Here is a 104,499-nt window from a genome sequence, read left to right on the forward strand (position 1 = left end):
TTCAATGCTTGAATGTCAAAACACTTGATGGTGAGCCATATTTATACTGCTTTAGTAAGGATCCACATTTGCTAAATAGAAAGATCTAGATGCATTGATTCCAAACAAAAGTCAAGAGATATGGATAATGTAGTTCATATGACTAAAAGGATATAGAAAAGTCAAGATTTTCTTAGTGTTTAATTTTATCTTATTTAGTAGTGACTAAATGAATCTTTCTCTCTGTTTTCTTCGCAGGTTAGACGAGAAGAAAAAAGGTGTGGGACCCGCGCTGGTTTAGTCTCTCGCCCCTTTTTCTCTCGTGTTCCAAACGAAAGAAGTGGACAGTTTCTTAGCTATTTCTCTCGTCCCTCTTTCTCTCTCTCTCAATCCAAACAGACTGTAAAAGTTACTAGATCAACATTAAACTGAAACTGGAAAATCAATTGTCACAAATGGAGGAAAACTAGTTCTAAGGCTTTTGAGCAGAAAACACAATAAAGAACTGCTGAAATTTGCTTTAGTAATTGGCAAGACCATAAGATGTCTGAAGATCTTCAATCTCGTCCTCTGTCAAATTGCTATAGGACTGTGCAATTCTCTGCAAATAAAAAGGATTTAATTAAGGTGAAAGTCAACCATGCTAACAATACTATATATGTAAAACCTACAAAACAAAGAAATGGTATTCCATGACTAAATATGTATCACACTCTCACCATACTTTAATTAATTTTTATAAACAAGTAAATAAATATAAAGAAATAATAAAAATAAATATAAAAAATAATAAAAGCAAATAAATAAGGAAAATTCTGATCGGTGGGGGATGTAAAAGAGCAACAACAAACCAAATGTACAAAAGTAGCAATTAAACCTTATTCAGATAACCAACTAAACAGCCAAAACATCAAAAATGGGTAATCATCAACCTATGTATGACAGAAACATAAATTAAAGCAACTCTCTATGACTTTAGAATAAATATCAACACAGCAATGGTTAAGACCCAACATTTAAGCATAAGTAGTTAAAAAGATTAACTTCCCTGCTTCAAACATAGTAATGGTTTGATGCACAATCTGAAAATACAAGTATACAACCATGATCCTTATTCGTTGTTGCATACAACTCCAATAACGCACTTTAATGAGGTATACAATCTCACACGTATCAAATAAATCTCTATTGAGGATAATATTTTGTTCAATTTCAGCTACAAAGACCAATTTACCAAATGCCATATTATATGTATATTTGTGTAGAACAAATTACTTATAATTTTGTTTGGGGTCTTGTTAACGAGTGCCCATGGGGCACTCTTTAAGCATACTAAATTAAGTAACTATTCTTTAATAATGTCAAAGTTTTCAATTTCCAATCCACCGATTACACATACTTCCATAAAAAATTACCATTTAAGGTCCTTAACTAGTGCCCCGGGGGCACTAGTTAACATTTCCCTTTTGTAAATAGAGTAAAAGCATATACACATGGCATTTACATACACATATCTGCATACATCATGCATGTGTTTAAACCCATGCATAAACTAGTAAGTAATCAGTTGAATTAGAATTGTATTTTAATTTGTGCAACTACCAAGACACAAATTATTACATTCAGAAACTTATCACAGACATTTGCAAACAGAAATTCCGCAGCTTTCCATTTTCGAAACTCTTCACATATCTAAAGAATGGAAGTGAAAAGTTTGCTCTGTACTACAATCAAAGTATAATCAACACACACACTTGCCCATAGCCTACTTCACAATATGGCATTCGTCAATGATGCCTTTGCTATTCTAAAAGTGATCAACTTCGAGGCAAGTGTGGAGTTAAAAAAAAAAAAAAAAAAAAAAAAAGACATATCATGTTGAGTGTGATGAAGAATATATTAAGAGTGTATTTTAGCATTTCTCTCATAAGGTTGTTCGAACTCAATATTCTATATCAATACAGCTAGTAGCAAACAATGCAAAGCAACACCATCATGAACAGGATCGACAGAACCCTGATGAGAAGGGAAACCTGGAAACATCTACCCTTATAAGAGCAAGAATATGAATGAGACATGATGCAGCACATCAATGTCTCCACATGTTAACAAGAAAGAAAAAAAAAATGAATTACTTATATGGGACTGAAAGAGTGGCATCTCATCTTTATTTATGAAACCAAGAGACTTACAAAGCATATTATAAGAAAAATATAGAGCAATGACTCTAGAACAGGTTCCAAATTTTGCAATTTTTGGGGAAATTAAAACCACTATCAGTTGATATTACAACCACGTTTAGCAGATGTGAAGTAATATTGAGCCATGTTGAACTGCATTACAAAGAACCGGATTTCAAAGATGTGGGATTCCAGGCAAAGGTTTAGACCGAAAGGAGAAAAAAAACATTTTCAAATGACTAAGCAATGCATAATTACATAAGATCACGTCTCCGTGTTGCATGTGTTGAAAAACAAATATAACTCAAAAAATGTTCCATAAAATAAAGAAATACATGGAAAAAGGGATCTAAAAGGATCTTGTGAAAAAATTGAGTTGTGAATTACGTGATAAATCTATGCTCAAAAAATATACATCTAACATGAATATACTTATGCTTATGATCTGATCTGGTTGTATACATGGCAACAATTTCATTACCAATATGTCACCAAGGCCCCTAAAATCCAAAGCTCGATTCTTCTTGGTACCAAATTCCAGATTACTATAACAGAATAAGCCTCAAAATGGTAAATCAGGAATCAATCGTGACCATACTATCAATAGTTAATGCACCAATTTCTCATGTCTAGTACGTTAGTATAAAAAAACAGAGTAGAATTAAAAAAAATCATCAATTCCCATTATAAAACAAAAAGCTACCGATCATATAAAGATTTGTTCGATATTATGATCATCCATCAGTGATAGGAACCATAAATACAAATCAACTTCTAAGAAGAAATATCAATTATAATCACAATCTTGAACACTTGAGGCCATCAAAACAGCATGACCAATGCTATCATGCTTTGCAATAAGAGAGACATTCAATAGGAAAAACAGGTGGAGTTGACAAGTCTCGTCTGAGCATGAATGATGAGCACATGAATAATTCCAGTTCCAACACTTTTGAAAAGGTTCTGAAATCAGACATAGCAGGAGATTGAAAATTGAATAGAGCAAATTTTTCTTCTTGAATTGAATCATCGGCCTTGGACGAAAAAATGTGGATGTCGGGGAACTCTTGTTTTAAAAAGAATTCTCCCTCTTACTAGTATTTCTTACTGATATACAACTCAACAAACCAAAGTAGAATAAAGGACATGCAGGTATGATCCACATGTAGAAACTCATAAAATAAATTACAATATAAAACAATTTCAGGTAGTGACCACAACATACATTAGAACTCAATCCAGTTACACAGGCATAAATAACAGTCAATCACGCAAACAAAGCTGTCAATATTTCCAACAAACATACTACAAATAGTTGACCCATAACCATAAAACAAGACCTTATTCATTGCTGGAGCCAAATAGTTCATAATACAAGATAAATATCAAGAAAATAGTGAAGGATAATATTTAAATACCTCATTCTTGTTTGTGTCATCTTCTTAGGGTAGCACATTGTCACTAGGGAGTGAAAGCAGAGACTCTGTATACGTGGTCACCAGGGATCCAATTGGACATGGACCGTCCCAGAATGAGTTATGCTCTAGAAGCTGTCCTTTGTCGTTATACTTCAACAATTCAGTTTCACCATTTGTTCCAATAATGTCACCACTTTTTGTGGAGCATATAGGGGAAAAGTAGGGAATGCCATCAATAGACAAAATAAGAGTCTTAGTCCAAGACGAGTGCACTTTGTATTCTTTCATCACCCATATTTCAACTATGCTATTTTCATGATCCATAGCCGATAGACTGAGAAATTCTCCAAATACCCACAAATGACTATATTCAGATTCAAGGCCAAAACCATCTGGAAAAGGCATCTCTAAAAGCCTCCTTTCCATTAAATCAAATGCAATAATAACATCCCTTCCTAAATCATTGTGAAAAGCCAACCAATGAATAGCCCCACTAAAAAATGACCCTACTCTATGCTCATCAGGGTAAAGCATATAAGGGAACGGAGTGCCCTCAAGTTCTTTCCACGTACTATCTTTCAACGAGAAAAACTCCAATCGCGAATTAACGTGATTAGCATCAAAGTTTAGTACATAGGAGAATGAAACCACCAAGTAATCATCTGTTAACTGGTCATACCCAAAACCATAGTAATATGCTGCATCTGAATTGGAACCAAAAGGAGACACAGGTATTTCTTTGTTAGCTCCAGTGGATGGATTCCACAGATACATGATGTTTGGATCATTGTACAAAAATATAAATCCTCTACACGAACTTGTATTTTTAATACAATAATCAGATTGGGGTTTGACAAAATTAGGGTTAGGGTGTGGTATTTCAATAGCAGTATCATAGTCAAGTGATGCTTCAAAATCTAAAGATAGTGTTTTCGGGATATAGTTCGTCATGAACATGAGTTTATGAGTGTGTTTTGAAGCAGTGAGTTCAAAATGTGAATTTGCGAAGTGAGGATCATGAGAGATAAGAGAAAACCAAGACTTACAAACGCATTTGAAACGAATAAGAGACTTCACCGGTAACCTTTGAAGGATTTGAGTTATCAATTCCTCAGGCAGACACGGCAGTGCCGTCGTCTCCTTCTCTTCCATGCGTCTTTCCTCCTCTGCGACTGTTTCTTCAAAGTCGCGCCCGTTAACTGAGATGTCTCTTTTTCCAAAATCCATTTTACTTTATTCAACAAATAGTCATTTTTGTCATGTGGTCACAGTCACACTCACATTAGTTATCCAAATTTCAACGTCAAATACATCTAAAGGTCGCTTTAAGCTTTTCGTTTTTAAAGTGGTCGCTTTAAGTTTGAAAAGTCTCAAACAAGTCCTTTTAGTTTTTGAATCGTTTCAAACAAGTCCTATTGTAGATAATATAGTTGGTAATTGCTTCCTTGAACTCATCTTTGGTACCAAATCTGGCTCCTAACACCCACTTAAAATTAGTCATCTTTTTAGGTATGGCAAATGGTGGATAACGCTCTTTGTTGCTATCATCTGAATCATCACCATCATCCTCTAAAATGACTTGTTTGAAACGATTCAAAAATTAAAAGGACTTGTTTGGGACTTTTGAAACTTAAAGGACTTGTTTGAGACTTTTAAAACTTAAAGGATCACTTTGGGAAAAACGAAAAACTTAAAGGACCTTTACCTGCATTTGACCAAATTTCAAAATAATTTATAGTTGCTGGCAATAGTAATCATATGTTAAAATAGTCTTTACATTAAAATGATTCAAATATACTTACTTATTGTCATACTAGTTCTTCTAGTTGGTTTATTTTAACTAACAGTGCACAATCAAAAACTATTTTAAAATTTTTATACATTAAAAAATTATTGTGATTACTCGTTACATTCAAGAACGAAGATGATTATTTTTCCTTTTATTATTCCATGAAAACCCAACAAAAAATTAGCTTATTAAAACAAGTTATATAATTTTTTAAAGAAGAGGAAAATAAGTAATGTAATTATTCTGAGAGGGATAAAATTAAGAGACAAAATAATAAACTATAAGTTGAAATTTATAAGCTAATTGAATTAGTTTATCGAAATAAATAAAAAAAATAAGCTATAAACTTGTGAAAGAAAATGTTACTAAAAACAAGTGTTTTTTTTGTCGTATAAACTTATAAGTTATAAACTCCAAATCTGAATAACGGAGCCTAAATGTTCAAATAACAGCATTTACATCTCTTTTGGTTTGATCAAATAGCATAGTAGTTAGATAAGTAGAGTGATCGAGATTCAAACTTCGGACTTTACATATTATGTGCAATGTCTTTACGGTTGAACTATGTTCACGGAAACTTTTATTGCATCTCTTTTATTTCTAATTATTGTTTTATTTAATATTATTTTAACTGTCGGGGGTGATATTATAATCTGGGTACCCTCATTTGAGTACCTTAACTAACGAGGGGATTCCTTAACCTAAAGTAGCTAAACTTTGCCTACTCATTTTAGTAGCTTAACTAACATGCTAATGATCAATACAACAAGACCCCACTTAGGGTTGGCACGATAGTGTTGGCTTGGATGCGGGAGTGTGCTACTCATTAATTAAGGTCTCGGAGTTCGATATGTCGATTTGGATGGGCTAATTTAGCTTCTTAAAAAAAAAAAATCAATACAACAAGTACAGATATGGTCTGAAAATCAAGATATCATTACAAGTTAACATGTTCTCTCCTCTTACCTCCAAGTTCTCGAATTTCCTCTAATTTTTACCTTCCCATTAACATGTTCTCTCCTCTTACCTCCAAGTTCTCGAACTTCCTCTAATTTTTACCTTCCCATTAAGAAACTTACATTCTACTTGAGCATGGTAAAACTTCAGAATTCTATTTGCCTATGTAAGGTTAAACTCTCACTAATCCCTCTTGTCAAGGGCATTAATAAATAAATATATTAGCATACACCAAAGGTATTTAGGCCTAAGGTATAAGATTAGAAGTAACACCCAAAAACAGCAAAACAAGGCGCCTTGCGTACACCCTCATGTGCCTCACGCATGAGGCAACCCCCAAGCCACTTATTGCAGAAAAATTCTGCATCAAAATGTACCTGCAACAAGCCAAAAATCCAAACTTTCCAGTCCATTTTGTTCTCTTAAATACCTTTAAAAAGGGAATTTAAATTAAAGGGTATTAACAGTTCATAGTCTCAAACAACTGATACTACCCTTTGTCAATCTACAAAATCCATTGAAAGAGTTGTGCGAAGAAAGCATATATCCAGCTTTGTCAAGCTTCTAAAGAATTTTAAGATTGAAAAAGATTAACATGGTTTAGTCCTCCCCACTGTGAGCTGTTCCAAAAGAAAAACAAGGATTTACAAGCAATCCTTACTTCAATTGCATCTTGTCTACACAACACGACGACCCATTGCACCTTTACAACATGTATGTATTCTTTCATTCAGTCTCAGAAGGCTTCTCAAACCTTATAATCCTTACACTCAAAATCTAACTCACTTAGCTTGTTTCAATGAAATACAGAAAAGAAGGATATAAAGGTTCTTGGAAATTATTTACAATGATATAAATTAGAAGACAATAGAGTTGTAATTTCAAAATACTTAATTCGAGTCCCTCAGTTATATCTTAAGTGTGGATATCAAGATGACGACGATGATGAACCTTGCTTGATAGAGAGTATTTTAGATTTGTTTACTTCGCTCTTACAACCATGGTTTTCTTCAAAGACTATATAATTAGACATCAATACATGATTCATTTTACATAACTTTTGCATGTATCCCATATTTTCCCTTCATCTTTTCATTTAAGCTTTATTTGCAAATTCCTTACAGATGAAAAAATATATATAAATATAGAAAAAACTTGATAAACTAAAATAGGAAAATCAATGTTATGGTTGAAAACTAGTTCTAAGGACTCTGCGCAGGACTGCTGAAGTTTATTTCAGTAAATAAGTAACACCACAAGTTTGAACACCACAAGATGTCTGAAGGTCTTCATTCTCGTTCTCGTTCTCTGTGAAGTTGCTTTATGGCTGTGCATTTCACTGCAACTTAAAAGGATATTATTAAGGTGTGAAAAAAATACAACTCAAAGAATTAAGCTAACAATAGAATATATGTAAAAGTAAACCCATAAAACAAAAAACAAAAAAACAAGTGCCAAAAATAAAAAAGGAACATTTTGAACTGAACTGTCAATGCGAAATAGACACAACCAATCAAATCTGCATAAGTAGCAAGTAAACCTTATGCAGATAATAAACTAATCGAGAAAGAAGAAAAAAAGGGTAAACATCAACATACGTAAGACTTCAGAAAATGGCTAAACAATAACATCTATGACTTCAAAATAAATATCAACACAGCAAATATGAAGACCAAACACTACGGCAAAACAAATAAAACATATCAACTTCTGTGCTTCAAACAAATTAATGGACTGATGCATCAATCTTAAAAATTATAACTGTGACCCTCCATCATTGCTGCAAACCAACTCAAAGAGTGCACTTTACTGTGGTCTAACATCTTGCGCATATCAAATAAACCTTCATTGAAGACAATATTGTTTCTTTTCAGCCACAAAAATCAATTTATTGATGCCAAAATATATGTATCCTTGAGTATAAGGATATACACATATATCATGCATGTTTTCACACACATGTATAAACTAATTAATTAGAGTGGAAATGTGTTTCATTTTGTGCAACTGCCAGTACTACGAGACAATTATTACATTCAGAAATTCTTTGGAAACTCTTCGCATATCTGTGGAATGGAAGTCAAATGTTGGTTGTCTAGATGCAGTATTACAGTGAAAGGAAAATCAAAACAGATCATATCTAGCTTGCATTCACAATAATGATGCTTTTTATATAAGGCTAACAAGACTTTAAAAATGATCAATCTCGAGGGAAGTGTGTTGATTTTTAAAGAATAGACCTGTCATGATTTGTGTGTTGAAAGAGTGTATTTCTAGCATTTCTCTTTTTGACATTATTTCATGGAATTCTATCTTTTCAGGCTCCTTACAAATCTATTATTTTTCCTCATACTAATAAAACGGAAATGGTCCTCTCTATTTCTCACCCTCTCCATTACCTTAGTTTTGGGAGTATGAATATAATAATGTGACTTTGGGTGGATTCAAATACTCTCTACACAGACTCTAAAATTATAGTAATGGAGAGAAGAAACGGAGAGGGGAAATGGAAAGGATCCTAACCATAAAAAACAATATTTATGCATTACCGCTATATGAAGCTCCCCATTTCTTTTTAGAAATGGAGAGGATCCTAACCCCTGTGGAAGATGTTGGAAAGCATATATAGGAATCTTGTAACAGCAGTAATTGCAGTAGATATGATCAGTATATTTATTATTCTTGGTTTAAATAATTCAGTTTTGCTGATCGAGTAGTTTAGAGTTTAGACACATGGACTGCATCAAGTCTCCGAGTTTTCTCTTCCTTTAACAGAATAAAATAGAAGAAAGTCTCAAGAAAGCTAAAGTGTTTTTTCATAATTGATATTGTTGAAATCTCAGGTGGAGATAATGGGAATATAAGCTTTGGCTATTTTCACATATCTTCCAATGCCAATGAAACAACTACAAACAGTTGAACATATTTTTCGCCATGATATCACACATTGAGACAGTAAACGCTCGATTAGCAATAATACTAATAGTAATCAATATAGTTCGAAAAAACTGCCATGTTATCTCCAAAGTCTTAGTAAAAGAAATAATACCGAAACTCGCATTTCTAAATACGGGCAAGAAAATGTATATTACACATCTCCACAACAACAACAACGACCAAACCTTATCCTACTAAGTGGAGTCGGCTACATACGTCAAACAATGCCATAATGTTCTGTCATATATCATGCTTCAATCCAACTCATTAATCTCTAGATTTTTCTTTATAGTAATGTAAACTACACATTGTACTTATGTCAGGTGAAAAGAGACATGGTTGGCAACATGAATATCTCCACATATTAACAGGGAAAAAAAATGAATTTCTTATATTTTGCTGCATTTAACTTCAGAATCAAGCAGAGAAAAAGGAAAACTTTATGGGGTTAAAAACATTGAATTTCATCTTTATGAAACCATTTACGGAGAATATTTAAAAAAAAAATCTAGTGCAATGACTCTAGAACGGGTTCCAGATTTGACAATTTGTAAGGGAAATTAAAACAACTAGCAAAGTTAACATTAACAATATACATGATTTGATGACATCAATATCTCCACATATTAACAAAAAAATGAATTTCTTATCTTTTGTTGCATTAATTTCAAAATCAAGCAGAGGAAGAAGAAGATTTTATGTGGGTGTAAGCGTGCAATCTCATCTTTATGAAACCATAACACTTACGAAGGATATTTTCAGAAAAATCTAGAGCAATGACTCTAGAACAGGTCTAGATTTGGCAATTTGTTGGGGAAATTAAAACAACTAGCACAGTTAACATTAATAACACAGCCACCTTTAGCAGATTCAACAATCCTGACCAACATGCATAAACTCATAAAATAAATTACAAAATAAAACATTTTCAGGCAGTGATCACAACATACATTAGAACTCAATCCAGTTACACATGCGTAAATAACAGTGAATCACACAAACAAAGCTGTCAACATGCCCAACAAACATAGTACAAATAGTTGACCAATAAACATAAAACAACACTATACTCATTGCAGCTGGCCAATAGTTCATAATACAAGGTAAATATCAAGAAAATTGTGAAGGAGAGTATTTTAATACCTCATTCTTCTTGTTTGTGATGTCTTCTTAGGCTTGCACATTGTCACCGGGGAGTGAAAGCAAAGACTCTGTATACACGGTCACTTGGGATCCAAATGGAAGTGGACCGTCCCAGAATGATCCATGCTCTAGAAGCTGTCCTCTGTCATTATACTTCAGTAACTGGGTAACACTGTCTGTTCCAAGAATGTCACCATTTTTTGTAGAGCATATTGGGTAAAAGGAAAGAGTATAAATGTCATCAACAGGAAGAACAAGAGTTTTAGTCCAAGACGAATGCACTTTGTATTCGTTCATCACCCATATTTCAACTCTTTCATTAGCCCAATCGTTGGCCCATAAACTGAGAAATTCTCCAAATACCCACAAATTACAATTATTAGTTGCATGGTCAAAACCATCAGGTAAAGGCATCTCTAAAAGCTTTCTTTCCATTAAATCAAATGCAATTATAACTAGACTCTTTATATCACTATGAAAAACCAACCAATGAATAGCTCCATTAAAGAGTGACCCTACTCTGTGAACAGAATAGTGAAGAACATAGGGGAAGTGAGCAGCCTCAAGTTCATTCCAAGTATTATCTCTCAATGAAAAAAACCTCAAATGCGGATAGCTCATTAATTTTTGCGATGTTACAGAAACCACCAAGTAATCATCTCTTAATTGATCATACCCAAATCCATATAGATTATGGAAACTATTTGAATGATTAGGAGACAAAGGTATTTGTTTGTAAACTCCATTTGATGGATTCCAAATGAAGAGGTCTGGAAAATTGTGCAGAAATATAAATCCTCGACAAGAACTTGAATTTGTGGCAAGATAATCCACTACATGAAAATCACATGGGGATTTCATAAAATTAGGGATCAGGTTGGGTATTTCAGAAACAACATTATCACAATCCAATGCTTCAAAATCTAAAGATAGTGTAGTCGGAACATGAATAAAACTCTACGAGAGTGTTTGGCGGTTATTTGAAAATGCGAATTTGCAAAGTGAGGATCATTAGAGATAAGAGAAAACCAAGGCTTACAAACGCATTTGAAACGAAGAAGAGACTTCACCGCCAACCTCAACAGAATTTGAACTATCAATTCAAGAGGCAGATAAGGCTGTGGATTCGTTTTCTTCTTCATTCGCCTTTTTCCAATTTTACGAGTGTGTGTCGTCTCCTCCTCCATGTGTCTTTTTCCTCTGCTACTATTCATCTTTGTTTTGGTACCGTTAAAAAATTTAAGGAGCAAAGGAATGGAGGGAGGAATATCACAATGCGAGGAGAAAACAAGATTTTGTCAAATGTTCAGTGAGATTATGTCACAACTAACAAGTATATTGGCAAATGCAATTGTAACAAACAAGTCAATTCAGTATATTTAAGTGTCACAATTGCATTAAAGTGTAATTATTTTACTGAACATCTTTTTTTTTTTTGGTCAGTTTTACTAAACATCTTTATCTTTTTGTTCTTTCAAAAAAATCTTTATCTTTTTGTTGAATCTATATTTATTAAATGAGTCCAAGAATTTTTTTAATTACATTGCTTTTTTTATCCTTTTTAAAAGTTTACTTTTTTTTAGTTGAATTATTTATTTTAATTTATCTTGTTTTGAAAAAGAATTGTTGACTTTGAAAAAAATTATTTAAGGAGTTTTTTAAATTTATTTTTATCTTGTTTGACTTATCTTCTTCTTCTTTTTTTAATTTAAAAAGGCATGTTGTTCAATATTATCTTTTGAAAATAGGAAAATGTTTGTTAAAGAAAATTATCTTTTTAATTTTCGAATTTTTTTATAAAGTTTTTAATAAAATAGCTTTTTATCATATTAAATTTTTATCTTATTATGAATTAAACTTTTTAAAAGATTACCTTTTTTTAGTTTTATCCATTTTCTTAAGTGAATATTATGTTTTGAAAATAGGAAAATATTTATTAAAGAAAATTATCCTTTTTATTTTGTTTAATTTATAAAGTTTTTAATGAAATAGCCTTCTTTTATTATATCAAATTTTTATCTTATGACGAATTAAACTTTTTAAAGGATTATCTTTGTTTTTAGTTATATCCATTTTTATGGAGTTTGAATATTTTTTTTTTGAACAAATGGAGTTTAAATATTGTTTCATTTTATCCATGAGATGTCAGCTCATTGATAGCTTGAGTTGTAACCTCAATATGCAGAAATACGCACTAATATCCATCTTGTTTTCTTTATTGTGGTTAATTGTATATTTATTTTATCACATCTTGTTATCTATTTTTAACATTGAGAAATGATACTTGAAGAACCATTTTTTGACAACTTTTGTGACAACTTCCTATCTCATATTCACATGATCATTCTACTTTCTCTCTTTATTGCTTTGATTTTTGTGCCACTACCTAAATTTCTTTGTAAAATTTGGTTGTCCAACAAGTTGTCACAATAAATGGTTGTTCAAATAACATTGCTCTTTAACATTAGTCATACACTTTATTTTATAAATAATCTTAAGTTGAAAGATATATTATAATGCATGTATAAATCAATATAAAATTTGTTTAAGGGGTGTCAGGTTTGTGGAAAGAGCTTGCTTTTGTAATATGAGGTATTCTTCCATGGTCACAAGACCAAATCAATAATGTTTGGACACACACATAAAAGATTCTCTTTAAAATATTCAATCATCTTTTTTATCAATTTCCTCTTTATTATTAAAAAAAATACTTATTTATGTGTGTGTGACCAAACACTATTTATTTAGTCATGTGACCATATTAGAATTTCTCTTGTAATATCAAGAGACAAGGTTCAAATCTCACATGAGACCGTCCTTAAATAATCATTATTGTCATCATTACTGATAACTAGCAAAAAGATAATAAATTCTATTGTTTATTAATTTATATTTTCAAACAAATTAGTTGTTACACACACACACACATATATATATATATATATATATGTATGTTGACACCCGGTGTCAACGAATACGTTGACATCAAATCTTAACTAGGTGTCAACGGATCTTAACTCATAAAATTTTAAAATAGTCACTCAATATACTTACATTTGTTATTTTTTCACTAACATACCCATATTTTTTGCATTTCAATACTCCACTATTAATAAGAGTGTTTTAGAAAATGAGACATCTTACCATTGAAATTAACACTATTTTAATCTTTTTCTTAATACCCGTGTAAAACTCAAATGGAACACCTAATATGAAACGAGACATAATACTCACTTAGTCAAAATAATCTCTCATATTAAAATAGATTTTCAAATTCGACATTAACCATTTTCATATAAAGACTAATATGACAATATGTAAGTATATTTAATGATTAATATGACAATAATTGTTTTTAAAGAGTTAAATCAACCCACCAAAATTTTTGGCACCAGGTAGAATCGAAGTTTACTTATCACACATACTTGTAAACATAAATTCTGCAGCTTTCCATTTTGAATACTCTCTATTGAACATAGAAGAGAAAGCTACAAACACAAGCATACAACGTAACTTGCAGCTTAAGAAAGACATATAGAGGGCACTTTTGTAATTTTACTTTCTTCTTCTTTGTTTTAGATTGTTAGTTACAAGCTGGTAACACAATAGTATAAATAAATACCATTGTAATAACTGTTTCATTCAATGAGAATTTTCACTTTTTTATTCATTTGATAATACTCCACAAAAAATGTCATTCTTTTTTATAGAACAAACCTTATGACATTTCATCCAAAACAAACAAAGTAATAAAAATCAATCACTCAGAAACATACCCAAAAAAAAAAAACATGATCCCTAAAAACTGCTGGAATAACATTAAGCTGAAATAGGAAAATCAATGTAACAAATGGATGAAAACTAGTTCTAAGGCTTCTGAGCAGAAATTTGCTTTAGTAATTCGTAAGAACACAAGATATTTGAAGGTCTTCAATCTCGTCCTCTGTCAAATTGCTTTAGGACTGTGCAATTCTCTGCAACTGAAAAGACTTTAATTAAGGTCTGACACAAGTATGTGGGAAAAAAATGTAACTCAAATAATTAAGGTGAAAAACAACCATGCTAACAATAGAATATATGTAGACCAAATAAACACTTGAGCAGAAGAAATGAAAACAGATTAACTTATGTGCTTCAAACATATTAATGGATTGCTGCACCAAACTGAGAAGTTATAATTGTTGTGACCCTCCTTCATTGCCACAAACCAACTCCAAGGTCACACTTTATTTGGTATCTTGTACATACCAATAAGCATCCATTGAAGATAATATTGTTTCTTTTTCTATTATCTATACCATTTTATTTGTAATCTTGTAAACAAAGTAAAAGGATATACAAATATACCAGGAAAATGTGTTCTACACACATGCATAAAGTAATCAAGTAGAGTAGAACTGTATTTTAATTCTGTGAAACTGCTAGTGCCTTGACACAATTATTGCATTCAGGAAATCTTTGGAAACTCTTCACGTATCTATGTAATAGAAGTTTAAAGTTGGCTCTATAGATTCAGTACTTCAGTGGAAGTAAAAACAAAACCAATCTTACACAGCTTGATTTTGAAAAAAATAGACCTATCACGAATAATGTGTCGAAAAATAGACCTATAGATTCAGCCATAAAACTTACGAAACATAAACTTATCAAATTAATTACAATATAAAATAGTTTCAAGCAATGACCACAGCAATCATTAGAACTCAATCCAATTACAAAATGTATTTCTTATTCTTTTGCTGCATTAATTTCAGAGTCAAGCAGAGGAAGAGGAGGAAAATTATGTGTTTGGAAGAAAGGTATCTCATTTATATTAAATATTAATGAAAACAAGACACTTACAAAGCATATGTTCAGAAAAATCTAGAGCAACGACTCTAAAACAGGTTCCAGATTTAGCAATTTTTGGGGAAATTAAAACCACTATCAGTTAATACTACAACAACATTTTGTAGATATAAAGTACTCTTGAGCCATGTTGAACTGGATTACAAAGAGCCAGATTCCAAGGAAGTGGATTACAGGCAAAGGTTTAGACCGAAAGGAAAACCATAAAGAACATTTCCAAATGACTAAGGCTAAGAACTCTGTGTTGCATGTATTGAAAACAAATATAACCCAAAAAAAACTGTTCCATCAAATAAAGAAATACATGGATAAAGAGATCTCTGAAAGGATCTTGTGAAAAAATTAAGGTGCATGTGAATTATGTGATAAATCTAAGCTCAAATCTGCATAAGTAGCAAGTAAACCTTATGCAGATAATAAACTAATCCAGAAAGAAGAAAAAAAGGGTAAACATCAACATACGTAAGACTTCAGAAAATGGCTAAACAATAACATCTATGACTTCAAAATAAATATCAACACAGCAAATATGAAGACCAAACACTACGGCAAAACAAATAAAACATATCAACTTTTGTGCTTCAAACAAATTAATGGACTGATGCATCAATCTTAGAAATTATAACTGTGACCCTCCCTCATTGCTGCAAACCAACTCAAAGAGTGCACTTTACTGTGGTCTAACATCTTGCTCATATCAAATAAACCTTCATTGAAGACAATATTGTTTCTTTTCAGCCACAAAAATCAATTTATTGATGCCAAAATATATGTATCCTTGAGTATAAGGATATACACATATATCATGCATGTTTTCACACACATGTATAAACTAATTAATTAGAGTGGAAATGTGTTTCATTTTGTGCAACTGCCAGTACTACGAGACAATTATTACATTCAGAAATTCTTTGGAAATTCTTCACATATCTGTTCACCTAATAATGTTCTGTCATATATCATGCTTCTATCCAACTCATTAATTAATCTCTAGATTTTTCTTTATAGTAATGTAAACTACGCATTGTACTTATGTCAGGTGAAAAGAGACATGGTTCGCAACATGAATATCTCCACATATTAACAGGGAAAAAATGAATTTCTTATATTTTGCTGCATTAACTTCAGAATCAAGCAGAGAAAAAGGAAAACTATGTGGTTAAAAACATGGAATCTCATCTTTATGAAACCATTTACGGAGCATATTTTCAAAAAATTCTAGTGCAATGACTCTAGAACAGGTTCCAAATTTGGTAATTTGTAGGGGAGATTAAAACAACTAGCAAAGTTAACATTAATAATGTACATGATTGAGGACATCAATATCTCCACATATTAACACACAAAAAATGGATTTCTTATCTTTTGTTGCATTAACTTCATAATCAAGCAGAGGAAGAGGAAATTTTTATGTGGGTGTAAGCGTGTAAGGAGATTTTCAGAAAAATCTAGAGCAACGACTCTAGAACAGGTTGCAGATTTGGCAATTTGTTAGGGATATTAAAACATCTCTTAATTGATCATACCCAAATCCATATAGACAATGGAAACTATTTGAATCATTAGGAGACAAAGGTATTTGCTTGTAAACTCCAGTTGATGGATTCCATATGAAGAGCTCTGGATCATTGTGCAGAAATATAAATCCTCTACACGAACTTGAACTCGTATCAAGTGTATCACATGGGGGTTTAATAAAATTAGGGATCAGGTTGGGTATTTCAGAAACAGCATTATCACAATCCAATGCTTCAAAATCTAAAGATAGTGTAGTCGGAACATGATTTAACATGAACAAAACTCTACGAGAGTGTTTTGCTGTAATTTGAAAATGTGAATTTGTAAAATGAGGATCGGAGATAAGAGAAAACCAAGACTTACAAACGGATTTGAAACGAATAAGAGACTTCACCGGTAACCATAAAAGGATTTGAATTATCAATTCAAGTTGCAAATATGGCACTGTCTTCTCCTCCTCCTTCTTCACTGTGCGTCTTTTTTCTCTGCAACTGTTTCTCATCGTGAGGAGTTTGGGGTTATGCGTGGAGCGTGCTTGTTCTTTGAGTAAGACGAGAAAATAAAGAATACGGTAACCGTTAAATTTTTTCAAATAGTCTCTCATTGGTGTGTCTCAAATTAGGTGCTCGTTTTCATAATTTTCTTTGCATAAATTATTGGGTTAATTAAGTTTTTGGGTCACTATGGTGTTTTTTAAAACGCCAAAATGGAAAAATATTTAAAAGAAAGTTTGACTTTGAAAAATTATCCTTTTGAAAATAGAAAAAATATTTTTAAAAGAAAGTTATATTTTTTACTTTTTATTTTATAATTACAACATTTAAATAAATTCCTCTAAAAAATGTTTATAAGAATTGCCTTTTTTCATATCAATTTTTATCTTATTAAGAATGAAAGAACTCTTTAAAAAATAGTATTCCAACTTTTTAAAATTTTACCTCTTTTTAGTTATTTCTGTTTTTTTTAATTGGGTTTGAATCTTTTGATCATAATTTCATTTTGCGCAAGAGGTGCCAACTCAATATTAGCTTCACCTGTCTTGTAATTTTAATGGATGATTTTTTTTTCTGACTCTCGGATGTTTTCAAGTCTCATATGAGAATATTGTAAAATGAACATTAAACGTTGGTTAAATCTATCTTTTAAAATGATAGAAACAATTATTTAAGGGGTTTTTTAATTTATATTTGGTATTTTTTATTTAATCTTTTTGAAAATAGAAAAATATTTTTTTAAAGAAAGTTATCTTTTAATTTTTTATAATTATAACTCTGAAAATAAAATTTTCTTTTTTTTATCCATATCAATTTTTATCTTATTGAGAATTTAACTTTTTTTAGTTATTATATCTATTTTTGTTATTTGGGTTTGAATATTGTTTCATTTTGTCCATGAGATGTTAGCTCAATATTAACTTGACTTGTAACGTCAATGAACTATGTTTATTTTTTCGACTCAACAAGGATAGAAATTCAAAAATCATATGAGAATATTGCAAAATGGACATTAGTTTTTTTTTTTGAAGGATGCAAAATGGACATTAGTGTCACCTTAAGTAATAATGATTTCTTTTTTCTTTAATAAAGAAAACACTGAAATTTTATCATTTTCAAAACAATTATTTGATCTAAATTTATATATTTGAAATTGCGGTAACAATTTTTTAAGATATATGTTTTTTTAGGGAAATTATTTAAGATAAATTTATTTTATTTGAATATTGATTCTGAAAATTAATCTTTTCAAAAAGGGATACATTGAATTTTATTTATTTTACATGATTTTTTTTTATTTTATAAACCGATCAAAATACGAGCATGAGTTCGTGTTTGTCCTCTTTTCTATTGTTCTTAATTATATATGTTTTATGACATCTCCTTGTTACTCATACATATCATTAGTCATACATTTATTTTCTAATTTTTTTTAAGAAGTCAAACAAGCCCACCGGAATTGACACGGGAAAAATTAAATCTGAAACTTTGAGACCACTGGGCCAACCCAAGTGGGGTTTTTGAAGGAAAGAGCTTGATCATTAGCTACAACAGAAAAGCGATTAGAGCACAAAAATTCTCTATTTTACTTATCACGCATACTTATAAACAGAAATTCTGCAGCTTTCCATTTTGAGCACTCTTCACAAAAAAATGTCATTCTTTTTTATAGAAGAAACCTTATGACATTTCATTCAAAAACATACCCAAAAAAAAAAACATGATCTCTAAAAACTGCTGGAATAACATTAAACTAAATAGGAAAATCAAAGCCACAAATAGATGAAAACTAGTTCTAAGGCTTCAGAGCAGAAAACACAACAAAGGACTGCAGAAATTGGCTTTAGTAATTGGTAAGAACACAAGATATTTGAAGGTCTTCAATCTCGTCCTCTGTCAAATTTCTTTAGGACTCTGCAACTTAAAAGACTTTAATTAAGGTCTGACATAAGTATGTGTGGAAAAAAAAATGTAACTCAAATAATTAAGGTGAAAATCAACCATGCTAACAATAACAAAAAAATATAAAGAAAAGGTAATCATCAACCTATGTATGACTTTAGAAAATGGCTAAACAATATATTTAAAAAGCACCGCTCTATGACTTTAGAATAAATATCAACATGGCAAATATGCTGACCAAACAAACATTTCAGCAGAAGAAATGATTAACTTCTGTGCTTCAAACATATTAATGGATTACTGCACCAAACTGAGAAGTTATAATTGTTGTGAGTGTTGACCCTCCTTCAATGCCACAAAACAAACTCCAAGGTCACACTTTATTTGGTATCTTGTACATACCAATAAGCATCCATTGAAGATAATATTGTTTCTTTTTCTATAATCTATACCAGTTTATTTGTAATCTTGTAAACAAAGTAAAAGGATATACAAACATACCAGGAATGTGTTCTACACACATGCATAAAGTAATCAAGTAGAGTGGAACTGTATTTTAATTCTGTGAAACTACTAGTGTCTCGACACAATTATTGCATTAAGGAAATCTTTGGAAAATCTTCACTTATCTATGTAATAGAAGTTTAAAGTTGGCTCTATATATTCAGTACTTCAGTGGAAGTAAAAACAAAACCAATCTTACACAGCTTGATTTTGAAAAAATAGACCTATCATAATAATGTGTCAAAATAGTATATTCAAAGAGTGTATCACTATCACTAGCATTTCTCTTTTTGACATTATTTCATGGAATTCTATTTTCTTTCAAGTTCCAAACAAATTTATTCTTTTTCCTCATACTAATAAAACAGAATAGAACCTCTATTTCTCATACATTCCATTACCTTAGTTTTAGGATACTCTCCATACACTCCAAAAGAAAAGAAGTGGAGAGGGGAAATTGAAAGGATCCTAATAGGAAACAAATGGATTTCTTTTTCTTTTACTGCATTAATTTCAAATCAAAGAAGAGGAAGAGGAAAATTTTGTGGGAGAAGCGTGTCATCTCATCTTTATGAAGCCATAACACTTATGAAGCATATTTTAAGAAAAATCTAGTGCAATGAATCTAGAACAGGTCGCAGATTTTGCAATTTTTAGGGCAAATTAAAAACAGTAACAGTAAAGCATAATTGAAATTAATAAGACAACCTCCTTTAGCAGATTTCGTAATCTCATGCATCAACTCATCAAATTAATTACAATATAAAACAATTTTAAGCAAGCAGTGACCACATCATATACGTTAGAACTCAATCCAGTTGCACTTACACATTCATAAATTACAGTGAATCACACAAACATTTAAGGTTGTCAATTTTTTCAACAAACATATTACGAATAGTTTACCAATAAGCATAAAACAAGACCTTATTCTTTGCAGCAGCCAAATAGTTCATAATACAGGATAATAAATATCAAGGAAATAGTGAACGAGAATACTTTAGACCGGATTCTACTTGTTTGTGTCATTTTATGCTTGCACACTATGAAGCACTGACACGGTACGTGTATTGGATACGATACATATCCGATACGAGGATACGTCGGTCATTGAAAAATATAGGATACGATACGTTTGAGATACGGAGGGAGAAATCCATAAATTATTACTTGCAGCAAACAAATAGGAATTCACATAATTCAACAATAGATTTCAACTCTATTACGTTTAGGATTTCTTGCAAGGTTAAAAGGCAATCCAACAAGAGTAGCTATGACAGCTCTAAGAGTATCTCTATCACTTAAATGATTTCTCTAATGGATAAACTTTCCTCCTTTTCAAAGAAGGACCCTCTTGAATTTTTTCGGTGGGTAATGGAACATGCTTAGGTTTCACTCTGTTACTAGCCAATTCAACAATAGATTTCAACTCGGACAAATATTCCTCATTTACATTAGGACCTAGTTCCATAAATTCTTAACAAATGGTTTTTCACTTAGAGTAAGAACTTGTAAATTCTTTTTAACATAAGTTGCAAGCCCGTGTCTTATTTCCACCTGCTTCTCGAAAGAGGACGATGATCATCTTGTAAAACATTTTCGAAAGAAACTTACTTGGAATTAGAAGGTGTTGCCGACATTATGTTGCTTACGAGTTACTGCACTCTTGATGACCGGTTTGGATCAAGGAGTTCTCTATACTACCCTTTCCTTCAAAAGTGGATACTCTAGTAGTGAATATGCACAACGGTAAAATGAATTTGCACACTAAAAGAATTATGGGAAAAATAAACCAATCTTGAAAAATGCTTAGAAGTTAAATGGGTGCATCGAATTTAGATGAATCAATTAAAGTGGAGAGGGGAGGACATTAAATTAGAGAATAGTAATTAAGGAGAGGAAAACTAAACGGCTAGACGTATCGAGGCGTGTCGGAGACGTGCCGACGAAGTATCGCGACATTTCGGATTTTTTTTTTAATTAAAAAATTCAGATACTCCTTCGATACGTATCGACGGCGTATCGGGTACAATTCAGTAGCTATTTAGGCGTATCGCTTCATAGCTTGCACATTATCACCGGGGAGTGAAAGGAGGGACTATGTATACATGGTCACTTTGGGTCTATCAAGTCGATCACGATGAAACATGTAATGATCTAGAAGCTTTCCTTTGTCATTGAACTTCAACAATCGAGTATAACCGTCTATTTCAAAAATGTCGCCACTTTTTGTAGAGCACATTGGGAAAAATCGCTTAGAAGGAATGCTATTAATAGGAAGAACAAGAGTCTTAGTTCAAGACGAATGCACTTTATATTCTTTCATCATCCATATTTCAACTCTACCTTTAACATAATCCAAAACCCATAGACTTTGAAATTCTCCAAATACTCACAAACCATAACATCCGTTCAAGGTGAAAACCATCAAGAAAAGGCATCTCAAAAAATTATGTTTTCCATTAAATCAATTGCAATAATAACATACATATGTAGATCATGACGAAAAGCTAACCAATGAATAGCACCACTAAAGAGTGACCCTACCATGTGATGATGATAATAGTTACTCATGTAATGGAAGAAAGTGCCCTCAAGTTCTTTCCAAGTATTATCTCTCAACGAGAAAAACTTCAAATATGAATAAAGATCATCTAAGTTTAAATCACAGGACATTGAAACCACCAAATAATGATCTCTTGACTCGTCATACCCAAAACCATAAAAATAGTTGACATGTATACTTAAATCATTAGGAGACAATGTATGTTTTTGTGAGCTTCCATAGGTAGATGCTTTTACGACATAGCAAAATTATAAATCTTCTACACGAACATGTATTTTTTATATGGTTCTTAAAATTCGGGTTTGGTATTTCATAAAAATAAATCTTCATTTTTGAAACATGGTACTGATTCTTCCATTTTCTTTCTTCCAACCAATAAGTTCCCTTCCATTTCCATTTATTTCTTTCTCTTTTTTTATTTGTATTTCAAATTAATACATATTCAATTCTAAAATTGATATTTTAATCCAAATTACTGACAGAAGGCATACTATGATGTAAAAACTATCAACACCTATATCAATGGCACTCAAGAGAAATGGAATCATTTGGTTCAAAATTACCGCCAACTCGTCCTAGTTACGTGAAATAATAGTAAAAAACTCTTATGCGGATTGACCAAGGAGAATTGTTGAAAGGTTTAGTTTATGTCGTTTTAGAGGCATAACAATTCAAAGAATTTAAAGGCACGTCGTAGAAACCCGTTGAAAGAATTTATAGGGAAGATGCAAAAGCTACAACACTTTTCACAGAACTTCAAATGCAATTTGTAGAAGTGTGTTTTTCTCACTAACAATGTTAACTTGAGGGTAAGGGCGTGCTTTTTAAAAATTTGAAGGGGTGTACGTGTTGTTTAGTGAAACATCAAGGGAGGTGAATACAATTTTCCCATCTATTAAAGAACAAAACTTATGACATTTCTTAAAAAAAACAAATGAAGGAATGCAATTTGAGATCAAATGAAAATTGTGAAGACTAGCAATGCAGTGCGACACCTTTGCAAAAGAGTAGGCAACATGATTTGTCGATAGCATACCAAACTGAATAGTTTGAATACAAAATAAGATGATATGTTTATCTCATACCAAACCGAATAGTTTGAATACAAAATAAGATCTTTGCACTTTTGTAAAACGATGCCGATTTGGTATGATGAAAATTGTTGCAGTGAAAACCATCTACACTTGTGAATCCCTACCAAATTGCCAATACCAAAACAGTCATGATCCCTAAAAATTACCGGATCAGCATTAAACCGAAATAGGAAAATCAATGTCACAAATGGATAAACACTAGTTCTAAGGCTTTTGAGTAGAAAACACAATAGAAGACTGCTGAAATGGATAAATCAATGTCACAAATGTGTAAGACCACAATGACAAGATGTCCGAAGGTCTTCAATCTCGTACTCGGTCAAGTTGCTATAGGACCGTGCGATTCTCTGCAATCAAAAAGGCTTTAAATTAAGGTGTGACGAAGTCTCACGCGGAAAAAATGCAACTTAAATAATCAAAGTGAAAATCAACTATGCCAATAATAGAGTATTTGTAAAACCCATAAAACAAAGAAATGGTAAAGCATACTGAAATCATTTTTCATAAGCAAGTAAAATATATAGTAAAAATTGCTCTTTTCACATTTAAAATTGCTCCATCACACCCCAAAAATGTATAGTAAAAATTTAGGGTTATTTTTAGTGGACGTTGACCCATATAAATTAATAAAATCAAATGACATAAATAAAATTTAGCCACACCTAAACACAAATCCTGGATCCGCCCGTGTATAGTTGTAAGATCAACGAACAAGACAATAGAAAGTAACCATTTACTTATGAACGATGAGGGGTAATATGAGGAGCTTTAGGTTTTGGTGCATCCTCATGTGTTGTAATTATGTGGCATGCGGTTAGTTTTTGGGTTACCAAGGTTTTTTATATTTTATTTTTTAAAATGCCTAAATGCAAAAAAGTTTAAAAGAAAGTTTGACTTTGAAAAATTATCTTTTTAAAAATAGAAAAAAAAATTTAAAAGAAAGTTATATTTTTTATTTTATAATTATAACATTTAAAGAAATTCTTCCAAAAAAATGTTTAAAAGAATTTCCTTTTCATCTTATAAAGAATTAAAAAAAAGTATTCAACTTTTTAAAAGTTACCTCTTTTTAGTTATTTATGTTTTTTTTTTTTAATTGGGTTTGATCATAGTTTCATTTTGCGCAAGTGACCTGTCTTGTAACTTTAATGGAAGCTTTTTTTTTTTTACTCTGCGATGTTTTTAAGTCTCATGAGAATATTGTAAAATGAATATTAAATGTTGGTTAAATCTATCTTTTGAAATGATAGGAACAATTATTTAAAGGGTTTTTTAATTTATATTTTTTATTTAATCTTTTTGAAAATAGAAAAATATTTTTTGAAGAAAGTTATCTTTTAATTTTTTTGTGATTATAACTCAAAAATTAATTTTTTTTATCCATATCAATTTTTATCTCATTAAGAATTTAACTTTTTAAAAGTTTACCTTTTTTTAGTTATTATATCTATTTTTGTTAATTGGGTTTGAATATTGTTTCGTTTTTTCCATGAGGTGTTAGCTCAATATTAGCTTGACTTTCAACTTCAATGGACTATGTTTATTTTTTCGACTCAACAAGGAAAGATATTTAAATATCATACGAGAATATTGCAAAATGGACATTAGTGTCACCTTAATTAATACTACCTCCGTCTCTAATTATAAGACCCTTTTGAGATTTTTTTTGTCCCTTTTTATAAGACCCTTTGCTATTTCCAATTACATTAATTATTTCTTTACATACATTCCCCTATTTATTATACATCTTTTTCTTCAATCGGCAATAAATAACATATGGAAAACATAAACTAACTCTCTCTCAAGGATAAAATTGTAAAAACAATAGTGATTACAAATAACTTTAATACAAATATCCACTTTCTTAATTCCCGTGATTTTAACAAAAGGGTCTTATATATAGGGACGGAGGTAGTAATGATTTCCCTTTTCTTTAATAAAGAAAACACTTAAATTTTATCATTTTCAGAACAATTATTTCATCTAAATTTATATATTTGAAATGGTAGTAACTATTTTGTAAGATATATGATTTTTTTATGAAGGTTCTTTTATTTTATTTGATTTTTTTAAAAAAAAACAAAAGAACCGAGATATTAAGAAACCAAATCAAGCCACCACAATACAAGGTGTATCAAAAAGAGCTTGACAAGAAAAAAGTATTACACAATATCTGAAAGATATGAAGAACAAGCAAAACAAGCTACATCACTGTAGTTAAACAGAAAATAGGATTTAGTCTCCATAATTGGTAGTCAAAATCGAATAAAACATATTTCGACTTAAACCACTAATATGATGAAGCTTTACCCTTTCGAAAGAACCTGGAAGTTGTCCTTCTTCCTCTGAAAAATTCGTTTGTTACGTTCCTTCCAAATAATCCAAGCAATAGAAAGCCAAAACATTTAGGAGTTTTGAACATTATGGGAAAAAACCCTTTAAACTACCAAACTGATAAATATGCTGAAGAACTTTGTCATTGTACACAATAGAGAAACCAAGTTGCTAAACAAAAAGCCTCTAATCTCCCTTTATGGTCTTTCTCATTACTTCCGATCTGGCATCTTGCTTTCTTCCGTTCTGGCCATCTTTATTTTGATTTCTTTTTGTCAATCTGTTTCCTTCTTTTATATGTTTCCAATGGGCATTTTTTAGGGAATTTCCAATGGGTTTTGTTTTAGATTGTAGTAACAGAAAATCAAAATAAACATTCTTTTGCAATTATGTTAGTTTTTTGCGCAGATTTTTGCAGTAACGATTTTAGTATACTTACTTCTACTCTAGTTTTAGTCATGGTACAGTAAGTAACGATTTTCCCTTCTTTTAACTTGGTTCAATTAAGTGTTAAAGTTTCCATTCAATACAGTAAGCAAGGTCGATCAGTAGACAATATTAATTTTGTCTTTTTCAATCAGGTGAAAGAAACTTATTTATTTGGCAAAGGAGAACCTGTGTTTGTGGGAGCTTCAGCAGAGAAGATGAAACGTGAAAACCTGATTTGATTAATAATAAAAAATAAAATAAATGGTAACACAGGTTACCAGGTGAAATGAGTTAAAAAAAGTGAAATGACAGGGTTAATTATGATGATTGGGTGTGTTAAAAGAGAGTGTTAGTGGGTATGACCCTAACATTTCTCATATAAAAAAAATGAGAAATGCTAGGGTCACACCCTTTAACACACTCTAATAGCAAGCTGCCATGCCATCCACTCTTTTTTAATCCTTTACCTGCTACCTTTTCCATCACACTTTGAATTTTAACAAAAAACAATTATTATTTTTAACCAACCATTCATCTTCATCTTTGTTACTCCCACTAAACTCTCTCTTCTTCACACAAATTCGTCTGTCAAAAACATCGGATAATTGAAATGTCCGATACAAAGTGAAATGCGGAAAATATTTCCCCTGTTAACCCACAAAGTTACACAAAATTACTTTGAAACAATTTAGGAAATGAGATCTAGAAAATGTACCCATATCGGGAACATCATAGAACCAAAACATACCCAGATCAATAATCTCATAGAACCCAACTCGAAAACTATTTAGGAAATGAGATGCGGAAAGTCCTACGACATGCTCGAAGTGTGAGCGCCCCCTTTCCCGAGGTTGCGATTTATTTCGGCAACCGCAACCTTGGGTTTCGTTTCATATTATTGTTGTTTATCTATCACACAAAATTGAAGTTTGATGTTGTTGATTATTGTGCAAAACGTTTGCTCTAATTTCCTATGAACCATTGAGATTTTGTTGTTGTTGCTATGCGGTGCGGAATGAGGGTAAAACAAAGGAAAGTTAAATCCGAGAAAATTATTGTGTAAAAAATGAGCAAAACTTGATTGTGAGTGTAACAAAAATAAAATAATAAATGAAGAACCAGAATGTTCATAAGAAGCCATGAACACACCATGTGAGAAAGAAGGTGGAAAGAGAAAAGGCACAAGAAAGACGTTGAAAAAAAAAGTGTGACTTTTTTAATTTTTTTTTAACTTGCGGCAACTGTAGAACCGGTTATTAGGTAAATGAATAAAAAGAGTGTATGATGTGGCTAATTATCATTAGAGTGTGTTATAGGAGTGTGTTAGGGAGTGTGTCCCTAGCATTTCTCAAAAAAAAATTATCTAAGAGAATTCAATGATAAGAGCTTGATTATTAGCGACAACAAAAAAAGATGAGAGCTTGAAACTCTATATTTTACTTATCACACATACTTTTAAACAGAAATTCTGCAGCTTTCCATTTTGATTTTTTTATAGAACAAATCTTATGACATTTCACTCAAAACAAACGAAGTAATAAAAATCAATCCCTCGTAAACATACCCAAAAAAAAACATGATCCCTAAAAGCTGGAATAACATTAAACTGAAATAGGAAAATTAATGTCACAAATGGATGAAAACTAGTTCTAAAGCTTCTGAGCAGAAATTTGCATTAGTAATTAATAAGAACACAAGATATTTGAAGGTCTTCAATCTCGTCCTCTGTCAAATTGCTCTAGGACTGTGCAATTCTCTGCAACTGAAAAGACTTTAATTAAGGTCTGACACAAGTATGTGTGAAAAAAAAATGTAACTCAAATAATTAAGGTGAAAAACAACCATGCTAACAATAGAATATATGTAAAACCCATAAAACAAAAACCAACTCCAAGATCACACTTTAATGAGGTCATATCTTGTACATACCAAATAAGCATCCCTTGAAGATAATATTGTTTCTTTTCAGCCAAGAAAACCAAATTATTGAATGCCAAAATATATGTATCTTTGTCTATACCAGTTTATTTGTAATCTTGTAAACAAAGTAAAAGGATATACAAATATATCAGGCATGCGTTCTACACACATGCATAAACTAGTCAAGTAGAGTGAAACTGCCAGTGCCTCGACACAATCATTGCATTCAGGAAATCTTTGGAAACTCTTCACGTATCTATGTAATAGAAGTTAAAAGTTAGCTCTATAGATTCAGTACTTCGGTGGAAGTAAAAACAAAACCAATCTTACACAGCTTGATTTTGAAAAAAATAGACCTATCACGAATAATGTGTCGAAAAATATAGCTTCAGCCATAAAACTTACGAAGCATATTTTTTGAAAAATCTAGTGCAATGAATCTAGAACAGGTTCCAGATTTGGCAATTTTTAAGGGAAATTAAAACCAGTAGCAGTCTAGCACAGTTGACATTAATAAGACAACCACCTATAGCAGATTTGGCAATCTTGATGAACAAGCATAAACTTATCAAATTAATTACAATATAAAATAGTTTCAAGCAGTGACCACAACATACATTAGAAGAACTCAATCCAATTACAAAATGTATTTCTTATTCTTTTGTTGCATTAATTTCAGAATCAAGCGAGAGGAAGAGGAGGAAAATTATGTGTTTGGAAGAAAGGCATCTCATTTATATTAATGAAAATAAGACACTTACAAAGCATATGTTCAGAAAAAATCTAGAGCAACGACTCTAAAACAAGTTCCAAATTTGGCAATTTTTGGGGAAATTGAAACCACTATCAGTTAATACTACAACAACATTTTGAAGATATAAACTACTCTTGAGCAATGGTTTAGACCGAAAGGAAGAACATTTTCAAATGACTAAGGTGTGCATAATTGCATTAGCTAACAACTCTGTGTTGCATGTATTGAAAAACAAATATAAGCCAAAAAAACCGTTCCATCAAATAAAGAAATACATGGAAAAAGAGATCTTTGGAAGGATCTTGTAAAAAAATGAGGGTGCATGTGAATTATGTGATAAATCTATGCTCAAAAAGTATACATCTGACATGAATAAGTTTATGCTTATGACCTGATCTGTTTGTATACATAGCAATAATTTCATCACCAATACGTTATTCTCTGTTAGACACCAAAGTCCCTAAAATCCCAAGCTCGATTCTTTTTGGTACCAAATTCAAGATTACTACAACAGGATAAGCCTCAATATGGTGAATCCAGAAACAACCGTGACTATACTATATATCAATTGTTAATGCACCAATCCCTCATGTCTTAGTAAGTTGGTATTAATGCACCAATCCATTTCTCAGGCAAATGGGAAAAGAGTAGAATTAAAAAATTTGATCACTTCCTATTATAGAACAAAAATCTGCCAATCATATAAATATTTGTTTGATACTATGATCATCCATTAGTAATAGGGATCACAAATACCAATCAATTCCTAAGAGGAAATATCAATTTTAATCACATCAAAATTTTGAACACTTGAGGGAATCAAAACATCATGACTGTCACTATGCTACGCAATAACGAGAGAACATTCAATAGATATGATCAACATGCATAAACTCATCATGTAAATTGCCATTTGAAAAACAATTTCAGGTAGTGACCGCAATATACATTATTAGAACTCAATTCAGTTACACATGCATAATAACAGTGAATTACATTAACAAAGCAGTCAACATTTCCAACTAACATACTACATATATAGTTGACCAATAAACATAAAACAAGACCTTATTCATTGTTGTAGCCCAGTAGTTCATAATACAAGATAAATATCAAGAAAATGGTGAAGGAGAACATTTCAATACCTCATTCTTCTTGTTGGTGTCGTCTTCTTAGGCTTGCACATTGTCACCAGAGAGTGAGAGCAGAGACTACGTATACATGATCATTTGATCATCAATTGGTCCGAAACCTTCCCAAAATGAGTTATGCTCTAGAAGCTGTCCTTTGTCATTATACTTGAACAAAGTAGTGTCACCATCTGTTCCAATAATGTCACCACTTTCTGTAGAGCATATTGGGAAAAAGAATTTAGAAGGAATGCCATCAACACGAAGAACAAGAACCTTAGTCCAAGACGAATGCACATTGTATTCTTTCATCACCCATATCTCAACTATATCCTCCTTCCTACTAGTGTATCCACTGAGAAAGTCTCCAAATACCCACAAATAACTTGCTGGAAAAGGCATCTCCATCTCTAAAAGTTTCTTTCCCATTAAATCAAATGCAATAATAGCATCCCGATCATGACCAAAAGTTAACCAATGAATAACCCCATTAAAGAGTGACCCATCAAAGCTACGCATATTATAATACATATAAGGGAAGTGAGTAACTTCCAGTTCTTTCCATGTATTATCTCTCAATGAGAAAAACTCCAAACGGGAAAATTTATCATTGAAGTAGACAAAAGAGATTGAAACCGGCACGTAATCATCTCTTAACTGATCATACCCAAATCCAAAACAAAAATGGTAATCATCAAATGTAATAGCGTCATTGGAATAATTAGGAGACCAAGGTATTTGTTTGTGAAGTCCGGTGGATGGATTCCATAGGTATAATTTTTTAAAGTTGCGCAAAAATATAAACCCTCTACACGAACTTATAAATGCGGTACCACAAGGGGGATGCATAAAATTAGGTCTTGGTATTTCGAAACACTACCACCTTGTCAAGGGATGCTTTACGATCTAAAGAGAGTGTATTCAGAATACTGTCTATCATGCAGTCTGTTATGAACATAATTCTACTACAAGTGTGTGTTGCGGCGCTAAGTTGAAAATATGAATTTGCAAAGTTGGGATCAGATATAAGAGAAAACCAAGACTTACAAACGCCTTTGAAACGAATAAGAGACTTCACCGGTAACCATAATAATATTTGAATGATCAAATCATGAGGCAGATAGAGTTTCGTTTCCTTCTCCTCTCCTCTGCGATTGTTCATCTTCGTTTTGGGATTATGCTTATACTTTGATAGATATCAAAAATAAAATAAATAAATAAATTGTCAATATGAGGAACTTATAGTGTTTTTAGCTTGAAGCACACGTCATTATCAACATAAACGAGTATGTTTATGGGTCGGGTTGTTCGGTTTTGTTAAAACTCATTATCCAACCCAATTAAATTTAATCAGTTTCCTTTGGATAAAACCAATATTTTGTTCGATCAAACTAAACCGGTACCACTAAATGATAAGTCTTTCAAAAACAAAAAAATTAAATGATAAGTATCCTTCAAAATAAAAGGGGTTAATTAAGTTTTTAGTTCATATGGGAATCATAAACATGTAATTCAAACCAAACAATTTTTCTTTGAATGGGTTGAATTGGCTTAGGTCTTCAGTTGAACGAGTCACCCGGCTCTATAAACACTCCTAAATAAAGGTGTTGTTATATTACATTGATACAAAATTTATATGAAATTCAATATACGACGTGACTTAAATACATTAATAAAATTTAATAAGAAAACTTATATATAAGTACATTATGTGTGTGTGGAATACTTGTAGAAAAAAGTAGACAATGTATAAACATAATAATTACTCAGGCAGATGCGGTTTCAGGTTAGATTTGGCATCGACATGTTCCGTTAAAGGTATCTATCTTCGTTTGGCGCCTCCTTCGTAACCGTTTGCCAATTAAGGCGAATTTGGTGGCTCGTGGTATGCTCGGCTCGGACGCTCAACTTTGTGTCTCCGGATGTGGGGAAGTGGAGACTGCTCATCATTTATTTGTTTCTTGTCCCATTTTCGCAGAGTTATGGTTCCTTGTGCGTGCTTGAGTTGGTGTTTGTGGTGCTGATCCGTTTTATGTTTCGACCACTTCCTTCGGTTACTTATTTGGCGAGGTGGGGCACCATCCGGACGTTCCTTTATGCAAATGTTATGGTTGCTTTGTGTGTGGGTGTTGTGGACTGCTCGTAATAATAAGCAGTTTAATAACACAAATATTTCTCTTCACCAAATGCTTGAAAAAGTCAAAATCAATTCTTATTGGTGGTTGAAAGCGGCCAACGCGGTGCTAGGGGTTCATAATTGGTTATCTAGCCCTCTCCCTTGTTTGGGTATAGGATAGTCATCCCTATGACTCTTTTTTCATTTCGCTGTTGTTATTGTACATCTTGTGTAACTTTGGTCGTTTTCTTCTAGCACGTCTTGTGCGGAGGAAACGTCGTTTTTTGTGTTAATATAAGCTTCATTTTTGCCTCGTTCAAAAAAATAATTACTCCTTCAAAAAACATAATAATTACATCAATTTACAAAAGATATTCGTGGTTGTTTATAAAAACAAAACAAAAAAGAAACTTGTGGTTAAAAAAAAGAGTTTTTATCTAATTGCTCCATATATGACATGATATCAACGTGGACAAGTAACATTATCACTTAACGCGGTATTGTGATTAGCATTAGATAATTACATGGAACAATTTTTTCTTTTTTAAAGAAGTTAAAATGGAATTATATTACCAACCACATTACTTCCCTGTGCACAAGAAGTGTTAGAGAGAAATAAAGAAAAAGGAGTGAAATTACATCACAAAACGGTTACAAACATCAAAAACAAGGCTAAGGACAAATAATTACAAGCATAATAGAGGATTGATCCACCACATGTGGTACTTAAAAGCAAAGTTGATGTGTTTCATCTTTAGCCACTCATAAGAATGTGCGTTAATTTTGTCAAACGGGTGGTGAATAGTATCATCTTTATTCTTGCATAATCTATCATTTCGTTCTTTCTAAATAATCCAAACCGAGGAAAACCGGATCAAAAGAATAAGCTCACGTTTGGATTTCGATAAACCACACGAAACACTAAATTGCGTCATGTCTTCCGAGATACGGTATGGAACTACCATGACAAGGCCTAACCAATCATAAACAACAATCCAAGTTTTAGAACAATGTCTCTAAGGTTTTGACTATAACAATGTATGAAAGAACAATTTCTCAAAACAAAAACGAAAATGTATAAAAAAAAACAATTGGATACTCTACTATCTAGTTCCTACAACGTGTTCAAGTATGAAGAATTATATAATTAAATTCGACTCTTAAGTCAACTGGTTGGTTCTCGAAACAAAGAACAAGTGCATTTACCTCCTTGAGGTTTGTTACAATATCATTCACACCCCATCTATTTTTGTAAAAAACAAACCCCTACCCAATTTTCGTTGTGATAAACATCTACCGTCGAGGTTAACCTTATTTGTACTCTGTTAAGTAACACAAATAAATGTCCCGTGAGCATAGCTCAGTTGGTAGGACAATGCATTATTATATGCGGGGGCCGGGGTTCGAACCCCGGACACCCCACTTATTCACCTTATAAGGTGAATTCTAGCCACTAGGCTACTCCGACCAAAAAAAAAAGTAACACAAATAAATCGTCCTCCATTTTTGAAACGATAGTGTTGATTCTTTCATTTTCTTTCTTCCAAGCCACTAGGCTACCTGACCAAAAAAAAAAGTAACACAAATAAATCGTCCTCCATTTTTGAAACGATAGTGTTGATTCTTTCATTTTCTTTCTTCCAAACAATAAGTTCCCTTCCATTTCCATTTATTTCTTTATCTTTTTTTTATTTGTATTTCAAATTAATACATATTCAATCTAAAATTGATATTTTAATCCAAATTACTGACAGAAGGCATACTATGATGGGAAAACTATCAACACCAATATCAATGGTACTCAAGAGAAATGGAATCATTTGGTTCAAAATTACCGTCAACTCCCACTAGTTATGCGAACTAATAGTAAAAGACTCGTCTATGGAGTGACCAAGGAGAGTTGTTAAAAGGTTTAGTTTATGTCGTTTTAGGGGCACAACAATTCAAAGAAATTAAAGGCACGTGATAGAAACCCGTTCATAGAATTTATAGGGAAGATGCAAGCAAAAGCTACAACACTTTTCTCAGAACTTCAAATGCCATTTGTAGAAGTGTGTTTATCTCACTAAAAGTGTTAACTTGAGGGTAAGGGTGTGCTTTTTCAAAATTTGAAAGGGTGTATGTGTTGTTTAGTGAAACCTCAAGGGAGGTGAATACAATTTTCCCCATTTATTAAAGAATGAAACTTATGACATTTCTTAAAAAAACAAATGAAGGAATACAATTTGAGATCAAATAAAAATTGTGAGGACTAACAAAGCAGCGCGGCACCTTTGCAAAAGAGTGAGCAACATGATATGTCTATAGCATACCAAACCGAATAGTTTGAATACAAAATAAGATCTTTGCACTTTTGTAAAACGATGCCGATTTGGTATGATAAAAGTTGTTGCAGTGACAACCATCTACACTTGTGAATCCCTACCAAATTGCCACCACCAAAACAGTCATGATCCCTAAAAATTGCTCGATCAACATTAAACCGAAATAGGAAAATCAATGTCACAAATGGATGAACACTAATTCTAAGGCTTTTGAGTAGACAACACAATAAAAGACTGCTAAAATTTGCTTTAGTAATGTGTAAGACCACAATGACAAGATGTCTGAAGGTCTTCAATCTCGTACTCAGTCAAGTTGCTATAGGACTGTGCGATTCTCTGCAATCAAAAAGGCTTTAAATTAAGGTGTGACAGAAGTCTGCGGGAAAAAATGCAACTTAAATAATCAAAGTGAAAATCAACTATGCCAATAATAGAGTATTTGTAAAACCCATAAAACAAAGAAATGGTAATGAATACTGAAATCATTTTTCATAAACAAGTAAAATATATAAAATAAAAACCAGCCAAAGTACAAGAAGTGCGACAATAAAGAAGAAAAATTATGAAATGTTGATGCCAAATAGACACAACCAACCAAATCTGCAAAAGTAGCAATTAAACCTTATGCAGACATCCAACTAAACAACGAAAAAGAGCAACAAAAAAAAGTAATCATCAACCTATATATGAATTCAGAAAATGGCTAAACAGAAACATATATAAAAAGCACTGAATTATGACTTTAAAATACATATCAACACAGAAAATACACCAAACACTTCAGCAGAAGTAATGAAAACAAGTTAACTTCCCTGCTTCAAGCATATTAATGGAGAAATTACAACCATTGAAAACACATCAACTTTCCTATTTGAAGATGAGTGTGAGCAGGAAAATATATATTATGAATCTTCCACATGTTAAAAAAATAAATTTCTTATCTTTAACTGTATTAATTTCGGAATAAAGCAAAGGAAGAGGAATATTTATGTTGGTGAAAGCATGTAATCTCATCTTTATGAAACCATAAAACTTACGAAAAGCATATTTTCAGAAAAATCTAGTGCAACGACTCTCGAACAGGTTCCAGATTTTGCAGTTATTTGGGAAATTAATAAAAGACATTTGATGACATCTCCACATATCAACGACAAAATAAATGAACTTCTTATCTTTTGTTGCATTAATTTTAGAACCAAAGGAAGAGGAAAACATGTGGGTGAATGCATGTGATCTCAACTTTATGAAACCATAACACTTACGAAGCATATTTTTAGAAAACTCTAGAGCAATGACTCTAGAACAGATTCCAGATTTGGCAGTCATTTGGGGAAATTAAAACAACTAGCACAGTTAACATTAATAACACGAGCACCTTCAACAAATTTGGCAATTTTGATTAACATGCACAAACTCATAAAATAAATTATATTTTTAAGCAAAAAATAGAGTGCACAAGCATCAAATGGTAGAAAAGGCATCCCAACTAGGTTGGTACCCCCAGACCACCACCTATCATGTGCAACACCTAAATATATTAATATAAATACAATGAAAAAAGAGCTTGGGGGACACTACGCCAAAACCCAAGGAAACAAAGTAGCGAACCCTTAGCAAGCTGCGTCGTTAGAAACCTTACCATAAAATAGATTACAATATAAAACAATTTCTAGCAGTGACCACAACATACATTAGCACTCAATCCAGTTACACATGCATAAATAACAGTGAATCACACAAACAAAGCTATATAGACCTTTCAAACAAACATAATACAAATAGTTGACTAATAAATATAAATCAAGACCTTATTCATTGTTGCAGCTCAATAGTTCATAATACAATATAAGTATCAAGAAAATGGTTCAGGAGAATATTTCAATACCTCAATCTTCTTGTTTGTGTCATCTTCTTAGGCTTGCACATTGCCATCAGGGAGAGAAAGTAGAGATTCTGTATACATGGTCACTTGGAATCCAGTTTCAAGTTGATCGAACCAATATGATTCATGCTCCAGAAGCTGTCCTTCGTCATTATACTTCAACAATCCATTTTTGCCATTTGTTGCAACAATATCACCACTTTTTGTAGAGCATATTGGTTTAAAGTACAGAGAGGGAGTGCCATCAATAGGAAGAACAAGAGCTTTAGTCCAAGACGAATGCACTTTGTATTCTTTCATCACCCATATTTCAACTCCACGATTACCATAATCCATGGCCCATAGACTAAGAAATTCTCCAAATACCCACAAATCACAATTTTCAATTTTATGGCCAAAACCATCTAGAAAAGGCATCTCTAAAAGTTTCCTTTCCGTTAAATCAAATGCAAGAATAACTTTCTTCAATAAATCATAATTAAAAGCCAACCAATGAATAACCCCATTAAAAAGTGACCCTACTTTGGGTTCATCATGGGTTCCATGTAAGGAAGCGAGTACCCTCTACCTCTAGTTCTTTCCAAGTATTATCTCTTAATGAGAAAAAGTCCAATCATGAATAACAACAATTAACTAAGGTTGGATCATAGGACACTGAAACCACCAAGTAATCATCTTTTAACTGATCATACCCAAAACCATATAGATAAAAGCAATCATATGCATCTACAACAGCTACAACATCTACATTTAATTCACGAGGAGACAAAGGTATTTGTTTATGAACTCGGGTGGATGGATTCCATAGGTAGAAGCTTGAATTATGATCATGCAAAAATATAAAGCCTCTACAGGAACTTACAATTTCAATAAGACCATCAGATAAGAGATTTATAAAACTAGGGTTGGGTCTTTCAATAACAGTAGTATGGTGAATAGATACTTCAAAATCGAAAGATAGTGTGTCACTGAGTGAATTTGTTATGAACACAATTTTACTAGTGTGTGTTGAGGCGGTTATTTGAAAATGCGAATTTGCAAAGTGAGGATCATTAGAGATAAGAGAAAACCAAGGCTTACAAACGCATTTAAAACGAATAAGAGACTTCACGGCCAACCTCAGCAGAATTTGAACTATCAATTCAAGAGGCAGATAAGGTTGTGGATTCGTCTTCTTCTTCTTCATGCGCCTTTTTCCAATTTTACGAGTGTGTGTCGTCTCCTCCATGTGTCTTTTTCCTCTGCTACTATTCATCTTCGTTTTGGTACCCTTAAAAAATTTAAGGAGCAAAGAAATGGAGGGAGGAATCACAATGCGAGGAGAAAACAAGATATTGTCAAATGTGGGGAATGTCACATGTATTGGGCTATTGGCAAATAAAATTGTAACAAACAAGTCAATTCAATGTATTTAATTGTCACAATTGCATTGAAGTGTAATTATTTTACTAAACATCTTTATCTTTTTGTTGGATCTATCTTTATTAACCGGGTCAAAGAATTTCTTTTAATTATAATGATTTTTTTGTTATCTTTTTTAAAAGTTTACTTTTTTTAGTTGAATTATTTATTTTGAAAACTTATCTTTTTTCATTTAATATTTTTGAAAAAGAATTGTTGACTTTGAAAAACAATTCTTTAAGGATTTTTTAAATTTATATTTATCTTGTTTGACTTTGTTCTTTAATTTTATTTGAATTTGAAAAAGGTATTTTTGAAATATTATCTTTCGAAAATAGAAAATATTTGTCAAAGAAAGTTATCTTTTTAATTTTTTTATCTATACTATATATAAAGAAAATAGGGGATTTTGGATTGCCTTTTTTGTTATTCCAATATTACCCAAAAAGACAAGAATTTTTGTTATATTTGTTATATTATTGTTCTTATTGAAAAAGATAAATATGGTTTTTGAGTTTTTACATTTGAAAGCCACAAATATATATACTTAAATTTTAATATATATCAAAAAATTTATATGAAATTTCATTTGTAATAATTACACTCAAATTTTTTATAAAACAACATTGATAATTTACGGACGTTAGGGTAATAAAAAGATGGACACGTGAGAGTCCGTCTTTACGCCGATATTTATAAAGTTTTAATAAAATACCCTTTTTTTATCCTATCAAATTTTTTATCTTATTAAGAAATAAACTTTTTAAAAGATTACCTTTTTTAGTTATAACCATTTTTTAATTGAATATTATCTTTTGAAAATAGGAAAATATATATTAAAGAAAATTATCTTTTTAATTTTTTAGGTTATAAAGTTTTTAATGAAATAACCTTTTTTTTATTATATCAAATTTTCATCTTATGAAGAATTAAACTTTTTAAAAGATTACCTTTTTTTAGTTATATCCATTTTTATGGAGTTTGAATATTGTTTCATTTTATCCATGAGATGCCACCTCATTGGTAGCTTGAGTTGTAACCTCAATGTGCAGAAATACGGTATCCATTTGTTTGTTTTTTTATTGTGTTTAATTATTTATTTTATTACATCTTCTTGTTATCTATTTTTAACATTAGTCATACACTTTATTTTATAGATAAATCTTAAGTTGAAAGATATGTTATAATGTATGTATAAATCAATATAAAATTTGTTTAAGTGTGTCAGGTTAATAGAAAGAGCTTGATTTTGTAATATCAAGGGATAAGAATGTTCAAATCTAACATGAGACAATCATTAAATAATCATTAGTGTCATCTTTACTGATAACTAGCCAAAAGATAAATTCTATTTAATAATTTATATATTCAAACAAATTAGTTGTTTTTTTTTTTTGAAGAGAAACAAATTAGTTGTTAACATTTGTGTGTGTGTATATATATTTTTTTGGTACAAATTTGTGTGTGTATATAAAATACACTTTTTTGTTTCTTCCACCACATCATATCATATAGTAAAAATTAACATTTGTATTGTCATTTTGACGGAAAGGATTACTTTGGATCAGTTTGCTTAATTAAGGGGCCAATTTAAATAAAAAATAAAAGTTATGAAGCAAAGTTAAACCTCAAAATTAAGTTAAAGTTTGCTTAATTAGGGGGCCAATTTAAATAAAAAATAAAAGTTATGAAGCAAAGTTAAACCTCAAAAATTAAGTTAAAGGATAAAAAAAGATGTTTAAATCTTTTTTATTTGTCTTTTCAAACAAAAAATTAACAACTAACATGTTTTCTATAACAAAAAAAATTACACTCCAACTAGTTATTAGGCTTAATTACAAGTTTGTATGGTTTTTCATAGAGTCTCTCCACTTGAGTAATATTACTCGAGATATTTCGGAGATGATATTCGAACCTTGTTTCGATACGTTGTGGAAGTCTAGTCTAATCACTTCCACTATATCCATTTTTTTATGGTGACTTAATTACACTTTTAGTCTCTATGGTTTAAGCTAGGCGAGATTTTGGTCACTCAATATTTCTATGAATGATGTTAGTCCATCTTTTAAAAAAAATTAATGAAATACAACCCTATGATAAATGATATTGTTTTATATGCACCGATGGTGTAAAAATTACACAATTTGTCTTTTAACATAAATTCAGATAACACATTTGTCACTTTTCTCATTTTAATCTTTTATATTAAATGGTTAATTAAGTAAATGGTCCTTATAAATATTCGTAATTATGTTTAGTGCCTACAAAATAAAATCACACTTTTTAGTCTCTGTGACATTTTCCTTTAGCATTTTAGGGACCTAAAATGCTGGCGTAAATTTTTTACGGGGACTAAAAATGTTGATGGAAAATTTTACGAGGACTAAAAATGCCGACGAAATTTTTTACGGGGACTTAAATTCATTATCCTTTTTTATCAAAACAAAAATAAAAAACTCAAAAAAAATTATCAAAAACTCATAAACAAACTCAAATTTAAAACCCAGATTTAAACTAAGAGATGAATTGTATAATTTTGTCTTAATTTTATTTCACCGAAGTCCTTAATATATTTATTACCCAAAAAATTTATTCAAAAAATATATTACCCTAAAAAAAAAAATCACGGAAGCGAAAGTATTCGTGATAGATAACATAAGGTGTGAGACATTCGTAGATAGATAAAGCAATGAAACTGTATTAACCGTTTCTGGCAGCTGAAAAGTGTAGAAACAAATTAATGGCTACTACCCTTAGATTCAAACCATTGCTTCCACTTTCATCTCCTTTGCCAAAACAAACCACTTCCCCTCTAACTTCATGCTTTTCCCTTCCAATTTCTCGTCATCAACGTGGAAATGTTGCAGTCTCTGTTGCCTTCAACCCACAAGGAAACTTCGATGTCTCTTTATTTGATGATGATGGTAATATCACTTATGTTAGTACACCTTTTTTTATATCATTTGTCATCATATACATATGTTACTATATTAGACATTGTCATGCTATATAATTATAACGAATTGATGAGTAATACTATAGTGTTAGATATGTTGGTCTTGGTGTATTTTGAATTTTATTCCTGTATTTGGATGAATGTTTGCCCAACATACCTTATGACTTAATACCAATTTGAAGACTTCTATCTAAATGTGGGTTTTTTAGCCTGGACTTGGTGGTATCCAGTGGAGTGGAGTACTTTAATTCAGCCTATAGGTAGCCATTTTTGTGGCACGATTCCCAATGAAATCCGTAATTGTTAGGACTGAAGCTCGTGAAGAGAGTCTAACTCAAAAGATTAGTTCATTATGTGGGAGAACATCATAACTTTAGTACTACATTGATCACTTTTATCTTCTCATTGTGAGACTTCTAACCTTTATTGTAAAAGTTAGTACATGTTTTTCAACTTTTAATCAAAATCCACTTTTAACACTTTGAGTCAAACCTAAGTTATCTCAGTAGTAAAACATGTGTAGTTATTAAAATCACATTCGATAGAGAGTCACAATCAATTTGACAATGATAATTCTCTCTGCATTTAAATGGAACTTATTAATTATTATACTAAACAATGGTTTTGCAGATGAGTCTAAAGTTTCACCTCCTATGCCTCCAACTGAAGGCCGATTCGAAGTTGTAATTGATAATGATGCTATTAGTCGCCTTGACTTAACCCCTTTTCAAGCTGCAACTGGCATGAAAAATCCCTTATCTGGTACGCAAATCATTGCAACTTCAAAATTGTCTTAATTGCTTTAATTTTGGATATTAACTTTCACAATAAATGAACTTAGATGCTTCCTGGTGTTATCATTACTACAGTTGAACCACAAGAATTTCTTGAGCGCTCAATTGGATTTACCATCAACTATACACGACAAGATCCTCGCGATCCTCGAGAATTATCAGAGTATCCTGATATTAGACTATGGTTTGTTAGACTTGATGCTGCTTATCCATGGTTGCCAGTTTTATTGGATTGGAGAGCTGGAGAGCTAGCTCGGTATGCTGCTATGTTAGTTCCGCATCAGGTAATACAATAAATGCATGTTTGTGTATGAGTAGTACTATGGTTTTAAATTACGGTTGTGGTTATGGTGCGAACTTTGATATTGCAGCAAAATGCGCTTGATACAATACAACCACAATTGCGATTGTGATAACGTTGCTAAGACCTCTAAAATCTTTGTATTAGGGCCGCAATTGCGATTGCGGACCACAATTCAGAACTCAGTAGTACTTTATATAGGAAATAAGAGGGCGCATCTGATACTAACTAACTTGATACTTGTATGTTCTGTTGCAGATGAATATGAAAATGGGAGTTGTTTTTAATCCAGAGGCATTGGAACTGTTTGTTATGAATAAAGTTTTTATTGTATATTCATGGTTGAAGCATCACAACATTCCCAAACCTGAATTAAAGGCAAATAATATGGCAAGAATGCTTGGTTTTGGAATTGGAAGTGAACTATACGACTTAGTTGAGAATCATCCACTTGATCTAGAGTAAATACCTAAATTGATTCCTGAAATTGTAGGACTATCAAATTAGTCCCTTACATTATTGATATTTCAAAATGATCTCTTAAATTGCAAGATTTTAATCAAATTTGTCCCTTGTTCGTATTTGTAGGGACTAGAATGATATTAAGTTGGCAATATCATGGAATAATTGAATAATGTCATGATACATTTTGCGATCCATAGATCGTTTTGGAATATAGATAATATATGAGGGACTATTTTGATACAACCCTACAACTTCAAGGACAAAACTTGGATGCTTACTCTCCGATCTATCATAGAAGGGTATCTGTAAAGAGTAGCCAGCTTGACACATTAGTACCCTAATATATGATCCAATGTATGTCGAAGTGTATCAGGATATTAAGAGCAACTAGATTTGTAAAGAAGCAATGAGATTAGCAGAACACAAGGGGGTCATTAAGAACGGAGGCGAATTATTGAGTTTTTGAAACTTGATGAAAGTAATATGCTAAGGATTTCTTTATTGGTCATAGTTGCCTACTGTATGCAATGTTCATGTACATTTATCAGTATTGCTGTTTCTTTAGTACAATTCTTTTCACTCATGAATATAAATTTGGAATTGAAAACAAATAAAGAGGAATTTTGAAATACTCAGTCACCCTTTTGGAAGTATATGCATTGTGTATGCAATGAATTGAAATCATTCTGATATGGTGAAGCCTTCCTTTGTTGCAGACACCAACTACATGTCAGTTATTTTATGCATATTTTCTGCTTTTATAAAACTCTTGAACATTAGTTTTAGTCCCATTATATTCAAATTTTGATATTAGTTATTGATTAACTTTTTAACTAGTTTTAGTCTTTTTTATAATTTTCAACATTTTTTTCATCTACTTCCACTTTCACCTCACCAACCAACATCATCACAGAACATCGTTGGAACCACTATTACCGATTAAGAATGGAAGTTGAAGTGTGCGTTTGGTTCCGCGGCGATAAAAATTGATTTTGAATGAATTGATTCTGATCAAAAGTGAGTTGGGTGAAATTAATTTGTGTTTGGATACATTAATATGAAAGTGATTCTTATCAATGTATGTTGTTTGGTTAGTTTGAATCAAAATTGATTTTAAATGTATAATTACCAAAATGGGCGTCATTATAATTATAAGTATTTATAATTAGATTTCATTTCAATTTTATACAATTATTCAAGTTTAATTTGTATCATTAAATTTCATAATTTATAATTGTAAAAAAACCTCCGTTTTCAGGTATTATAAAAGCCAAATAATTTTAAATGATGTTTTTCTCTCAATCTTTTTTTTTTTTTTTTTTGAGAGAAATAAAGTTATAGCATTTCATTCATCGAATGTGTTCAATACAATATGGTATTTCTACCACCAATTGGGAACTAGTGACAACAAGGCCGCCTTTGCTAAGGTATGGGCAACCTCGTTTGCTTGTCTCCGCACAAACTCGACACATGAGTTTACATAAAATTCGCTACAGCAGAGATTTACAATGTTCAATAATATTCCCAAATTCGGTGACACCGCAATTTTGGGAATTGAAACCATCAACCACTCTCTTAGCATCCAACTCAAAATCTACAGGCCCTAGATTTAAATTATGCACCCAATCTAATGCGGACAAAAGTCCTAACGCTTCACCAATATGCACCTCACAAATAGGACTAAAGCATTCTTGTTTAGCTAGCACAAAAGTGCCATTTTCATCCCCGATACACATTCCTATCCCAACCATGTTTGAAGCCTGCGAAAAGGATGCATCAATATTACACTTAAAACGACCTGGACTCGGTTTCACCCATTTGGAAATACGCTCGATTGTTGGTGGGTAGATGAAACTCCTCGAATTAATTTTGCTGAATTCCGGTCTTGTATCAATGCCTTTGCACGATCAAAAACCAAAGCTCGCGTGTCCGTCACTTCGTTCCATATTTTGTTATTACGTTGTTTCCAAATGCTCCATAAAATACAACAAAATACAGCTGCATCTTCTCTTGTTAATACTGTAGGGAACTAAAAATAACGCCTCTTACATCTTGATTTTGGTGAAGAAAGCGGCGACGAAGGAAATATGTTCCATCTATTCCAAATATGCATCTTGTTAGAGCAACCGAAACAACAAGTGCAAACTATCTTCTTCACTCGAATTGCATAAGGCGCAGCTAGCTATGCAATTAACACCTTTATCTCGAAGCCTCGCATCGCGTGGGAAGACAATTCCCGCAAATACGCCAAACTAAATTTTTTATTTTCGGTGGCACGTTGAGTTTCCATATTAAATCCCATGCACCTTGCATTTTAAAGTGTGAAGTGTCCGGCGGCTCGTTCATACATAAACGATAAGCACTCCGAACCGAATATTCTCCATTGTTTTCCTTTTTCCAAACCAAGCGATCCTCGCGCACCGAAGGATACAAAGGTGTGTTGACAACATGCTCCACCACCTGCCGATTGAAAACCGAACACGAGAAAGGGCAGATTCCAAGATTTACGGTTCGGCAATAGTACAGCCCGAGACACGAAGGTTGGCTAGAGTGGACGCCACATCCTCGAGAGGATAAAGAGTAACATTATCCTTCATCCAATAGTTGTTCCAAACCGGAATAGATGTGCCATCACCAATTTTCCACCTGCTTCCGGCTTTGAGAATGAACTTAGCATTGCATAAACTCCTCCAAACGGAACTTGGGTTGTGCCCTATACTTGCTTCCGTAAAATTGCACCTCGGAAAATATCTTGCTTTATACATTTTTGCAAGAGTGTGTCGGGATTAGTCAAAATTCTCCAACCTTGCTTTCCTAACATTGCAAGATTAAATGTTCCTAGACTTTTAAAACTCATACCGCCATCATTTTTATGCATTGCTAGTTTATCCCAAGACATCCAATGTATTCCTCGCTTGTTCGAACCGTAATGACCCCACCAAAAAGAATTCATCATCTTTTCAATTTCATCACATAAAGATGATGGGAGTGTGAATAAACTCATAAAATAGGTTGGGATGGATTGCGAACGGATTTAATCAAAACCTCTCTTCCCGCCTTCGATAGACACTTACTACTCCATGAGTTTATTTTCTTCCAGATTCGGTCTTTAATGAAATTGAAGGTTGCTTTCTTACTCCTTCCTATCATAGACGGAAGTCCTAAATATTTACTGTACCCGAACCGCTGCACTCCTAGAATATTGGCAATGTTATTATGGTCACTCGTGGAAACATTGCGGCTTGCAAAATATCTCGGACTTTTGAAGATTGATAGCTTGTCCCGATGCCTTCTCATAAACGGAAAGAATATCCCGCATTTTCAATGCTTCGAGTCAGGTTGCACGAAAGAATAAGAAGCAATCATCCGCAAAGAGGAGATGTGAAATGATCGGTGCATTATTACAAATCTTTACTCCATTGATATCACCTCTAAATTCTCGCTTTCCGAATGAGAGCGGACAGCCCTTCGCACAAATTATAAATAGATATGGTGACAAAGGGTCACCTTGCCTCGAACCTCTTCCGGGAATAATGGGACCGGTGACATTACCATTGACAAGAACGGAATAATCAACGGTTTCCACACATATCATAATCCATTTGATCCATTGCCGAGAGAAACCCATCTTTATCATTACCTCCCTAAGATATTTCCACTCAATTCCGTCGTATGCCTTGCTTATATCCGGTTTCAAAGCCACTTCTCCAATCTTTCCTTTGACTTTCGACTTCATATGATGTATGATTTCTATCGCAGCCATAGCATTATCCAAGATAGATCTCCCGGGACAAAAGCGGTGAGTAACGAAATGCATTTATCCAAGACATTCTTCAACCTGTTGGCTAGAACCTTTGCAACTATCTTGTAAATCACATTGCACAAAGCGATTGGTCTCCAATCTTTCATTGTTGATCGAGATTCCCCTTTCGGAATAAGGGCAATGTTTGTCGAATTTAAGGATGATGGGAAGGTCCCTAACGTCAACCAAATACAAGATTGATTAAATAGCTCTTCCCCACAAATTGGCCAAAACTTTTGAAAGAATCCCGGATTAAATCCATCGGGGCTGCACACTTATCGGGTTTCATCGAGAACACCGCAGTTTTAAACTCTTCGATGGCAAAAGGTGCGGTGAGTAAATTATTGTCCTCCAAGGTGATAGTTTCATGAATAGCTTCAATAACAAGAGCGGTGTCACCGAATTGCGGCATAAATAGATTATCAAAATAATTTTTTGCCACATCACGGAGCTTGGCTTCATCCGTAACTCGAATATTATCTTCATCAACTAAGGCCGTAATTACGGTTAACCTTTCTTCTTGAGGATGCCGCCGCATGAAAGAACTTGGTGTTAAGGTCTCCATCCCGCAACCAAGGTGTTTTAGCTCTTTGTCTCCGAGAAAGCATCTTCCTGAATTAACAATCTGTTCATACGGTTTCGCAAGTTGTTAAAACAATCGATGTTGTCATTGTCTACCTGAACACGCATCTCGCTCAAGTTGTTTACGGCAATCATCAATATCACGCTTTAGATGTTGAAAGTTATTCCTGCTCCAGCTAGTTAAATCCTCGGCACACAATTCAAGCTTTTCGGTAATTGGGAAATTGCCATACGATGACCACTTATTATTAACAAAGGTTTTGAATTCTGGATCCATCAACCAGGCATTTTCAAATTTCTCAATCTTCTTATATACTATCATTTAACAATATTTATGGTAGTAAAATCATCACAGTTATTATTGACTAAAAACTTCAATAATACCAGTCAAAATACAATGTTTGGCAGGATACACAAAAATCCTAATTACTAGCGTAATCAAAACAAAAACATGTCATGTGTACTCGTGACTGATTGATGAGAGGTTCCTTCGTGGCAAATAACAATGTTTTTCTTCATATTCATCTTAAGTTATGTTGCATTTGGACCATGGGTTTTTTTTAAGAACTTCCTTTAAACAAACACACGCACATGACAGTTTAGTATTAGGTGGCTAATAAAATGTTAAGTCACATCAAAAGAAAAAAAAATGTAAATTCTTAAGTGGTACTGTTTAGTTTGGTTGGATACATATACTTTGCGTAGACAAGACTCATTTAAAATTTAATTAAATTTTTAAATAAATTAATCTAAAAATATGACATGACATTAAATAATTGAATGATCCGAACATAATCAACCAAACATCATGGGAACGGGAACCAATTTACCAAGAAAAATGTTAAGTCGCATATGTCACATCATTTCCTTTCTTATCCCATTATTGCTTAATCTTTTGATCCAAAATTCCAAATTAAAAAGCCCTAGAATTAGAAAAATAAACACAGAAAGGAAATTTGAGAGTGACAATCTTCCCATTATTTCTCCTAAAAGCAATTTTTGCTTCTTATTCAAGCGCAATCATTGCATTAAACATATGTTTTCCAGGTAACAACATTAATCTTTACTCTTTAGTGATTCTTGTACATAGGGTTTGGGACAGTGATGGCCATGTGCCCATGCGACAAGGACAAGTTCATGTGACCCTATTAGAGGGGCCACAGCAAATTGGCATGGGACTGTGAGGGTGAGAAACATAGATCTTGATCAAGTATGGGGGCCAATACATAGTTTATAATTATATATTTATAGCTCTTTTTGGGCCTCATCTAAAATTAACCTAAAAAAGCTAGAATTGGACAATCATAGTGTATTTGAAGGGACAATCATATAAAGATGGTATTCCTTCCCTGACTTTACTTGCATATGTAGTACTTTCTCCGGTCACAATATAAAGAATTTGACTTTTTAGATTCGTTCAATTAATGATGTATGTGGTCCATAATATGAGCACATACATCATTAATTAATTGAATGAACCTAAAAAGTTAAATTTGCTTATATTTAGGACCGGAGGAAATATAAATTATGAAATTTAATGATACAAATTAAACTTGAATAATTGATATCTTGATTTGTTGTCCTGTTTACAAAATCACTGACCCTATTCTTGGTTGACTATAGCTTTTGAACTTTATACATGGATGTACATTGTAGGGTCTTTAAGCTCTTGCTGCCTCCTCTTTTTTTCTCTTTTCTCCCATATGGCTGCCTCTTTTATTGAATGTGGAAAGTTTTAGACATATTTGAATGAGTACATTTATTGAACACAATAATTAGAAATTTAAAATATATTGAAATAAATACAAAAATTTTGTTTGTTGAAATTTTCCTATTGTGATCTTAATTTTTTGAGAACATATTTGAATGAGTACATTTTTTGTTTGTTTGTTGAAGTTTTCCTAATGTGATCTTGATTTTTTTTTTAGGACATATTTGAATGAGTACTTCTATTCCCCTATTTTGTGTTAGTTTTACTTGCTAACAAAGAGATTATTGAAATATTAATTTTCTTATTGTACAAAATGCATCATCTTTATCTAGCATTTCTTCATTATAGTGGTTCATTTCAAGACTTTCAAATCTTCTTTTTTTTTTTTTTTGAGGGAAAGACATTCAAATCTTCTTATTAGTTATGCTCTTTAGAAAATAAAATATAAAATATTTTCTCAAAGTAAATTAGAATTATTTTTTCTGCTATTTTATTAGAAATTCATTTTATTTTATTTTTCAAAAAAAATCCGAAACTTTTTATTCCGTGATTCCGTCTTATAGAAAAAAGTGAAATGTTAACAAATGTCCTAAGAAGTTTAAAATAAAAATTTTATCTTAAAAATTGTGCATTCAGCACATTGAAACAACAAAAAAGTAAGATTCCGTTTTTTCTACTGTTTTGGGACCTTAATGTAGGTCATTTTATCATGTATTGCTTGGTTTTTAGTTGGTACTTATTTATTTTTCCTTTTTTTTGGAAGGATTAACCTTTTTTTTGTAGTGACGTGTGATTTTTACCTTTAATCCGGGTATTCCTTGTGCTTGGGTTAAAGTTTATCGATATACTATTCAACTAGACTTTTGACCCGTGCGACGAACGGGTCTTGTCGACTATAATAGAGACCAATGAATAATCTTTAACCCGTAAGATCATGGGTCGATCAATAAACACAAATTAGATTATTAGAGATACAATATTACAATCAAATTTGTTTTACAATATCCTTCAATGACACTTGAATCTTATTAAATTTTACATTTTAGTTTTGAAAAACTAATCAATTAAAAACTGTTATTTTATTTTATCACAATATATTATTGGAGCATTATTTTCTCATTTTTTTTAAAAAAAATTATAAAGAAAAAAGATAAAAAGAATACAATATTATATTGTTGTACGGGTCAATTTTATTTATTACTTTTATAGTTAAACATCAAAAATTGACTTGTAATAATTGTTTTAAATTTCTAATAACATGAAAAACAAAGTCACTTCAATTAATAGAATTTCTAGATTACACGTACAGCTCTAAAAAGAATAATTACACTTTGATATTTATTAAAAGTAATAATATATTTTTCCAATTAAATACATATCATATCTGCATATATCATAGAATTTAATAACATAAGAGATCTTATACAATGTATTAATTATTTTGAAGATGTGTGCTTGGTTGAAGAGTTGTGTATTTTCCAAGGGGTATAGCAATAGATGTAATTTAATGTAATTCATGGTTTCTAAGAATTTTTTTTGAATTTCAAATTGAAGAAGTGTTGGAAGGAAATACATAATTAGGGTTAACACTTAGCAATTAATGCGGATCATTTGGAGGGGATTTTCTAGGTTTAGTTGTTGCAAACCTAATAAGATTAAAGAGTAAGGGATTCAAATTGTCTGTGTAATTTACCACGGTTTAGTTTTTTTTTTTTAGAGAAACACTTGTTTAGGGTTTGCTATATATAGTCGAGTTTGCATGGAAATTAGGGTAGCCGAGTTTGCGTGGAAATTACGGTATTCTCGTTTGTAAACGTATTAAATAAGTGTACAACAACTTGTCAAAAAAAGTCTACATAAACAATAAATATATACAAACGATGACACAACGGGATATGAATGAAAAGCTCATCGGTGAGGAGAAATATTAAGGATTGCTTTGCATTTTAGAGGGAATTTGTTAGGTTAAATTGGTGCTAACCTAATACGGCAAATGAGCGGGAAAATATTAGGTTAAATTGCCAGACCTAACAAAATTAATAAATAAGGCTTAGTATTAAATAAGTGTACAAAATATTTCCTTCAAAAAAAAGTGTACAAAATATTGTCGAAAAAGGCAAGAGGATAGGAATAAAATTGATGCGATGCATTTTTTTAGGTGGAATTTGTTAGGTTAAATTACTCCTAACCTAATACGGCAAATGAGCGGGAAAATATTATGTTAAATTGCTGAGACCTAACAAAATTAATAAATAAGGATGAGCGGGAAAATATTAGGTTAAATTGCTTTCAGACCTAACAAAATTAATAAATAAGGATAACTTTCCTTGATTTTTTCTGTCAAAAAAAAAAAAACTTTCCTTGATTTTTTTGTATTGACATCATTTAAAAACTTAACTTTCATTTTCTTTTGCAGTCTATTTATTAAAACTTAAAAGCCTTACCCTCCCATGAAATCGTATGGATTTTTTTTGACACAATCGTATCCGTTTATAATGCGCGAAAATCATACAGTGGCATGGAACTTTAAATAGAAAATGCCACAGGCTAATGATGTTTGATGGTATTAATTTGACTTCTTAAATTTTAAACTCATATTTATTTAATATTGATTGGGTAGGTCAATTCACTCATAGGAAAGAGGAAACATATTTCAAAGCCAGACTCGTATATATATAGTTTATCCAAGAGACATGTAGATCGAATAATTAATTAACATCAAGATATCTGGAAAGTTAATAAAATATAAATTTTGTAATTAAATACTACTATATATATATATTTCCCACTCAATCGATAACTGAATTAGTATTAGTATATTTAATTAAGAAAACACACGACAGTAGAATTTGGTTAGGTTTTGTGGTTGGAAATCCAAAGGATCAAAAACATCACGAGAGCTGGATTGTTTGATTATAACAGGCACGCAATCAGAAATCGTGTATGAATATGAGTCTTTACATACATAACATAAAACAAATGACAGACAAAGATAGTTGGGTTACATCTTTCAATTGTTGAAAGCAATTCAAATTTTTGGTCTCAAAAGTGACACGCCAATGTCGGACTTATGTTTTCTAAAAGCATGCTCAAACATATATATAAAACAAATAGTATATATACTATCCCTTGATTTAATTTGAAGCTACTTCGTTTATCTTACGTGAAATTCAACTCACTCACCGATTGCACCAAAAGTTACAAAAGAAAATGATTGTGATGTCCATGCATTAAAAATAGAGTGAGTATATTATATAATGTTTTTTAAGTAGAGTGAATCACTATAATCGTAGACCGTATATAGTAGGAATATAAGATTAAATCGTCACTTGAGGTAACAAAGAGCCTTAACTCATAGTTATAGTTATTAAATATATGAGCAAAATCTATAGTTCAATCGTGATTTTATGAAGTGTGTGTGCTCAATGTTAAGTTTCACTTTCAATTAATACTGATTCGGTGCGGTACAGTGCTAAAACGCACGTAACAACAGTGATCATGGAGACACATATTCTGGAATCCAACAAAATTAAACTAAAGCACCCGCTAAAGAATCTCCTTATTATTTTAAATTATTATGTTCATTATTTTAATCCGTATTATATTATGTTGATTAACTTCATTTTTTTCATTGTTATGCTCGAGAGTTGAGTCCATGTTCAATTATATGGACATATGACTACAGCAGGTTACAAACTTTTTGTTTTGTGTTAGCAGTTGATAAATGTTGTCAATAATTCAAAAAAAGTTTGTATACCGACACATGTATAACCATTATTCTTATTAGAGTTTAATCTACATATACTAACAGGAAGTTTTGAGTTCGAATCTTAGTTCTAGAAATATAAGGGTGTTAAATCTTTTGAGGTAGCTTTGACTTTCATTACGGTACTAGCCGACTCAAATGATTAATCTCTACCGTTACGCGAAAAATGATATATGATTCATACCAACAAAAAGTTGACATATACTCTTTTAGAGGTGACAACCCCGAATATTTTAGTGTGTGCGATCGCACATAGTCTCATAATTTCGAATCAATCTCATTTTTTTTAGTTAAATATATTATATATGTAAGAAGCTTTAGAGGCCCTCTTCTCTAACCCTAGAGCTTAGTCACCCTTATTTTATTTTTATTTCTAATAATTTTTTCACTTTCCTCTACCGCTTTAATTTATTATTTCTTTTTATTTTTAATTCTTAACAAGGTCACTTGTTAGTATGACTTTTTCTGAAAATATTAAAAATATTATACGTCTCGCTTTTTCAATATCATACATCCATAATTTATATAATATTAATAACTCTAGTAAAAGATGTTATTCTAATTTGAAATTGCTTTTTTTACTATATTAATTTGAAATTGTTAAAATATTATTTGTGATTTATATTTTAAAAAATTGTTTAATATCATTATAATGACTTTTAAAGAACTAGGAATATCCCTAAAAAAGGAACTAGGAACATATTTCTTAGGAATCAAACTCCTATACTCTGGGATTTACGAGTGTGACACTCACACATATTGTATATATATCAACCATTTTGTACTAGACCCCTTGTTTTCTTATATGGACAAGGTCTAATGGTGAATTCTCGTATTTTTAATAAAATATAATAAACTGTTATTTTTATTGTACAACTTTTATTATTATACAATTTACTTTTTTACTAAAAAGGTAAAAATCGGCCTTTGGATCATTTGTCAAAGTTTCATAGGCACCCTGATCAATATACCATAAAAAAATGTTGGCTTAAATATGTAGTTAGTCATTCCGTTTGTCACATATATGTTTTTATAATAGATCTTGTAAGGTCGGTTTAAAAAAAAACAAGGCGGAAACTAAAAATTCGCCAATTTCCAAAGACAAACTGCATATTTAAGCCAAAAACGATTGATTATAGGACATGACACCAAAAATCTCTAGAAAATTTACACTTACAAAGAAAAATATCAAATTACAATTCATAGAAAATCCTTACTTTTCATCTTCAAATTGTAATCCCATACGCATATGTTCGAAATATATCCAATCCAATATCCATTAAAATTCCAACTAATATGAACCGTTAAAGTTATTTCATATTTCAAATCCACATAAAACAACGTAAAATATTTAAGTTAAAAAATGAAATTTAAAACTGAATTTGAAAACGAAAATGTTTTGTGCACTATGCACCTTATTGGGATGTATACAAGATAAAGAGAGAAAGAAAACAATGTAACAGATGTAATGAGTAAATAGTCGGTTTAGTCTCACAGGTACGTACCTCATTTTACATTACAAAGATCGGCGATTCGGGATTAAATACAAATTAGTCTCTAAATGTGCACTTTCGTTATCAATTTAGTCCCCGACATTAAAGAATTTTGTTAATTGATGAGGTGACAATGTTTTGTCTTTGACAAGGTGCATGAGGTGTTACGAGACTAAAGTGAAAGTAGAAAACTTTGATCCCGAACCAAAAATCAATATCTTCAAATTTAATATCAAATCCCCGAATCCCGAATATAATCCCTAAATTCCAAATTCTTAAATCTCGTCTAATTTTCTTCAAAATCAAATATTGCTTTAAACACCAAAATTGAATCACATGATGATGGGTGTTGATGCAAACTCGTCCCAACGAACCGTTGCTCATTCGTCAAGAACCGTGTCATCTTTCTCAATGACGTTGTCCCGAGTATATATAATAAACAAACGAAACGTTAAAATGGTCATTAAGGTCTCGAATGTGCATATTTACGATCGATTAGGTCCCCGACCTTAAACACTTACTGTTACTAAGGTCACTAACAGCAAACACTTACATGCACAAAGTGGTAGCATCACAGACACATAGAAATAATCAGTTCTATAAAAAGTACTTACATTTTGCATGATTTGCATTCTTCATCATTGCATATAGTTCACACATGTGTTTGTCATTTTTCAACCACTTTATATTTCTTCCATGGTATACTATGTAGTTTCTCACAACTTCATTGAATATGTCCAAAGTTTCAAATTTCATTCCTAACTCCAAGTGAATCGACAAACTTTGCATTTGAGTTAAACCGAGGAAAACTTATATTCCGTTTCCATCACCTTCATCATCGGTACCATAATAGGGCTCCTTAGTTCTTCGGAATGGTAATTGTCGTGGTCGCTAGGAAAATCATTCTCATCAACATTCTCTTCAACATTACACATGGTGTTGTCAAGGACCTTAGTGACGGTATGTGTTTATCGTCATTGTCTAACTGATAGTAAGTATGCACGGCGAGGACCTTAATGATCATTTTGATGTTTTTTGTTTGTTTCTTATATATGCTCAGGACAACTTCATTGAGGAAGGTGACCTAGTTTTTGAGAAATGAGCAACACTTCGTTGGGACGAGTTTGCACCAACATCCATCATCATGTGATTCAATTTTGGTGTTTAATGGAAGATTTGATTTTGAACAAAAGAGAAAATTAGATGAGATTTAAGAATTCACGGATTTGGGGATTAAATTCGAATTTAGGGATTTGAGATTTAATATGAGGATATTGATTTTTGGTTCAAGATCAAAGTGACCATTTTCTACTTTCATTTTTAGTTCATGTGACACCAAATCAGAGCAGGGACTAAAGAGACAATTTACTCTAGATGTAATAGATTAATGACATGATATAAATGATAAATAGAAATAAAATATGGTGTTGAGTAGATATCGAAAATAAAGGACATTGATTTGAAAAACACAGAGATCGATAAGAGTAGTAGTCGAACAATACCGATTCTGACATGTAGCGACCGATGTAGTTTTTGTGCATCCTAGAAATGTAACACAGTGCGTGAAGTGGCGGTGGACCACATGGTGATTGGCGTGCGACTTTACACATAGATATCGACATTCACGTGGATTTGCTCCATTTCTTCCCTTCCCAAGCCCACACTACTATGATGTGTCCTTGTCATCCCCACAAACCGTGACTTTCAAACCTTGTCTTTCATATTCACTCGTAAATCAATGAATTCCTGTTTCCATATTGTACGTACCTACGTGGTTCATTTTATGTTCTTGCATGACCCAGTGGTTTTGCAGTTTGTGGGACCAAACTTAATACTCCCTCCGTCCTAAAATATAAGAAAAATCTCATTTTCTTTGTATCAAAATATAAAAAAACACCAACTTTTATATTATTATTGTGTTTTTTCAAACAAATCATCTTTTCCAATATAAAATTAAATGCATGTTGCATTCAATTTGTTCTCTTTTTATTTTCTCCATAATTTTTAACCAATGAGAATTATTTTTACATCTTTCCATGAAACTTATTCCAAGGAGAACACAAAAATTATACATCAAATCACTAAGTATTGGTTTTCTTAATAAGTGTGAATTAATGTTTTTTGCTTATAAAAAGACGGAGGGAGTACACATACTGCCTCCATCCTTAATTAATAATTATAAGATCACTTTTTTTTTAGGAATTATAAGATCACTTATAAACTACTCGTAGTATTTAAATACAATAAATTTAATACACATGCACCTTGTAGTAGTTATGTTGTCGAAGACTTAAACACAATTAAATATGTCTTTATCTTGTTATATATTTTGTTGGTGGAGTTTGAATATTTATAGATGAGTAGTTGAAGAGAATCTATTTTCAAGTTACAAATTATTGAATGGAATAAACATTGTTCTCATTTTGCAAAAAGGGGGTTCAAAATAAGGAATAGAGAATTCTATTACTATATAGGTAATATTAGTGTAAAATCTAGGTCGACTATAAGCCTATATGATAAGATCTACGACACGAGGCTTCTAATTTTGTCACATTCAACCGCGACTAAATTGGACCTCTATACATTTATCATGGTTCAACCGTGTTTAAATTGAACTCCTAGAACATGACATTCAAAGTGTTTAGGACGATCATGTGTTTAACGAACTATTTAAGCTATCATATTTCGAGTGTCGGTTAGAAGTCTTATATTAAATTAAAGAGTAGATGTTGAACAACAAGAAAGTGAGAAGATTAGTACAACAAATACCTTAAAACTCACCTTGTTGTTGCTTTTAATTCAATGTGGTGATTTACTCCTGTGTTTTAACCTTCCCTAGAATTCCCAACATATATATATAAGCCACCACCCAACCACATGTCTTCCTACATACATATTAAATTTGGGGACTGCTATGGTGCAGTTGTTTTTATGACTTTTCTGAAAAAGTCGCTTATGTGGCTTAATGGGAGAGTGCCACGTGGATGTCTTTTTAAATCGGTTATTTGGAAAAACGATTTTAAAAAGCTTTTGTTTTATATAAAAAATATTTTTTAATTTCTTTTTTATTTTTATTTTCATGTTTATCCCTTAGGATTGTGTTTCCTGCTCTGATACCAGGTTTGAAGTGGGGTGATTCTCGGAATTTTCTCGAACTTCTTTTAACATTTGTTCGATTTTAAATAATCCTTGAAAAGGTTTTAAGAGTGTTTTAGCTCTTTGTTTTTGTATCTCGAGTAAGATTTTCTAAATCTTATACGTATCTCTTAATAGATCTTCAATATTCTATATGATATATAACAAATTCTCTAGAATTGTAAAGAGTTTGTTTAAAAACAATTCTTTCATAATACAATTCTATTTCGAGACTATGTCTTCTAGCCTTTTCTTGAAGAGTCTTAATTTCGTTATAAGATCTAATCCAGGCATATCTAATTGTTGATTTTCCAGCGGAGGTTTTCTTGTTCTAACATTTGATCGGTTTTTATTTGTTTTAACATTTTTTCGATTTTTTCTAAACCTTGAAAGGGTTCTAAAAGTCTTTTTGCTTTTTCTTCTTTGAATACTTGTAAGAGTATTCGAGTCTTCTATTTCTTCTAATAAATTAGAAATATAACCTACATGGTAGATTATTAAATCTTGTGAAGCAAAAAGAATTTGTTTTAATATAATTCTTGTATTTTGATAATTTATTTCGAAATTATTTCTTCTAGTCTTTGCTTATAGAGTTGTAACTCGTTTTTAGATTTAATCCAGGCATTTTGACTTTTTATAGTCTTTGATTAATCTTATTAACCTGTATTGATAGAGTTTTTATAGAATCATGCGGATCCTTAAGCTCTTTTTCTCTGCTTATTTCGAAATCCTTCCTAGGGGTTCGAATGAAGTGTTATTTGAGGATGAGATATCATCTTCAAATATAGTTTGAGAACTTAATGATTTATTAAAATCCTTTTGATCTTTGTTTGGTGATGTTATTCGAAGACTTTGGCTTCTAAACAATGGTTTTTTTGTTTCTTCAAACATATTCTTTTCGCTTCTATCAAAGAAAAACTATTTCTCGTGATATCTTTAAATATTGGTGTTTCCAAAGTAATTAATGGTGTAAATAATTCATCAATATGAATTGTTTCTTTTCCTATGAATTCTATGCTATGATGTGAATTACTCAAAGCATAATTAATTCGTAGTAAATTGTAAAAGGATGATTACCTTCTTTCATAAATGTTGAATCTTTTAGTTTATAATGAAAAACTATAGATTTATTCAAATCTATATCTTTTAGGGATAATCCCATCTGTAAATTTATATCAAATTTTATCTTTCCATATTTTAGATTACAATTTCCTTTTGCAATTACTTGCTTGTTTTTTATTTCTAATTCTAGAATCTTTTAGAGCTATTTCTAGCGGTGAATCAATACATTTCATGAAGGTACTTTTGATTAGAATTTGAATGGTTGATATATGAATATAACCAATCTTTTTTCTCTCGTTCTCGAGAAAATTTTCCGAGTCTTTTATCGATTTGTTGTTTATCTATAGTTGATATAACTATTTTTCCATTAGTTGTTTCAATTGGAATTGCTTCCTCTCCTACCATTATTCCAAATTTTAGAATATTTTTTCTTGACGAAATTCCTTAAGTTTACTAAACTTTCTTTTAAAATTTTCTTCAGCGGTTAAAGACAAATCTGCTTCTTCAATTTTATTATCTATTATGCTATCGGCATGATAACTAGATGTTCCTTCAAAATATGAAACTTCGGACATATTTTATAATAATTCTTGATAAATTCATACTCGATCTTTCTTCGAAATATGGGTTGTTGTGCTTCAAAGCAATCGATCTTCTTCGGCGGTTTTTTCGCTTGTGTTGAGTTTATCCCAACTCGGGGCGAATTCCTCGAGTATTACCTCAAGAATTCTCGGCTATAGTGTTTTACCACTATAGGACCACTAGTTCTAAAAACTAAGAGGCAAGCTCATATCAAACGATATAACTTATATTGCTTCAAAACATGGTGAATACAAATGAGCTTCGAGGCTCTTATTTATAGGAATAGAGACTTACGGAATAGGTACTACGTCTCCATCCTTACGGTAGCTCTGACTTACTATGTGACAAAAGAAATAAAGAAAATACGTAAAAGTAGATTACATAATTGCCTTAGAGATAAGTGCTTATCTATAAATGGGTCCCATGCCCACTAATTTTCTACATTTTCTTCGTTGTTTGGTGAAACGTCAACTTTGTCATACAACGATTCTTTGTCTGCCACGTTATTTATGTCTTTTGCACACCACTTGCATTGGTGTCCTTTGTATTTTTGAAAGTGTCGGCGGCACTCTGTTGGATTGGGTCGGGTAGACGGCTCAAGTCCGCTTCAAGCCCACTAAAGTTTTCTTCAAACTTTAGGATTTGTCGAAGATGCTCCTCTTTTGCTTGTTTCCTTGAATCACTATAGACTAGAAAACTTTCTTTTGCGGTAATTACCCCGAAATTTGGTAATTTTACTCCAAATACGATGAGAGTATCGTAGAATTTTTCCATTTGATGCGTAAAACATTCGGTCTTGGATCTACATCTCTTCCATCATTTGTTGGATATGAATGATTTGAAATGCCAATCTTGATTAAGTGTCCGGCTTTAATAACTTCATCGTCTTCGAACCATGGATAAGTTGAAGTAAAAGATAAAAAGAACTCTTTACCTTTCGCGAAGCTATTATTGAATTTATAAGCGATTTCGCCTATATCTTTTGGAAGAAGTTCTAGTTCATGAATTTTTCTTCCTGCATCTTCTTGAAGATACATTGTTTTAATCATTCCACAATCATAGAATGATCGACTAACTCTTTGCTTACGCCCGGGACTCGTTACGGCTTTTACTTCTATCCCGTTGTTCTTTGGGATAAAAACATTCTGTTTTTAACTCTTCGAGTAGTTGGTTAACCATCTCCGGTTTTTGTAGTAGTCTCCAATGGTGACTTCTTTAACAAATTTGCTTTCTCCATAGATAATTCTATCTACAGATATTTTCTTCTTAGTCTCCATTTTTGATGGCCGGACTATATTGCTTGCTATTGTAACTTCCTTGTAAACGGCGTTGTAAATTTGCCTTTGCTTCTTCAAGGGTCTCATAACCTTTGTATACGACATTTTTGCCATTTGTATGTAACTTTGTGGTTTCCCGGTTTTGGTAGATACCTTTCATAGGTCCATCGAAAATCACATAAGCTTTCTTTTTGCCTCCAAGTTGACTATCAATCTTTTGACTTGTTTGTTGATCAATGGATTCTTTTTCTTTTCCATTTTTTCTTTCTTCTTCTTCGACTTTATCGGCCCAAGATGTTTTTGGTAAATCTGCAAGGACGGTTGTTGGGTTTGTTGAAGATTTCCATCCTTTTGGTTCTATTGACTCAATTGGGATATTTGACTCTTTTGGAGCCGAGTATTTTACATAGTAGTTGAATTTTCCGGAATCTTGACCTAGCGGATCCCGGTTTTCGGTATTTTTGGATTACGGAACTATTGATGTTTCTTTTTGCATAGTTTTTCAAGGTTTTGAATTGTTAATATCATCTCCCCCTCTTCGTAAAGAAGAGTTTCTAGACGATTTTTTGCGGAGGCAATTTGCTCCTGCTTTTGCTCGAGAGAATTCTGTAATGTCTTTATAAATTTGCTTCCATTCTCTTGTCAATGCATCTGCAAAGCAATTCTTTTCGGATTTTATATATTCAATATATGGGTGAAACGGTTGGAGTTTCATCTCGCCATCTTACAAGTCTTCCATATTTATAATTGACGCGAAGGTCATATTTCCAAAATCCGGTTACATATTTGGAATCGTTCTTAATAAAAATCTGGTTGGAATTAATTCCATTTGCCATTTTGTTAAAACTTTAACACAACTCAATGTTTCTAATTCATGAATTGGATATCTTGTTTCGGTATCTGTAAATGATCCCGAAACATATTTGCAAAGTAAAAGATCTTCATCTTTTATCTTATTTTTAATATTTTCATAAGAATAATCAATCTTAGTATCTTTTGATACTAATCTTTACGATGAATCGGATAGTTTGTCCAATTTTTCTTTCGAGCTACTAGACTTAGCGTCTTTGGGTTGCTCCAAGTATCTTTCATTCCTTGTTGATGGGTTACATCATCAACATAGTTTCCTGAATCATCGAGATTCGGTATCGCTTTACCATTAGGTAGAGCTCTCATACAACCTTGCCCAGTTGTTTTATCAACATCAATCTCAACAATTAAAAAATCATTTTCCGTTGGATTGTATAAGCCGGGTAAAACCTTAATTTTTCTTTTAATAGTTTTTACGGTTAGAGTATCTTGTTCGGTCCATGACCATGGAACTTTCTCGAATATCTTTTTACGTAAAATCTTTCTTTCATTGCCAAATTTTTGAAAAATCCTTCATTGGCAATATAATTCAAACATCCTAAAAATCTTTGAATTTGTTTTCGGTCTTTCAATTCATCGTGAAAGCTTGAATCTTTTCCGAACATGTGGAGATAAATCGAGGGTGCCATTTTCTCTAAAAATAAGGCCTAAATACTCAATTTCCTTTTTGGCTAATTGCGATTTCTTTTTGAAATAACAATTCCCTTTTAAATTTCGTTTAAAACAATTTCTACATCTTTAAGATGTTGTTCTTTAGTTCCTTTTGTAAAAACTAAAATATCATCAATATATGCCAAACATATATGCTCTAATCCTCTAAGAGCATTATCCATAAATCTTTGGTATATAGATGGTGCTTGTTTTAGTCCAAACGGAAGGACATTCCATTGGTAATGACCTTGTGGACATGAAAAAGCCGTTAAAGGCTTAGTTTCTTCCCGAAAGTCCGATTTGATAGTATCCCGATTTTGCATCAAAAGATGAAAACCAATCACATCCTTTTATTTTTTGCAAAATATAATCCTTTCGTGGTAATTTATAAGAATCTCCGATTGTAGCATCATTGAGTTTCTTATAATTTATCACCATTCTAGCTTTTCCTCTTTTTATTTCATTGTGATTTGTCACATAAAAAGCGGGTCTTTGAATGTGGACTTGCGGATGGAGTAATTAACTTCTTTTCTTGAAGTTCTTTTATATCCTTTTGAAATTCTATTTTATCTTGAACTGAATAAGGCATTTTGTATTTTACATTAATCTCCTTATTAGGATCTCGTAATTTGATAGTAACAAGTTCATGATTTGTGTTTTTCGGATTATCCAAAGGATCTTCGAACATACAAGATCAAGTTTTTGTTCTATTTCTTCAAGATTTAAAAATAATTTTCTATCCTCCCAAATACTCTTTAGGTTTATAAGGTTTTCGAAATTAATTGAATAATCTCATTTCTAGTTATAATTTTTGTTGTTATAACTTTTGTCTTTTCTTTGGGGTTTGCTAAATTTTTCCAAAGTAAAGAAATAGTTTTAACATTTTGCACAAACGGTGCATATAATTTTAAAAAGTTATTTCCAATGATTAAATCTAATCCCGAATCATGGAGATAAATTGTTGGTATGAAGAATTCATGACCTTCTATAGTAATTGAGATATCTCTCAAAACAAACCATATTTGATGTTTTGACTTATACGCAACAATTATTTCTTTGGGTTTTCCTAATCTTTCCCAATTTTTTGATATGTTTCGTTTTCCAAAACATAATGTTGCGCCCGTATCTAAATAGGCTAAAATTTCCTTCTTACGAAGTTTTATTTTGATAAAGGTAGCACTAGGTTTCCTTTACTCAAAATTTTGGTTTTCATTTCATCTTCGGAATGCAGTGCAGAGTTCATAGAAACTTTGTTGCTCCCAATCGAATGCGAATCCGATTCTACCGGTTCATAACCTATTCTATAGATCATGTTTAAAACTTGTTTCTTTTCTTTAGAAACTTTCTTTGGACATTCATTCGCATAATGTCCCGTTTCATGACATAACCAAGACATGTGCATGATTTTTTACCTTTAGGACGGGTTTTATTTTTTCTAGGATACTCCCTCTTTTTTCTATAGAATCTTTTCTTCCTATGTTTCTTTTTGTCATAGGAAAATTTCTTAAATTTCTTTCTTCTAGGGTATTTTCTTTTTCTCCTAGTTTTTTCACAACCATATGCTCCAATTCTACCTTGGATTCTATCACAAAGACAATCCTATTCGTGCGTCTCTTTTTGATTGTTTCTTTAGGCATTGTTCTTGCATCCAATTTCTAAGGATAGAAATTCTAGCTCCTAAAGTATCTTTAACCTTTCTGAGAAGATACCGCACCGTTAAATTCGGTTTGGATTATTTGGGACATTGCCATAGGTAATTTTTGGTAAAATAATTCGACAACCTTTTGGTTTTCTCTAGTGTCTTTGTTTAGATCATAATATAATTGTGAGAATTCACAAATATAATTTTCTATGTAACAAGGATTACATATGGATAGATTCATTATTCTCCATAATTTTTCGGCATTAAAAGCGACATTTGAGTCTACCGTATCTTGCCATCCTTTAAACTCATTTAAAAGCCATTCAAAGACTTTATTAATCATTCCGATACTATTTTCTGCGCTTGTTCCTCGTCGGGTTTCTCGGCTAAAAATTTATATGCATTACCTTCGTTCTACACAAAAGATAATTAAAAATCTCGTTTTGGAGTTAGATTTTTTAAATCACTATCTAGCCGTATTTGGATAATGTTTTTATTATACCAACTTCTTATGGCTTCGAGCTAGATTGTCAACACAATCAATGTTTAGAATTCCACTTCCATCATTTACACTATGTTTGGGAACATAACTCATAGGAATTCTTTGGAATTTAGCTTGAGAAAATTCTCTATGGAATTCGTATTCCAATTATAAGAGGGTCCTCTTTTTGTTCTTGAGCTTTCGCCCATTTCTAATTGTTCTATTTTAACGAAATTTCCGTCGTCTTTTGAATCATCATCGGAACTAAAGTCGTAGATAATATCTTCTAGATCTTTAGATTCGAGTTCTTCCTTAATGGAATCTTTTTCACTTATGTCTAAAGTAGCCATAAGTTGATCTAGTTTTTCGAGTTGATATTCTATATTTTCTTCTATACTCATCTTTTAAAGTTAGTAAATAAAGATGCTTCAATTTTTTCCTTATTCTTCCCCCTTCTTTAAGTTGAGGAGAATGATTTTGCTTACAACAACAATTTTTTATGATATAATTAATCATATCGGTTATATTGTTTAACCGAGGATTAAAAGAATGATATATATGAGGATATTTCGATTCTCATTTTTGTTGTAGCACGTAAAATCTTTCTCTATATTTGCCCGAGTTTCATGGGGTCTTTCTAATCCTTGCTCATAATCTTTTGTATATAAATTATTTTGTTTAAAGATCCGAGGTAAGGTTTCGAGAAAAGAAATTTGTTTTTCAAATCTCTCATTTAATTTCTTGGTTTCGTCAAGCAAAGCCTTGACTCTAGTTGTGAGTGTATTGTTTTCTTCACTCATCTAGCTATTTCTTTAAGTTTATTCCTTAAATCTTGAGCTAATCCTTTATATTCATTATATAAAAAATGATCTATATTTTCATGGCTTTCATATAAATATTTGTCTAAAAATATTCAGCCGTTATATCACACCATCTAATTTGTGCTTTGACTAGTGTAATATCTTGATAGTTTGGACATAAAATAAAGGGTTGTAAAATACACTTCCCTGTTGGTCCTTTAATAAATTCCATTTTTATTTAGACTTTTAAAGCCGGTTTTCCACAAACTGATTTAAAATGTTTGACTTTATTGAAAAAGTCATTTGGGTGACTGTACCGTAGAATTCTCCATTAAATTTTTAGGATTTACCTAGCTTTCTATTTCTCTCAGAAATGAAAGGATGGATACCCACTGAATTTCTTTTGCATAGTGACTGATACTGGAACTCAACAAAACGCTCTTCTTAACATATAAGAGTAATAATGATCACGAAAATAATTAAGATCAATATTAATTATGTTCATATAGAAGGGGTCTTTCTAACAAAGGATAAGCTGCCTTAATTGTGGTCCATCTTTTACCTAGCTAGCTAGAAGAAGCAAGTAAAAAATAAACTTGGGGTGATTAGAGACAGAAGCTCAAATTGATCAAGTTGTCTTTTAGAAGAGACAGTGTCTAAATGGGAAAAAAATGAACAAAGGTAGAACACTTGTTTCTCGCACACTGAAAAAGGTTGGCATTGCAATTTGCAAAAATTGAATAGTACATACTATATATACATGCATGAAGAACAGATTAGGAAAATGATATATATAGAGTACTATCAATCACATAGGGTTCCTAATCAATACATCTTTCTATAGCATTGCTAAAAGTGATAAATGTACCTTTTCAGCTATTACTTTGCATGTCTTTCTTTGGATTTCTCCTTTATTTCTTCAGGTAATTGGCAATGACATGTGCAAACATTGATACAAAGTGCACTGCCACTCATGCAGATCAAAAAATGAATAGGCAAGTTTATAAACATTACAAGCTATGATCTTCCTGTAGTTTTCCCCAAAGTAAATGTCATTTTCTATTTAAGGTTTCAATTTTGACTAACATTGCATGTTTTCTTTGGACTCATTTTACTACTTCTGGTTTTATTTTTTTATTATTTAATAATGCAAATAATACTCTATACTACAGTTTTTTTTTTTTTTTACTCTTCTATAGTGACAATAGCTCCTTTTGCTACAAAATCTTTTAATTAAAGACTTAAGCCTGCGCTTAAATGATTGGGAGTTTATTAGATTATTAGTAATTGAAATTTCCTCTGACATAGGGGCACTTTGAGTATTGTCAGAAGACAAAAAACTAAAAAGAAGGAAAAAAGTCACTGCTATTAATTTATGTAATGTGGTCCCCCATACACCACTCTATATATTATATAAGCTGCTACCTATCTATCTTCCATTCCATCAACCACTCTTAAAAATTTCCAATTTTATACTCAATTAAGCTCTTCCTTGCAAGAACAAAACCCTGAAGAAGATCACACATTTTATTTGGAGATTCAAATTTCTCACTTCTTCCACAGATTTTCCTTCAAAAATGAGGCCTTCTTGTGTAGCAGTCTCTCTTCTCATTTTGTCACTTCTCCTTACAAAAACTCAAGGTAAATATATAATTTAACAGCATGCAGTTCAAACAATTAACTAGTCCTTGTTACATTTCTAATCTTCCTTTTTGTGTGTGCAGGGATACGTTTGGGAAAAGGCTCTTTAGCATTTGAGCAACAAAAACAACATGTAGGATATTATCTACTTTGAAGTTTTATGTATTTCTATCTTCATATTTATGCATGCTTTCACATTTTTATGGATGTTGATATATAAGTTCACTTTTCTGACTGCAGGATGAGGAAAGAAGCACCTTGTTGAAAAGAAGTAACACTGATTCTGAGGAAGCTACTCTTTGCAATGACCAACAAAAATGCACAGGTAGCCTGAAGAAAACAGCTTCTAAAGTATCCAGAAAATCACACAACCAGTTACCACAGATTCATGAAGATTACTATGGACCTAGACGACATAGATCTAGGCACCATTAGTTTTTTCAAGTCCACAAGTTTTTCTTCCTTTTTTTCTTTTAAAAAAATTAGGGTAGTGGAAAATTATTATCTAAAGTGGCGCTAATGGCCATTTTACAATTGTAGATTTGAACTTCGTCCTTTGAAATTACAAGGACATATTTTTACCACTAAGCTGACAAATTTTGTCCCAAAAACTTATGACTATGCAAAAATGCAAGGCTTTATTCTCTTCTCTTGGTTTCTGGTTTAAAACATATTATGAAATATATTTATATAATAAACCATCATGAAAGAAATTTAATTAGGTACTACTAACATACAATCTTTCATATATAAATCACAGTATTAATTCAGCATTTCAAATGTTTTTATTTTGCTGCAGGAAATATAAAGAATAGGAAACTTGTTACCACTTCAATTTCTACAACTAAATCCTTGTCAAAGGTTGGTTTATAAGAGATCAAATAAATTATATTATAAACCTTAGAATTTTTTTTTTTTTTTTACATCTTTATTTATAATATTGTATATATGCTTCATGAACAGAATGTGAAGAACAGTGAGGATGTGGCTCACACCTCAGTAAATGGCAATACTAGAAATGTGAATGTGAATGGGGAAGCAAAGGAAACAAAAGTAAAATCATTAAGTACTTCTAATTATCTCCCTGAGGACCTTGTAGACATAACTGAGATGGATTATTCACCAGCTAGGAAAAAGTCTCCCATACACAATTAATTGAGTCTAGGTAGAAAAAAAAAACAGACAAAAGTTCCTTATATTTGGATAAATATAATATTATTATAGACAGAAGAGTCGAGCATTGCAGAAATGCTGCAATTTTTTAAGGCTTAGGGATGATTTGTACATTATATATGTTGTTCTGTCACTTTTATTGATTACAAGCTATTTTAAGAATATATCGTTTTAATGATTAATTAGTTATGACTCATGAGTACATATAAATCTTAATCTTAATATCTTGGTTTGGCTCTTAATTTTTAGAAGAATAAGATAAAAAGAACACATGAAAGTGACAATCAGTATTATTTATGTTCATTTCAAGTTATGAAAGCAAAAACAAACCAGGACCAATGATTGCAAATTGCAGTTTTGCAAAAGTACCATTTGCTAGTTTTGTTATTTTGTAGCTCAGAAAACATGTTTGTTATTTTGTAGCTCAGAAAACATGTATATAGTTAAGAGTCCGCATTTGGATGAAATATGGAATATACAATGACAACCAAACCCAATATTATAGGCTTTAATCTCTTGTTTTCGACAAATTACTGAGAGAAAATTCGCAAGGAAAATTGTGCAACATTCATCTGGCTACGTACACTTTACCTTCGTATAGGTAAGTTGCATCTCCACATCAATTGTACAAACATGTGGGTTGATAAATTGTGTAGGGGACCTATGAGAAAGGGAGTGTCATAAACCGTTTAAAAATTCAGCAATAATACTATTAAGAACCAAATATTAAACTTTTTTCTGTATCCAACAAGCTTTGAAATATAAAATAATAAAGGACTCGTTTGTTTTAGCTTTAAAAAAAATACACGTTACGAACTTAGTCTCTTAATATCTTGCTTGTGTTGATGGTAAAATTGTATTTGTACGACCGACTATTCGGTTGTCATTTACCTATGTTCTCCATATTTCTATTTTTGTGGGAGGGAATGTTTGACTATGTTTTGCAACCTCTTGGATTCTTGTTAGACATGATAACTACCCTAATAAGACTCAATAACATCCTCTAAGTCCATTTAGACTTGGTAGCTATGTTTGCCTGCTAACCTATAATCGATTCAACTATCAATCGATCCCGCATCAATTGATTTCAACGTCGCTTGATTGTGATACAACAAGTAGTCGAAATTTGGTTAAGCCACGACGCATGCTTAAACCCTTTCACGAACAACAACGTTAGTAGTAGTCAAATTGTTATAAGCGATTTTGACTATATACCGTTGTGAAGAATGAAGCTTCCAAATCCACCGTCGGTCATACCAATCTGCAAAACAACAAGTCCCTCGTCGGCCCCTCCTCCCACGTAAACAACCTTCTACTTCACTTCAAAGCCTCGCCATTAACCTCCTCACCCAAATAGAACATCTCCACAATTGTGGATAATTTATTAATAGCACGTCCAAACAACCTAGAACATCTAACATCTAAGACACCATTAAGCCACAAATCTTTCAAAAACAACGTAGAAACCTCATCCCCCACTTGTCTAACAATATCATCGACCGGCCAACGAGCATCTAACAAACCACCCCCATTCTAATATGGTTCAAGTTTTACCATCGACCGAACCCCTCCTCTACCATAACATAACCGCCCCCTCCTCACCATATTGACTCAAATCAATGTTGCAACCTCCCGGATTCTCATTAGACATGATCACGCCCCTAGTAAAACCCAATAACATCCTTCAAGTCCATTTAGACTTGGTAGTTATGTTTGCATGTCAACCTACAACCGATTCAACTATAAATCGATCATGCATCAATTGATTTCAACGTCGGTTGATTGTGATGCAACAAGTAATTGAATACTTCCAATAAAGCCCTCGTGAAAACCTCTATGTCTATTTAGACTTGGTAGCTATATTTTCCTATCAACCTACAACTAATTCAACTATTTAAAAGTAAACCGAAGTTTTCTCGGATCTCCGGCAATAGGCGGCCCCAAATACAAAAAGGAAGATGACCATGTTTACAATTCATTACCACAGCCGCCTCATGTAACCATGATTCCGCCACATTAATCCTAAACAACATGCTTTTCGAAAGTTTACTTTTAATCCGTATATCTTTTCAAACAAAAGTAAAACATTCTTCAAAGCACGAACATTCGTCCAATTTTTTCCACCCACCACCAAGGTGTCATCAACAACAATGACCAAATTTGTTGACGAAAAACATTTAACGAATTCTTGTTTAAATATTTATTTTAGTGAGACTAAAAATAGAAAATGATAGTAATGTATGTATCAATCTAAAAACCTTTTTTAGGTTGGTAGATGAAATGATAATACCCATAAAAAACCACATGCGCAAGTGGAGGAACGAAGTTTGAATCTTGGTTATGGTGTTCGGTCTAACAATTTCGACATTAAATTGAGATATATTCTCAGCTTGATTTTGGATAAAGAACACATGTTAAAGATCCAACAAGTAGTAAATATTTATTAAAAAATAATCTCTAACTTTTAGAAAATAAATTACACAACTCTCAGTATATAATATTGATTGGTCAATGTTTCAAAAAAATATATATATTGATTGGTCAAAAAGTATATAATATCGACTTTCCTTCAAAAAGGATATAATATCGATTTTTTCTTTAAAAAAATTCGATTTTTGATATATTAAAGCATTTTCCGAACACAAATTAGGGAAAAATAAAAAGGCGGCGAAGACCGACTCATTGAGCCGATAGCGAAGCGTGGGAAATAATCCGCTACTCTAGATACAAACTCAGAACTCCATACACTCTACCCTGTTTCTTCAATAGTGAAAAAAACCCGTGCGCTTTTACGAGACTCAGCGGTGAAAGCTATAACGCTGCTTCAACACCCACTCTCCACTATTCAATCCCTAACCCTTCTTCCCCCAATTCGCTTCTACTTCAAGGTAAATTCCTCATTCACCTTTTTAGCTTTTCGATAATCGCTTTTTCCATTCCAATTCCTCGTTTATGTATAATTATTATCGCATTCTTTGAATTTTATTCGGTGAATAATCGAATTGTTGATGTTTATTCATCATCGATGTTCTTCATAACTAGGTTTTGAATTTTGATTATAATCTATTTCGTCTTTAAGCAATTTTTGCATGAGTGAAATTTCCCTTTTGTTAGGTTTATAGTTCATTTACTTAATCATGCATGATTCAGTCGTGTAGTTTAGGTCATCGTGATGTTTGATCACTTTGTGTATGATTATCGTGTAGTTTAGGACATTTTTGAACTGTATTGATATGATTTTTTATTTTTATTTTTGAATTTGAATTTGGTGGCATATGTTAAGAGAAGCTGCAAAGTTTATTTTTTTCAATGAAATTACAAGTACAAATACAAATGCTATACAATTGTATTTGAATGTTTTTTTGATTTATTATTTGGATTGGAATGTGCTTGATGTTTCTCATTTGGCATGTGAGAAAGTGTAGCTGATAGGTTAGTCTTGTGTGTTTTGATTTGTTCCTGGTAATGAAAAGCTTCTAAATTCTATCTAATATGGATTTGTTTACTTCTCAGTTTTATGTATTGTTTCTGAAATCAATATCTTATGAATTTTGAATGTGCGCTTTTTTGGGGTCAGGAGCCCTACAGGTTTTGCAATGTAGTGAAATCTTAATCACAAATGGGCTGTTTGTGCGGTTGCTTTGTTGTTTGAGCAGTCACTGCCTTATGTTTTTTTTTGTGTCAGCTAAAATACTTGGAGTTGGCTGTTTAAGCATATATGAATGCATTTGACAAGCTTTATCACATATTGCACTGCTGATGATACTCTACGAGCTTTATCACATTTAAACATATATAAATGCATTTGACGAGCTTTTTCACATATTGCATTGCTGATGATACTTGCATTGCTGATACTATGATATATCAATACAAATATAAACAGTTATTTATGCATGTGAAGGGTTTCTTTGTGCTCATGCACAAAAAGGAGGGTTATAAAAAAACATGAGTTCCTAATTGAAGGAACTGGATACAGTGTGACTGGCTTCAAGTGATTAATGAGCATTACCTAAGGCTGAATCGTTCGGGAGAACCCGAGTTTGATTCCTAGGTAGAACAGTTCCTGGCCAGACTTTACCTTACTTACCTCCTGGCCTAACTCTGGATTACTATGGTCCATTCCCCTAGAAACTAGAAGGTTAACACACAAAAAAAATGGATAGGCCAGATTTGTTGGGTATTGTTAGCTAGAGTGAATATGATCCTATTTTACTCTTGTTCTCAAGTTAAGGTGTGCTTTAACTTCATTTTATTGGGATTGATTGGGAATTTCAAATTGTCGTGATATCATCTACTGTGGTGATAAGTTGGTGCAGGAGCTGTAAGGTTAATCCTTTATAGAATGGACTTGGTACACATCACATTATCACTGATTCCTCCATCTTATAGCTTACACTCTATACATGAAATGGACCTCTGCCATGTCTGTCTAATGTCTATCCACACGTGCGGATGAACTTGCCTTTCCAACCTGTCAGGGTTGACGGAGGAGTTTGAGTCTCATACTGAATGGGTGTGCAACACAACTCCCATCTATGGTGCTCTTACCAGCTTGCTTGCAGGAGTGGGTTCTCTACGGCATATGTTCATTGAATAGGAGTTCCATCCTGGAAGAATGGACTTTGCCTACATGTTGGACAGTTGAAGTTGTCTTTTAATTCTTGGTAAATTTTTCTGCATGGGTCAGATGAATGCTGATCGTGGAAATCATGTGAACTTCCAAAATTTCAGCTTTTGTTTACAGGGTCCATTTTGCATGAATTGATCTTCACATGTAAAGAGGCTTTTATACAAGTCAGGATTTAAAAAATAAGCTGTAATGGTGTTCATGTGAATTTTTTCAAATATTCTTTATTTTTGTATTGTTTAATTAGTTTCACATGATTTGTTCGATAATACTACTATTATTTTTTTTAATGGCATGATTTGTTCCATAATAATCCCGTGTCCTGGTGGAAAAAGTAATAGCTACGAACTACTAGTAGTTTCTGATGCTTTTTCATTTTTGTAGTGTATTGTGTGGTCTGGAGAATGGGAAGTAACAGCGTTGAAAAGATCCCTAGCAATAACAGCACTGGAAGTTCAGAAACAACTATTGAGATAAAGCTCAAAACACTTGATTCACAAACTTATACTCTCAAAGTGGATAAACAGGTAATTCTTTGACTACTCATAAACATTCTTCACTTTTTTTTTTTTTTTTTTAATTTCTCCAGTATAATACTTCTATTTATGTTCATGTTATTTTGTTTCTTGCGCATAATGCCTCATTTAAGTAGATACATGTATAATACCTTATTCAAGTAGATACATGTAGTTGGAATATAAGGAAAATATTTCAGAATACTTGGGTTGTGCTTTAGAGTAATTTAGATTATTTTGTATTATTTTTTAGAATTGGTAGCCGACCCCATCTAGTGAGATAAGACTTGGTTCTTATTGTTGTATATCGACTCTTAGGATTTGTTTCTGTATTTCATGATTTGTTTCTTTGTTTACTTGGAATTATGAGTTTTTAATAATTACGATCACTTCCATATTTATAGTTTGGATTTAGAGTCTAGATTAATGTAAGTTTAAGTGTTGGTCTTGTAATCTCTATTATTTCTCTTCCCACCTTTCTTATCTAAAATCTCACAAGTTCAGCATGGTATTGCCATATTAAAGCAGAGGAATGCTATTGTCTTCATGATTCTTTTATTCTTGCTGACCATGCACACTTTTTGGCAATACTTCCTTTCCTGTTCTCTCTTTGTTGATGGGTTTCTTCTACTTACGGTATCCACAACCTGTCTCAAAAGCCTTGAATCATTTCATCTTGCGATTTTGTCATTTTGCTGGTAAATTCCAGCCCAGGTTGTAAAACCCAAAGTTTAAGTAAACTTGCCTCCATAGACTCGACTTGTAAACTCATAAGAGTGTACCTACTATTGAAATTACCTATATATGATATATGACAGATATAGATAATATAACACCATTAGAATATTACAACAATTCATTATTTCATCTCCATAAAAAAGCATAAATATTTTTTGATAGATGAACATTTATTTTAGAGTTGAAGACTAAAATTATGGTTTGTTATAAAAAAAATAAATAAAAAAAAGAAGTATACTTGGATAAGTAACTTTTAAATAAATTTACATTTTGAAGACAAAGAAGTAAATGTGAAATAAAAAATGAAGTTGGAGAAAACAAAGTCGTATCCAGGCATAACATTTGTCTCTCACGACAACACTAAAAGCTTAAATGTTACAATTGTTAACATGCAAGTTAGCTTGTTTTTATGACCTAGAATCTTAAACTCACAAGATTTGTCAAAAAAATAAAAAATCTTAAATTGCAAGAGTTTAAGACTTAACTTGAGAGTTTGATAACCACATAATTTGGTACCATTTGTTTTTCGTCCATCTTGAAAGAAGTTGCTTGATACCTCCATTTGTGGCTATGTCCTTATCAATGTTAGAAAGCTGCAAAGTGCTCTGCAGCCAGCTTCTTCTTGAAATCCATTGAGCTTTCCATAGCTGATATGGATTTCTCCAATACTCTAACACACAATTCCTTCATTATATTATTGCTGGTGGTTTCTCAGGATCCAGCAGGTCGGGCCCCTCCTTCCTTATCTATAACTTTAGAACATGTTTTGAGTTTCGACCTATCAAAAACTTTTTTAAGAGTGTGTTTGTCTGTTTCTTTTCAAAGAAAAATGTGGTTTATGAGTTAAAAAAAATTGAATATCTTCATAATGATTTAAAAAAAAATTATGTGAAAATAAAGTATCAAAGTAGTTGTTTCAGTTTTGATGTTTTTCATTGGAAACTAGAAATCATCCTCCAAACAACTATGTCATAACTCGGTTAGTTTAATGCTTATCCAAATGCACCATATTTATTTGATGCTCATTACTCCTCAAAGCTGCTGTTTTAAGTATCTTGATCATTTAGCCGGCATCATTCAATTACTTATCTGAACTACTGATCCTACCTTCAATCATTTCCCTTGTTCTGCAGATGCCAGTCCCTGCTTTGAAAGAACAGATTGCTACTGTAACTGGAGTGTTATCAGAACAGCAGCGCTTAATTTGCCAAGGGAAAGTTCTAAAGGATGATCAACTATTGTCTGCATACCGTATCCTTTATCTTTCTGTTTTGTGTTTAACTTCACAAAGAAGGCCTATGTGGCTTTCTCTTTGCAGACTGACAAAAATGCCAGATTTCTCATTCCATATCGTTAAATAAAATATTTATTATTTTCAGATGGTGTCTTGACCATTGTGCAAATACAAACTGAAGGTGTTCCCTTCATACATTGTTGATTTTTTCTTTTTTGGTTCCCTTTGTTTGTCTAGCAGGTTGCTCAATCATTAACTATTGCTGTATTTTATGTGCGTATCTAAAATTATATTTGCGCCTTACTGCTGTAACATCTGGTCTATTTTTGTTTGCCACAAAACATTAAGAGTTTGAGGTTTTGAGGCAGAAAGGTACACCAAAGGATGAAAATGGTAGCAATAATAGTAGAATTTCAATTGGGAAATAACTGTGTTATTGCAAAAGTTTTTGCATCTTTACAAGAAGTATCTAGAAGTTAAATTATTTGCACTTCATATTTTGTCTCTTCTGTACCAACTATACATTAACATTCAATCTCAGTATTTCATAAATATGTTATTCAATCTCAATATTTTACTCATGTTTGCGAATGATAGACCTTCTAGACACTCAAGTTTAAAATTCAATCAATTCAAAAGCCATGATTTGTTATGTCTAGATGTTCTGTCGCTATTCTTTAATTTTTGCTATTCGTATAATGTATTTTCTTCAATATGAGGTTCTTCCCTAACACAAGTAGATGTTGAAGATGGTCACACATTGCATCTGGTTGTGAGGCAACCTGATCTGCCACCTCCAGGAAGTCTGCCCAATCATGCAGGTTTGATGCAATTTTGTATATTATCTTTGCTTTTGTAATGATTATGAATCCTGATCTTGTTTACTTGGATTTACAATGTGGTTTCATTTTTTGTTTTAGTGTTAGTTTGATAATTTCTTTTTATGTAAATAGTTGGTAAAATATGAAAATTGCTGAAGTCTTCATTATCGAGGGATACCGTAACTAGTAGCCTAACCTTTCTGGTCTTCTAAAAGGGTTATTCTTAGCTTGAATCTCTTAATGTGTATCTCCATATAAAACATCCTGGTGGAAAGAAATGTGAATTGCACAGTAGTACTAGAATAGAACATATTATTATATTAATGGCAAAATCATACATAAATTCATGAAGTCAAACAAGAGCTAATTTGACCAAACACTTGATTTTTAGTCTTTGTTCGTAGCTGAATAAAACCAAAATAATGCGAAAAACATAAATTAGAGCTCACCAGTTTTATAGAAGTTCACTTGAACTTGAAGCTTCCCCAATTTGGCCTAGGTTTTGTGAAGAAAAAAAACCTCCTTTTTTAATGCTAAAGGGTTTGGGTCTGGTTTAGAAAAAACCCAGTTTTGCAATAAAAAAAATGTTTGTTTTCTTGATCTTCCTCGCGCGATGATATACACTGTTTAGGGCAAAACACTTAGGTTCTTCCTCATCTGCGACTGCCACTGAGCTCTGTTTTAATAAGACACCATCCTCTGTTGTCAATAGCAGTCGCGCCGCCTGCTATCGCGGCGTGTAACGGAAATTTGAAGCCCGGCGCACCTGGTCCCGACGGCGCATGTCGCATGGGGTTAGCTGTCAAAGCGGCCCGCTCTTCAATGTTGCGGTGCGGAGGTGATGCGGCCAAAGCGTCCGCTTCATCCTTTTTCTGGTAAAAAAGAAGAATAAGAATATAATATGTAAGACAAAAGATGAAAGGAGGAAAAATCTTTGAAAGAAGATCAACTCTACAAATCTGGTTGTTTATGCTTGCGGCGGGCTCCTTCTAATCTTTGACCTAATCTTTCATGGAGCGGGTTAAGATATTGCTGAATAAGAATTATATGGGCCGGCCCAATCTCAATAAATACTAAACAATAGACTTAAAATAAAACACATGACTTTCATTGCCTAACCTATTTTTTACCTTTTATTTTTTCAATAATAAAAACTGTTAACCAAGAAAAGAAAAGTAAGCCATAAATACAGTAATCATTTTTTCTTATACCTTTTATTTTAGAAAAAACCTATGGTAGTTTTCTTTTTACAAAAAAACAATAGTAACATAATTAGATAAAAATGTAGTCTAAGTATAAATTAGTTAATGAGTATGTAATTTGTATTAGTTAATGAGTATTTAAATATATATATATATATATAAAATATAGGGTTAATTAAGTAAATGGTCCCTATAAATATTCATAATTTTATTTTTAGTCCCTACAAAATAAAATCACACTTTTTAGTCCCTATAAAATTTTCCATCAACATTTTTAGTCCCTATAAAATTTTCCATCAACATTTTTAGTCCCTATCAAATTTTTCCATTAGCATTTTTAGTCCCTAAAATGCTTAAGGAAAATGTCACAGGGACTAAAAAGTGTGATTTTATTTTGTAGGGACTAAAAACAAAACTGTGAATATTTATAAGGACTAAAAACTTAATTAACCCTAAAATATAATATATAAACTATATGAATATAAATTATTTAGAAAAATATACTAAACTTTTTGTTAAGTATATTTTATATTATTAGTAAAAAAGAATTAATTATCTTTATATTTTCCTTTATATTAATACTGGATATATTTTCTCATACTTTCTTAGATCTTAATTAATAACATACTTTTTAATATTACTGTCCGCACCATCGAAATAGCGCCCACTGCGCGCCCTGCTCCCACACCACGTCTATTTTTGGGTTGGCCGCGCCGCATTTTCGCATTGACAACAGAGATACCATCGTTACTTTGCGAGTTCCTCTGTTTCCTGCGACTGCCGCTGAACGTGTTCCTCTATTTCTCTGTTTCTTGTGCTGTGCGAGTTCCTTGTTTCTGTTATTTTTTCGTGCTAATTGCTTCAAACTCTGCCTCTGTACTCATGAATTATGGTTATAAACTTTGTGAATTTATGGTTATGAACTTAATTTAATGTTGTGATTTAGAGGTTATTTTCTTCATCTTCTATTATAATTTTTATGCATGTGTGTGTGTTTTCTTTCATCATAAGTCTATTTTAGGGGTGGGGCCCAGAGCAGATTCGTTGTTGGGCTTGTTTTGTTTTATGCTATACCTCCATGCAGAACAACTGAAAATTTTCATTTAATACAACAAGATATGGTATTTACTGCTAAACATCCATTTTGCAGCGACTGAGCCAAATTCAAGCACAAGCCATAGTCACAGTACTCAAGTCGCTCCAGGTGTATTCATTGAAACATTCAATGTTCCTATTCAGGGCGATGGAGTTCCACCTGAAATAAATAGGGTATATTTTAAATTGGAAGAGAAAGTCGCACACTTGTGGGGTTGTTTGCATATTTTTGTTTATTTTTTTATGGTGCTCTGCAGATTGTGTCTGCTGTTTTAGGCTCGATCACTGGACTTCCAAATTTTGCAAGTAGTGGTGAAGGGATTGTTGTCAGGGTAAGGTCAACCTTTCATTTTTTTTTATTGTAAATTGTAATAGGAAATGTGTGAATGAAGAATATATATATATATATATATATATATATATATATATATAGAGGAGGGATATATTGACTCCAAGAGTAAGTAGCTAAAGTTACTCCAAATCACTACCCTCAATTTATTTTAATCTAATGGTCCTAATTAATTACTAAGTCATCTTATGTGAGTACTGCTTTACACAATCAATTCCCTTGCCTTCTTTTCTTTCCAATCCATTCCCTTCCCAATTGCTTGAGCGTAACTGTACACGGCCTTATCAAATTAGCAGGTTTGGTGCTTTCTGATTTTGCACAACAAGATTCCACAACCCAATCAACCATTGGATTTTTTTTCTACATCGTGCAATTGTTCTATGTTTCAATTGCTTCGATCAACCAATCTCACACTACCTGACTGCCAATTTATGTATAAAATATAATGGAAACATTGTTAATCTCCTTCGTTGAACAAAACTATTGAGGATTTGTCAGATTTTCGCTGCCTGTTCATCGATGTATTTTATTGTGTTGATGATCGGAATCTAATGGAAACAATCGCATGAAGCAGGTTCACATAGGCAAGGGAATGATTGTGTAAAGTAGTACTCACATAAGATGCATTAGTAATTAATTAAGACCATTAGATTAAAATAAATTGAGGGTTGTGATTTGGAGTAACTTTAGCTACTTACTCTTGGAGTCAATATATCCCTCCTCATATATATATATATATATATATATATATATATATATATATATATATATATATATATATATATAATATTCTCAGTGTGTATGTTCCTTAAGTTTTAAAATAAAGAGAAAAAGAGAGACAGTGTGAGGACTTGGAAATGACGATAGAAGCTGGAATTTTATTAGAACAAAGTTAGAGCAGGACTCTCTTGTTTATGGAATGAACTGCTGACCTCTAATGGTCTAAAACCTCCCAAAATGTCAAGCTTCCCTCTCAATCTCATCTCTTATTTACAAAAAAAATGCCTTATTTCTCTAATTACCCACTAGTTGACTCTAGCAAACTTGGTGTAATATGGTTTTTGTTTTTACTGATCTACTGGCTGTACTTTTCCCATTGTGCACATCTTGTGCTTGTGAGTTTACACAATTCAATAATAATTCATTATTTGCAAAAATTGAAACATACAGTCCCATCAACTAACATATGCATATCAATTTACTGATAGGAACTTGAATTTTACTAGAGCAAAAATGGGGGAGGGTTCCCTTGTTTATAGAATGAATCTCAGAACTGTGGGAGGTTGTTGGTAATTAACTCTAACAAAATAACTCATTCCCATCAACTAACATACACCTATCAATCGATTGATAGGAACTGGAATTATATTAGAGCAAATGTAGGAGAGGATTCCCTTGTTTACCGAATGAATTGCAGAAGTTTGAGGCTCTGCAACCTCCCAAAAATTCCCTCAAATATAGGTGGCATGCCTTATTTCTCTAATAACCCATGAGAGATGAAGTAAAACAGAGAAAGAAGGATTTTATCCTTTTATAAAACATAAAAGTGTTTTGTTGTTGTTTTCAAATCATTAGGATACATTGTTCTACACATCTCTTGATGTATCTATTTATTTAGTCTTCTTGCAAATCTTTAATATTACATCTTCGCTGTAATTGGTCTGATGAAGGAGCATGATTCCCAAGGCCTTGGAAGAACTTCGGATTCCAGTGGAGCATCAGATCCATTCCGTCCCCTACTTGATCAAACTGGTTCACAGAGTGTATCAGATAGATTACGGAATACTTTTGGACTTCCGGCGTCAGTTTCTCTAGGGTCTTTGCAGCCTCCTGTAAGATGCACAAAGTTCCTTCTCTACTTAATTCTGATGCATGTTTTTCAAGATTTGATATTTGAGATCCCCCTGAGTGGTAATTTTAAGCAATTAATTCATTTATATATGGTTTTGTAGGTTATTCCTGGTTCTTTGACAACTTTGTCCCAGTACCTAAGTCATATGAGTCGTGAATTTGATACAATTGGTAAGCAACCCATGTTGAATTCCATAGTTATCATCGTTACATTGCTCCTTCTGCAAGCTTGTTATTTGAGAATGATGGAACACATTTTACTTGCAGTCAGAGAAGGGGGAATGCCCAAGCAGCTGAGGCTCATAGTAATGAAGCAATGGGATCTGGTTCTTCACGTTTGGGTTCAACACCAGAAAATCTTCCATCACCCGCATCCTTGGCAGAAGTCTTGCTTTCTACGAGACAAATGATCATCGAACAAGCTGGGGAGTGCATACTTGTGTGTTCTAACTCTTCATATTTTCATCTGTATATGAGCTTGCCCCCCTAACAATTCAATTAAAGACCCCCATTTTTATTTTCTGCTTTCCTTTCTCAAGTAATTGGGCGTGAGTAATCTCTTTACTAAGTTAAATTGAGAAATTTATTGATTTCATGGCATACTTCTACAGCAACTGGCAAGACAACTACAGAATCAAGCAGATATAACTGATGCCCCCTTGCGATCAACCGCTCAATCTAGGGCATTGAGGACTGGACTGTTGTTTTATAACCTTGGTGCATTTTTACTCGAGCTTGGTCGTACAACCATGACATTGCGTTTAGGTCAAACACCGGTAGGCTTGGTTACCCTTCTTGGTATCTTATCTTGTAATACCCGTGTTTGTATTACTAACTAATGTTGTGATTCCTATGCAGTCTGAAGCTGTAGTTAATGGTGGACCTGCAGTTTTTATATCGCCTACTGGTCCTAATCATATCATGGTTCAGGTTTTGCACTTGTCCTATGCCTTGCTTGTCATGAAAACTATCACACTGTTGCTTATTGAAATGCATGGTTCCAGCCTCTTCCTTTTCAAGCTGGAGCAAGCTTTGGTGCTGTCCCTGTAGGAGCTGCACAGACTGACTCAAGTTTAGGTAGTGGACTTGGCTCAAGTCTTTTCCCAAGGCGTATCGATATACAGATAAGACGAGGTATATTATTTATTGGTGTTATGCGTCCTGTATTTTTGCATAATGCTCCAAGTCTTCACTTCTTGCTAACGTTGTTTTTAATATTAGGCACTTCAACAACCACACCCAATGCCAGCCAAGAAGAGCGTGGGGATACACAATCTGCTTCAGTGCAAAGAAATCCAGTTGAAAGTTCTGCTAGTCAAGCAACCTCTAGGCGTCCGGATGCATCTATTGCTGGAGAATCTGGAATAAGGATAGTGCCGATTAGAACCATGGTTGCAGCAGTACCTGGTCCCTTGGGTCGTGCTTCTTCAGAACCATCTGGTAATTCTACTGGGCTTTACCATCCCGTTCTTGGGAGATTTCAACGTGTAACTACAGGGCAGGCAAATAGTGAACAGGGATCTCAATCAGCAAGTCAGCATCGTGCTGCACCACATTCAGCTCCTGAATCCACATTGCAAAGGCAAAGCACGGAAGACTCTGCAAGGAATGGTAACAAAATGACCATTTAACGTTTCACACCGTTGATTGTTTCCTATAACTAGGAGTTTTTTTTTTTTTTGAAGTATTCCTCTATATCTAGGAGTTTCTCAGTCTGATATTTCTTTTCTTTTTCACATCGCTGATATGCATAGTATGTGATCCAAAAATATCTTTTTATAATTTTACTAAACCGCGGGTTCTTATTGAAGATGTGGTTTCTACTCAATTTGGCATTGCGACATTTCTACTTTTGGATCATGTTTGACTTATTAGAATATGTAGAATATTTACAACTTCGTATTTTTCTACTCAATTTTCTTTCTTTCTTTGCAACTCCTTCCATTTTAGTGTTTCACTTTGTGTGCATCGAGTAACTGCTCGCTATATATTATAGTTACGAAATCTGATGACCTACACAATTATGCGATATATAGATAAAATAAATATCTGACGGGCTTTAATAAGTTTGTGACTGGACTTCTGTAGGCACCTCATCAACTCCAAACACAAGACAAGAGCCATCTAATTCTCGTGTTGTAAATATCAATATTCTGGCAGCTGGTGGACCCCAAAACAACCAAGAATCTGATAGACAGATACCAAGCAGTGTGTATCAGTTTTTAAGAACCCTCTTTCCCACTGGAGAAATACATGTGGAGGATTCAAGCTTACAAGGAGCAAATGCAAGTTCCACCTCAATGCATGCTGCAACATCAAGGGGTGCTCCCCAAGCCCCTGAAGCTGAACCTGCTGTTAGTGCTGAAGGAGTATTTTTGTCTAATGTACTCCGTGAGATCATGCCGGTCATATCTCAACAAGTAGGGTCTGAGAGAAATCCTTCTGACGATCAAGCGGCTCAAGATTCGTCAACCCAGGTTGGCATGCTTCATTATTTTCTTTTAGTTTTATTGTGCAAGTAAATTTTTTCATGTCAACTTTGACTGCCGAAGCCCTTCTCTTCAACCACCCGTAGAACTTCAGAATTCTGATGCATAGTAGGAACATCCCACTAGTTGAAGTTGGGAACTCTAATTTTGATATCCTTGGTTCAAACACCACTAGGTCTTCTTTGCCCCCAGGTTGCTGAACATGTATATAATGTCAGCAAAAACAAATAGGCGAAATTGTGCAGGAGGACTTTTGTTCTTTTCTTTAGCTTTTTCCTGCCATGGTAGTTGTGAAAATTGAATATTATAATCACCCTTTCCTGAAAAAGGAAAAAAAAAAACTGACAAACAGGTATATATGTAGGTTGAAACTAATGCTGGGACATCGCGCAGACATAGTGGTTCTGAATCAGGTGCTCCAGATCCAAAACGCCAAAAGGTTACCCTTTTACCTTCCTGAGATTCTAAAATGTTTTATGTTGGATTTATTTGTGTGGCGTCATAATTGTTAATATTAATTACTACAACAATAACCACTAGAGTCCTTTATCATGGGTTGAATACATGAAACAAAAAAGTAGGGATCCTTTCCTGGTATATATCTAGTCCAATTATTGATCTATCCTTCTGTGATAAACTCTTTTCAGTAAGTTGTTATTGATTTTTGTTGCATGTGTCCAAATCACCCATTGCATCAACATGATTGTACTACTTTTTCCTTACCGTACCACGTGTATGCGGGAGCTTTAGTGCACCGTGCTGCCCTTTTTTAATGTCATTCAGAATGCTAACCAGTGCCCTGCAGGCATTGGTTAAGCAAACAAAACAGTTAAGTTTTTATAAAAAGGTAGTGTAATTATTACTTCATCAAAAGTAAAAACTTATTTTTCAAGGCCAAATTTCTATTTAAGGATTCCTTAACCGGTGCCCCATGGGAAAATTGTGAAATTGTGGCAGGTGAAAATAAACAAGTTTTGAGGTGTGATGTTCTAAATTATTGTGAATTCTTCTATCTTCAAGTCTGGAATTTGAGTTAGATTTAGGATAACAACTCAGACATATGATTTGTCAACATCTTTTATTTCATCGACACTGATTAAATTATTGTATATAATTTTATTGCTTACTATTGTAAGTAGCATGGATTTTTAGTACGACGTTAAATTAGTTTTTCTTGTGTGGGTCAGTAATGGGTGTTGGAGAACTTATCTATTATTGTTGTGGATTTTGTTGATATTCCATGATGGCACTTTCTTTTCCCCTTTTTAATAACTGTTATTAATTTTCTAGGAGTGTCTTACCATGTTTTGAATTGATCTTAATTTTAGTTACAACTTTTGAAAAATGTTGTTGCTTCTTGATGCAGATGGAATGATTATGTATAAAATTCGGCCTTTGAAGATTGTGGTCATAAGAATCAGACTTCAGGGTGGTTCTTTTGATGTCAAATTGGTATTTTGCGCGTTTTAAGATCTCTATGTCAAGCATGATTTCACTTTCTCCAAGTGTATACATATTGCTGTACAATATTGGAATTGGAGTTGAGCTTTTCTTATGCGAGTTTTGATTATGCTTGGAATTGGTTATATAATAATTTAATTATTAGAAGTTAGAATTGAGATGGCATCATATAAATTACATTGGTTTCTTTTAAAACTATAAACTGATTTTTTTGTTACAAACTTGGCACACAAATTCCATGGATATATCGATGCAAAGTTAATAAATGGTGTACAAAACAGGGGTTGAACTAATAAAATGGTGTACAAAACAGGCTGTACACGTGCAAGCCTTGTAATGGTGGGAATGCATGCTCTTATTCTTTTCCAGAATTGTTATGGTGGGAACACATGCTCTTATTCTTCTCCACACTTAAGTTCAACAACACTCTAGTTAATCGCCTCAATCAGTGGTGCAATTACAACACTGAAAACCTTCAAAAGCCACCTATGGAAATCAGAGTTCCCAAAACTCTATACTTTCTCTCACGCTTAACATAATCTACCTTATTGAATGACACATCATCAATTTGTATACCTTGAGCACTATCCATACCAGTAAAACAACTTCATTCATTCAAAATGTACCTTTTTGAAGTTATCGTATGCCTCTTGAGTACTAACCATATTTAACAACTTCGTTCATTCAAAATGTATCCTTTTTGAAATTATCGAATGAATTATGAGAGCTCAACAATTCGTAGAAAGGATTACCAGTTGAAAGTGTAAGTCATGCTTTTCGTGGCCCCTATTAAAGCTCTCTTTCCCTTTTAATTAAATGGAGGTTACAATCCACCAAGGATTACCGGTCACCACATGAAGCATTTGAAGTTGGTTGTTTATACACCAAACAAGTGCTCTCACCCCAACATGGACGCCGTCTTTCATACATACATGAACCCATTTCATTCAAAAACACACCAAATCACAAGCACTTTTAGAGATTGACAGTGCACTCATGTTAAAAATTAATCTATGATGTGCTCGTTTAATAGGTAGATTATTTCTGTCAACATGATTGCATGATTATCGGTTCTTATATATATATATATATATATATATATATATATATATATATTACTAATCTTGGCAACAAATAGATATTATCGTTAACACCAAAAATGTTATGTTCACGGGGACGGGCTGCATCTACCGTTACAACCGGCAAAGCAGTTGCATGTAGCCTTTGTGCAAGGCAAAGAAAATTAATCTATGATGTGCTCGTTTAATAGGTAGATTATTTATGTCAACATGATTGCATGACTATCGGTTTATATATATATATATATATATATATATATATATATATATATATATATATATATATATATATATATATATATATATATGGGGGCTGTTAACTTGCACCCACCTAAAAACACTAAGGTGCAAGTTAACAAACCGCACCTACTAGTTATTTACCAAAACACCCATGTTTTTCTATTATAAACAAATATTATTTATGCCATTTACAAAAATGTCCTTTTAATTAAAATAAAGTTCAATAGAGACAAAAGGGTGTTTTAGTAAAGTACTAGTAGGTGCAGCTTGTTAACTTGCACCTTAGTGTTTTTAGGTTGGTGCAAGTTAACATTTTATATATATATATATATATATATATATATTACTAATCTTGGCAACAAATAGATATTAACGTTAACACCAAAAAGGTGGATAGCTCAAATTTATTTGAATACACAAATATAAGACAACTATGGTGTTTGAGAAAGGAAGGATGCAAGCACACATGATCAAGAAAATGTCGTGATCGTACAAAGGTTACAAATGAGCTTATATAGGAAGCTCTACAATGAATATTTTGGAGAAAAGAAAACCGAATCCCTAACTAATTTCGCTTAGGCTAACTAACCAAAAACCGATTTTCGAAAAAATTCTAAACGAAATTTTATTTATCTAATAAAGATACTGAAAATTAAGAGTGAGCCCGAATTGGTAAATTGAATTAACTAAAGAAAAATCTTAGTAAGGTGAAACTCCTTGAACTTGTGCCGATAAACAAATTAAGACTTCAACTAAGAAGATTCCTCGCTGCATTTGCTGCGAGTTTTTCTTTCCAAATTCTTATGCAAACTTTCTTTAACTAAGTTCATCATTATCTTCCTTTCCTTTCTTTTTATTTGGTTTTACGGTTGAACTCATTGTAGCTCTTGGAGTTTGTGTGTCCGAATGTGGAGTCATCTCTATTCACCTTTCACATTTAAACCAATGCAATAATTTCATTGTTCTCTTATGAGCTAAGTGCTCCCTAATAAAGCCACTTCAAGAAGTACATGCACAATATACGATTGTACCATTTTATCTCTCTCCGTGATAAACTAAGATCATGAGCCGGATCATCGAAATCTAAGTTCACCACGGGCTAGCCATCGATACCAAAACGGACATCACCCCAAGTTCAACCATCAACTTTCCGAAACGGGCTAGCCATCCTTTCGTCTTCGCTTATTTCTCTTCCCGGCTCCCAAAGTGAAGCTTCTTCACACTTCTTTGCAATAGAATCATTGGCTCCTCCTTATCACTAACATGCTTCTCCATCACCTTGGAGTAATTCAACAATTCACCCTACAAAGTAGCAGGATAAGAGATTTGTATCTGGAAATTAATAAACATACAAGAGATCATATTTGTCGGTGGATTTTGACGTGTTTGGAATCGATTGTTAGTCTCGAGTTCGTACTAATATTACAAATACTTCGATTGCGATTGGTAATTGAGAATTGTATGTGCACGGGTAATTGGCTAAGTCCCACATCGCTCGAAGTATGAAAAGCACGCAAAGCCTTGTTATAAAGTTAGAATTTCTTCACGGTTTAGAGCATACCTTTCTCGGCCTTTTGGCTAAGATCAAGTGTAGTGCCTTTTGGCTAAGATCAAGTGTAGTGCCTTTTCTTATCGGTTTAATATCCGATATGTGGATCATTGGTTCACACGATATTAAATTACTTTTTGAATGAGAGTGTCCACTAAAGTAGCTTGTTGCTTGGACTCTCGAGTGTCGCTCATGCGTTGCACTATAGCATGAGCTGGCCCCACCAAGTTAGTTCAAAGTTTTTGATTTTTGGTTGAATTTTTGTTAGCCTTTAACGTCATTTTTTTTATTTCCTAAATATCATGGTATGGTATTCTTCATCAATACGTTAAACCTTAATTTGTTCTGATTTTAATTCCGAAGGTTCTCAATTATTCAACATTTGCTATTTGCTATACATTCTGAACCACGTAAGAGTTTTTTTTAAGGGCTTGTAGAGTTAACATTCCATCATTTGCTATTTTTAATAACTCAGCCTTATTTTGAGTTATTCAATATTCTCTACTGCTTAATTTGTGCTACATATTTTGAGACACATGTTGAACCTCGTAGAATTTTCCAAAAAATAACTTATAGACACACTCAATTTAAAAATATTACACTCAATTTTACTCTCTTATTTTTATACACAATTTTGAATTCTTAATTTTAACCACTATATTTTACTCAATAATATTTCATCTTACTACTTCAAATTTGTTTTTGTTCATGTCAAATTGATCCTAATCAATATAGTTTTCAACGTCTCTATTGCATTATATGATTGTCAACATCCTAATTCTATTCTTTCTTCAACAAAAAAAATCCTAATTCTCTAAATTTTCTATTTTTGTCATCACTGAAAAACCCCAACGTGTTTATGGTACCACCAACCAACTCTATGGTGTAGAGTTTACTCGGTATGATCACGAACCACCGATAAAGTGTATGTTATAATGTCGAGTTCCACAATTTTCAACTCAATTTTGTCTTTTAAAAAGATGACATTTCAAAAAGGAGATACATTATGTTAAAAAAAAAAACAGAGAGAGCTATTCACAATGGATAAGGATGCACTTCTTATTGAATCATGACTCGGTGTTTTAAAGGATCCCGTTGTGGAAGATGGTAAAAAAATGCAGACAAATTTTGGTGAAAAATCGTTTTCAATTAAAATCTGGATGACGCCGAGTAAATGGTCTTGTTCAAAAAATTGGAGATTTGTATTTAACAAAACTCTACTTTCTGAAACGCTTGATAGACTCGACCAAACTTTGAGTATTCTCTATTGCTTTTGGAAGTAAATACTAAGTTTCCAAGAATGGTGAATGCTTTCTCTGAAATTTCCTTCAACAAGGTCAATTCTAAAAGGATAGGTGATGAAAGAGTGATATGAATACTCTCTCTAACACTCACTTTTTATTTGGATAAACTCATGTGGATCCTACATAAAATGGTGAGACTCACATGAGTTTCACCCAATAAAAAAGTGAGTATTAGAAATAGAGTGCTTCTAGCATTTCTCTTGCTACTATTCCATTAGAAACCAACGACCTTGCATATCCTATGACACGTTGCATAGGACTTGCAACACGAGTTTTTGCATCAAATTTTGAGCATGAGTTAAGAACGTCTTTAAGAAATAGAAAATCTAATAAAGTATACGAGGGAATGTAATGTTTGGAGTCTTTGTCAGGGTTCGAACCTCGTACGCTTTGCATATATTATGCATTGTCCCTACCAACCGAGGGAATGTAATGTTCAATATAGAAGACAAGGAGGAGACCAAGTAAGCATGCAAATTCACTTGTTATTTATTTATTCATCTTCAAGGTGTCAACTCTTCTAGGCAGCGTGCATAATAATATTTTCTAGCCTCCAATATGGAAGCCTTGTTCTTGAAAGAAAACATGTATATGTATCACGTCCTGAGTTCCCTAATGCAGTATCACTCCAAAGAAGCAAAACATGTTTAGACTAAGTCAAAGACAAGCAAGGTTGAAACATTTTCTTAAGAATAAACCATCAATTTTGTCTTTCAACTGTTACTAGGCTAAATTTCACATTAACACTCTTGTCGTTGCTCCACATAGGTCAAAATATGTGGATTCTCATAGTGGCTCCGCTTCACCAATTTCTTGTACCAAAAATAGAATAATATACAGGCATTTCATAAGTTGCATACTCTAATTTTTACTTATTCTTGGGATAACATAAATGTAAGTGTTCTTTAAGGCTACGATAAAAAAAAAAACAAGAATTCATGCATTTTAAAATAAAAAATTGGGCGCAATATGTTTGACATGTCTCCTAAAGAAAACATTTAATTATAATGGTTAGGTAATTGCTTAAAATTATTGAGGTATAAGCATATCTAGTGGGTAACCAATTCAAATTATATCATTCATAAACCTAATAATTCAGATATATCAATATTATTAAAGAATTGAGGACTCACATTTGAGTTAAAAGCAAAGTTGCACACTAAACTCATAACATGCTAAGTATGTATTGAACTGCAGTGTTGTACAGCAGAGATTCATATAGAAAAATGAACAAAGAATATAAGAAATCTGAAACATAATTATGTTACTTCCATTAGCTAGCTAGATCAAAGTTCTCCTTCCTTAACACGGAAGCAAGGTGATACATGAGCAGGAATGTTCGCATACTTCTTAATAAAGTGAAGATAATTCCTCCTAAGAATAATAGTCCTGTTCATCTTAGCACTGTTGTCAGTATCGATTCCTGTTTTAAATAAACATACACTCATTCAGAAAGAAAAAAACCAAGTCATTTGGTATTGGAATAATACTAATAAGTATAACAAGAAGATGGTGACATGAGCAATGGTGTGAAAAGATTTTTAACTAGGTATATTTAGATTTTAGAACCATCGACATCTCTAATCAAGAGATGGATTTCAAAAGGTAAATGGATTACGGCATGTTATTTTGTTTGCTAGGTTACAATTTGCAACTATTTACCAATAATAATGCATGCATGATAAAAAAATCAATGCATTTACATTTCTTCAGTTAAATAGATTTCAAAAGCTTATTATTACCAAACAATTCATATAAAAAAATTACACACTTCTTTTTATCATAATAGAAACAACTAACTAAATTAGCCTATACATTCAAGTACATGGTCTACATCATATGGAAAATAGTAACTCGTCCATTGCAGGTTCAGCCAATTATTGCGAGTAAACCTCATTTTGATCCTTAAGTGTTTTAGGTGATGTCATTATGGTTTAAATGTATTGAGAGCGAGAGATACCTTCGGTTGCTTCCCTGGAAGATTTAAATCCAAGACCGACCGGTTTCGAGAAGGGATGTCCTTCTTTTCCTGGCCTCTTTCCCTTCCCACTTACATTTGAGCTGCCAAATTCAGCCAAATAACAAACAAATAAGCAACAAAAATGCATCAACATCACAATAAAAAGAAGAAGAAAGTAGTAAATAATTTTGGGAATATTTAAATTTTGAATATATACCATAGAAACACTTTAGGTTGCTTCAGAAAAGCCTTCTCAGTCTGTAACACACAGATTCAAAACAAACAAAAATAAAATCAATGGAATATTCAAACAGAACTATGAACAATTTGAAAAAGGAGAAAATAATAACATTAGAAGAAAAAGGAAACATGAAGTAGGTTACTTTATCCATGGTGAGGTTTGACAATTTCGCATATGAGAATCGAGTTTGTTTAGCCGCACTGAAAAAACTCTCAGAATTTGAGAAACCCTAATTTTTAATTTGGAAAAAGAAAGCTATGTATATATATATATATGGGATAGGATCAAATGACACCGTGTCAAATAAAATTTGACATCAAATCCTATCCATTAATATAGTTTTAATCTAACGGCTCTAATCAATTTGTTAAGTGCTCAAATGCTTGATTAAATGAGCCACCTTTTAATTTTAGAAATAATCTATTATTTCTAGACATATAATTGTTTGAGCTTTTTATTACTGGTAATATAATATAAATGTTTGAATGAATTGCCTCAAAAAGAAAATAGTTTGATCAATTGATTTCAATTTTTGTGAATTGAAGGACAACACTTGAAGGTTTTTGAGAACTTATTGAGCTATGATGAGAGGGATATCCCATTAGTTACAAAGAGAGGATGTGGTCCCCGACTATTCAATATATCTTCAACAATAAAGGAAAAATTAAGTATAAAAATAAAAAACATATTTACAATTAAGGAAGGAAATCACCCTTCAAAAAAATAAGGAAATCATGTGAACACTAGTGACTAATTTTGATCGTTTGATTAAATCAAAATGGAGGGATAAGATTTGGTGTCAAATAAAATTTGACACCTTGGTGTCAATTGATCCTATATATATATATATATATATATATATATATATATATATATATATATATATATATATATATATATAGAGAGAGAGAGAGAGAGAGAGAGAGAGAGAGTTGGGATCCGTTGACACCCGGTGTCAACGGATTCGTTGACACCAAATCTCAACCGTTTATTTTATTTGATCAAAGGCTAATAATAGTGTCATGTTTTTATTTATTGTTTATCCTTTCTTTCAATCACACATTATTATTGTTTTCAATTATTATAAAACCTAAATTGGAAACATGATCATATCATGATCTTTTTTTTTTTTTTTTTGACGTTATATCGTGATCCTCATTATTCTCTTGCCTGCAAAATTAAAATACTCCATAACTAAATAATTAAAATAATTCTGATATATTATTGTTTGGAATGAAGTGGAAATATTAGTTGGTAAATCATTAACTATACGTATATGAATATAAAAAATTGTTAATTATCACAATTTTATTTCGTGAGTACCCTTTCTCTCAACACATACTGTAATTTTTTCAATCATTGAAAAACACAATTTGTTAATATTATTCATGGTTCCCTCATGGTTAGCTCCTCGCATCGATTCCTGGCCATGAAGACAATTTATGCCATATTTATGAAAACAATAGAAATTGAAGAGGAAAGTATTAAATCTAAGATTCCAGAAAAGTATTTTTGATGAGTTTCAATTTATTTGTGAAATTTTAGGTTTGACATATGATTTTCTGAAATACTCTAATTCGTTGATCAATTATAATTTCGAAATACATTTTAGCCTAATAAATCAAAACTGTCCCTTAGTATTTGAACCTGGAGAATAAATTGAAACGATGAAGAATCTGTAATTTTCATTTGGAATAAGAGACAGATGGTTAAGATGGGGAAATATGAGTAATCATCATAATAACGATAAGAAAAACCAGAGATAATAAAGATCGGGGAAAATACGGAAAGTAATGATCACGTAAGATCTCAAGTAAATAAATATGAGTCTTTTGATCGAATAAAATAAACGGTTGAGATTTGGTGTCAACGAATCCGTTGACACCCGGTGTCAACGGATCCCGACTCATATATACATATATATATTAGATTGTTGACCCGTGCGCCGCACGGGTCGAATAAACTGTAATATATAAAAGTAAAGTATAAGAGATGAAATAATTGGTATCCCGTGGTATAAATATTACTTTTGTTTCTTTAAATTTGTTCCAATCAAAATAATCTTTCTTTACCATAGTCTATCTTTATGCCTGTGAGGACTAAAAAGAACAATAAAAATAACAAATGTAATAAACACTAATGTTTTGGATATATTCAATTTCTTATATAAGATTTGTTCATGAATGTAAAAAAAGTATTGAATATGAAGTCAAAATAGAGATTTATGGTTTATGTTAAAAAAAATAAAAAAATAGAGATTTATGCTACTTGGAGAAATTGAATTGTTTTTCTAGGCAAGCAAACTTATCATTTCATTAAGAATAAAATCATGAATACAACTTGTACCAAAAAAAAAAGTATGAACCTCGAGAAAAATCATGGAAAGGTAAAGAAAAAAGAGGAAAATATTAGGGTTTTTATTGAGGTAGCATGGATAATCACAAACTAATGATGCAAATTTAGAGCAAAAATTTTAGTGTTGAGGATTAGCATTTAACGATGCAAATTTATAGCCAAAATTTTAGGATTGAGTTGTTGCAAACCTAATAAGGGACTAGTGGAGGGAAAAAATTAGGTTAAGTTGCTGCAGACTTAACAAAATTAATAAATAAGGATGCCTCTTTAATTGTTCGGATGTCCCTTGAAAATCCTAAAATGCCCCTATTGGATCGTAACTTTCAACCCATTCGGATTCCGGATCACCGCAGTTGGGGGTTACGATATGATATGTTTCTATCATAAAATATCATAAAACCTCACTTAATTATAGTCATAGTTTTAAAACTCGGCTCAAACATCGACTCGGCGGGGATACCGAGTTAATGGTTAAACTATTGAGCTATTGGTTGAACCGGATTAAATCGAATAACTCGGTTAGATGGCCTAGTCTTAAGATTAAATTTTTATAGGTATTTAACAGAGTAAATTGGATTGAACCAATGACTCAACCACTTTTTTTATTTTTATTTTTAAGTAGACTCGGCCACTAAAAAAACTAATATGTAATATATATATATATATATATATATATATATATATATATATATATTAATATTTGCATAGCTATGTATTATTTTTTAAAGAGTATCGCTATATTTTGTTGAAAGGAAATAGATTTAATTTTGTTTTGCATATATATTAGTATTAATATAACATGTAGATCTTCTAAAAAATATGATATGAATATTATTTTGTTGGGAGAGATGATATGTATATTATTATTATTTTTGTGTAAATATTATATTTAAAAATAATTTTTTTATTAAGCAAAACGATGTGTTCTTCCCAAGGAAAAAATGAAGATGTAATATACATATATATTTCATTGATTGATACAAACAAATAGTTGGTGTAATGGTTAACCGTTAAATGATATTTTGTCTTGTAAATATAAGTTGTTACTTTTGTTAACAGGACATTGTCCAATGTATGGTGAATTTATTATGAGGTTTGTTTAATGTTGGAGTCTTTATATTATTAAATTTATTGTTTTTATAATAGCGGCGTATTTGTTAATAACAAATCGACAAAAAAATATTTTAAAAAATAGATGGGCCAGCCCGCCAACCCACCGGTTCGCCTTTAGGCGGGACGGAGTGTGAGTTTGAGCCCACCCTCTCAAGTTGGCTCGTCCCGTCCCGCCCCGTTTTTGACAGACTAATAGCGGGCTAGGCCTAAACGGGGCAGCCGACCCGTATTGCCATCCCTAATATTGGTTCGTTGAGTCAACGTTAGCCTTTGGAGTTACTTAGAGATGGCAAAATCTTGTTAGAAGACTCTCGAACTATAAATAGTTCATATTGTACATTTCTCATTTTCATCACTCAATATATGAGATTGAGTGAATAAGCAATTTCCCCGAAATTGTAAGTTTCATCAATTACCCCCCGTAGTTAACGAAACATCAATTACCCCCCGAAATTGCATAACGTTAATCAATTTACCCCCTCCGTCAATTTTTCTCGTTAACCGTTTACGGTTATGATCAATTACCCCCCTGAAATTTTACACTTATGTGCAAACAATTACCCCCCGAAATTTTACACTTATGTGCAAAATGCCCCCGAACTTGAAAAAAATTGAAAAAATTCTGGAAAAATATTAAAAAAAATTAAAAAATTCTGGAAAAATGAAAAATCAATAAAAAAATTGAAAAAAATATTAAAAAATTCTGGAAAATTGAAAAATTAATAAAAATAAAAAAAATCTGAAAAAATTTAAAAATTCTGGAAAAATTAAAAAAAATTCTGAAAAAATTAATAAAAATAAAAAATGATTAAAAAAATAAAATAATCTACTAAAATGAAAAATAATGAAAAAATTCTGGAAAATAAAAAATATTTTGATTAGTATATATGTCAAAATTTTGAAATTCTGGTTTTTTATGTATTTTTCGAAATTCAAATTTTGATTAGTATATATGTCGAGCTTAGGTTTTTTCAGTGTATTTTTTCCCTTATTCTCGGTTTATAAATACACAAAAAGTTCCCGGTTTATAAATACACAAAAATTCCCGGAAAAAATACTAATGAAAATTTCGAAATTTCGAAAAATACATAAAAAACCTAAGCTCGGTTTATAAATACACATATTTTTCTCTTATTCTCGGTTTATAAATACACAAAAATTCCCGGAAAATTTTTGAGAAATACTAATGAAAATTTTTTGAAATTTTCATTAAAATTTCATTAAAATTTATTTTCCAGAATTTTTATTTTTGAGAATTTCATTAAAATTTAAAATTTCAAAAATTTCATTTTTCCAGAATTTTAATTTTTTTAGAAATTTAGAAATTTTATTTTTTTTCCAGAATTTTTTAATCTTTTTTATTTTTTTAGAATTTTTTCATTATTTTTCATTTTATTAGATTTTTTTTATTAATTTTTTCAGATTTTTTTTTATTAATTTTTCCAGATTTTTTTTCATTTTTATTAATTTTTCAATTTTCCAGAATTTTTTAATATTTTTTTCAATTTTTTTTATTGTGTTTTCATTTTTCCGAATTTTTTTCAATTTTTTTTTAATTTTTGAAGTTCGGGGGCATTTTGCACATAAGTGTAAAATTTCGGGGGGTAATTGATCATAACCGTAAACGGTTAACGTAAAAATTGACGGAGGGGGTAAATTGATTAACGTTATGCGGTTTCGGGGGGTAATTGATGTTTCGTTAACTACAGGGGGTAATTGATGAAACTTACAATTTCGGGGGGGGGGGGAATTGCCTATTCACTCATATGAGATTTGATTAAAATCTTTATCTCTCTCGTTCGTCTTGTAAGATTTTCTCTCAAGATGGAGTAAGAGCTCTTTTACGACAACAAAGAACACGGCTAGCCGTGAATCATCTAGTACCTCATCCACAAGATTTGTCACAAGTTCCTAATAACGTTTATGATGTTCATGCTTCTAATGGACCTTCGTTTGTTGCAATTACTCTAGTTCTCACGCATTCAAACCAACATACTTCGGCACGGCTCCACGTTTTGCCCTCTTGGCGCCAAGAACAAATTTGATTTTGTTGATGGAACGATTCTCGTTCCTACTCATTTCTATTTGAGCCACAAGGCTCATACTCGATGCAATATGTTGGGAACATTCATGCAATAGGAGAACAAAGCATCTCCAACGGGAAGTCCTTACTTAACAAGGATCACTCCCTCGTTAAGGATCCCCATTGGAGGAAGAAAAAATGAGTTCCCATTAAGAACGAGTAACTATATAAGGACTCTCTTTCCTAGGAACGGGTCTCACGTTTAAAAGAAGTAATAAAATATGTACTATGTGGTTCCACTTACAAAAGAAGTAATATTTTAATAATTAATAGTTGGTTTGATTTCAAAAAAAATAATTAATAGTTGTTTTAAATATTATTTTTATCTATTTATCATCATTTTAAATAAAATGTAATTCATGCAAATTATTATTATTATTTTTTAACGAAGGAATGTAAAATTTGTAATATTAATTTTTCCATTTTCAAATTATTAGCAAATGTGGCAGAAATTTAAGTTCATACGAATAAATAAATATTTTATAATTTAATTTTTTTTAAGGATTATAATTAAATATTATGAGGTTCCTTCAAAAAAATATTATGAGGTAATTTATAATTTAATAAATAATTTTTTTTTAATGATGCAAAGTTAGTGGGGCCTATTTAAGTACTTTTCATTGGAGTCTTATTAGTGTACTCTCATTGGAACCATTGAGTCCTTAATAGATACTTTTATTAAAATATTATAAATAAGTGATGTGTAACGTGAGGTCCTTTTAAGGAGTCACTATTAAAGAACTACCATTGTGGATGATAAAATATTATCCATTAAAAAAAATATTATAATGATAAAATACCATGAGCTTTTGTAAGCGAAACAATCATAGTCACATAAAACATTCAAAATAACTTTTTTTTAAATGACTTTTCACTCATGTGTGTTTGGATGGGGGAATGTTTTGAGGGAATGTAATATTACGTGGGAATTCAAATATTTTGAGGTGAATTTCATTGTTTGGATGAGGGAATGTAATATAATGTTGAAGAAATATAATTTTATGCGGGAATTCAAATATTTTGCGGTAAATTGCCTAGAATTTTAAATTCTTTAAAATTTTCAAATTACCTCATCCAAACTTCACCTATGGTCGTGATTTACTTGTGATGTTTTCTTTTATAACTAAAGATACGAAATATATTGTACCAAAAAAAAAAGATACGAAATATCTTGTTACTTATTTATGGGTAATAAAAAAATGTAATTTCTTTCCACGACATAAAAATACGAAATGTAATTACTGCTGACTAAATGGCCACATAAAACGTTTATCTTTCCATCTAGTCTAGGGTAGAATACTTGCTACACCTCTTGTAAGTTGCAAGAAAAAATTATGCATTGTACTCGTACTTATCTAGCTTTAAATAAACCATAAAATAAATAACTTTTTTCTATCAAAAAATATAGACATGCTTATTGTTTATTTGAAGGTTGGATCGGGTAATTTTGGTATAAGAAAATATTTGAAAAGAAAAAGAGTAATAATATTGAAAGAATGGGGGTGTGGATAATATTCCCCACCCTTCAAATAGTAATATTGTTGTTTTTGGAGCATTGTAATAAAATCGGGTTCATTTTTGCCCCGGTCCAGTAAAATGGCGAAATAAATTAGGGTTTCTGAAATTCCATCAAATTTCAGTGAGAGGGTTTTCGAGTGCGGCGAAACACACACACACACCTTTCTCCTCTGCGAAATTCCGAAGCTTCTTCACCATGGCTGAACAAGTAATTAACTTCACCTTCCTTTTTTCCCGTTGTTTCATTGTTCTTAATTCTGTTTAGATCTTCAATTGATTTTTTTTGTTGAATTTGTGTGTTACAGACTGAGAAGGCTTTTCTGAAGCAACCTAAAGTGTTTCTATGGTATGTTCAATTTAATATTGTCAAAATGATTTACCCTTTTTTTCCTTCGATTTGTTGTGATTTTGATGCTTATTTGTTTGTTATTTGATTGAATTTGGTAGCTCAAAGAAGAGTGGGAAGGGAAAGAGGCCTGGAAAAGGTGGAAACCGCTTCTTTAAATCCGTTGGTCTTGGATTTAAGACTCCCAGAGAAGCCATTGAAGGTTCCTTTTTTACCTGTGCATTGTGAATTTATTGTGATATTTTATTGGATCTGGTTTATGTCAATTATTAAGATAAGAAATGAATCACAAATAGTCAATTTTGTAGGTCTATTATTATCTCAATTCGATTGTTAGTTTGCAACACTATATCTAAGCTTAGTGTTTTGAATGTTGATTTATGCTTGTCATACTAGAAAGCATGTTAATGTTAGAATTGTGTGCAATAAATGTTTTAATTGGTGGTGAATTTGACAAAATCGCAGTGCCACTGTGATTTTGTTGAAATTCAAAGTATAGCCTTTGAGTTTTGCCATAATGGCTCTCTTGATTTTGAGAAATGAACCACCTATCAAAGATTAATCTTCCTGAATGATGAACCTGCGATTGAAGATCCATAGTCTTTAATATATGATGTTTTAATATATGATGTGGATCATGTGGCTGAATTTATTATTGGCTAGTTTTAGTTCTGTAAACAAGCTTTTGATTTCGAAACCAGGGATTTGTATCATGTGTTTTAGATGTGAACGATTTTTACTATGATATCCAATCCAACTTGAAAGTATAGGTCTACATTTTGCCGAAATGTAAATGCATTGATGTTCTGTCACGCAATCATTATTGGAAAATAGTTGCACGTTGTAAATTTGTAACCTAGCTAACAAAATAATAAGCTGAAGTTCTATGTACCTTTTGAAATCCATTTTGTATTATAGAGTCCAATGGTTTTCGATATCCCTAGTCATAACACTTGTTGTCATTGATCGTGTCATGCCATCATCTACTTGGTGTACTTTACATAACACTTGTTGTCATTGATCGTGTCATGGCATCATCTACTTGGTGTAATTTTATCACTCCAAATCCAAATGACTTTGTTGTTTCTTTCCGAATGTGCATGTTTATTTCTGCTTCTAATCGAAATCCAAATGACTTTGTTGTTTCTTTCTGAATGTTCATGTTTATTTCTGCTTCTAATCGAAAGCCTTTTATGATTTTTTTTTTTAAAAAAAATAGGAACCTACATTGACAAGAAGTGCCCTTTTACTGGCAATGTTTCCATCCGGGGCCGTATTTTAGCTGGAACTTGTCACAGTGCTAAGATGAATAGGACTATTATTGTTAGGAGGAATTATCTTCACTTTATCAAGAAGTATCAGAGGTATTTTCCTCGATGTCCTGTTTTTATTTGCACTTGGAGAAACTTAAATAATAATTTCATTTTTTTTTTTTATGTACTCTATTTAGATATGAGAAGAGGCACTCAAACATTCCTGCTCATGTATCACCCTGCTTCCGTGTTAAGGAAGGAGATCATGTTATTATTGGGCAATGCAGGTGAGACTCAATAGGAGGGTCCTTTTTCTGTGTATTAAATTATGATCTTTTTGTGTGTGTGTGTGTGTGTGTGTGTAAACGGACTATTGATATAGATGTATGTCTGATTGGTTTTATTTGTGCCATTTCATCAGGCCTCTCTCCAAGACTGTGAGGTTCAACGTCTTGAAAGTGATCCCAGCTGGTTCATCCAGTGGTGCTGGGAAGAAGGCATTTACTGGAATGTGAGATGTGATAAGAGTAATTCTGGTTTCTGTATGGTGACTAATATAAAGACCTGTTCAATTTTGTTTTGCTTTTTAAGTTAAATTCTGTCGTTGGATACAAGTTGAAGGATTTAGATTTTCATTATGGTTATTTAATAGCAGTAGCATTTATATTGAATTTTGGCTTCAAACAAGAATTACCTTACCTCACGTCTAAAAAATCAAAAAAGACGTCTCAATTCCTGATAAGAAAGCGCTTGTATTTTGACTGTCATAACTTAAGTATGTGTATGCAAAATTAATCATTGATTTTGAAATTTATAATTGGTTTTCAAACTAACAATGGAGTCGTTATTTTACTTCACGTTCTAATTGAGGATTTCAAATTAGAGAGGTAGTCACTATTTTGCCACTAGATTTAGAGGGAGATAAATTTATAAGAGCAATGCTGTTGACACAAAAGTTTGCATGCGAGCGGGTACATACACTGCCACACACATTTATTTGTTCACAATATATTCAAATTCTTCGTTACCATCGTTACCAGTTTTCAAAATAGCAAAACTAATTAAGAGGGTCCTTGTTTCTGGTGGTGCCAAAGCCACAGAGATTGCCTGCCTCTCGGTCGCCACAGAGATGGTAGCAAAAGAAAGTGTGTCGCTCGCTCCTGTCCATGCAAAGCATGCCACTGCTGTAACATATCAACCCATGAGAACCACGTCACAGCAGGTTGCACCTCGTAACCCTTCCAACGCCATGTTTCTCTTATTCTCTTCCAACAAAACCAAGTGGCTTTCTTTCTGTAATGAATTCGAGTTATGCCTTTCAAAGTTAAAACAACTCCATTTAATGGTGCAGCCCTATGTCTATCCCAAGTGTTAGGAACATTCTCGTTCAAAAACTCTCAATTGTCATGAAATAAAGAAAAATAGATAGGCTAACTTGTATGATCGGTTAACAGGTAAGGTATTGGAAAAGAATAGATGACGTGAACCAATAACTGAGAGTGTGTGAGGGTGAGTCCTTAGCATTCTTCTAAATCTAATTATCTTGGTACCATGCTTACTCTGTCTATCCCATTTCTAGAGAAAGGAAAAACATTTTTTTTATGCATAATTAATATAATCTTTATTGTTACGTTATTTCTCTTCACCAAGATATGAATTAAATCTACATGTAACACGTTACTATTGGTTTACATGTTAGGGAAAGATTGAGATAACTTCCGATTGTTGAATGTTTCTGAAATTCGTGAGTGACATTATTGCTGTCGCCGGAATTGGACGACTTGTGAGCTCAATTGTGCTGCCTACTATGCCCCACTGACTCCTTACATGAAACCACTATGTCTGTGTATGGTGCTGATGACATGCTTGGGACCGGACACGATCAATAATAGAACCGTGAACAATGCTTAACTAGCCTAACCTAGAAAGTAAGAACAATATGATTGGGTATTTTCTCTCTGTCTTCAACAAATTACACCTAGCATTTGTGTTGCAATTGCCTATTGAAATAGAATCACCATATTCCACAAAAGCTTGGATTAGTAGGACTGTTGACTTTATATCATACTTTGAAGTACTTTACTCTCATTTTCAATTCTGAGTTGTGCCATTAGCTGTTCACGATTTTCCATCAACTAATTAAAATCCCCTATTGGCCGAAAAACAAGGTGGGAAATAGCATTTTCATTGTGCCACCTAATTGATATTGCCTTCGCTATGAATTTGTGGGTAAATTCTTTGGGAAATATATCATTTCCCTTCTAATAAAGAGAGAAAGTCAAACTAAATTGGATTAGAGATCTTGAGCCTTAAGAGTTATTGGTGACGGCATGAGGATGCTGGATTTGAGCTCCTAGATCAAGTAAGAATGTTCCACATATGTGAATCTTTTAGGGAAAGAGTGCGAATGCGGGTTGAGGCTATGAGTTAACCTTTAGTAGTGGATTAGGGTTTCGGGACCCCAAAACCCTAGTCTCGGACATATTTGAGCAGATTGTCATAGGATTCAAAATGAACTGTCCAAATTCCTTTGGACAACCCTAATTTAGTGTGTTTAGGGCAAATTCATCGGATAGTGTATAGGCTTATTATCTTGAGGAGACTCGGTCCATTGGGAAAATGAGCATTGACTCAATCCAAAACAAAATAAAATAATAATATTTTTAAAATAAGATTATTTCATTGTACATTTTTCTTTTCTATCGGAACTATTGAGTAGATGATGAGGATCCAAACCTGATTGTTAGTTTGTTATGTCAATTATTATAGCCACTTTTGAAAAGTTTATTTGTTTCGTGGTTCAACATAAAGCTTATACAGGTGCAAAGGTGTTGAAGTTGGATAAATATATATGCAGCTATTCTTTCGGCATGTTGACACTAATTAGTGCACTAGGGAAAAAGAAAAAGTTTCTTTAATTTCTCAAGTGCTGTTTTCTACATAGTTCCCATTCTTTGGTGCTTAGTTGACTCTCTTTTTATGACCTTCCTTTTTAGCCCCTTTGATGTCTTTTACCAATGAGGCCAATATGCGACAGACACATAATATGTGAGCATGATTGTGCCACGTCTGAGTCCAACATCTTTTGTTCTCCAATCAAGACACAAGAAACATTATTGTGCATCTTTATATTGCAAAAGAGCCCAATCGTTATGGAATATAGCTTGACTTGACCACAAAGACAACTAATGTATGAACATTATGGTCCTTGATGGAATCATATTAGGGAACCACACAAAATTTGTAAAGCTTGATGTCTTGTCTGATTTAAAAATAAATAAATAAATAAATAAGTAAAACCATCAATTTACCATACTATGATTCTTATCTCTGACTTGTGATTAGCTAAACTATGGTACTTATTGTGAATGATGAAATGTGTCATACGGCACCGTAAGCCCAAAAAGAAAAATCATAGTGGTATCTAAAGGTGGGTGGACGGGTGGTGATGATTTTTTTTTAAACAAATCCTAGAAGCGAAGCTCACACACAATATGTGAGAAGAAGAGAGTATTGTAGGTTCGAATTTACATCCTAACATATCAAAAGACCTCGAACATTTTACAATATGAGGTGCATCTACGGGACAAATGTTGTGATGATTTGTTTGCACAATTAGCCTAGTTTCAAACTTAGAGAACAAGTATACTTTACTTGAATAAGTCCTTATTACTTTAACCAATGAACTTGGAAAGATTTTGCCTTGTAATTTTTCTTTTGTGTTATTGTTAGTAAATTCATAGAATAGAGCAAACTTTTGCCTTTAATTTTTTGCACGTATAGATGAGGTTTCTTAATCAAGTGTTTCCAAAAGTTAGAACTAATAACTACATTGAACAAGCCTCAATTTTCAAACTATATCCAGTGTGTGAATGCATCTCAACTATTCAGGTACTTTTTTTGGTTTTATCTTTCCCTTTATAAGAAGAAAAGATCAAACTGTAGAAGGAAGCTCAATGTTGCTTCTCTATGAAGTTATCATTGTAAAATATATATTGCATGAGGATAAAAACAATTAGCTAATTATTGAGAGTCTCTTACATTGAATAATGATATAATGAATAATTTTGTGTGAGGTGCAACTTTCATCAGGTTTCTATTAGATGCCTAAAAAAATTTATAAACAAAAACGCATGTAATATGACGGATTTCTATTAGATGATTGTCCAGTTATAAGTTAGTTAAGATGAGGATTTTATATCCTCCTTACTAGGTTTGAACTTCGGATGCAGTAAAAAAAAAAATTATAAAAATTGTGTTATAATGTTTCATAATAAAATTTGTTTTAAGCCTCTAAACATATCCGGGTGTTCTTAATTTTTACCTTAATTACTAGTCCATTTTGTAGGTGAATTGAGTTATATGACAACTCAAATTCTAAATTTCTGTGAGAGATATGTGTCAAGAATCTTATATTAGATACTAATATAATGTTGATACGATTTTTTTTTATCACCAAAAAAAACTAGCGTATTTTTTAAAATGCAAAAATATTATTAATGACTGCACTAAGCACAAGATGTGCAAATAGTGGATAAAAAGATTACAACGAGTCATAATAACTCCAATACAACGTAAAACTCCAACCACCAAAACTAATTTTGTGAGGTGTTGTGAGAGTTAGAGTTTACAAATTTTGTGAGCTCGTGTTGTGTTAAGAGTCTTATAAATAAATAGTGTCGTGGAACATGCAAGGCCTCAGCCGTAATCCTCAAATTCTTTCATATGGGTATAAATATGCGTAGGTTAAAATTTAATTCTTACTTAATAGGAGAGAAGTGTTAGGAGAAGAAAAATTAACTATCTAATAAAAATACTATTTTATTATATAAAAATAATAGAATACTTTTTCCAATCATTTATTGCTTATAGAACATTACATACAATATTGGTGATAGTTGCTAGAAGGTTTTCAAAATAAAAATGGCTTAAATAATATATAAGATCAATAATATTACAAAATAGATCGAATGAATAAGCTACATTGTCTATTGAGATTGAAAAGTTAGAATTGCTTGATTATAAAGCTTTGATAAATGGAGAATTTGGAAGTTTCAGAATAATAAAATCTGGAATAATGTAATCGATGCTCAAAGCTTTGTTGTCGAACGAGAGCAAGAGTCAAGTTTCAAGGGTGAAAGTCTGTTTGGCAGGCTTGTGGTGCTTTTGATCCTGTTAAAGTTAATAGAGATAATATAAGAGGGATTAAATCGATGATAACGCAGATAAGTGTAATATTGATGCTTCTTTCTCCTCTCTTCAAAATATAGTAGGAATTGGTATATGCATTAGAGTAGAGATGAGTGGGGTGTTTTTGTGTTGGCTAAAACCGAATGATTTTCACCTATGTGTGATGTTCTTGTTGACTAAGGTCTTGACTTACTTTCGGCTCTTACGTGGATGCATGATTTAAATTTGGAACCAATTGATTTTGAATTTGACTCAAAGAAAGTGGTGGATAGCTTTTGCGCGTCAAAGCATGATATTGCGGAGTTTGGTGCAATCATAACTTATTGTAAATCAATTTTTCACTTTATTATAGAAACTATAGTGTCGAGTTTGTGCGTAGACAAACAAATAAAATTGTATATACATTAGCGAAGATAAGCATATTTCAACTAGTTTTTAAATATTGATTGAGATATCGAAGTATATTGAATACATTTTGAATAATGAAATGCTATAATCCTTATCTTTCTAAAATCATATTTACAAATATTAATTATCAAATGCGGAATTAATAAGCTCGTATAATTACCTCTAACAATTGTTGCAAAGCACTTGAAATATCTTTGTTCTTCCAACCTTTTACTCTCCAACTTAGACTGTATGAGAAACAAAAAAGTTCAGGGACCAACAACTTATTTATAGCCATTACCACTAGCATAAAGTTCATTCAAGCTATGAAATTTCACATTCATAATCTATGAAGCACTACATTCAAGTGTGGTCTTTCAAAAGCCAAAACTATTTGGATCACGAAACATAATTTTAATAATAAAATTAACTCATTAATAAAAAAATGCCAATTTGAAACTTTCTCCAGAGACTAACGAGTGAATCATATAGTTCATGTTATACCCAATATTTATCATCAATGTTTAGTTTCTCAAGTATATACTTATCCCAAACTATTTGTATAACTAAACATAATTTTAATAGTAGAAAATTACTATATTCGCACCTCGAAAAGCTAGAAGATTAATATTGAAATTAAGGACTGCTTACTTATGGTATTTCGTGTTTTCATTTCTATACGTGTAAACTAAA

At 32.2% G+C, this 104,499-nt stretch overlaps 10 protein-coding genes and 4 pseudogenes across 11 annotated transcripts; 5 read left to right on the forward strand and 9 right to left on the reverse strand.

Moving 5' to 3' along the window:
- Nucleotides 1–380: 380 nt before the first annotated feature.
- On the reverse strand, nt 381–4,833 carry LOC146902359 (F-box/kelch-repeat protein At3g06240-like). Its single transcript, XM_085732769.1, has 2 exons — nt 3,578–4,833; nt 381–580 (listed from the first exon to the last, which is right to left on the reverse strand). Exon 1 carries the CDS (start codon nt 4,802–4,804, stop codon nt 3,602–3,604), a length of 1,203 nt encoding a protein of 400 aa, XP_085588895.1. The 5' UTR covers nt 4,805–4,833; the 3' UTR covers nt 381–580; nt 3,578–3,601.
- Nucleotides 4,834–7,327: 2,494 nt separating this feature from the next.
- LOC146902360 (F-box/kelch-repeat protein At3g06240-like) lies at nt 7,328–17,356 on the reverse strand (annotated as a pseudogene).
- Nucleotides 17,357–21,767: 4,411 nt separating this feature from the next.
- On the reverse strand, nt 21,768–22,632 carry LOC146902361 (F-box protein CPR1-like; annotated as a pseudogene).
- Nucleotides 22,633–29,934: 7,302 nt separating this feature from the next.
- LOC146902362 (F-box/kelch-repeat protein At3g06240-like) lies at nt 29,935–31,058 on the reverse strand (annotated as a pseudogene).
- Nucleotides 31,059–34,535: 3,477 nt separating this feature from the next.
- LOC146902363 (F-box/kelch-repeat protein At3g06240-like) lies at nt 34,536–36,728 on the reverse strand. The gene is made up of 2 exons (XM_085732770.1): nt 36,222–36,728; nt 34,536–34,672 (listed from the first exon to the last, which is right to left on the reverse strand). The coding sequence occupies exon 1, from the start codon at nt 36,633–36,635 to the stop codon at nt 36,249–36,251; it is 387 nt and encodes a 128-aa protein (XP_085588896.1). The 5' UTR covers nt 36,636–36,728; the 3' UTR covers nt 34,536–34,672; nt 36,222–36,248.
- A 103-nt stretch (nt 36,729–36,831) lies between these two features.
- Nucleotides 36,832–37,473, reverse strand: LOC146902364 (F-box/kelch-repeat protein At3g23880-like). Its single transcript, XM_085737131.1, has one exon. The coding sequence runs from the start codon at nt 37,471–37,473 to the stop codon at nt 36,832–36,834; it is 642 nt and encodes a 213-aa protein (XP_085593257.1).
- A 2,858-nt stretch (nt 37,474–40,331) lies between these two features.
- Nucleotides 40,332–42,750, forward strand: CRR6 (chlororespiratory reduction 6). 2 transcript variants are annotated; one of them, XM_085734556.1, is made up of 5 exons: nt 40,332–40,543; nt 41,206–41,337; nt 41,445–41,653; nt 41,929–42,131; nt 42,259–42,750. In XM_085734556.1, the coding sequence occupies exons 1-5, from the start codon at nt 40,360–40,362 to the stop codon at nt 42,263–42,265; spliced, it is 735 nt and encodes a 244-aa protein (XP_085590682.1). In that variant the 5' UTR covers nt 40,332–40,359; the 3' UTR covers nt 42,266–42,750. The 2 variants fall into 2 exon arrangements, with proteins under 2 accessions (XP_085590682.1, XP_085590683.1); XM_085734557.1 differs by lacking the exon at nt 42,259–42,750 and having other exon boundaries at nt 41,929–42,234.
- Nucleotides 42,751–43,625: 875 nt separating this feature from the next.
- On the reverse strand, nt 43,626–44,900 carry LOC146902366 (uncharacterized). Its single transcript, XM_085737132.1, has 3 exons — nt 44,751–44,900; nt 44,506–44,595; nt 43,626–43,895 (listed from the first exon to the last, which is right to left on the reverse strand). Exons 1-3 carry the CDS (start codon nt 44,898–44,900, stop codon nt 43,626–43,628), a joined length of 510 nt encoding a protein of 169 aa, XP_085593258.1.
- Nucleotides 44,901–45,469: 569 nt separating this feature from the next.
- On the reverse strand, nt 45,470–45,898 carry LOC146902367 (secreted RxLR effector protein 78-like). Its single transcript, XM_085737133.1, has one exon. It carries the CDS (start codon nt 45,896–45,898, stop codon nt 45,470–45,472), a length of 429 nt encoding a protein of 142 aa, XP_085593259.1.
- Nucleotides 45,899–65,427: 19,529 nt separating this feature from the next.
- On the forward strand, nt 65,428–66,985 carry LOC146902368 (uncharacterized). The gene is made up of 5 exons (XM_085736077.1): nt 65,428–65,630; nt 65,714–65,763; nt 65,871–65,955; nt 66,430–66,491; nt 66,594–66,985. Exons 1-5 carry the CDS (start codon nt 65,567–65,569, stop codon nt 66,783–66,785), a joined length of 453 nt encoding a protein of 150 aa, XP_085592203.1. The 5' UTR covers nt 65,428–65,566; the 3' UTR covers nt 66,786–66,985.
- A 2,575-nt stretch (nt 66,986–69,560) lies between these two features.
- LOC146902369 (Ubiquitin-like superfamily protein) lies at nt 69,561–83,306 on the forward strand. The gene is made up of 17 exons (XM_085735219.1): nt 69,561–69,691; nt 71,551–71,560; nt 71,818–71,960; nt 73,820–73,937; nt 74,661–74,741; nt 77,094–77,212; nt 77,296–77,370; nt 79,058–79,219; nt 79,340–79,422; nt 79,506–79,677; nt 79,850–80,014; nt 80,097–80,168; nt 80,243–80,372; nt 80,460–80,849; nt 81,327–81,715; nt 82,092–82,166; nt 83,094–83,306. Exons 3-17 carry the CDS (start codon nt 71,838–71,840, stop codon nt 83,100–83,102), a joined length of 2,163 nt encoding a protein of 720 aa, XP_085591345.1. The 5' UTR covers nt 69,561–69,691; nt 71,551–71,560; nt 71,818–71,837; the 3' UTR covers nt 83,103–83,306.
- A 2,758-nt stretch (nt 83,307–86,064) lies between these two features.
- On the forward strand, nt 86,065–86,284 carry LOC146902370 (U2 spliceosomal RNA; annotated as a pseudogene).
- Nucleotides 86,285–88,470: 2,186 nt separating this feature from the next.
- Nucleotides 88,471–89,839, reverse strand: LOC146902371 (small ribosomal subunit protein uS17-like). The gene is made up of 4 exons (XM_085739184.1): nt 89,704–89,839; nt 89,538–89,578; nt 89,321–89,421; nt 88,471–88,783 (listed from the first exon to the last, which is right to left on the reverse strand). The coding sequence occupies exons 1-4, from the start codon at nt 89,710–89,712 to the stop codon at nt 88,647–88,649; spliced, it is 288 nt and encodes a 95-aa protein (XP_085595310.1). The 5' UTR covers nt 89,713–89,839; the 3' UTR covers nt 88,471–88,646.
- Nucleotides 89,840–96,750: 6,911 nt separating this feature from the next.
- On the forward strand, nt 96,751–98,900 carry LOC146902372 (small ribosomal subunit protein uS17-like). The gene is made up of 6 exons (XM_085739185.1): nt 96,751–96,838; nt 96,936–96,976; nt 97,078–97,178; nt 98,196–98,340; nt 98,427–98,516; nt 98,651–98,900. Exons 1-6 carry the CDS (start codon nt 96,827–96,829, stop codon nt 98,742–98,744), a joined length of 483 nt encoding a protein of 160 aa, XP_085595311.1. The 5' UTR covers nt 96,751–96,826; the 3' UTR covers nt 98,745–98,900.
- Nucleotides 98,901–104,499: the final 5,599 nt, after the last annotated feature.

This window comes from Medicago sativa, chromosome 8, assembly GCF_051527215.1.
Source record: "Medicago sativa cultivar Bolivia chromosome 8, Bolivia_mono, whole genome shotgun sequence".
Taxonomy (NCBI): domain Eukaryota; kingdom Viridiplantae; phylum Streptophyta; class Magnoliopsida; order Fabales; family Fabaceae; genus Medicago; species Medicago sativa.

Coding starts and splice junctions, on each gene's coding strand:
- LOC146902359 (XM_085732769.1), bottom strand. CDS start 4,804: ATGGATTTTGGAAAAAGAGACATCTCAGTTAACGGGCGCGACTTTGAA.
- LOC146902363 (XM_085732770.1), bottom strand. CDS start 36,635: ATGCCTTTTCTAGATGGTTTTGGCCATAAAATTGAAAATTGTGATTTG.
- LOC146902364 (XM_085737131.1), bottom strand. CDS start 37,473: ATGAATAGTAGCAGAGGAAAAAGACACATGGAGGAGACGACACACACT.
- CRR6 (XM_085734556.1), top strand. CDS start 40,360: ATGGCTACTACCCTTAGATTCAAACCATTGCTTCCACTTTCATCTCCT. Junction 41,338..41,444: donor CATGAAAAATCCCTTATCTG/GTACGCAAATCA, acceptor TCATTACTACAG/TTGAACCACAAGAATTTCTT. Junction 41,654..41,928: donor CTATGTTAGTTCCGCATCAG/GTAATACAATAA, acceptor GTTCTGTTGCAG/ATGAATATGAAAATGGGAGT.
- LOC146902366 (XM_085737132.1), bottom strand. CDS start 44,900: ATGTATAAAGCAAGATATTTTCCGAGGTGCAATTTTACGGAAGCAAGT. Junction 44,596..44,750: donor GTGATGGCACATCTATTCCG/GTTTGGAACAAC, acceptor TTCAATCGGCAG/GTGGTGGAGCATGTTGTCAA. Junction 43,896..44,505: donor AAAACAATGGAGAATATTCG/GTTCGGAGTGCT, acceptor TCCTTTTCGCAG/GCTTCAAACATGGTTGGGAT.
- LOC146902367 (XM_085737133.1), bottom strand. CDS start 45,898: ATGGCTGCGATAGAAATCATACATCATATGAAGTCGAAAGTCAAAGGA.
- LOC146902368 (XM_085736077.1), top strand. CDS start 65,567: ATGAGGCCTTCTTGTGTAGCAGTCTCTCTTCTCATTTTGTCACTTCTC. Junction 65,631..65,713: donor TCTCCTTACAAAAACTCAAG/GTAAATATATAA, acceptor TTGTGTGTGCAG/GGATACGTTTGGGAAAAGGC. Junction 66,492..66,593: donor CAACTAAATCCTTGTCAAAG/GTTGGTTTATAA, acceptor CTTCATGAACAG/AATGTGAAGAACAGTGAGGA.
- LOC146902369 (XM_085735219.1), top strand. CDS start 71,838: ATGGGAAGTAACAGCGTTGAAAAGATCCCTAGCAATAACAGCACTGGA. Junction 71,961..73,819: donor CTCTCAAAGTGGATAAACAG/GTAATTCTTTGA, acceptor CTTGTTCTGCAG/ATGCCAGTCCCTGCTTTGAA. Junction 80,169..80,242: donor CTAATCATATCATGGTTCAG/GTTTTGCACTTG, acceptor GCATGGTTCCAG/CCTCTTCCTTTTCAAGCTGG.
- LOC146902371 (XM_085739184.1), bottom strand. Junction 89,422..89,537: donor CAACCTAAAGTGTTTCTATG/GTATATATTCAA, acceptor TGAATTTGGCAG/CTCAAATGTAAGTGGGAAGG. Junction 88,784..89,320: donor TTCCAGGGAAGCAACCGAAG/GTATCTCTCGCT, acceptor TATTTAAAACAG/GAATCGATACTGACAACAGT.
- LOC146902372 (XM_085739185.1), top strand. Junction 96,977..97,077: donor CAACCTAAAGTGTTTCTATG/GTATGTTCAATT, acceptor TGAATTTGGTAG/CTCAAAGAAGAGTGGGAAGG. Junction 98,517..98,650: donor GTTATTATTGGGCAATGCAG/GTGAGACTCAAT, acceptor CCATTTCATCAG/GCCTCTCTCCAAGACTGTGA.